Consider the following 137300-nt stretch of genomic DNA (forward strand, 5'->3'; position numbering starts at 1 on the left):
CGCAGTGGTTTAGAATCTGCCTGCCAATGCAGGGGACACGGGTTCGAGCCCTGGTCTGGGAAGATCCCACATGCCGCAGAGCAACTAGGCCCGTGAGCCACAATTACTGAGCCTGCGCGTCTGGAGCCTGTACTCCGCAACAAGGGAGGCCGCGATAATGAGAGGCCCGCGCACCGCGATGAAGAGTGGCCCCCACTTGCCACAACTAGAGAAAGCCCTCGCACAGAAACGAAGACCCAACACAGCCATAAATAAATAAATAAATAAATAAAAATTAAATTAAAAAAAAAAAAGTTTCTAACGACTGACAGGACAAAGGATTGCAGGGCCATGGTCTGCTGTATGGTTGTTGTGTCAGGGACGCACTCCAATGTTTACAGGATTATTACTTCTCTTGGCAGCCTATGAGGCTGTGAGCAGGAGGCCTTTTTCTCAACCACATGCATGTTGGTAGTTGAAACTTCTCAAAGGAATGTCTACACTGACCAGGTAGCTCTTGAATTGCCCGGCATCCTGGTCAGCTCCGTAACTGTACATGAGGGCCTGACAATGCCCAGGCTGGACTGAGCTAGAGGACCACAGATGCTTACCTGGATTGTCAGAGGTCAAGGGCTGTCCTGCCTGAGACCTGATCATCTATTCATGCCCACTCAGACGGGACAAAGGACGCCTCCAGTGCCAGGAGGGCCCCGCCAGCCCTTAAGAAGGCAGCATGTGGGGGCTGGCAGGTCACTGCACCCAGTCCTGTATAAATCCACACATGCCCACTGAGTGCCCTGCTGTCTGGGCTGTGCTGGAACCTGGGGCTGCCCAGGCAGACTAGGGCCAGCATCACCCTTCCCAGGTGGGAGGGCAGAAGGAAACCATGCATGACTTCTGACACCCTCCCTAATCCTTGACAGAGGTTGAGTTGGATAAGAAACAGTCCGAGACAAGAACAGACATTTCATTCTTCTCTCAGAGCCCAGGACTGGGGGAAGGGAGGCCAGAAAAACAGCTACTGACCTCAGCTCCCTGACTCCTGTTTGACCCTGGGCAAGTCCTATCCATTCTGGAGGCTTCAGAGAGAAGGAGAGGGGAAGGCAATGAGGGTCAACTGTGCTTAAACCTAACTCTAACCTTTACCCTAAGAATCCTAACCTCTAACCTTAACCCCCTAACAACCCTAGCCCCAGACCTTCGCCGCTGACCCTTTAACCACAGCCCTCTACCATAACTCTCCAACCATGACTCTCCAACAATGACCCATAACCCTAAACCGTGACCCCTGAGCCCTCACACTGACTCAACCCCAGGCCTAAAGCCTGGCCTAGTGGGTACCGAGGGATGACTGTATGAACTCTCAAATAAACCAAGGAATTAAATCTTCCTGACCATGAATTTAGCAATGGTTTCTTAGATTTGACAGTAAAGCATAAGAAATGAAAGAAAAAAATAGATAAATTGGATTTCCTCAAAATTACAAACCTTTGTGCATCAAAAGAGGTTATCCAGAAAGTAAAAAGACAGCCCACAGAATGGAAGACAATATTGGCACATTATAAATCTGATAAGACTCTTTACCTAGGATATACCCAGGGCTTTTACAACTCATCAACAAAAAGACAAACAATAAAATTTTTGAAACAGACAAATGGCTTGCACGGACTGCTCTCCAGGCAAGACATACAAATGGTCAACAAGGACATGAAAAGATGTCAAACATCAGTAGTCATGATGAAAATGCAAATTAAAGCCACAGTGTGATGCCCCTTCACACACACTAGAATAAAAATAAATTTTAAAATAAATTTTAAAATATATAAATAAAAATAACAAATGTTGGCAACAATGTAGAGAAATTGAAACCCTTAAAAGTTACTTGTGGAGATGTACAATGGTGCAGTCTATGTGTACAAAACTTTAGCATTTACTCAAAAATATAAAATATAATTACCATGTGGTTCAACAACGCCACTCCTAGATATATACCCAAAAAATGGAAAACAAGTGTTCAAACAAAAACTTGAACACCAATTATTCATAGCAGCACTGTTCACAATAGCTCAAGGTAGAAAAGATTTAAATGTCCATCAGCAGGTAAATGGATAAGCAAAATAAGGTAGATCCATAAGCTGCATTATTCTGTCATATAAAGGAATAAAGTAAAATTATACAGTCGCTGTGGAAAACTCTATGGTGGCTCCTCAAAAACACGGAAAATGTATGAGCCCTGGATTCCACTCCAGGGTGTACACCCAAAATATTAGAAAGCAAGGACTGGAACAGATATTTGTACCCCGTATTCACAGCAACATTATTCACAATAGCCAAAAGGTGGAAGCAACACAACACATCCTTCAACAGATGAATGGATAAGTACAGTGTATTATATCCACAATGGGATATGATTCAACCTTTAAAACTAAGGTAATTCTCACACATGCTACAATGTGGATGAACCTTGACGTCATTATCCTAAGTGAAACAAGCCAGACACAAAAAGGACAAACGTTCTACGATTCCACTAGTATGAGGTATCCAGATAAGTCAAATTCAAAGACAAAGTAGAATAAGGTTGCCAGGGGTTGAGGTGAGTTAGTGTTTAATGGCTACGGTTTCACATGGGGAAAATAAAGTTCTGGAGATGGATGGTGAGGATATTTTTACAACAATGTGAATGTAGTTAATGCCATAGAACTGTATACTTTAAAATGGTTTAAATGGGGCTTCCCTCGTGGCACAGTGGTTAAGAATCCGCCTGCCAATGCAGGTGACATGGGTTCAAGCTCTGGTCCTGGAAGATCCCGCATGCCACAGAGCAACTAAGCCCACAAGCCACAGCTACTGAGCCCTCGTGCCACAACTACTGAAGCCCATGCGCCTAGAGCCCGTGCTCCACAACAAGAGAAGCCACCGCAATGAGAAGCCTGCACACGGCAACGAAGAGTAGCCTCCTCTCGCCGCAACTAGAGAAAGCCTGCACACAGCAACAAAGACCCGACACAGCCCAAAAATAAAAAATAAAATAAAATTTTTAAAAAAGCTTTAAAAAAAAGTGGTTTAAATGGTAAATGTTATGTGTTTTTAATCACGATGGAAAAAAATGAATGAAATAATGATCAATGTTACAATGTGGATAAACACTGAAAACATCCTAAGTGAAAGAAGCCACACAGAAAAACCACCCAGATCATGCTCATCTTGTACACTTTAAATCCAGCAAGGTTTTTAAAGTGAGGAAAAGCCCCAGTGATGGTTCCAGGAAAAGAAAACTGTATTCGAATGGGAAAATACATTTCCACAAAGCTGGGGCAACTGGTGAAAGTTGAAGCAGGTCTGTGGATAGGATTATAATGTGGCAACCATAATTATTCCTCATTTTGGGGTTATGTGCTGGTTCCCTGGGAGAGTGGCCCTCCCACTCTCACAGGGTAAAACAAACTGGAGTATTTTGTGAATGTGGAAAACTTGATACTGTTATTTAAAGTTTTTTATACACTTGAAATTTACTAGAAAATAAAGTACTCATCAAAACAACCATGTTGTACCACGCCAGAAATACAGACATCAAACTCTGTTATAGAGGCCAAGCCCTACCCAGATCCAGTTCACCCGCAGTGGGGATGCCAATCACCCTTGTAGGGGTCCACATACTATGAGAGGCACCGTGGGAAGATTACATTGGGAGCCACTATGTCTTGGGTGCTGTGGATGACCTAGATGTAGTTGAAACAGTGGCATTTCTGAATTCTAGTTTTCCACATTCAACCACCAAAAAACCGTTACAACTAAAAAATGAATTCAGTAAAGCTGCAGGATACAAAAAAAAAAAAGAAAAATCAATGCACAAAAATCATTTGTGATTCTATACACTGATAATGAACCATCAGAAAAAGAATTCTAAAAAAACATCCCACTTACAACTGCATCCAAAAAGATAACCAGGAGTAAATTTAACCAAGGACGTGAAGGACCTGCACACTGAAAACTGGAGGACTCTGATAAAGGAAACTGAACAGACAAAAATAAATGGAAAGATACCCCGTGCTCATGGGTAAAAAGAATATTGTGAAAATATGCATTCTAAGGTGGGACTTCCCTGGCCGTCCAGGGGTTGGGACTCTGCGCTCCCACTGCAGGGGGCGCGGGTTCGATCCCTGGCTGGGGAACTAAGATCCCGCATCCTGCATGCCACACGGTGTGGCCCAAAAATTTTTTTTAATTTAAAAAAAATATGCATCCTAGCCAAATTAATGTACAGATTCAACGCAATCCCTACCAAAAGTGCAATGACATTTTCCATAGAAACAGAACAAACAATCTTAAGATGTGTGTGGGACCACAAAGGACCCAGAAGAGCTAAAGCGACCCTGAGGAAGGAGAACGGGCTGGAGGCATCTCCCTCCCTGACCTCACACTACATCACGAAGCTACAGTCCCACAGAAGTGTGGAATCAGCACAAAAACAGGCACGCAGACCAGAGGAACAGAGCAGAGAGCCCAGGAATCAACCTACAGGTGTGTGATCAGTTAATTCACAAGAAAGGAGCCAAGAACATACACCAGGGAAAGGACAGTCCCCTCAATAAACGGTGCTGGGAAAACCAGACGCCGCACGCCAAAGAACAACACTGCACTCTGTCTACACCACACACAAAAGGGGCCCAAAACCCAGTTTTCCACATCAAGCCCCTCCTCTCCTGGCTCCTCTGAAGACAGACACCCTCAGCGGTCAGCCACGTACAGGAACCTTCTGCCCACTTTTCCTCACCTTCTCCCTCAGCGGCATCACCTCCCGGCAGGTCCTGAGGAGACCAGGCTCCTGTCAGCATGAACTGGACCCCACAGTGTCCCACAGCTGAAGCCCCAGGGGGTCCTGAGGAGACTCAGCTTCTGTTAGTGTGGACTCGACCCCGGCTTGTCCCGAAGCCCGGCCGTCAGCGTGGACTCGGCCCCGCGTGTCCCAGAAGCCAAAGCCCCAGCGGGTCCTGAGGGGACAGGGCTCCTCTCAGCGTGAACGTGAACAGCATGATCTGAACAGACATCCCACCAAAAAAGATATACAGATGGTAAAAGTCATACAGGAACAAGCTCAACATCATATACCATTAGGGAATTACAAATTAAAATCGTGAGATATCACAGCACACCTATTAGCACTGCTAAGCTCCAAAAATATGACAATACCAATGGCTAGAGGGTGAGGAACAAAAGGAGCTCTCCCTCATAGCTGGGGGGAGGCATGTGCAGACACTTTGTAAGACAATTTGGCAGTTTTTTCCAAAGCTAAACAAGTCTCACGTTGGGATCCAACAATCACGCTTCCAGCATGTAGGCAACTGCTTTGAAAATCTATGTCCAAATGCAAACAAGGATGCAATTATGCACACCAGCACTTTCATAATGGCTAAAAACTTGAAGAAATCAGGATATCCTTCAAAAGATGAATGCATAAGCAAATTGGGGTATATCCATGTCAAGGCGAGTAGAATATGCCACCCCAAAATATGTCTCTCTGGCATAAGGATTATTGGTCTGCTTTAAAAAAAAAAAAAAAAAGGGCCTCCCTGGCGGCTCAGTGGTTAAGAGTCCGCCTGCCAATGCAGGGAACACGGGTTCGAGCCCTGCTCCGGGAAGATCCCACATGCCGCGGAGCAACTAAGCCCGTGCGCCACAACTACTGAGCCTGAGCTCTAGAGCCCGCGAGCCACAACTACTGAGCCCGTGTGCCACAACTACTGAAGCCTGCACACCTAGAGCCTGTGCTCCATGACAAGAAAGGCCACCACAACGAGAAGCCTGCACACCGCAATGAAGAGTAGCCCCTGCTCACCACAACCAGAGAAAAGCCTGCATGCAGCAACGAAGACCCAATGCAGCCAAAAATAAAGTAATAAATTTATTCAAAAAAAAAATCTCAGAAAACTGAGATTGCCGTTTTATGAAGGACATTTACAATAGAGAAGTCTCCATTTATAAGGGTATGTCCCTCTTTGCACCAAAAATAGAAGGATAATTAAATCTTAAGTAACTCTTTTCACTGGAGAAGTCCTGACTTAAATGTGCAAACACTCATACCCTTGTTTACTGTGCTTTGCAGGATAACCTGCCAAAACTGGCCTTCCCCCCTTCCCCAGCATCTTTCTTCTGTTTTTAGCTGAAGACGGTATTTAAGGGGATGGTTTTGGTCATTTCAGGGAGTGACTCCGTTTTCCTTGCTATCCCCCCTGTATTCAGAAGGTATACATGTAATTAAACTTCTGCTTTTCTCCTGGTAATCTGTCTTTTATTTCAGGGGCAGGGGGGCCTCAACCAAGAACCTAGAAAAGTAGAGGGGAAATTGTTTTTCCACCCATACACATGCAGTGGAATACTACTCAGCAGAAAGGAATGCACCATCAGCCTATGGAAAGACATGGATAAATCCTCAGTATATACTGCTACGTGAAAGCATCCAGGCTGAGGAGGCTGCACACAGTATGACCCCATTGGTGACATTCTGGGAAAGGCAAAGCTACACAGATGATAAGCAGATCATGCGGTGGGGGGTTTGAAGTGTTCCATGTGACACTCTAGGATGGATACCTGTCACTATGCATTTGTCTAAACTCACAGATGTGTATAGCCCAAGGGGTCAATCATAATCTATTCAAATTTAGTTATTTAGGATGTAGGAGTGTTGCAGGATGGAATACGTAATGTGACAGAATCTAAATGTATTAGAAATATATGGAAACAACTCACTGTAGGGGATGGGATAAAAGGTGCTGACCTAAGTTACCTTTGGAAATGAATGGAATCTGTAGACTGAAGGCAAAATGGACCGTACATATACAGTGGGTTTTATTTTACGAAGTTCTTTCCAGGGTGTAGTAGCTAACAATTCTGAAACCTCTGCACATGTAACCTGGAAAGGAGCAACGCATACACAAACGGCAGATGGTGGGAGCCAGGCTCCTTGCTGTGGGAGTGGGAAGTTACAGATAAGCAAGGGGAGAGCCTCTGCCCTCGTAATCCTGGATCTGGGCTTCCTGGGAGGATGTTGACTGGCCGGGGGAAACACACAGATCTTCACGCTGGGAAGACCCTGCAGACATAGGAACTTCACGCCCCATCTTTCCACCCATACCTGCTGGAAACACTCAGCCCTCCATCATCAGTCAATTGCAGCTTTTAAGACATTCTCGCCCCCAGGCAGATAAAGGAGCATGAGGGTCTTGCTTACCCCTAAGCTGTCCCAGAATCCAGGCCCTGGGGGTGGAGCCAGGTTGGGGCTTCCTGGGCCTCTGACCAGCAGGTGAGAGGAAGGAGGAGGACCAGTCCTGAGGACAGAGGTTCCCTCAAGTCTGTGAGCCCAGGAGCCCCAATGGGATTCATTCCCAGTGAGGACATGGGCGGGGTCTGCAGTGGTTCTGTGCTCCCCCTGGACCCCTTTGATGAAGCCATGGCAGCACTGGCCCCAGACGTCTCCTGGCAGTGACTCAAACTCTGACACAGCGCTTTTACAAAGGAACAAGAGAATGGAGCTGAGCCCCTGACAGCCACTTTCTGGCTCTGAGTTGCTTCCAACAGGACCGCAGTCACCTGCACGTAGTCTGCTGTGACCTACCTGCCCCCACTGGCCTTTCCTCTCCCTCCCTGCGATGAGTCCCGTGACATTTCCAGCCTCGACCCCTCTCGCAGGCCAGACGCCTCTGTCCAGTCACTGCACCCCCATCTCACCTTGGGGGCTAACAGGGCCCTCAGGGGACCGGGATCCTGCAGCTCCCCACACCCAGAAGCAGCCCCACCTTCCCAGGTTGCTGAGCCCAGGCACAGGGTGTAACCGAGCAGGACCCTACGGGGCCTTCCCAGGACAGAGCCCTCCCCCACATCCTCTGCTGTAGCTCCTCTCTGAAGGACCTGGATAAGAGTATCTGAGGCACGCTTCCTGAGTTGTTTTACAGATGCTAAAACCACCACCAAACGGAAGAAATTAACTACCTGATGATCTTGAACAGGTAGCCCCGGAACTTATGCCTAAGAATTTAGAATGTTAACTGCCTGTTACCTCACCATCAACCAGAGAATTGTGCACCAGCTGATCTCATACCCTGCGACCCCCCTCCTTCACCTGGCCTTTAAAACTGCTGTGCTGAAATCCTTCAGGGAGTTCGGGGATTTAGAGCACAAGCCGCCTGTTCTCCTTGTATTGGCACTTTTACAATTAAAGCTGCACTTCCCTTCACCACACCCGGTGTCAGTAGACTGGCTTTACTGCACTCGGGCAAGCGGACCCAAGTTTCGTTCGGTAACACTGGGGTCTCCCAGGCTCCCACTCTCCTTGTGCCCCACTGACTGTCATCTGCTCCTCCAGAGTCTTGTTGCAGCAAAAATAGAAATGAAGTTTTCCCTCCCCTGAGAACAAGGAAAACAAAGGGAACAGCGAACAGGCTAGAGAAGAAACATAACCTGGCCTGAAAGAGTTCATCACTCCTTGTTTTACTTTGTCACTAATTTGTAGTAACTAGATTCGTACTTTACAAAGCGAACCTCACTCCCTGACACTACGTAATTTACCTCTGGCACCCATCACCCCTAACTCTGTGTGAGTTACATCCCCTGCCTCTCACTCCCTAACCTTATTATGTCCAGCACTTACATTCTATATGCCCCTCATAACAAATCACCCCCTATAGTCTTTGCATTTCAGAAACAAGGTCACCGGCCGATAAACCAGAGGCAAACGGACGCAATTACCAGACTGCTGGACCCCAATTACCGCGTGGCCTGATGCCAACTATGACTGTTTTGAAATAATGCAAAGAAAAGGAGGAATGCGAGACCTTCACTACTTTGATCCTCATCCTATACCCCGGACTGCGAGAGCCCCACATATAAAACCTTCCCTGATTCTCAAGGAGGGCGGACCCAGTTCTTGAGGCGCTAGCCGGCTGTGTCTTCCTTTCTGCCTGGCAGAAGAATAAAACCATCTCTCTCTTCCTCCAAAATCCCTGGCTCCGTATTTCTGTTCAGCCTCGGTGCACGGGGAAGCCGAGATTTCGACAACAGTCTGTGGCCAGTTCCCACACTAATTCCCCTCTACACCCACAGCCCTGGCCCAAGCCCGATCTTGTGCCTGGTTCCTCCATCAGGCCCTGACAAAACTCCCTGCCCGCACGGGGCGTCTCACATCCCACCCCAACGTGGTCTTTCTGAAGCATAAACGAGACTGTGACTCTCTCCCACCTGTAATCCCCCAAATGTTTCCCCACTTTCGCTAGGGTATCTGCTGGGAGAGACATCTGCCAAGGCCCTGAGAGTCCCCGGCATCCCCACGAGGCTGCTGGCTCCTGGGTTCCCTGACAATGAGCACCTCAGCCGGCCAGGCGACACGGCAGGAAACCCCAGAACCGCTCACCTCAGGAGGGGACTGGCACGGCCACGGCCTGATCAGAGAGAGCAGAGAAGGGCTCCCCAGCTGGGACACAGACTCTGCACGAGTGGCCTCTCCGTGAGCCACTACATCACCTCGTGTGACTTGAGGGAAGGAAGGACCGAGGCACACTTGGCTCCTAAGGAGGATGGGATAGGCTCAGCCATGTCCCCCCAAATTCACATGCTGAATCCCTAACCCCCAGGACCCCAGGATGTGGCTGTATGGGATTTTTAAAGAGGCGATCAAGGTAAAAATGAGGTCACTAGGGTGGATCCTAATCCAATAGGATTGGTGTCCTACAAGAAGAGATTAGGACACAGATAGGCACAGGGGGAGACCACGTGAGGACCTGGGGAGAAGATGGCTGTCTAAGCACCAAGTAGAGAGGCCTCAGGAGAAGCCAGCCTGCACACACCTTGATCTCAGACAGCATCCAGGACTGGGAGATCGGTCTGTTATTCAAGCTGCCCAGTCTGTGGTATTTGTTACGGCGGTCCTGAGCAGACTCACACGCAGGGTAACTCAGGGCTCAGACTGGACAGAGCCCACTCTCCATCCCCCTGTACGGGAGTTACAGGATCCTCAGGAACTGACGAGGGGGTCCCTGAGGAGAGGCACAAGACAGAAGGTGCTAGGCATTAACATGACTGCATTCACGTTAAACGTGCCTGAAGTCCATTCACATGAGATGGTCTTGTCCTGTATGTACGCCCACATCAGCACCTTCAGTCTGAACTGAGATCTTTGGCTTCACCACCTCCACTGAGAGCATTAGCTTCACCTGCTGTGGACCGTCTCCTATAGGATTTCCAGAACCACAAAGCATCGAAGCTTCACAGGACCCAGAGTCTGTGCGCTACCGTCCAGGTGACCCTCACAGCAGGGCCGCGCAGCTGCCCACCAGATCCCATTTCCCTTTTTCCTGTTCACAGCTACCCTGCACCTCCCAGCCTTCCCACCCCTTACAGCTGGGGCACAGTGTCTCGTGTTACCAAGGGGGAGAGGTGGAGGTGGTGAGGGCCTTGGCCAGACTGCATCCTAGGACAGAGGGCATGATGCCCACCTGGTCACCCCACCCTGCTGGTTGGAGCCCTCACCTGGAAGCAGGGAGGAGAAACAAGGTGGACAGAGTCTGGGCCCTGCCACCCACCTGCCCTGGACTCTCACAAGAAGGGGACAGGGACATCTTGAGCTTCAGCCCATTTTGGGGGGGACACTTTGTTCCAGTAACAAACCTTTGCCCTAAAAGCCAAGGTGCTTTACAAACCCCTCCCCAGCTGTCACAGAAAGTCAGACTTAACTTCATCACACTTTTCTCAAACCCCAGCTCATGCTGAGACCACCACTCAGCCTCAGAGTCAGCATTGGGCCCCCAGAAACCCTAAATCAGTGGCTGGACACCACAACGTTGAGGGGTCAAGTAGGAAGCCCATCCCTAAAGGTGCGGGTTGCACACGGCCTCCCGAGCTTCTTACACCGGTACATGTTGGGGGTATTTCAATCCTGACTGAGGACATTTAATGTCACCATTCATGTTGCTAATTAAGAACCCACTAGTTAGAGGAAAACCCTATCAAGAGACTTGCTACACTGATGAAAATTTCTGAAGTTGGTCGGAGGCGGGGCGTTTTCTCACATGCTGCCAGCAGCCCCCCACAAGGGGCATCCTCATTGGAAAGCTGCTTGGACCGTGCGGAGGTGTCTCTTTGTAAACGTTAGCTGACCTCCAAGCCAGTTGCTCCTGAACTTTACCCACCCTTCCCAGGAAAGCCGCCTGAATATGTGCAAGGACCTCACAGGCTGGAGGAAAGGGCTTGCAGCCACCCCGGCGACAGCACACGTGCTACGTGGGCTCCTGCACGTCACACAGGACGGTCCTGGCCCCGGCTGCTCTTCTGGAAGCTTTCCATTCCCCTACCCGAGTTACCCCTCCTGTCCTGGCCCCCACTGCCCTTTCCTCGCTTCCTCACCTCTGCCCGGGGAGAACTTCCAGGAGAGGCCCGCTCAGACCGGGCCACCCTCAAGGCCGTGGCCCCTCCCTCCCTCCCACCAGCCTAGCCCCGAGACTGCTGACGGAGCAGAGAATATGGCAACAGGCACAGCTGCAGGGGCTCTTGCTGCCGGGAGGGGTGTTTACAGTGACCTCAGCCCAGGCACACCTGGGGAGGGCTGGCCGGCCGGGTCAGGCTGCCCAGGTCAGCCGATCCTCGCCCCTCAGGGGCTCATAACTGCAGAAAACGGGCCTTGTTGTGCCGGCCAGGCCCAAGGAACAGGTGTGGGGCCCTGAGGGTCAGGACTGACATGGGGCTACAACTCTGGCCGATTTTCTAATCATTTTAACTGGCTCGTGAGTAGGAAACAACTTCAAGAAGACCCTCTCCACACGAGAGGAACCCAGGAGTCAGGGAGAGGAGGGGTGGTGAGTGGAGACAGAGGCCTGGTGCCCCGGCTGCAGTGGAAGCCCCCGGAAGACCAGGCGGAGGGAGGCCGCACAGAGTGAAGCCCAGGGTCACAGACCTGTCGGAGCTGCTGTTTGTTAGTTCAGGTCCTGCTCTGAGGTGCTCAGGGTCAGCTCTGACCAACAGGTGGGCTGGGGTGCTCTGCAACGAGGGCTAACGTGCACGGTTCCTGTGTGCCCAGCCCTGCCGGGGTACCTGCCCAGGGGAGCTCCATACCCTGGGAGGGGCCTGCCCACGAGAGCCCCAGGGGCTGCCGGGTGCCTGCCCAGGTGAGCTCCATATCCTGGGAGGGGCCTGACCACGAGAGCCCCGGGGGCTGCCGGGTGCCTGCCCAGGTGAGCTCCATACCCTGGGAGGGGTCTGCCACGAGAGCCCCGGGGGCTGCTGGGTGCCTGCCCAGGTGACCTCCATACCCTGGGAGGGGCCTGACCACGAGAGCCCCGGGGGCTGCTGGGTGCCTGCCCAGGTGAGCTCCATACCCTGGGAGGAGCCTGACCTCGAGAGCCCCGTGGGCTGGGAGGAGCATGTGAATGAGCGTCCTCTCTATGCAGCCAGCACAGAGTTGCTTAGCGACTTCCCTGTGGGCGGTGCTGGGGTGAGATGAGAACCAGGAGCTACTGAGGGCCCCCTGAACCCCCATCTAGGCCCAGCCACAGTGACGAGGTCAGTAGGCGGTTGCTGGCTGCTGTGCTGCGTGAGGGAGGCCCCACCAGTACCTCTTGTTTCTTCTACCTGACACCACGGAGGCCTCCCCAGGACAGAGCGGACAGCCTGCACAGGATGAGTGGGAGCTCCTGGTGACCCTGCAGGGGACATGAGAGGGACGGACCAGGCAGGAGGGGAGTGGGCACCTAGGCAGAGCCGTGGGGCTTGGGGCCCAAGGGGGCATTTCTGGGTCTCAGCTGGGAGTGGACGGGCAGGTGGTGAGTGTCACCCAGGAAAGCTGCTCTGGTGACGTGAGGCTGAACACGCTTCAAGGTGATATAAACTTCCTGGGTGACCCCAAAAACAGCATTGTGAGATGAGTCCCATGAAAGGAAGGTTTTGTAAGAGGAATCTTGCTGAAGGGAAGGCTTGCAAAGTGAATCCGCCTAAGAGGAGGCCCTGTGAGCCAGTCCCCTCAGAGGGGGGACATGGAACCTGCTGGGAACAATCGTTCACCCTGGGCGGGCGATGGGCACAGACCCCACTTCCTGCTCCCACATCTGTGCTTCTGCGTAGGTTACTTGGCTTCTTGGAGTCTCAACTTCCCAGTCTGTTCATCGGGTGACAGTAGCATGGATTGACTAGTAATTTGCTCAGAACAGGGTAGAAAGGGGTCCCATGGAAATTCCACAGAACACCATCAGAATGGGAATCGCAGGCCCTGTTTCCCGCAGGTCTGTCTTCAGGATCAGGAGAGCAAATCTGAGCAGACTTGCAGCAGAGCCCAGGGATGGGCTCAGTTTGGTGGGTCCTCCTGTTTCCTGAACCTCAGAGAAGGGAGGCTCCAGTGGGTAGTGGCGTGTTTACCCCACACCTGGGAGCATCTGGACCTCAAGTCCCAGCAGCCGCTGAGCCCTATCAGCCCAGCATCTGGGGCCCCAGGAGGCAGGCGGGAAGCCTGGAGGGCTCAGGCAGGAAGCACTGGTGTGGTCATCACCCGTGCGGAAGCTTCCGAGCCAGTGTCCAGTGGGAGCTCTTGCCCTGCCCATGAGTCTCAAATCCACAGCACAGATCAGCTGCTAGCGGCTCCGTTTGTTCTCTAGACACAAAGCAAAGTCCTCAGACCCAGTATGTCCACGGCCCGTGAAAAGACACGTCTGGTCTGGCACCAGGAGCTGCCTCTGGGTCCCTCCTGACTGGACGCCCAGCAGCCAGTGTCACCACGTCATGACCGTCAGGTGGTGTCGGGCGTGGGGGGACGAGAGCACACGGTCCAGGCCCACAGGGGACCATGCTGTCCACGGAACCAGTGCTGTGGCCATAGGTGTGCCCTCCACCACCCCACGGGCAGAGACCACCGTCCCCTTACACACTGTTACCAAATCAAGTCATATGAACCCTACTCGGGCCCTAGCCTGGCTGAGGATCACTGCCTCGACAGGGAACGTTTCCTTTTTCCATTCTGGTTCAAATAGGCGAATAACGAAACCAAAGCTGAGACCGACAGAGCACAGGCTTTATTCAGTGGCCAAAGAATGGAGAAGAGGGAACTAAGTTCACAAGTAAACTTCTCGCCCACCTGGAGCGAGTGATTTAATGTTAAAGAGTAAAGACACAATCAGCTCAGTAACTGGCCACGGGGCCTGGAGGGGCCAAGGCTAACCTGAGCTGGAGGAACGTGGGTGCCTGCCTGGACGCTCAGAGGCCAAGGGCTGTTCTGAGACGTGCTTGGACACCCGTGCAGATGGAACAAAGGATCCATCCAGTCCCAAGAGGGCCCCACCAGCCCTCACGAACGCAACACCAGACTTCCCTGGTGGCGCAGTGGTTAAGAATCCACCTGCCAATGCAGGGGACACGGGTTTGAGCCCTGGTCCGGGAAGATCCCACATGCTGCGGAGCAACGAAGCCCGTGCGCCACAACTACTGAGCCTGAGCTCTAGAAGCCGCGAGCCACAACTGCTGAAGCCCACGCACTTAGAGCCTGTGCTCTGCAACAAGAGAAGCCACTGCAATGAGAAGCCCCCACTCGCCGCAACTAGAGAAAGCCTCCGTGCAGCAATGAAGACCCAACACAGCCAAAAATAAATAAATTAATTAATTTTTTTTAAAAAAAGGCAGCACCTGGGGGCTGGCAGACTGATGCACCGAGTCTTACATCACGTCTACTTAGTATCCTGCATGTCAGGGCCATGCTGGACCTGGGGCTGCCCAGACAGAGTGGGGCCTGCATCACCCTTCCCAGGAGGGAGGGTGGAGGGAAACCCTGCATGACCTCTGAGGCCCTAAGAACCCTTGACTAAGGCTAAGCTCAATTTGAAACAGTGGGTGACCAGAGCAGACATTTCATTCATCTATCAATCAGAATCCAGCACTGGAGGAGCAGAAAACAGTGGCCTCGCTCAACCTTGACGCTAATCCTGACATGGACCCTAACCCTAAACTCTGATCCTGACCCTAAGCCCTGACCTAACCTTAGCCTAACCCGTACCCTAAACCTGTACCTTACCCTAACCCACGCTCTACCTATATCCTACCTGTACCCCAACTCTCACCCATACCCTAACACCCACTCTAACACAGAACCCTAACACCCTGAGACCAAAACCATAAACCTTAACCAATAAGCAAAACCATAACCATAACCAAACCATAAAATAGATTCATTAACCATACCCATAAATAACTCATTAACCATAAAACTTAAACCATAACAGCAACCATAAACCATACACAGCCCCAACCCTCACACCAGCCCCAGCCCTAATGCTAACCCTCCAAACCACTTACACCAAGCCAAATCTAATCAGATTATACAAACACATCTTAAAAAAGAAAACTGGGGAATTCTCTGGTGGCCCAGTGGTTAGGACTCTGTGCTTTCACTGCCAAGGGCTCGGGTTCGATCCCTGACTGGGGAACTAAGATCCCACAAGCCATGGGACGTGGCCAAAATAAATAAATAAATTAAATGAAATAAAACCACTATTTTAAAAAAGATTTTAAAAATAAAGAAAACTACCCCAGTATACCTTATAAATATGAATGTAAAAATCTATCACAAAATAATAGCAACATGAAACCAACAGAACTTTAAATGGATAATGCCATAAGCAAGTATCTCTACACCAGAAATTTCAGGTTGCTCAACATATTAAAAGTAAGCAAGTATTAAACCACAAAAATGGTGTGAAGTAAAAACACATAATCGTATCAATTAAGGCAAAAAATCTACAATGAAAATCCAGTGTTATTTCATGATAAACACTCAAGAAAGCAGAAATAAAAGGAAATTTGTTCAATATGGAAAAGAGTAGTACAAAAAGCCACAGCAAACATCATGCTCAACGTTAAAGACTGAAAGATTTACTCCCAAAATCAGGAACAAGGCCAGGAAGCTGGCCTTCATCACCGTTACTCAATAGTGTACTGGAAGTTCTACCCAGAATCTTGAGGAAAGAAATAAAAGGCATCCGTGGGTGAATGGAAAAATTAAATCCCTGTCTCTTCACAGAACATAGGTCACATCATCTTATATCTAAAACTACCTAGAATCAGCAAAGAAATTATTTGAGCTAATCAACTAATTAAGCAAAGTTATAGAACAAAATATCAATTCATGAAAATCTATCTTATATGCATACGCTGGCAAAAAATAATCTGAAAAAGAATTTATGAGAACAATTCCATTTTTAATAATGTCAACATCAATATTTAGGAGTATATTTAAGCAAGGTACAAGACTTGTTTTTATGTATGTAAAGTTGTATGTTTGAAATTACTGGAAAGTGAATTGCTTTTCAAAACATCATGTATGTCAACAGCATGCCAGAAAAGCAGAGAAAACATCAAACTTCCATATAGAAGCCAAGCCTTACCCAGATCCAGTTCACCCAAAGTCCACATGTCATGTAGAGGCACTGTGGGAAGGTTATACTAGGAGCCGCTGTCCTCCGTGTTGTGGACGACCTGGATATGGTAGAAACAGTGGGATTTTTGAATTCCAATTTTCCACTTCATTCCACCAAAAAACTATTAGAAGTAATAAATGAATTCAGTAAAGTTGCAAAATCAATACACAGAAATCAATTGCATTTCTCAACACTAATAATGAACCATCAGAAAGAGAAAGAAAGCCACCCTATTTACAACTGCATCAAAAAGAACAAAATACCTGGGAATCAAGTCAACCAAGGAGGTGAAAGACCTGCACACTGAAAACTTTAAGACATTGATGAAGACACTGAAAAACACACCAATAAATGGAAAGAGAGCCTGTTCTCACGGAATGGAACAATTAATAGTGTTAAAACATCCATGCTACCCAAAGCAGTGGACACAGTGAATGCAGTCCCTCCCAAAATTCCATGGTGTTTTCCCCCAAAACAGAGCAAATCCTCCTAATATCTGTGGGGAACCACAAAGGACCCCAAATAGCCAAAGAAACCCTGAAAAAAGAGAACGGGCTGGAGGCAACTCCCTCCCTGACGTCACACTCTGCTGAGAAGCTACAGTCACCAAAACAGTGTGGAACTGGCTCAAAACGGGCACAGGGACCAGAGGAACAGGACAGAGAGACCAGAATTCAACCCACAGGTGTGTGGTCAGTTAACTCACAAGAAAGGAGCCAAGAACATACGCCAGGGAAAGGACAGTCCCCTCAATAAACGGTGCTGGGAAAACCGGACGCCACACGCCAAAGAACAACACTGCACTCTGTCTACACCACATACACAAACTGGCTAAAACCCACAATTTTCCATTTTCCGATATGATAGTTACCCAGGGGAGGAGTACTGCTAAGAGAATTTGACTATCGAATGAACTCTCAGTGTTTCTGCAAGAAAAGCAGCCATTTTCAGTCCTGGCTCATTAACAAGGTGAATCAGACAGTCTGACATACTGATTTGTCTGACATCTTCCGTATTTAATAACCTTAGTATTTCTGTCCCAGAACGGAATGCCACATATTTTCATGAGGGCACCGAAGGTCATAGGGCACAAATAAATGTTCAAAAACTAGAAGAACAGAGCCTTTGCAGATTGCGGGGATGAGTTCCATAATTTAACAAATGTGATCTTGGTATTTGCACGTCTCTGAAAATTAGAACCAAACAAACACGTTATGAATTGATAGAACCTGGTGGGGTTTGTTTTTAAGAACATTTTGACTGTAATTTTCCATCAAAACAAGATCCATGCCTAGAACGTTAATGAATGCAGAATCTATTTGTCCCTCCCTGTTAGCCAAATGCAACCTGAACACAGAAGGCTGGGAGCCCCCTGGGGCTCAGGGTGAGATAAAGCCGAGGGGAGAGTGGCCTGAGGAGCCAAGGGGCAGCCTGCAGCGCTGGTGCTAAGGGAGCGGCTTTGTCTGTGCCGTGTTCCGCTTGCAGATGGGTGGCGTTATAGCGTGAGTAAATGCTGATGAAGTTACGGAGTCCAAGCTCTCTCTGCTCGCCGCACGACAGGCCAGTAAATCGGAGACGAGGCGTTGAGGCAAGGAGTATGACATTCGGAAGGCCTGCAGACGGAGAAGATGGCGGACTGGGGTGCCCAAAAACCGTCTTATTAGGGATCTGGATGCCACTTTCTTTTATAGAATCAGAGAGGGAGAGGCGGTGAGGAAGTAAAGTGAAAAGGGCTATCAGTCTTGCAAAACGTCTCCTGGAATGGCCAGCCTCGGTGAGGGGATGTGTTACTTTCTTCTTTCTTGCAGCCATTCACAGGTTGGCAGGGTCAGATTGTCTCCCTGTGAGATGAACAGAGGCACTTTAACATTCAGGCAGAGGGTTCCCTGAGGCAGACCATTATGTATGATTATAATAACAAAAGCAACGAAAAGCAAAGGTTAATGTCAAAGAAACAGATCCAACAAGGAGTCAAAATTGGCTCTTCCCTGTTACACTGAGAATGATGCAGTAGAGATAAAAACATGATACTGCAGAAAGAGATGACAAAGCCTTCATGTAGGGAGAAGTAATAGAGGAGGGTTGCCATTGGTATGCGTGAAGACAGGTCCTCTCTGGCAACAGGAAGAAACACAAACCTGGAAATGAAGACAGGTTGATAGATTTGGTGATAAGACTATGTGTAGTTTTTTTCTGACCTATTCAGTTTCTCAGTGAAATTAAGAGCTGAGGCTCAGAGGGTAAGACAGGAGGGGCAGTGTGACAATAGCCATCTCAAAGTATGGGAGGACACCCATCCTGGGAATCTAGAAGTCATGGGCAGCACTAAGGCCCCACCCAAGGCGAGGTCTTGACATGAGGTCCGCACACCCTGCTGAGGGTGGGACGGGAAGAGGGTTTGACTGTGAGTGAGGGAATGTTCATAACTGTGGTGCAGTAGATCCAGGCCAGCTGGACGGATGCGGGTAGGACTGTGACAGTTGGCCAGAGCAGTTCCTGAGTAACTGCTGGGCACCAGAGGCAGCGAGCTGAGGGACAGGACAAGGCCAGAGGCAGGGGCACCTGAAATAGAAATTGAGCAGGGAGGTCAGTTATTGGTATTGCAAAGACCAGGGGATAACCTTGACAGTGACTGACTGAAGCAGGTGGAGGGCAACACCACAGGAGGGGAGGAGGCCAGGGGAACGAAGGTCAAGGTGTGGGATGGGTTAGGCATGTGCATAGCAAAGTCACCAAGAATGGTACCCGGAGGAGTGAGCAGAGCAAGACAGGATTGAGGGGCTCAAATCCTCAGCCACTGTGAGAGATTGTTGGGGATTCCGTAACTGACAATGCCTGCGAAGGGCTGCAGGAGCAACGTTCAACAGCATGTGATTCCAGGGGGCTGGCGTTTGAGGAAAAAGAAAAACCACAATCCAAATGTAGTAAAGGAGGGCACCTAGCCCACCTCCAGTCGGGGCAGCTGTTTTGTTGCGGGAGGGGGCGGCAGATCACGCTCAGAGACTGAGACTGTCTTTGCCAATAGTTTATTCAACACAGGTTCACGGCGGGAGTTACAATAATTGCTCAAGCCAATAGCATACAGGATAATGTCTCTTTATAATAAGCCAATAAAGAAATAACATAATCCAAACAAACGACAGATTAATTACACTGTTGTCCCACACAAGGGGAGATGACAGGAATAAAGTCCACATTTAGTCGAGGTGAGATTCTCAAGAGAGTCGGCTTAACCAACCAGGAGCCGGCATCCAGTGTCCTGTTGCTAGGGAGTGACCCTGACACAGCTCACTTCATTCTTAAATCAAAACAACTTTTCTTCCAAAAAAAACTGTTTTGGGTCTTTGTCATAAGCAGGTGGATTAAAACAACTTCACTCAAGTCATAAAAAAGTGCATTTGAAATCATATCAAACCAATACACAGCACTCTGGAGACTGGGAGAAAAGTGCAGAGGAAGGGGAATAAATGCTGGGCAGACGGTCTCCACTGGAGCCGGAGGGATTCAGAAGGGCAGATATCCAGGCCCTGCCCCCGGGACCCTGCTTCCATGGGTCTGGACTATGTCACAGCCCAGGGACAGCACCTTTAAACAACTCTCCAGGTGACCCAGCAAGCAGCCAGAGGACCACTAAGTTAAAGAAGATGGTGGGTCCATCAAAGCACAATCAGAGCAAGGCCTGTCCCACTGACCAGAACCCCTTGGGCCTTTGGGGACGGGGAGGGGCTCAAATTTGCCGGAAGCAGTCTCACCCATGAAGCCACATTGTTTTGTTACAGATGACCTCATTACACGTTATTTCTCCTATGTTCTTGGAATTATGAGTATAAGTAGGTTGTATCATCCATGGATTTCATTTCATGCTAGCAAAGGGGACTACAGACTATTTGTTATAAACAGACACCCAAGTGGATGAGAAGCTCCGAGTGCCCAGAGGACACAGGACAAGGGTCTGGGGTCTGTGACGGACTCGGGGGCAGCTGGGGGCAAGTGAGGGGCAGGGTGACAAGCAGAGGCCGCGTAACCAATCCGGACAAGGTTGATCTGGAGATGTCAGTACTGAATGAGGAGCCCCCGGGGGCCAGGCAGGGCCTGAAACCCTGGATCCTCACAGGGACCCTGCGGCAAGTGGGCCTGTCCTGCAGGATGCCATCGGCCACCAGGTGGCAGCATGGGACAGGAGAAGAGGGCCCAAGGCGCAAGGGCCCGGACTGCAGCACTGCTCTGGGGGCGGTCTGGTTATGGGCCCAGGTGCTGCAGCCCCCTTCCTCCATCGTAGCACTGGACTGCCTCCCCCAGATCCTAGACTTCCCCAGGCTGGATGACCACAGAAGGAAGCTGAGTCAGACTGCAGCCCCTCCTCACTTCCTGCAAGTGACCGGGTAATCCCACCAGGTCCCAGAGACGGCCCAGCTCCTCGCCCCTCAGTCACTCTCGGGCCCACCCTCCATCCCCTGGAGGCTGCTGCTCACTTCGGGCCTCCCTTGGCCCTGGGCCCACCTCCTACCGCCCAGATCTGCAGATGCCAGGAAGTCCCCCACCCCTGCGCCAGTGGAGACCTCCAGGCTGCCTCGGAGATCAGAGCCCAGCGCTGGCCCACAAAGCACGCTGAGTGGAGGGGGGATTCCTACCCCAAAAGAAAGGCCTGGGCCTCGCCCAAGGGCCGGCCCCTCTCAGCCACAGCCAAGCGAGGCCAGAGGCCCTCAGCATCCCCAGGCACACCACCCTTCCTTGCTGACCAGGCTCACGTCGCCCCCTTGCCTCTGTCCACTCGCCCCAAACGTCTGCCAAGCACCCTTCGCACAGCACCCCAGGCCCCTTGCTGCTTGGCACCCACTGCAGGGCAGGGGGAGAGGACACACCCTCAGCTGCCCCACCGGTGCTCTCACTGGCCGGGTCCTGATGCGCAGGTCGGAGCCGCCCCCAGGACAGGCGCCTGGGAGGCATAAAGCAGGCCAGGGCAGCTCCTGAGGAACCCCTGCTTCCGCCCTCCTGCTACTGGCACTCACCCTGCTCTGCACCTGTGCTGAGTCTGTGCGCTGACAGGTGCTCCCAGCACATTCGGGGGGCTGGTGTCGGGGGGAAACGGGCGGGAACATGGGAAGCTAGAAATCCAGGCACTGGGCCCAGCAGTGATTGGTGCCCACCTTCCCGGGCACCCCAACCCACCTCCGTCACAGAACACAGACGTGGGCAATGACCCTGGTGCCCTTGGCGACCCCAGTCCCCAGGAAACCCTACCCCAACCCCAGCCCAGCTCAACCTCTCTCCGAGCCCCTGTGTCACCACCAAGCGCAATGTCACCAACCCAGCCCAGGCCAGGCTGACCCTGACCCCGATCCAAGCTCCAGGTCAGCCAACCTCACACGGAGGGGAAATTCCCCCTGAGTCAGAGGCTTGGCTTTCCTTCCTCAGTGACGCTAGGGAACCCAGGGCGGAAAGAGGCAGCTGACGCTAGGGTGACGGGAGGGCTCTGCGGGCAGGTGGAGCTGGGGGGGTGCTTTGGAGGAAGATCTGGGGCAGGTGAGGTGGACATTGATGGGGAAAGTCTGGAGGCGGCTGCGGTTAGAGGTGGGAGGTCTGCGGGTGGAGCCCTGGCCTGGCCTCATCTCACCCCAACGCAGGGCTGGCCACGGGGGAGGACCACAACGAGTCTTTCATCGACTTCCTGCAAACGCTGCTGGTGGGGTCCGCAGAGGAGCTCTATGAGGGGCCCCTGGGCAAGTACGACGTCAGTGCAGATGCCAAGGCAGCGGTGACTGAGCTCAAGTCCTGCATAGATGGCCTGCAGCCCATGCACAAGGCGGAGCTGGTCAAGCTGCTGGTACCGTGGCCAGGGGGGCACCCCATTCCCTAAAGGCCTGCAGCCCTAGCAGCACCCACAGTCCTACCCCTCGGGCCCTCCACCAAATGCCATAGCCCCTCATCACCCACCCAGTGCAGCAACCCCGTACCCCAGCACCCCACAGACACCCTGACCTGCCTCAGCCAGCAGGCGTGGGCATCCCAGACCTCACTGCCTGCAGAGCAGCCCTCAGCCGCCCCCTACATGCACATACATGCATCCGCACACGCTCACACCTGACACACACACACACGCAAACACACATGCGCACACCCCGCTTCCCCAGCTGCTGGGCGGGGCCTGGCGGCAATGTGCCAGAACCCACCATCCCCCCAGAGGCTGGCCTGGGCCTGCTTGCCTGATGGAGCTGTGGCTCTCTGGTTACTGATCACCGGGCACGGGAACCCCAGGCCTCTTGGCCCACGCGTGCCTGCCTTCCAGGGGCAAGTGCTGGGCAGTCAGGACGATGCCCAGTGGGCCCCAGATGTGGACCCCAGATGCGGCTGCAAGTGCAGCCGTAGGACCAGCCGCACACGCAACCGTGACGACGACACCCCTACCACGTCCCCACGCGTGAATTTATCCTCAAGCCACCCAGCCAATACAGCCCCCTGCAGCTCAGCCTCTGGCTCCTGTCTCTCCCCACCCTCAGGCACACAACTACAGGCGCACACACAGGGTCATGTGAGCGGAGCACACACGTATAAGTCACCCCACATAGAGGGCAGACCCACCGACAGAAATCCAGGCAGACGCCCTCGTAGGCAGGTGGACAAAGCAAGACAGACAGGTAGGCAAGACATGTGGATGCAGGGAGGCATCAGGACACAAGAAGGCCTGCGGAGGCAGAGGCTGGGGGCAGGGGCTCAGAGCGGGGAGGGGCAAAGAGCCCCCAGAGAGGGGAAGTGGCCAGGGCTGGGGGAAGAGGCTGCGTGCGGGTGCTCCGCATCGGAAGGTCATCATTCTGAGACAATAAATGTGCACAGTATACACATGACACGGGTCCAGGGGATTGAGAAGTCACCCAAGGAAAGAGACGGAGCCCCGGCTGGAGCCCCAAGAAGAACATGCTAATGAGGACACTCAGGGTCCGACAGGTGGGCACAGCCAGCATGACGCAGGAGGGAGAGCAGGGTCGGGGGAAGGTCCCTCCGGAGAGCAGCAGCTTCCGATGCCAACTGCTGCCCCCACCCCAAACCAGGGCAGACCCTGCTGCTCCCTGGATCCCAGGATCCCCAACAGCCAGAACCTTCTTGTGCCTCAGTTTCCCCAGCTCAATCCTTCCCCGGGGGCAGGACTGAGGAGGTTCAGCCCTGCCCCTAAGGACCTTACTCCTTGGCCACTCTGGCTCTGGGCCCCATGGCCTCACTGTCCTAGCCCAGGACCTGGCTGTCCCCTTCCTGCCCTCTGCACCTCTGGCCTGCACCCTGCAACGAGGAGCAAAGTCCCGGGTCCCGAGCCAGGCACGGTGGTGGGGGTGGGTCCCACGGGCTGAGGCCATTGTCTCCATCACACAGACAGTGATCTAGAACCCACCACCCCACAGAGCCACATTCTAGAGCTCAGGGGCCGGGACCCTTCCCCAGTTCTCGAAGCCCCCAGGGGGAGAGGAGAGAGAGGAAGAGGCCTTCCTCTCCAGGCTCCTTTTCTGGAGCTCCCTGGCACCGAGGCCGGTGCGCCGGGATCGCCTCTGAGAAGGCTCGGCCCGTAGGCTGCTCTGAGCAGTGCTCCTGGACTAAGGAGGTGAGGGCCCCTCCAGAGCGGACCCCTCCCCACCCCACAGCACAGTCTCATCCAAGAAGCTGCCCACCTTTGCCCACTGCTCCTTGCCCAGTCATGCCCAGGGTCCTCTGAGCAGGAAGAACCTGCGCAGACCCCCTTAGAGCCGTTGCGGGGGGTCCATGAGCGCTGAAGGAGACGCTCTCACGGGCTTGCCCACAGGCTCTGATGCTCCTCCGCTCGGCGGGTTGGTGCGGCAGAATCTCCCGCTGCTCTTAAGTCTGGGCCTCAGCTCGAGACCCCACTGAGGAGGCTGCGGCCTGCAGTTCTGCCCCTCAGTGGGGGCAAAGGCAGTGCTGGGGGTGGAGGGCCCAGGCCTCCTGGCACCTGGTCACCCTCCCATCCATGGACAGAGCCAGTCATGGCGCAGGAGGTATGGGTGGGCACCTGGAGGCCCCATCGCCCCCGGGGACCCATCATGGCCCTCTACAGCAGCCCTGGACCCAAGTACCTGATTCCACCCACCACAGGTAAGCGCTTGGGAGCCTGGGAGGGGGCAGTGCGGGGGCAGGAGCCAGGTCTGGGGTGGGCCCGGGGACGGCCAGGGCTCATCCCTGACTCCCAGCCCATCAACCCCTCTGGGGTCAATGGGGGGTCGGGGGGAGAAGGGCAGGGTCTGGCTCCAAGCTGCTCAGAGCCCCTGCCCCACAGGCTTTGTGAAGCACACGCCCAACAAGCTGCGTGCACCGGCCTACAGCATCCATGGGGCCCCCATGCTCCTGGCAGAGAACTGCTCCCCGGGGCCCCGCTACAGCGTGAACCCCAAGATACTGAGGACTGGCAAGGACCTCGGCCCCGCCTACTCCATCCTGGGGCGCTACTGCACTAAGACCACGCTGACCCCCGGCCCTGGTGAGGGACTCTGGCCCTGTCGCAGCCCCGCCCAACCCTGCTGGTGGCCACTGCAGGCCTGGCAGGGCCAGGGTGTGAGGGGTACAGCCGTCCTCACCCTCCTGACCCACCTTTCTCCTCATGAAGGGGTACCATCAGGCCTGGAGGTGGAGCTGTGACCCCAGTGCAGCCTCTGAGACCCTAGTGCCCTACTCTGACCTGGGCCTTCCTTGGCCGAAGTCACCGCACCAGGCCCAAGTCAGACTTGCCCTCCTTCTCAAAGCAGCCCCTGCCTCCCCCCACCCCTGCAGCCAGCATTTCCATCGTGGACACCCCTGCACAATCCCGGTCGCCACTCACTGGGGCCCAGAGGCCCCACGCCTGCAACGTCGGGGGTCTTCCTAGAACTGCCTGAGCAGGGCCGGGCATCTGTTTGGATCTGTTGGATGGTCTGCTCCCAGCACCCACACCATTCCTCCCCCCACCCCCAGGCGACTACTTTCCAGAGAAATCTACCAAGCATGTGTTCGACTTGGCGCCCAGCCACTCCATTTCTGCCCGAACCAAGACCTTCCGAGTGGACAGCACCCCAGGTCCGCCGCAGCCCCGATGGCCCGTGGCTGACCGGGTCGAGGATCCCGGGCAGGGCGGGTGAGGGGGGCTGGCCTGATGGGGGCGGAGACTCTGGGCACAGGATTCCGTCCAGCCTGAGACTCGGTGCTTGTGCCCCCCACAGGCCCCGCTGCCTACATGCTGCCCGTGGTGATGGGGCCTCACACTGTCGGCAAGGCCTCCCAGCCCGCCTTCTCCATCAAGGGCCGCAGCAAGCTGGGCAGCTTCAGCGACGACCTGTACAAGGCAAGGGTCGCCCGGCTGGGGCAGAGCACTGCTTAGCCCCTAGAGAGATGGCCCATCGGGCCCCTTCCCCCAGAACCTAGGACCCACCAGCCTGCCCCCCATCCTCCCGAAGCCCCTCAGCTCCTTCATCCTCTCGGAGCCTGCCACACGTCTGTCCCCCCCGCCACTGGCCTACATCCCAGAGGTGAGGAGGGGCAGACAGTGGACGAGGACGCAGAGGCCGAGCCTCGGCATGGAGACTGATGGTGCTGAGGAGAGGCGGACAGGGACGGCTGTGTGGGGTGCTGCTCGAAGGGCGAGGGGCAGTCTGAGATGGGGTGGCATGCAGGAGGAAGCTGAGGAGAGGAGAAAAATAAGCTGTGACGTATTTTGGGGAGGAGGGTTCTGGCTGCAGAAACAGCCAGTGCAAAGGCCCTGAGGTGCTTGTGTACCCGGGGGCTTGGGGAGCCTGGGGAGACTGGCAAGGTGGCATCACAGCACCGCTGACCTCACCAGCCCAAGGTCCTTGAGTCCCCAACTGGGAAGAGCGCTCTCTCACACTCATGGAAGGGACAAGTCTGGGGCTGGCACAGACTGGGGTGTCATTGCCACGGCGAGGCTGAAGGGAAGGTGACATCCCACATAGAGAAGGGCCCCACAGCACTGGGGTACTGTCACATGGTGTGGCCATCGTTTGGAGACAGAAGAGTCCCCTGACACACAGACACACAGTGACTTGGGGCCTGAAACCCACTGTCTGATGCCGGCCCCTGCCCTCTGGGGTCGCACGCCCTGGCAGGCCGAGCCTGTCTGAGCCTCTTTCACCTCCCAGACCCCAGGTCCCGCAGCCTACCGCCAGACCAATGTCCAGGTGACTAAGTTCAAGGCTCCACAGTACACCATGGCTGCCCGAGTGGAGCCCCCGGGGGACAAGACCCTCAAGCCAGGACCAGGAGCCCACAGCCCTGAGAAGGTCTGGCAAGAGCACGGCCCGGAGGAGGGGGGGGGGGGACGGGCGGGGTGACACGACACGGCTGCAGGGGTCAGGCGGGGGCGGGCCTGTAAGCCTGCAGGGGTCGCGGGGGCCAGGCAGCACCAGAACACTGTGCATTCCGCACCAGCCTTCCCGGCGGCGGGCTCCCCAGACACTGGCGACGGCGAGCGCTGCTGAGTGCTCCGTGGCCAAGCCTGGCAGTGCGGACCTCCTGCTGGTCACCGTGGCCCGGGGCTTAGGGGGTACAGCAGCCCCGGCCCCAGTGAGGGCAGAGCCTGCGGGGTGGGGGCAGGGGTGCCGACTCCTCACAGCCTCTCCTCTCCCAGGTGACAGTGACCAAGCCCTGCGCCCCCATCGTCACCTTTGGCATCAAACATTCTGACTGCATGACACCCCTGGTGGTGGACGTGGAACAGCCCTGGCCCCGCCCCACCCGCCACGCCACGCCTCTGCACATCACGTGCCCCCAACAACAGATTCCCTGAGCTGAGGGCTTTGGGCGGCTCTACCAGCTGGGCTGCAGCCGGCCTGGCCCTGCAGGGCAGAGCATGCTTGCTTGGACAATTGTGACCAGCTATTTTTTCTATGCTTTCCCATTTGCTAAACGTGTTTCCTGCTGTGCCCAGATATACAATAAATCACGGATTCCGTTAGCAATGGTTTGCCTTGAGGGAGGATTAAGATTTCCCAGAAAGGGGCCCCCATAGGCGATCATGCCAGCCCATGTCGGGTCCCACCCTAGCTTCCAGGGCCTGGGGTCTGAGCAGAGAGGAGGGCTCCGGAGCACCAGACGCTGCTATGCCTGCCCTTCTGATTCTGCCTTGAGCGCTGCCCTCCGCGTTTTGTTGCAGCCTCCAAAGACGGTCACCCCTGCATTCGTCCCCTCCCATGTGGTCCTCTCCCTGTGTGACTGACTCTCCCCTGCTGAGGTGGGGTCTGTGTCCCTCCCGTGGAATCTAGAGTAGAGCCTGTGGCCGTCCTGAATAAAGTGATGCTACGTGACTTCTGAAGCCAGGCCGTGCAACATACAAAGAAAGCAGCTTCTGCCCGGACGTCCCTCCTCTCTGCTCGCCTTCACACGAGCCACCACGTTGTAAGGAAGCTCAGCACACGGCGACACGGTGAAGCCCGCTGGGCCCTCAGCTCACACCAGCGACGACCTACAGACGCGTGTGAGCCTTCCGCAGGTGGCAGCGCCAGCCTCTCGTCTCCGAAAGGAGGCCTTAACATCCTAGAGCAGAGACAACTGTCTCCGCTGTGCCCGTCTCAAGTTCCAGCAGTAACCATGAGACGTAAACTATTACTGCAACTTTAAGTGACTACATTTGAAGGTGATCTGTTAAACATCAAAGGTAATACGGGAAGCATAAGATCTGGGCAGGGAAGGGGGTGTCTGAGCTGGGATGAAGAGGCGCATTTCCAGAGGGCGCCCTGGAGTCCAAGGCCAGCCTTGAGGAATGAAGTCTAACCTTCACCCTCGCCCTGGGCAGGCAGCCCTGTCACCCCGTGGGACTGCGGGCTGCAGCTGTACAAAGCACAGTACAGCTGCTGACCCTCACTCAGCTGTGACCGTGTCAGGCTACTTATTCTAAATACCTCACGTTTATTCCTTTAATCCTGATGAGGTAATGCTATCATCTTCCCCATCTGAGTCACAGAAACTTGCACAAAGGAAGGTCCAGCGGCAGGAAGTGGCAAGCTCATGTCTGCCCGCCTGAGGGGATGAGTGAGGAGGGGAGAAGGGACCCAGGAGAAGGAAAGAAGCAGAGTCGAGACCATTGGTGCCCACGGCCAGTTTATGAACCAGAGTCAGTTCCAGACAAAACTACCTGAAGCCCCCAAGGAAATGAAAACACCAAAGGCTATGTGTTTACTTCATCACGAAGCTGTTTATTCCACATTTTTACTGCTAAATGTCTTGCCCTTGAATTATGGGATCGAGCCTGGCAGTTCCTCCTCACCTGGCACAGAGGGAGGCTCCAAGTCCTTCTGTTTTATGGTCTCCGGGATCAGCATCGGCAAACCCCACTTACCCACAGGATTAGGTGCTCAGTGTACAGGGCTGAGCAGGAGCGTGAAGGCCCCACAGGAAACCCTGCTGACACGGCGGCAGCAGGGCTGCCATGCTCCCTTCAGGAATTCATCTAACACGATGAGAGTAAGAAGCAAGAAGGCAAACCAGAAAGAAACTAAAGCCCAGACCGCCACATAGCTGGAAGGGCTGCAAAGAGCCGTGGAGGTGGAGAAGCGGGGAGGCACAGACGGAGCCCTGAGGAGAGAACGCAGCAAGCGGTGTACCACCCCGAATGCAAACTCTGAGTTCCTGGTCTGCCTTGGCAAGACGAGGGGGCCCGCCACACGAAAGCACCGGGGGGACGGTCGCCATGGCCGAGCCACGTTCTCAGGAAGCAAGGCTGGCAGGCCCAGAAAAGGTGGGGGCCACGGAGCTCAGGTCCGGGTGTATCTGCAGGGCCTGCGGCGACCAGGTGGAGACGCTGCACCGGCAGCAGCTATTGAGCTCGGTGACCAGAGGACAAGTCCCCGTGACAAGGTTCCATGTGAGATGAGCAGGCGAAGCCAAAGCCGCAGTGCACAGGACAGGGGGCGTCAAGGCAAGACCACAGAGGCCCGTGAAGGAACGTCCAGGAGAAGAGGGAAACAGCCAAGCCCCAGAGACTCGGAGACAAGTAAGGCAGTCTCACCGGGGGAGACACAAGCACACACGGGGGGGAGACAGCGCGCTCAGGTCACAGGCACAGCGGCAGGGAGAGGGCACCCGGGCAAGCGTGCGAGGAGCAGCCGGGCCTGCTGGGTGGAGAGCGAGGGGACGAGGAGCCGGAGCCGCAGTACCAGAGGCGAGGCGCCCAGGGCCCGAGACCAGCAACGTGGGCGGCAGGAGCCAACCGGCCCCAGGCTGTGGCTGACGTGCGCGACCACACGTGGCAGGAGCGTGCGGGGAGGGGGACAGGGGGCCAACGGTCCTCAGGGAGTGAGCGGGGCCGACCAGGAAACCAGAAGGTCGGAACAAGGGCAGGGAAGGACACACGGCCGATGATTCGTTTCTTACAAGTGTTTTTTGTGATGACAAGGATACTGGGGTCTCAGTGGGGTAAGAAGCCACTGGTTTGGCTGGGCCTGTGGTTCAGTTCGAGGTTCGAGTGAGCAGGGGACTGACCAAGCGGGCGCTGAGGGCCCAGGGAGAGGTGGGCAGACACCGCAGTGGAAGGGCTGGGCTTGGTGGAAACTGCCCGCTGACCCTCAGAAACTGACCTACAGGATCCTATGAAGAGTCCTTACTTGGAAGCCTCCTGTCTATACCCACAAAAGTCCCTCCTCACACCCTGCCTGACTCTGAAATGTCAGATGGACTTGTTTCTAGAGATCTGATCTGCAAATAGATCTCTGGTGCTGGATAGATCTTGAATCATGAGAAAATATCACTTTCTGCACCTGGATACATGGCTGGGAGATCACCAGAATGTGAGCCCCATGCTTTCAGCGAAGGCTGCAGTTCCCTCCTCCATCCACAACCCCTGCCCTTCCCTGAGGGTCGGGCTTCAGCTGTGGGATTGGAAGGCAGGAAGAGGCCTCTCGGCAGGACCCTTGACTCTCACTGGTCCGCGGATGCCCAGCAGCTCTGGGCAGGAGCAACTGCCATCTCTGGGTTGAGAACACTCGGTTGAAGGTGACAGCGATGATCTGAGGTTCACCGCCACACCCCTTCCTGTGTCAGCTCCAGGCATCTCAAATACCAGACGTGGCCTTATCCAGACAAGAACAGCGTAGGAGAGCCTTGAGATGTTCAGAAACTCGAGGGCCGGGTAAGAGCTGCTGCTCACAGGTGGCCGTGTCCAGGATTCCCAGCTGCTCTGCTTGGACCTGACTCTGCTGGGGCTTCTAGCACCCAAGGTGGCAGAGAAAGTGGGCCTTGGCTACCCCATGAAGATGGGCCCCTTGCACACACGGGACCAGCTAACACAAGCTCACTGGGTCAGAGGCTCCCAGCCACACAGGAGCAAGATTCCTAAGCCACAATCATCGTTTCAAAGGAGTATTCTGTCGTTAAGTCCTCTGGCCCAGGACGCCAGGCAGAGGCGGACCGTGCTTGCCCGAGGCACCGGCAGAAGCCAGCTCCCACTGGCTCACGTCCTTGCCCTCGACAGCAGGTAGGAGAGCATGAAGAAGACCACAATCAGGCCCACGGCCATACCACACAGAAGCTTCCGGTTGTCTCGCCCGGACCGCGCCATTGTGGAAAAGCGCTTCACGCTCCCCGTGAGGAGGCCCGTCACACTCGTGAAGTCCGTGTCCTGAGGAAGGAATCCCATCATCATCTCACAGGGGCGGCGACTGCACAACACACACACAGGTGGGGGCCCGCACAGCAGGTGGTGGGAAGCAGAGGCGACCGTGACACTCGCAAACCACAGACCCTTACCATGCCGTCCAGGTACTGGTTCTGGTCTTCCACGTCCCTATCAATGTCCAGAGCCAGCTGGTCAGAACACAGAAGAGGCAGGGTCAGGCCAGGGCAAACACAGTGTACAGCACCTGACCCCCAGCAAGACCAGCAGAGATCAGGAGATCCAAATGCCACCTGGGCCTCACACAGGCGAGTGTGCTACAGACGGGACAAGGACGACGGAACTACCTGAAACCCTTCCAGGTCTTCACCCTCCCTCTGACACCCCCTCCAGGACGCTAGGTGCAGGCAAAAGGAGAGGACCACCACTGACCGATTTGAGCCTGGTGACCTTGGAGGCCAAGCTGTCAGCCATCCGCTTGTTATCCCGGTCTAGAACCTCCTCCACAGCGCCGGGGCTCTGAGCTGCAAGAAAAGACAGAAGTGAGCATCCCCTGGACGCCTGCACCTCAGCCCTTTGTGGCCTCAGGGCTCGCGCTCCAATCCCATCTGGCCCAGTCGGGTGTGCGGAGGTACTGGGCCCTCCTGAGTCTGTTGAGCAGGTCCCACCCTAACCCAGCATCCAGCACGTGGACTCCGCACACAAGACAGGCTGTAGAAACAAGTGTGCGTGAGCACAAGTCCTGCATGCGCATCCGGGCTGGGACGCGTGGGCACCTCCAAAGGGCTCAGTCCAACCAGCACTTTCTGACATTCCGTGACAGAACACACACCATCCCTCCATGGACGCCACCAGCGACGTACACAGAACCTGTTCTCAGAGAAAACCAGTGAACTCTGGTAAAGCCTTAGGAAAGCCTTAGTAACAAAGCTTGAGACTGATCCCAAGAGCAGGGCCTAGGTCTGCTCACTTCTGCACCCCACACAGGGCCTTGTATGACACCCAGAGCATGGCGTTTGCTGAGACCTGGCCCACGACAGGGGCTGGGCCTGGTGATCTAAAATTACCATCCTATCAGGTGGGTGACAACTGCCTCCCCCAAAGTTCAGAGTGCACGTTTGCCTTGGCCCAGATGCCTCAATGAGACTTATCTAACAGGAGCACAGCCCTAAGAACCACGAATGTGTACAGACCCCAAAATTAGAGGCGTTGGCGTCCTACCAACCCTTTGTATCCATTAATTATTTAAAGGTCACAACAGCCCAGCGAAACAAGCATCAGCATTCCACTTGGCAGATGAGAAGAGGGGCTCCCAGGGGGCAAGTAGGGCACCCCGAGCCCGAGTCCGTACGCGGCCTGCTCGGGCCCTCCCATCACGCGCAGCCCCCACTCCGAGGGGGCTAGCCTCCGGGACCCGTCGACCAGGCGGCCCGGCCGAGGTCCCGGACAGAACCATCTCGCAGGGGTGGGGACTGCGGGCCTCCGGACCCCGCAGCTTCACGGAGCAGCTGGGCAGCAGCACCCACAGGGCCCCAGGGACTCCTCCGCCGCGCTGCTGGCTGCAGCCTGGCCGCCCCGCCCTGTCTCCGCCCGCCCGCAGGGTCTCCCCGACGAGGCCACCCAGCGGGGCCGGGGCAGGCAAAGGCGGCTCCTGCGGGCAGTGGCGTCGGTTCCGGCGGGCCCCGCCGCCATCCGCCTCGGCTCTCCCGCGCTCACCCCGAGCCCAGTCCGCCATCCCGTCCAGCTCCGACCCGGCGGTCCGTTACCGGCTCGGCCACAACCTCCTCTGACGTGGCACACTCGCCGGAAGTGGCTTTCCGGTCCCGCCCCTTCCGCCTCAGGCCCTCCGACTTCCGGCCGAGGTCCAGGCCGCGGGCGTGCGGCAGTGGGAAGGAAAGGACCTGACGTTTCTTCCACAGCTTGGCTTGGGGGTGGGGCGAGCCCTTTGCTCTTGGGACCCCTGGGCAGTTAGTGTCTTTAGTGGCAATTAGGGAGCCGACAAACACTCCCGCAGCCATTCCCGCATAAGGCGGCTTCAGATCCTAACTGTGAAGAGCTCACGGGCCCTTTCCCAGGCGAGAGAGGCTCCTCGCCGCGACCCCGCCCGGGTCCTGAGGCCCGACCCGGCCCGCCCGGCTGCGGTGCGACTAAGAAGCGGACTCGGTGCGAAGGCTGGCTCCAGTTACTGCCGGCGGGACAAAGTGGAGATCAGTGCCTAGAAAGTGCCTGGAACGAGCGAGCAGTGCAGAAGTCGCAGGGGGGAAGCACTCCGAAGAGAACAAGAAACCAGGAAGAGGAGTGGGAGCGTAAGGGGAGTGGGGACGGTAGGAGCCAGTGCTTCTTGACTTTGCACCCGGGCACTGACGAGGGGCCTGACACAAAGTAGATGCTCAACAAAGCCTTCTTGCCCAGTGGATGGACTGTAAGTTAGCACCCAACGTAATGGAGCATTTGCTGTGTGTCATTTAGTCCTCCTGACGATCCACTGAAATGGGAACTTTTATCATCTCTGCTTTTCAAGTAGTAAACTGAGTCCAGGCCAGACCAGCAGGTGTGCCTGCTTAAACAGCAAGGACGTCACCGCACATGACCAGGCTTTGCCTTCATCCTGACCTCCCCTCCCACTCTCCCCTTTCTCTCAGCCGCAACAATGACGTTTCTATCTCCCACCGCGGCCATTCCCACCTTTGCACTGGCCACTCCTTCTGCCTTCCATGACCTTCTTTCAGATCCTTTCCTGCTTCACTTCCTACCCACCGGTCTCAGCAAAAATGGCACTTCTTCAGGCCTCCCTGCAGTCCATCAAGCCCCTTTTCTTGTTCGATCACAGCACTGTGCCTAAAGTCGTCTCGTTTGCCCGTTTTTCTTGGTCTTCTCCTCTGGCACATAAGCTGCATGAAGGCAGGGACCTTTGGGTCCTGTTCACCCGCATCCCGGCTCCTCGCATGCAGTAGGCACTCAAACGCCTGTTTAGAAACCAAGTGGTCCCGGGGTTGCAAAATCCTTTCCACCTCGTCTTTCTCCTGGACGTCTCATTCGTTCTGTGCATCAAGAGGTGTGTTGGTGTTCGTGTGATGGAGTGGTGGGGGGCTGAGGTCCTCTCCTACAGGGAATTCCGGCCCAAGAAGCGAAGCTCACCGCTCGGTTCAGGGGCGATTCGGGCCCAGAGGTCGGACGATCACCGAGTCGGATCTTGAAACCCAAGCTCACTTGGCGGCAAAGCCTTCGGGTCCTAGGGGGCTGTTCCAGGGCTCGCCACTTTAAGGCGCGCGCAGCCCACACTACGGCGCTCACAGCCGGTCCCGGCCTGCCCCGCGCGCCTCCCAGGCCCCGCCCCGCGGTGCCGCGCAAGCGCGGTCGCGGCCACCCCCGTGCGCCGAGCCTGGGCGGGGCGGGCAGACGCGGGCCCGGAACCGTGAAGCGAGGTGTCTCCCGCTTTCCCGGCGCCGGGTCCCGGGGCCGCCATGGAGCCCCGGGCGGTTGCGGATGCCGTGGAGACGGGGGAGGAGGACGTAGTTATGGAGGCTTTGCGCGCATACAACCGGGAGGTGAGCGGGAGTTGTGGACGCGGGACGTGCAGGGAGGAGGTGGGGCCGGGTGGGGTCCGCACGCGTGGCCGGCGGCGGGGGCGTGAGTGGCGAGCGTGGCGAGGGGCTGAGGGTGGAAGGGAGCGCGGCGGGGAGGAGCGCCGAGTCTCAGGAGCTGCTGGGGGGCTGGTGTGTGGGGCTGGGGCGCCATCTGTTCCGAACGGTGCCTGCGGCCTCAGGTCCCTATCCACGGAGCCCGGGTTCTGCCGCGGTGGGCCTGCGCCTTCCGAGCCTCTGGGTCTCTTTGCAGAACTGCCAGAGCTTCACGTTTGACGATGCCCAACAGGAGGACAGGAAGGTGGGTGCTCACCGAAGGGTAGAGGCGCAGGGACGGGTGGCCCAGGTAGAGGAGCCTGGTGGAACCGCTCTTCTCCCTGCCCGCAGAGACTGGCGGAGCTGCTGGTTTCGGCCCTGGAGCCGGGCCTGCCACCTTCCCGCCGCACCATCTGGCTGCAGAGCGTCCGCATCCTGTCTAGGGACCGCAGCTGCCTGGACTCGTTCACCAGCCGCCGGAGCCTGCAGGCACTGGCCTGCTACGCTGGCATCTCCGCCTCCCCGGGCTCGGTCCCCGAACCCCTGGACATGGATGTTGTGCTTGAGTCCCTTAAATGCCTGTGCAACCTCGTGTTAAGCAGCCCCGTGGCACAGGTGCTGGCGGCAGAGGCGGGGCTCGTGGTGAGGCTCGCAGAGCGAGTGCGACTGTACCGCCAGCGCAGCTTCCCGCACGACGTCCAGTTCTTCGACTTGCGCCTCCTCTTCTTGCTAACGGCACTTCGCGCCGACGTGCGCCAGCAGCTGTTTCAGGAGCTGCAGGGAGTGCACCTGCTGACCGAAGCGCTGGAGCTGACGCTGGGAATGACCCCTGGAGAGAGGCCCCCTGAGCTCCTGCCTCCCCAGGAGACTGAGCGCGCCATGGAGATCCTCAAAGTGCTCTTCAACATCACCTTCGACTCCATCAAGAAGGAAGTGGATGAGGTGAGGACTGATTCAGCCTGTGGGCGGGGTAGAACAGCTTGGAGGTTTCTTGGACGTGCTGCTTTGCCAGGTCCCTTCAAATTTCTCCACGTCAGACCAGGAGGATATCTTAGCCTGTCAAGAGAAGGCAGGGAGATGCCCATCCGGGACAGGGCCCTCAAGGAAGTTTTCTCAGGGAGTTGGAGAGCATAACTGGCTCTTGCAGCCTGGCAGGAGGGCTGTTTGGTGGGGGGAGGCTGTGAGAGATTCATCACCATGCGTCTGAGAGCATCGGCCTAAAGCGCAGAGCAGCTCCCAGGGGATCCGTCAACGTTCTTAGTCAGGAGAGTGCTCGTAAGGGCGCGTGGGAGAGGACAGGCACCCAGGGGTGCAGTAGAGGAGGTGTGTAGTTAGTGCACGTGGTCTTGCAGTGGACCAGACGGGAGAATCTCAGCTGGCAGCGGTGGGGGCGAGTGGGGCTCGCTCTCACAGGAATCCCTTTCTCTTTGGTCAGGAAGACACTGCCCTTTACCGGCACCTGGGGACCCTTCTGCGGCACTGCGTGATGGTTGCTGCTGCTGGAGACCGCACAGAGGAGTTCCACGGGTGAGGGTGGTGCCTGTGGTGCGGGGGGCGTTCTGCTCGCAGGTCTACCCGGTGGTTCCTAGCTCTAGAGAGTCTTCTTTCATCTGGGTGAGATGGACGTCAGTGTGTTTCCGGGGAGCTCCAGCACTTACGGTACACGGCTAGGACAAGAGCTGTGAGTCCGGGGACAGGAACGTGCCAGTGGGCTTTGGGTAGCGTCACGGACGGCATGGCATCTGTAAGGCAGCGTGCTTATTCACTTCCATTCTTGCTGACCTGTGCGTAGGCAGGTTCTGATTTTTGACTACGTTGCTTCGACCCAGATGTGTGGTAGGTTGGGCGTTTGCAGGGAGTGCCCCCCTCAGCTCTGGTACCTGGTGCTGTTGCTGAGGCCCCTGACGCTGGTTCATATCATCCTGGCGCCCGCAGGCGGTGGCAAGGGTTGTGCCTGTGCTAGGGGATTGGGTTTACCAAGTGCCCCTTTCATCTGTCCCCAGGCACACGGTGAACCTCCTGGGGAACTTGCCCCTCAAATGTCTGGACGTCCTTCTCACTCTGGAACCCCACGAAGGCTCTTTGGAGTTCCTGGGAGTGAACATGGATGTGATTGGCGTTCTCCTGAGCTTCCTGGAGAAGCGTCTGCACCAGGTGGGCAGGGGGACCTGCTGTGGCTGTGGTCCAGGCCTTCCCGAGCAGCTGTGGTCGCTGGTTTTCGTAGTCCACGCTGGGAAGTGGAGAGCAGCTCCCCAGTGTGAGGCGGGGGACGCTCCAGCTCCTCCGTGGTGCGGCCACGCAGGAGGCCGGAGCCTCCTCCCTGAGAAGCACCTGGAAACGAGTTTCCAGGATCTAGCCAAGTACTCATTTTTCAGATCTCTTTGTGGGTCTTCGAGTGGTCCTGAGAAGCCCGCCCACCCGTAGTCCCTGCTTGTGACCCTAGACTCGAAGTGCTCCTGAGCGCGAGCAGCCCTTGGTCACGCGCATCCGCTGTGCCTTGGCGTCCCTAAGGGGACCCGCGGGACCTTCCAGCCAGAGGCTGCCTGACTCCTGCGGCTCCACCACAGGGCACTGAGCAGCCAGCGCTCTAACCTGCCCCTTTGGAGTTTGCAGACATACCATGCGGGCTAAAGAGTGTGGCAGACTAGGATTCAGTAGAGCCCCGGGGAATCCACGCTGCCTGCGTGCGCTGGGAGCTGGCTTGTGTGCTGCTGGTCTGCTAACAGCTTGAAACACTCTGTTTTCTCCACCATTCTGGTGTAAAGGGAGGGAAGTTAGGCTCAAAGCAGTTGAGTGATTGGCCTCAAGTTGCAGGGCATGCGAATGGCCCCGAGTTGGGGTCCACGCCTGTGCTTTTCGAAGCTCACACAGACACCCACTGCCCTCCCTTAGCCCCTCAGCTGGGGCCCCTGTGCCCGGGCCTCGTCCCGAACGCCTCCTGCCAGGACCGTGTGGCGCACGTGCCTAGCTCCCCTGGCCTCGAGTCAGATGGGCACAGCCCAGTGACGGAGGCTCCTCTGCAGACGCACAGGCTGAAGGAGAGCGTGGCCCCCGCGCTGAGCGTGCTGACGGAGTGTGCCCGCGTGCACCGCCCCGCCAGGAAGTTCCTGAAGGCCCAGGTACGGGGCGGAGGGACCGCGGCCAGGCCCTGGTCAGAGACCCTGGTGGTTCCAGGCCCGGGCTCAGGGACGACTACGTCCCCAGGTGCTGCCCCCGCTGCGGGACGTGAGGACCCGGCCCGAGGTGGGGGAGCTGTTGCGGAACAAGCTGGTTCGCCTCATGACGCATCTGGACACCGACGTGAAGAGGGTGGCCGCCGAGTTCCTGTTTGTCTTGTGCTCTGAGAGCGGTGAGTCGGGGGGCGGCCCCTCGCCCGCCCCTCCCCAGCACCCCCCAGCCACGTTTGCACACTGACCTCTGCCCTGCCCTTCAGTGCCCCGATTCATCAAGTACACAGGCTACGGGAATGCTGCCGGCCTCCTGGCGGCTAGGGGCCTCATGGCAGGGGGCCGGCCTGAGGGCCAGTACTCGGAGGACGAGGACACGGACACAGACGAGTACAAGGAAGCCAAGGCCAGGTGTGTGCCCCCCGCATCCTCGGGCTGCCCTCACTCGGCCCCCATTCCTACTCCCACACCCATCTGGGCCCGTAGGGTGGGCAGCACAGGGTCACCAGCAGGTGAGACCTTACAGAATCAGGCTGCTGTTCCCAAGTGACACGTATTCTGACATCAGGGTGTTTTGTTGCGAACACGGGCTGAAGGGGGCCGAGCGGCGCGGGGGACCAGGTGGTCCAGATGGCAGGAGCTGGTTACCTGCTGCTCCAGGAGGGAGGGCTCTTCTGCAGGTGCCTCGCCTTCCCCGCACCCAGGAAAATGGGTTTCCTGCCATTACAAGCCCAAGCAGGAAGATAAGGAACTCCTCCCACCCCACACAGCGCTCTTTTGTCCTGGAAAGTCTCTAATGCGTTCCCTTGCGGCCTCTCTTGTGAAACAGCATAAACCCCGTGACGGGGAGGGTAGAGGAGAAGCCACCCGACCCCACGGAGGGCATGACGGAGGAACAGAAGGAACACGAGGCCATGAAGCTGGTGACCATGTTTGACAGGCTCTCCAGGTGCGTGGCCTGGCAGCGGGGGCCCAGGGCCGGGACGAAGGAGGAGGGCCCACGTCCTGCCTTGCGAGCCGCAGGAAGTGGGACCAGAGTGGGGTTTAGGTTCTGGCAGGGCTGCGTTACTCATGTTTGAAATCACCTGTCTTGGAGGAAATTCTGTAGCCACGGGTTAGGGCTGAGATCAGTATTATGTCCATTTTTACAGTTGATGAAAACGGAGGCCCAGAGAAATTAAGACACTGCCTAAGGTCTCAGAGCTTCGGTAGCGGTTAGGATTTAGGCCTGACTGAAACAGTTCCCACCCAGGCTTCCCCAGTAAACAGGAGCAGCTTGGTGGGACAGAAGGTCGCAGCCAGGGGTGAGCAGGGCCCCTGCCCCCCCCCCCGCCAGGCCCCTCCCCGTCCCCAGCGCGCCTTTCCCCCGCAGGCACAGAGTCATCCAGCCCATGGGGATGAGTCCCCGGGGTCAGCTCACAGCCCTGCAGGACGCCATGCGCGAGGCCTTGGAGGCACAGCTCGACTCGGACCCTGACTCGGACCCTGACTGAGAACGGCTGCTCTTCTGCTGCCCTTCAGAACTGGTGCTGCTTCCAGAGAAGTCCTTGGGGCCAGGACCTGGAGAAGCCATGTCCCTCCCTCCAACTTGGAGACCCTTTTCTCTTTACTCCCAGAGTTCTATTCGTGATTTGCCTTTGGTCTATTTTCTTCTCTTTAGGGCTGCGAGGGTCTTGTCCTACGAACTCTGGGAACTCAGCCTTGTTTTCCGCAAATGAAGTGGTTTCTTCTATGTGTGCCTGAGGGCAGGGCTTAACTGAAGGCAAAATGTACATGGGTTTGGGAGGGCGGGGGCTGAGTGTGGGCGCAGGCAGACACAGCACATCCACAGCTGGCGTGTAGGCCCAGAGCTGGTGCTGGGCAAGCACCACATTTCACAGGGGAAAGAACCTGCTGGAACTTTATATGCTAATGCCAGAAACACACTTCCAAGGTATGATCTGCTGTTTTTGTCCCCACTGAGTGCAGGGCTGGTAGCCTCTTGCATTCTCGGTCCTGGCTCAGTGCCCAAGTTCTCTGGTTGTGACAGTTGAGTCTCGATCCTTCCCACTGGTTTCAACCATAAATACATGAAGGAAAATGTCTCTCCTGAACCGTAAGTCTAGATTTCTATCATGCACCACAGAGCTTCATGGGAACATTATTCTGGAATAAAGAGTTCCAGGCAAGAATGTTTGTGTGTGAATATATGTGCAAGATACCAAGTAAAGGCATGTTAAGTAGAAATAGAATTGTGTTTTTCTTACAATCCAGCACTTTTCCGAGATGACCACGCGTGTCTTGTTCTTGAAGAGTGAGGCCACCAGGTCTCCCGAGGGGTCTGTCAGTGAAATCTGCTCCAGCCCAGGGGCCCAGTGGGGAAGACAAGACGCCAGGAAGGAGGGGGCACTGGGGGCAGGGGCCGGGCCTTGGGGCAACCCCAGAAGAGGCCTGTACAAAAGCAGGAAGATCACACTGTGCTCTGCCCAAACAGCAGTGTGGCCTGAGCACAGGTCAGGGAGCCAGGCAAGGTTTCCAAATGAGTAATGCCTTCTGTCTTAGAGGTTAATTCTAGCAGCATTGCTGGAAGAAGGCCTGGTGGGGGAGAGTAGAGAGAGGAAGCTGCTGGAATGGTCTGGAACAGATGAGGAGTTTCTAGGGGTTGATGTGAAAAGCATCGGGGTTGAGTGAACAGGATGGGATGACCTTCATGAGGGGTGCTGGGTGCTTTGAAGGTCCCGTGGACCTGAGCTGGAAGAGGGCACTATGCCCATCTCCGAGATGAATCAGGGACAAATGTTCTCAGTCCTCGGGTGGTTTCAGTAGAGGAAAGACACCCACAGACCCCCAAGCTCCCCTTTCCATGTTCATCTTCCCTTTTAGGAGACAAAAATGAAGGGATGCCCAGTATCTCTATTACAGTTTACTTCATGCCAGAAATGAAGGACAATCTCTCAAAATAAACCTACTAAAGAGGCCAACATGCTAGAAAACGCTAGTGCATTACCTGGGACCCAGGCCCACACTTGGGGTGTGACCGGGGCTGCTCGACCCAAGTGGACAGATGCTGAAACTGCCCTTCAGATGGAGTCCAGTCTGGGGTTCCAGGTTGTCTGAGTTCAAGAGGTTCACCATCAGAAGAACGCTTGTGGCATTAAGAGCTTCAGCAAAAAGTCAGGCCAGGCAGCTCGTGCACATCTGTGGCTGGGGTGGCCCTGAGTGCACAGACTCTCATGACGTGGGAAGACACTCCAGGGGCAGCCTCAGGTCACGTGTCCTGGTTCGGCCAAAATTTGTAAACGTGCCCGAGCTGTTCTTCAGGCAGAGGACTCATCAGAAATGGGCAGTGACTCCCGTATAGCCATTTCTGGTGTGAGGAGCAGCCCTCACTCTCCTAATTTGTCCCAACCATCAATCTGGAACACAAAGGAGAGAGGAAACTGGTTATCTGAAAACATACCTGGGCACATCTCAGGGCCTGGAATTGAATTATTTCCTAAAACGGAAGCTTTTCTGTCTGCAAATGCTGCTGTTCAGCCAAGTTAAGACGACGCCAGCAGGGCTGGGCAAAACTGGGTGGCTAAATGGAGGGCCTCGCTCAAGTGACCAGTCCAGATGTACTCAAGTACACTCACTGCTTGCGAAAGTAATCCAACCTAGACTTCAGCTCATCCCTTAGTGTTTATTCTTGGACAGCAACTCTTCTAAAATAAGTAAACCCCTAAAATCGTAACTTTACACAAATTTCTGTGGAACTAGAAAATAGCACAGGTCAAATCCTATAGGACTATAATTCCAAAAGTCCACAGAGGCTACTTGACTTTGTCTTGCTGTTATATGGAAGCAGGAAGTCAGCCACAGAAAGGCTCCTGTGTAAGCTGCCAGGCGGATCTGACCAAGATCTCTACTCCCCTGTGAGCAAGGCATGGGCTACGGTTCCTCTCGAGGTGTAAAGTGTAAGCATCCGTGTTAGCCGGACTCTGCTTCCAGTAAGTGACCCAGCAACGTGACTTTAACATTTGATGGTCTTTATTTCCTCCATATAATGAGATGAGAAACAGCACCGTCCTACATCTTATCCCTAAGAGCCAAACTCTGGATTCAAAGGCAATGATGTCTAATATCATGAAAACAATACAACTGCAAAGTCTTATATCTTTAAAAAGCCTCATATTCTTCTTGCTTTGGTTCAGATTGGTAAGAAATCAGGCTGTAGCCAGAGGCTGGGGGCTTTTGCCAGTGGAGGTGAGAGGAAAGGGCTGACTCATGGCCCTGAGTCCTGAAGCAGTCACGGCCAAAGGGTGGAGAGGTTTCCCAAGACAGCAAGAGCATAAATTACAGCATTCTGGTGAAGTCCACTTTCAGCAGTGTTACACCTGGCTGTAATCATAAATAATCCTCTGAGACAGCTGGACTTCAAATGCTTAATGCTGCCCCCTGTAGAAAATAACCCCTCACATCAAGGCTACACATGCTAACTGATTCTCATGGGAAACTGTATTTTCTGTAACTTCACTTGTTTATAGGAGGTTTGACATCTAGAGAGAGCAAGGCTCTCTGACTTTCTACACTCAGCAGATGATACGTCAACTCCTCTCACGCTGATTATCTCCTAAAAGCATCATCCCACACAGGTTCAGAGAACTTCAGAATCACATCTTATCCTGGAGCCTCCTTTAGTTTAGGGTACGAAGACAGCTGAAGTGTGACGACTGCAGAACGACAGCCCTGTCTGCCTGGACCCTCATCTCCACTCTGCCCCGCAGCAGGCACGAAGCATCCGTTTCTTCATCTCTAAACAGAGGTATTAAGCACCACAGCACCCGATTCATAAGCACACAGGTGGCGCCAAGCAGTGCCGGGTACAGGGTTAACAGCCATATTACCTATTACTGTTACTGTTTTAGCCGAAGAGGGCGCCACTCCAGGCTGACCAGACCCCAGAGCAGAAGAGGTGGCCCCTCCCGTGACTCTCAGCGGCCCCTACCTTTCCAGTTTCCCGCTGGATGAGGTCCCGCATCTCCTCCGTCCAGCCCAGAAGCTCCACCAGCCTCTTCACACCGTGAACCACGTCCCCCAGCTGGACCACATCCCTGCCCCGAGGATGCCTAGCCAAGGACCCCACCAAGTCCCGGTTGATGAGCAATCGGGGCACCGAGCTCCGCACGGCCTCAGACAAGCTGGCGAAAGGTTCCACCTGAAAAATTGCCCAAACGTGAGGAGCACAGCGCCCGCCCTCCCCAGCCCTCAGGACCGCTCTGCCACAGCCCCTGCAGCCCTGGAGGGACAGCACAGACTGACAGTGAGACCTCGGATACGGAGAAAACCCAGCACCCGTGTCATTTCTTCAGTAGCGCTCCCACCGCTGGGTCTCGATGCCCTTGTTCCCCCCCACCCCAGCCTCCCTCTCATCCACGCCCCCTTTCTCTTCCAACATCTCCTGGATCCTGTGGGCCTCCCTGCTAAAGCTCACGCACACCATCTTCCCTGCCCTCCTCATCCACACTCACCAGTGACACGACAGCTCGTCCACCTGGTCTCCCTCCCTGAGAGCAAGGGCCCGGCGCCTCACAGAGGGGCCACCACTGAGGGGTTCCTCACACACACACTGCAGCAGGGCCTGGCACACAGCAGGCAGGCTCACTGAAAAACACACAGCTCTGGGCCTCTGACTGGCTGGGGCCCCAGGCACGGGTCTTTCTGGCCCCGCTGCCCCTTGGTGCCTGCATCCAATCAGGCACAGCCCATTTCAGGGTCTCATCACGTCCTTTAGAAGTCTCCTGAGCTGCAAATCCAGACACATCTCCCAGGCACCTCAAACACACGTGTGCAGGACTGAACTCCGCATCCCTGATCCAGATTCCTTCTCACCAGCAAAGGCCCTGACCCCACAAAGAGGCAGACGCCTCTCCCTTCGGTCCGCAAAGTGACGCCAGCCCCCGAGTCCAGCCGTTCCCTCCCTGCCGCCTCTCGCGGCCCCGCAGTCTGGCTGTTCTCAGCCTCCTGGACGTCTGCTCACTTCAGCCCGTCCCCAGGTCTCTCTGACCCCAAGGACGACCAGCTACATCCCTGGTTTCACTGCTTCTACACAAGGTCGTTCTCGGTGATACGACCTGGGAGACCTGCTCCCGCCTCCCGTCTCCCACACGCCTTCCCCTTGCGCACCGTGCCCGCCTGCCCTCTGGACACCTCCCCTTGCACACCGTGCCCGCCTGCACTCTGCACACCTCCCCTTGCGCATCGTGCCCGCCTGCCCTCTGGACACCTCCCCTTGCGCATCGTGCCCGCCTGCACTCTGCACACCTCCCCTTGCGCACCGTGCCCGCCTGCACTCTGCACACCTCCCCTTGCGCACCGTGCCCGCCTGCCCTCTGCACACCTCCCCTTGCGCACCGTGCCCGCCTGCACTCTGCACACCTCCCCTTGCGCACCGTGCCCGCCTGCCCTCTGGACACCTCCCCTTGCGCATCGTGCCCGCCTGCACTCTGGACACCAACGCGGAGCGTCCTGCCTGCTCCCCATGCTAGGCCTGGAACACCTCTGCCTCCTCGCATGCTGAATCCACCCATCTTCCAAAGGTGTGGCCCCAGAGTGTCTGTCCCACCAGCCCCACCTCCTCTGCCTCGTCCCGCCAGCCTCCTCCGCACGTCTGTGCACCACAAGGCCTGCTGACAAACCTCCAGAGAGGTCCCAAGGATGAGCAGCAGGTCTGCCATGGGGAAGTCAGCCAGATGCAGCAGGAACCTGTGGGGCAGCATCTCCCCAAAGAACACGATGTCGGGCTTCACGACACCAGTGCAGACTGGGCAGCGTGGGACCCTGTCCACCATCACGTCGGCCTGGGGTGACACAGAGAGAAAGTGGGCCCAAGGAAGCTGTCACAACACACTTTAAAAGGAAAAGGCAAAAACAACTTCTTATTGAGAAACTGTCAAACATTCCACAGCAGAGACAGTAGTACAGTGAAGCCCCCTGTATATAATGAACCCAGCTTCAGCAATTATTGACACTCCGCCAGTTTCATATAGCACCCCAGAATTTGGGGAGGTTGCAGTATTTGAAAGCAGATCCTGGACACCATACGATATCCAACACATTGAACACTACGCTCTGCACCTGGGGTGCTTATCAGAGATATGCAGGTGCTGAGGAAACACAGCTGACCTTGGAACACAGGGGTCAGGGGCACCAACCCTCCGCACAACTGAAAATCTATACAGAACTTAGAGTCAGCCCTGTGTACAGATGGTTCCTCGGTATCTGTGGTTCCGCATCTGTGATTCAACCAACCACGGATCAAGTAGTCCTGGAGTACACATTTATTGAAAAAAAATCCACATATGAGTGGACCCACACAGTTCAAACCCGTGTTCAAAGGTCAACTGTACTGATTATATAGTCCTCAGAAGTACTCTGTAGGCATTTGGCCTACAACAGGCATTATTCAATGAAAATGACGGTATAAATTTGTCCCCGATTTTAGCTGTAGTGATCCTGACATCATCACCTTAGCCCTGAAGACATTCAGGTCGGCTTCAACTGGCTGGAGTTATGAGTCACAACATTTTCCACAGACCTCCTCCTTGCAGGCCAAGGTGAAGCAGATGTAAGCTATTATTATATCCTGCTACACTTGGATTCATGCTTGGGCTAGACATTAGAGGAGGAAACTAAGGAAAAAGACACCTGGCTTCTAAGATAAACCTTTACAGCTACTGGGATTTGTTTTTGCAGGCTGAACCCAGTAAGGACCAGCAGAAACAACAGACAAAAGAAATGGACTAGTCAAGGACTTCAGATATTAGCAGATACAGATTAAAAACTCTAGTATGTGTAAATTTTTTAAAAGACAGGCTTGAAATATCTATTGGAGATAGAAAGCTATACAAAATAATGTCATGGATTTGAAAAAGAACCAGATAGAACTTCCAGTAATAAAAAGTAGAGTATCGAAAATTAAAGCTCAGTGGAAGGGCTTTATCCTCTATGACAGAATAGAATATCGATAAACTGGAAAGTAGATCAGGAGAAAAACTCAGAATGCAGCACAAAGAGGAGCAAGATGGGATGCAGAGAAGAGCCGCCAAGGGCTGCGGACAGTGTGAACCAGTCTCAGAGATGTTTAACCCAAGGTCCACAGAGAGAGGACAGGACACGGTGGGGCAGTCACTGTCTGAAGGGATCATGACTGCGGATTTTTCAGCAAAAATGAAAGATATCAAACCTCAGATTCAGAAAGCTCTACAATTTTTAAGCAGAATAAATAAAAGGAAATCCATATGGAGACATACCATAGTAAAGTACAAAACTCCAAAGAGAAAAGTTTTTTAAAATATGCAGAGAATAGATAGCAACAGACTGATTCTAAAGTTGATATGGAAAGCAAAAGACTCAGAATAGCCAACACAATCTGGAAGAAGATGATCGATGAAAGAAAAACAATTTTTAAGCAGAATAAATAAAAGGAAATCCATATGGAGACATACCATAGTAAAGTGCAAAACTCCAAAGAGAAAAGTTTTTTAAAATATGCAGAGAATAGATAGCAACAGACTGATTCTAAAGTTGATATGGAAAGCAAAAGACTCAGAATAGCCAACACAATCTGGAAGAAGATGATCGATGAAAGAAAAATATGGTAAGTCAGGCTTCATTAAAATTAAAAACTTCTCCTCTGTGAAAGACAATGTCAAGAGGATGAGATGACAAGTCACAGACTGGGAGAAAATATGCAAAAGACACATCTCATAAAGAAGGGTTATCCAAAATACACAAAGAATTCTTAAAATTCAACAATAAGAAAATGGGCAACCCAGTTAAAAAATGAGCCCAAGACCTCACCAAAGAAGATATACAGATGGTAAATGAGCATATGAAACAAGTTCAACATCATATGTCACTAGGAAATTGCAAATTAAACAATGATATTCCACTCCACACCTATTAAGAACGGCCAAAATCAGAACACTGACAACACCAAGTGCTTATGAGGATGTGGAGCAACAGGAACTCACATTCACTGCTGCTGGGAATGCAAAAGGGGGCAGCCACTCTGGAAGACACAAACTAAACATAGTCTTACCATAGGATTCAGCAATCACGCTCCTTGGTATTTACCCAAAGGAACTGAGAACTTATGTCCACATAAAAACCTGCACATGGATGTTTATAGCAACTTTATTCATAATTGCCAAAACTTGGAAGCAATCAAGGTGTCCTTTAGTAGATGAATGGATAAACAAACTGTGTTACATCCAGCAAATGGAATATTAGCCTAAAAAAAAAAAAAAGTGCTTATCAGGCTATGAAAAGACATGGAGGAACCTTAAATACATAATGCTAAGTGAAAGAAGCCAGTGAGAAAAGGCTACATATTGAAGGCTGCATATTGTATGATTCCAACTCTATGACATTCTGGAAAGGGCAAAACTATGGAGACAACAGAAAGATCCGTGATTGCCAACCTAAATGTCCATCAACAGGGGAATGGATAAAGAAGATGTGGTACATATACACAATGGAATATTACTCAGCCATAAAAAATAACAAAATAATGCCATTTGCAGCAACATGGATGGACCTAGAGATTACCATACTAAATGAAGGAAGTCAGACAGAGAAAGACATATATATGATATCACTCATATGTGGAATCTAATTTTTTTTAAATGATACAAACGAACTTATTTACAAAACAGAAACAGACTCACAGATTTCAAAAACAAACTTATGGTTACCAAAGGGGAAACATGGTAGGGAGGGATAAATTAGGAGCCTGGGATTAACATATACACACTACTATATACCAGCAAGGACCTACTGTATAGCACAGGGAACTCTACTCAATATTCTGTAATAACCTATATGGGAAAAGAATCTGAAAAAGAATGAATATATGTATATGTATAACTGAATCACTTTGCTGTACACCTGAAACTAACGCAACACTGTAAATCAACTACACTCCAATAGAATTTTTTTTAAAATCAGTGTTTGCTAGGGGTTGGGGGCAGGAAGGGAATAGGGTTGACTGATTAGTGGATACGGGGTTTTCCTTTGGGATGACGAAAATATTTTGGAATTAGATAGAGGTGACAGTTGCACAACACAGTGAATGTACTAAATACCAATAAACTGTACACTTTAAAATGGTTAATTTTATGTTATGTGAATTTCACCTCAATAAAAAATAAAAGACAGGATCCTCTGCCATGTCGATATTTCAGAATTTCATCTTTATTTAAGATTTTCCACTCTATCTTACTCTACTTTAAAAAACCCATTCTAGGGACTTCCCCAGTGGTCCAGTGGTTAAGAATCCACCTTCCTGGCTTCCCTGGTGGCACAGTGGTTGAGAATCTGCCTGCTAATGCAGGGGACACGGGTTCGAGCCCTGGTCTGGGAGGATCCCACATGCCGCGGAGCAACTGGGCCCGTGAGCCACAACTACTGAGCCTGCGCGTCTGGAGCCTGTGCTCCGCAACAAGAGAGGCCAAGATGGTGAGAGGCCCGCGCACCGCGATGAAGAGTGGCCCCCGCTTGCCGCAACTAGAGAAAGCCCTAGCACAGAAACGAAGACCCAGCATAGCAATCAATCAATCAATCAATCAATTAAAAAAAAAAAAAAAGAATCCACCTTCCACAAGGATATACAACGGAGAAAAGACAGTCTCTTCAATAAGTAGTGCTGGGAAAACTGGACAGCTACATGTAAAAGAATGAAATTAGAACACTCCCTAACACCATACACAAAAATAAACTCAAAATGGATTAAAGACCTAAATGTAAGACCGGACACTATAATACTCTTAGAGGAAAACATAGGAAGAACACTCTTTGACATAAATCACAGCAAGATCTCTTTTGACCCACCTCCTAGAATAATGGAAACAAAAACAAAAATAAACAAATGGGACCTAATGAAACTTAAAAGCTTTCGCACAGCAAAGGAAACCATAAACAAGACGAAAAGACAAGCCTCAGAATGGGAGAGAATATTTGCAAACGAATCAACGGACAAAGGATTAATCTCCAAAATATACAAAGAGCTCATGCAACTCAATATCAAAAAAACAAACAACCCAATCCAAAAATGGGCGGAAGACCTGACCTAAATATACATTTCTCCAAAGAAGACATACAGATGGCCAAGAGGCACATGAAAAGATGCTCAACATCACTAATTATGAGAGAAACGCAAATCAAAACTACAAGGAGGTATCACCTCACACCAGTCAGAATAGCCTTCATCAAAAAATCTACAAACAATAAATGGTGGAGAAGGTGTGGAGAAAAGGGAACCCTCTTGCACTGGTGGTGGGAATGTAAATTGATACAGCCACTATGGAGAACAGTATGGAGGTTCCTTAAAAAACTAAAAATAGAACTACCATATGACCCAGCAATCCCACTACTGGGCATATACCCAGAGAAAACCGTAATTCAAAAAGACACATGCACCCCAGGGTTCACTGCAGCACTATTTACAATAGCCAGGACATGGTAGCAACCTAAATGTCCATCAACAAACAAATGGATAAAGAAGATGTGGTACATATATACAATGCAATATTACTCAGCCATAAAAAAGAATGAAATTGGGTCATTTGTAGAGATGTGGATGGACCTAGAGACTGTCATACAGAGTGAAGTAAGTCAGAAAGAGAAAAACAAATATGGTATGTTAACGCATATATGTGGAATCTAGAAAAATGGTACAGATGAACCAGTTTGCAAGGCAGAAATAGAGACACAGACATAGAGAACAAACGTATGGACACCAAGGCAGGGGTGGTGGTGATGGCGGGATGAATTGGGAGACTGGGATTGACACGTATACACTGATGTGGATAAAATACATAACTAACGAGAACCTGCTGTATAGCACAGGGAACTCCACTTTGCTGTACAGTAGAAACTAACACAACATTGTAAAGCAACTATATGCCCCCACCAAAAACAATCCACCTTCCAATGCAGGGGATGTGGGTTTGATCCCTGGTTGGGGAACTAAGATCCCACATGCCTGCGTGCCACAACTACGGAGCCCGGGCACTCTAGAGCCCGCACACCACAACTAGAAAGAAGCTCGCATGCCACAATAAAGTGCCCGCATGCCACAGCTAAGACCCAACGCAGCCAAATAAATAAATAAATAATTTTAAAAAATAAATAAATAAAATAAAATAAAAATGTTTAAAAAAAACCCATTCTAGGATAAAGAAGATGTGGTGTATATAGATACATACAATGGAATGTTACTCAGCCATTTAAAAGACTGAAATAATGCCATTTGCAGCCACATGGATGGACCTAGAGATGATCATACTAAGCAAAGTAAGTCAGAAAGAGAAAGACAAATATCATAGGATATCACTTATACGTGGAATCTAAAATACCACACAAATGAACATATCTACGAAACAGAAACAGACTCACAGACATAGAGAACAGACTTGTGGTTGCCAAGGGGTAGGGAGGTGTGGGAGGGATGGATTGGGAGTGTGGGATTAGCAAGTGCAAACTATTATATATAGGATGGATAAACTACAAGGGCCTACAGTATAGCACAGGGAACTATATTCAATATCCTGTGATAAACCATAATGGAAAAGAATATGAAAAAGAATATATATATGTATAACTGGTCACTCTGCTGTACAGCAGAAATTAAACACAACATTGTAAATCAACTATACTTCAATAAAATTTGAAAAAAAAAAAAACCATTCTATTCCCAAATATTCCCAGAAGTACACAGAGGTGTAAACATGGGTATCGTTACTGTATTATTTTTAATAGTAAAAAATCACAAACATCATAAAATATCCCACAACAGGTGAATTGCTAAATGGAATGCTCTATAGTTACTAAAAACAGTAAGTAGAGCTGTAGTTATTGACACAAAATATCCATGAAATTTTGCTCAGTGACAAAGCATGTTGCACAATATTAATCTTAATGATCCCATTAATGAAAAAAAATTGTAACTGTGTGTGGGTGTAAGTACCCAGAAATGTGCATGTATGTTTGTATATACACATCTTTCTTTTTTTAAGGTCTGGAACATTATATAACAAACTTGTTAAAAGCAGGCTACAGGAACTGGATGAAGGCAGATTCATTTTTCCCTACATATTTCTCTATTGCCTTATTTTTTTTTAAATCTGCAAAGATCCTATGGCCCAATAAGTTTATATTTACAGGTACTGGGAGTTAGGACTTGCGCATTTTTAAAAAATTGAAGTACAGTTGGTTTACAATATTGTGTTAGTTTCAGGTGTACAGCAAAGTGATTCGGTTATACATGTATATATGTATGTATGTATACATATTCTTTTTTTATTCTTTTCCCTTATAGGTTATTAAAGCTATTGAATGTACGTTCCCTATACTACAGTAAATCCTTGTTGTTTGTATTGCCTTAATTTTTTACAAGTACATATTACTTTTCTAATTTAAAAATGAAAACATTTTCATAGTATTACTGTTCTGTTGTCCTACCGACATGATGCTTACGAAACACCACTTCTCCAGCTTACTCCCAGTGAGAAAGGCAGAAGGGAGAGAACTGTCAGTGTGACAACTCACCCAAAAGTCCTCCCCTGGGAAGGGTCTTCGGCAGACGGTGCAGGTGGCAGAGGCAAAGGATCCGTGAGCTTCAACGAGCTTTGAGGCAGGGATGCCAGACGCTGAAATTCAAACCAAAGCTAAGTGCTGCTGCCCCCAGCTTGGGCGCAAGCCCCTTAGTGTAACCTCCGGGCTCAGCAGGCCCTCCAGGAGTCACAGCCCTTGGTGTGACTTGGAAGCCCGATGTCCCCGCCTCTGTCACCTACAAACGACACCCCACTGATCAGAATAAGCTCAGGGTGAGGCTCTCCAACATGTAGCCGAATCACAGGTGAAACAAAGCCGGTGAAAACACAGTGGAAAAAACATTTGATTAAGTCCCGATAAAATTACACCCAATACTAAGAAAGACATTTTCTATGCTACACACACCGGGTAAAAGTGAGAAAATACTATAAATACATGTCCAAAAACCTGTAGAAAAACAGACAAAAGGTAACTTATCATGAAGTTTTTGTTATCACCACCAGCTTTGGAAGGCTGTGGGTACACAGACCTGGTCCTAGCTGCAGTGGTTTCCCACTGTCCTCACTGTACATACGCCGAGGCTCACAGCCACACACTCCCGCCTTCCCACAAGGCCCGCCCTGCTGCAACTCCAGGAGAGAGATTGTCCCCACGGGGTATTCACTGCTGCCTATGTGGTTCCAAGCTGTAGAGTCCTTCTAGCAAAGAAACATTTTCCTGGAGCCAAGAGAACTCCATTTTTCAAATCACAACACATCCACAGCCTGGCTGAGCTGCTGCTGGCTTGCTGAGAGCTGCCTGTCAGCACCTGTCAGCGTCACTGCACGTAAGAAGAGGCCCCAGCAACTGCTTCTCTAGGGTGCACGGCCAGAGGTCAGTATGACAGTATGACCCATGAATCACTGGTTGTGGCCACCACCGAGACAGTCAAGAAATCACCACACACCGAGTTTGATGATCTTAAGGAATTATTAGTGATTTCTTTGTGTGATAATGATATCATGGTTGTGTTTTAAAAGTCTTTCTCTTCTAAAGATATCCATTGCTGGATTTATGCATTAAATTTATGACGAGAGGGATCTGCTTCATAATAGCTGGGGGTGAGAGAGAAGGTGGGGGTAGGACACAGATTAAACAGGACCAGCCAGGACGAGGTGACGAGGACATGAGGATTCATTACATTCTTCTCTTCACTTTTGTGTGCTCAGAAAATCCCATAATGAAAACTTTAAAAAAGAAATCATCAGGGGACTTCACTTGTGGTCCAGTGGTTAAGAATCCGCCTTCCAATGCAGAGGACGTGGGTTGTTTGATCCCTGGTCGGGGACCGAATATCCCACATGCCGTGGGGCAACTAAGCCCACGTGCCACGACTAGAGAGCCTGTGTAGCGCAACTACTGAGCCCACGTGCTCTGGAGCCCGTGCGCCACAACTAGAGAGAAGCCCACGCACTGCAACAAAGATCCTGTGTGCCGCAACTAAGACCTGATGCAGCCAAATAAATAAATAAATAAATATTTGAAAATATATACATATAAAGAGAAAAGAAATCATCGGATCAGAAGCTCCCAATGTCAACTTTAGTTCTATCCCAAACTCACAGCCCGGAAAATGGGTCCACAATGAGGTCCCAACAGTGATACTTAAACACACCGAGGACAGTTTTTTGGGGGGACAAAGGCAAAACTTTTTGGCTCAAAATCAGTCACAAGGATGGGGAATAAGCACTAGGCCTCAGCCCTACCTAGAAACAGGCACCTGAGCCTTCCCTGCAAAAGCGAGAAGATGTGAGACGGGACGGAGGTCTCACCTCTCTCAAGCCCGTCGATGTTCTGTGTGTACAGCCGCAGAAGCAGCCCCTTGTCATGGAGCAGTCGCAGGAAGTAGTGAGTGGCATTAGGCCTATAGTTCCCAGGGTACAGCTCCTTGGCAAAAGTGAAAAACGGCTTGGGATCGCGAAAGAAAAATGAGAGCTCAAAAATGGCCTCGGGGTAGGGGATCTTGTACTGCTGGAGGTTGCTGTAGTAGCCGGTCCCTGGAGATCTGCAGAGAGAAGCAAGAGGCTCTGAGCCCTTCAGGAGAGAGGCGGGAAGTGGAGTGAGCCCCAGGCAGCCAGGGAGGGGCACGGGGACTGCACGGGCACCTGAAGTCCGGGACGCCGCTGGGTGTGCTGATGCCGGCCCCCACCATGACCACCACCCTCTGGCAGGCTCCGGTTTTAATCAGCTCAGCAACGTCCTGCAGGAGAAACTTCGGACTGTGGCCTCCACTTCCAGAGACACTTGAGGCACCGGCAGAAAAAGATATGGGCCTTCCTGCACCTGCAATACTGACAGGAAAAGGAGAGCAGCCAGGTAACCGATGAGAACCCAGTCCATGCTAGCAAGCAGTGTCTCCCCTCCCACAGCCCCGCCACTGAGAATGACCACACACCTCCCTGCTGCCCCCGAACGACCACCTTTCTTATCATGGATAAAATACAAACTCAGAAACCAAGACGTATTTCAGGTTAACGGGAACTGTGCAAATAAGGAAAGTAGCATTTCACAGTTCCTGTTATCAAAGGCTAGTGCTGAAGGCTCAAGCTGGAGCCGAGAGCACCCCTTTGCGGGGTCTCTGGGGACACCCTCTGCAGAGCCATACGCGCTAACATACCTGGGATGTGACAAATACTCAGTGACATTTAAAGAAAGTTAAACGTCTCAGACTTTACACCAAATATTACCAGGATGATAAGTGGGTTCAAGAGACCATTCCAAAAACGAACGTTCATATCCTAACAGTGAGGGATTCAAACTGCTGCAGAGACTTCAACGTTCGCAGCTATTCAGGAGGCTGTTCATATTACATGGCAGCCAGACAAATCACATAACCCAGGCAAGGCAGTGGGCAGACTGGACCTCGGGGGTCTCCCTGCAAAACTCTAGAAGGCTTCTCAGGTCATCTCCAGAAACCAGGAGCTGAGACACTCACAACAAGTTTAACCGTTAGGAGTATGAGATGGTCTTCCACAAGAAAAGAGAGCAAGACACACAATAAACAAATCACAGGCTTCGGAGAGGCATCAGGACTCGGTAAGTGACTCCAAACGCAGGAAAGCACCAGGAAGAAGATAAGGGCAACACAGCCAGCATAGAGCCTGGAGCGGCACCTGAAAAACGTCCCACTGAAGCAAGTCGGCAGCCACTGGGGGCGCGCAGGCTAGAGCCGAGTGTGGGCCTGAAGGCCTTCTGGGTTTACTGATCTGCTCTCGGGGCCCTCATCTGGCAGCTGCCTGAGCTGTACAACTTCATCACCTCCTGGTATCATTCTGGCAGCTCACCCAGAGTTCAAGACGGCCAGCCCCACCACACAGGGCACCTTCCTCACACCCCAAGGGCTGGCAGCTACCACACCCGTCCTCCAGGAGGAGGGCCTGATGACCCGCCTCCAGGACATCGCCCTCGGTGTAGACCCCTCCACCCTGACAGGAAAAGAGATTAAACAAACTGAAATGACAACCCTCCCCAAATGATTGATAAATCTAAAGTGAATACAGACATAAAAACAGGAAACAGAGTATTTCTTTTACTCATTTGTGATACAAGCAAGAAATACGCACCCTAAAAGCACATCTTTAGACACAGGTCAGGACAATCCAGAGCTTATCTTCCAGGAGCGTGACCCCAACTCACTCCCTTGTTTGCTCTGTCTTTGGTTTTTCTCTTGTTCCTGCAAAATCTGCACAGACCCACCTGCTTACACACTGCTGGTGAGGCTTTCCCGGACGCCCTCTGCCCCCCAGAGCACCCTAACATCTTAGCACAACACACCCCGCCCCAGTGACGGCCTCAACCCCGCTACCCCCTCTCACAGACCCCTCCTTTCCTGGTTCTTGTGTACACCCTAAACCCAGCTCCTTTGCCTGAAAAGACCTTTTTCCACCTCAGCATGTCCACAGTCTCCCAGAGTCAAGGCCACCTCTTTCACGAAGCCACTGCTGAACCCCGTGAGAAGTCACTTCGCCCGCCCCTGAAAGGTGACAGTACTGGCTCCCCCTCCTCCCTTCCGGGTGCCTGTCACCCCTTCCCTTCCTGCACTGCCACACTCCACCCTGGGGTAAACGACAGCGCCACTCAGGGGCTTGCTGGTCACTCAGTCCACTTGTGGTGCCTCTCCGGACACACAAAGCATCATCTTGCTTTTCCAAAGAACAGACCTCAGAAAGGTGTGTAATGAGAAAGACGAACGTGGCGAGGGAAGGCAGGGCCGAGGGCACCAAAAGGAGAGTCAGAGCCCTAGCTCACCGCCTGTCTCATCAAGTCACTCAAGCACCTTGAGCCTCAGCTGCTGAAGCTAAAAGCAAGGGAGCCAGAGACGATTCCTACAGTCTTCTGAAAAAAATCCATAGCTGTAAACCTCCCAGCAGAAAGTACAGGAAGTACATGCAGCAGGGAAAACAATGCTTCCCCGCTCCTCCCCAGGCTCTTGCAGAGATGTCCCTAGATTCTGAAGAAAGTTCCGCTGCATCAAAGACTTGCATAAAAGCACCTGTCAGGGCAGCTCTTCTGAGTGCAAGTCAATGAAATCTCCAAAGGGGGTTTTCCAATGAAAACCAGTCAGATGGTTAGGAAGGAAAGAGAAGGTTCTGGTTCCAACTACAGCTATTAAATGCCCCCCTGCACACAGCATCAACAACATCTATTCACATCTATTCAAACATTTACTGAGCTCCTCCTAAATGCAAATTATTATGAGAAATACAAAAGGAATGAGAGGGAAGTTGCGATACTGTGAGTTATAATAAATATATATTTTGGTCTCTGTCCCAGAACCCTCTGAATTTCCTAAGAGCAATGGGAGCATCTTTTGTTACAATATTTGGTCTTTTGGCCTCAGTTCCTAAAATCACTTCAGAGCCGTGAAGGTGAAATGGGTGTCTTGTTATTCATAACAAGCCTCTTACAACTACACTGAGTTTATGTTAATGAGGTGACTATTGGAAATCCCCTAAGGATGGGGATATTGTTGCCAGGGGAACCGACCACAATTAGAGGGTTGGAGCCTCCATGAAAACCCAAAAGGAGGGGGTTCAGAGAGCTGCCAGGTTGGTGAACCAGAAAACTTCCACGTGCCAGGCCCTAAACTCCACAGGGACAGAAGCTCCTGTATTGAGAACCCTTCCAAACCTCGCCCTATATACATATCTCTTCATCTGGCTGTTCATTCATATCCTTTAATATCCCTTATAATAAACCCACGATCTAGTAAGTAAACTGGTTTCCTGAATTCTGTGAGCCACTCTAGCAAGTGAATCCAGCCAGAGGAGGGGGTCGTGGGAACCTCCGATTTGCAGTCAGTTCGTCAGAAGGACAGGTGAACCTGCATTGGCAGCTGAAGTGGTGTCAGTCTTGTGGGACTGAGCCCTTAACCTGTGGAAGCTGGTGCTATCTCCAGGTTGACAGAGCCAGAATTCAGTTAAATTTGACACCCGGTCGGTGTCTGTGGAAAAGTGGAGAGTTGCTTGCTGGTGTTGAAAAAATACCCATGTTGTAGAAGTCATTACCATTGTTGAGTGCCTCCTTGGGTGCAAGGTATTACTCAGGGTACTTGATGGGTATTTCTCATCTACATAAGTAAAACGTCTGTCACTGAAAAACACACAGCAGAATTTTACCGAATGTCTAGAATACACTGAATGACTTAAAGTATATGCTACATGGAATGAGATTTACTGGGAGTAGGGGTACTCTGAGGGGCAAGCATGGATGCTAACTAGGAAAGGGAAACAAAGGACAATTTCTTATAAGAGCCCTAAAATACAAACTCGAAAGGCACAAATTCCAACGTGTAGACAGCCTATGCAAACGGACTGCTCCGCACAGGCACCCTCAAGCCTTCTGCTTGATGGCGGGGGCAGCGGGGTGGGGGGAGTGGGAGCCGGATTTACTGAATGATGGCGGTCTCCTGATCAGCACCTGGTAGACCAGGTCACTATTTAGCCATGCCCCACCCACACAACTGCCTGCAGATTCTGAAACTGGAATAAGCTCCGCGGAGGCAACAGTTTGTCTGACCCCTGCTCCATCCTCGCATCTAGAACAGTCTGGTAGATAATGAGTCCAATTAAAAGTTTCTTGGATGAAAGAAAGACTCCTCCTTGGTATTTCTTTATTAAACTCTTCGATATTTTTGGTGGTTGTGTAAGAAGGCATTAAATGAACGTACCGTTATTTACGTAAACACTTGACCACTAGTGGGCATTTAAGTTAGTTTCCTAACTACTCTGATTAGCAACTATGGGCCTTAAGATTTTTCCACTTGTAGGTTCAGTTCCTAGACAAGGACTCAAAATGTGCAATTATTGTGTATGAACCTGTGTAGGGGTATGAACATACTCTGGTGGGAGTATTAACTGCACGACCTTTATGTGGGGCAATAAAATGTAGACACAGGAGTTCCACTACTAGAAATTTATCCAAAAAGTGAGGTACAAACAAGGTTATTCAACACAGCATTATCTGTAATAACTAAAGATTAGAACCTATTTCAACAAGAGACTGGTTAAAGTATGAAACATCCATATAATGGAATTCTACAGATTTGTATAAAAGACTCAGAGAACATTTATGTTTAGAATGGAAGTAACTCCAAGACATGTTAAGTAAAAAAGGACAGGTACAGAATAGAATCTAACTAAAAAGGGGGCGGGATGTCAAGAATGAACAAGTAATGTTGCTTATACACGCCCAAAATACCCCGGGAAGAAACGAGAAACCAATGCCACGGGTGTCTCCGGAACACCCTTCAGGGCCGCGTGAGCAGGGACTTGCCATTTTCAGGTCCTCCAATCGTCCCGCCGACCACGCAGGGGGAAGCCTGACTCCCCCGCTCGCCTGAGGGGGTCAGTCTCCGCCCTGGGCCCCGCCCGCCACCCCCGCCGCCGCCGCCGCCACCCGGAACAAACCGAGGCCGGCGGGTCCAGGGCCGCGCACCTCCCAGGCCCCAAAGCCTGAGGGCGGGAACAACTGAACAAGCCCACAGCGCCATGTTCCTCCGCTGCCCGCAGCGTCAGGTGCCCAGGGGTCACGTGCGCGCTCCGCCCCCGAGCGCGCCCCGCACCCGAAAGTCCCTCCCCTGCAAGCCCTTATCACACCCTCGCGCTCTCTTTCCCCGCCTCCAGCGCGCCCCGCCCCTCTCGGTGCACCCTCGCCCCGCCCCAGCGCGTCTTTACCACACCCTTGCGCTCTCTTTCCCCGCCCCCCAGCGCGCCCCGCCCCTCTCGGTGCACCCTCGCCCCGCCCCCGCAAGAACTTACCACAGCCTCGCGCTCTCTTTCCCCGCCCCCCAGCGCGCCCCGCCCCTCTCGGTGCACCCTCGCCCCGCCCCGGCGCGTCCTTACCACACCCTTGCGCTCTCTTTCCCCGCCTCCAGCGCGCCCCGCCCCTCTCGGTGCACCCTCGCCCCGCCCCCGCAAGCCCTTACCACAGCCTCGCGCTCTCTTCCCCGGCCCCGGCAGCCCAGGTGGAGGTGGACGCAAGGTGGGGCCGCTTTTCTAGTCTGATGATCTCTCTCCTCTGGTACCCAAGACCAAACCAGGAACCTGCATTTCTCTACCCTCGCTCCCGCCTTTTTTCAGTTGAGATGGCGATGGTAACTAACACTTCGGGAGTGCTTTCTATGGACAGGCATCATAGTTACACTTAGTCCTCGCAAGCCACTACTAGGAAGGTAGTATTGTTATCATCCCACTTGAATCGGGAACATTGGGTCACAAAGGCCGAGGCCACACAGCCAGTCGATGGCTGGTTCGACCCAGGCGCCCGTACTCTTCAACGCCACAGTAGCACGGCCAGCTGCCAGGGGATTCCGGTACAAACCCTGAGGAGAACTCTGCCCGAAGGAACTAGGCGCGGTTACCATGACAACCAGCGGGCGCCCCACGTCGCGTATGGCGTTCCCGGCCTGCCCCGCGCGACGCGGCGCCGGAAGTGAGTGAGCACTTCTGGCAGCCGTACTCCGCGGCCCTGCAGTTTCCGCAGTACCGCTGTCCCGGGGTCTTCCTCCCGTCATGAAGGACGTACCCGGCTTCTTACAGCAGAGCCAGAGCTCCGGGCCCGGCCAGGCCGCCGTGTGGCACCGTCTGGAGGAGCTCTACACGAAGAAGTGAGCGCCGAGCCAAGGGGACCCGGGCGTCCTGGGATAGGAGAGCGACACGGAGTGGGGACGGGGGGGGGCCCGGGACCTTGATGGACTGAGGGCGCTCAGACCCGTGTGGAGAGAGTGGGGACAGGCTAGACCGAGGAGGTGCGCTGAGGAACCCGGAAGGCAGGGCCGACGAGGGAGAGGGGTGACATCTCGCAAGGACCGAGGAGGAGAGCCGTAGGCTGGGTTTTGGGATCTAGGGTTCACTGCCTTCCAGACCGAGGGGCTGTGACTGAGACTTCGAAACTCCCCTTCCTTCTGGTCTTACGAAAACGGTTCAGGGCTGTGATTTTAGCTCTTGATTCCAGTCAAACAAGCAAAACACCCTTTCGGGGTCAGGCTGCCATACATTTTGTATAACAGATACCGGTGTCTTGTACTTAGCTTTGTCATAGTGGCACTGTACCTACAGCTATCTTTCTCGGCGGTCTGGAACAGATAAACCAGAGGCCAGTGCAGTTTTGTGGGGTTTTTCCCCTGTTGATTCTGCCTCTGGTTACACGGTGGGGTGCAACCACTTCTCCCCTCTCCCATGGCCCATACTTTTTATTGCATTTCATGTTGGGCTTTGTGCCCCTAGAGAGATCTCAGAGTTTGGTTTTGCTTAGAAACAGGGTGAATTTCAGAACAATTAAATTCTCAGTTGCTAAGCAATAACCTCTTTTTAAATGAATAGAATGAGTTGCTGGCATTGGTTTAGTGATGTTCCATGGAAAAATACACCTCTTGTAATACCTCCCTGTTAACAGCCCTAGCCTTTAGCATAGTGCCTCTCACGTGGATATTCAGTACGTGTTTTCATGATGTTCAGCAGCCTTCTGCTATTAGCAGTTTTTGAGAGAAAATTCTTAGTTTTTGGCAAATAATTGCTTGTGTAGTACTTTGTATTTTTCAGAGCATTTTATTTGCACTCTTAGAAATTAGCCTTTGGTTTCAGATGTGCTACGTCATTGTTCTAGAGGCTTTCTGTATTAGCTCATTCAGTCCTTCATCCTGTTTAAAGATGAGGAAGCTGAAGCTCAGTTTAAGCTCCTTCCCTGAGATACTCAACTAATAGGTAGAAGAGCCAGGATTTCAAATTAGGTATGTATGATCCCAGAGTTCTTGTTTCCAGTCAAGCCTCTCAATAACCCTTTGAGGTAGTCTGGAAAGGTGTTCTCCATTTATAGCTGAGGAAACTGAGTCTTAGAGAGGTTAAGTGATCTCAAGGTGACATAACCATTGAGTAGCAGAGCCAGGGAAAGAACTCAGCTTTAAAAAGCATCTGCTTTAGCATTCTTGTATTACACAGTAGAGACTGGTTAGTATTTGTTATTTGATAGGACCATCAAGGGTGAAGATGTCTGTGACTGATGCTAGGTTATAGGTCTTAAGAGCCTTGTGTTTTTCAGGTTGTGGCATCAGCTGACACTTCAGGTGCTTGATTTTGTGCAGGACCCATGCTTTGCCCAAGGAGATGGTCTCATTAAGGTAAATGATTTGCCATGCTAGGTCAGAGTATATAAATGTGTCCAAGTACTTTTTAAAATAATAGGTGGGCTTCACAATAATAATATCTATAACAATAAGCCTATTCAGCCACCCCTTTTTGTCAGGTGCCGTTTGTTCTGAGTGCTTTACACATTTACTCATTCACTCCTTGTAACAACGTTGGGAGATAAGTACTACTGCTGTCCTATTTCTGTCCTATTTTTTTTTTGATGTAGAGGCAGACACCAAGAGATTAAGTGACTTGCCATAGATCACAGCTAATAAGTGACAGAAGAGGATTCAAACACAGACATTATGGCTTCTTCTGAAATCCCAACCTAAAATGCTCTCTCTTACCATGCCCCTGTATCTTATTGTTTATAGATTTTTTTTTTTAATTTATTTGGCTGTGCTGGGTTTTAGTTGGGGCACGAGGAATCTTCGTTGCCACGTGCGAGATCTAGTTGCAGCATGCGGGCTCTTAGCTGCGGCATTCAGGATCTAGTTCCCTGACCAGGGTTCAAACCCGGGCCCCCTGCATTGGGAACGCGGAGTCTCAACCACTGGACCACAGGGAAGGTGGACAACTGTTCATAACTGCCATCACTCCTCTTCCCTCTCCCCCACTGACTCTGCTTGTTTGCCCGAACACTTCGTCCTGGGCAGTGTGGAAGGTGTGCTTCCCTGGGGGACAGGAGGCCTGGAGGGGGAATGCTGCTTAGTATCATGCTGCCTCTGTAATAGAGCACTTCTAGAATTTTGTCAACAGAAAAATACACTCTCTGCCCCAGCCTTTCCCAGATCTCCTGACAAACCCACCCCCACCCCAGATTTGTTCACTGGTAGCCTACTCTTCGAAGTCTTTCCTGACATCTCTCCTTGTCTTTCTCTTGGAGTCTGGATGAATCAGAGGAACTGATTCATGCATTGGAACTGCAAGCTAGTTCATAATGATAGTTTGAATTATTTGCCCTGAATACATTACTTTATATGTGCTCACAGTGAAGCTTACCACTTTGTTATTCCACCATCTGGGCTTCTAAGATTTTCTTGTGGTTTATATCTACCAGTTTGACATTGTACTGCTCAAAGCAACTTGTAATCATCTGTAAGCCTGGAGATTTTGCTGGGCATGTTGTCTTTTGGAATATGTGGGAAAATGATAAATTAGAGCTGTCTTAATATTTGTTCCCCAAGGTTCTGTATCATAGTTATGGATAATTCATAATTGTTCATCTCTCTTCTTTGGCTTCTTGTCTTTAAGTCACTTTCTACTCATAGCAGAATATTTGCAACCTCTCTCATTGGCTGATCCAGCTATGTGCTTTTTTCCTTGCTTTTTAACTCACAGTGTTGTCACTTATTTGTTTGCAAGTCTCTCTTTACTAGGCCAGAAGCTCCTTAAAAGCCCAGCTTTTGTCTTATACATTCTGTGTCTGTAGCGCCTAGCAAAGGGTCTGAGTAAGTGCTCAAATGTTTACTGCATGGCTAAGACATTTGATAATGGGACGTAATTAGCCTGCAACCTTCTAACCTCTGTCAGGTTAGTGAACCTTTCAAACTGATAGTCTGTTTTACTCAACATACTTTGGAGGACGAATAGAGAAGTTGGTCTTCAGGAGATTCTCACAGGGCAGGGTTCTAATTCCCAAAGCCAAAAAAAAACCCCGTAGCTTTCTTCAGTAATTTATTGGTGATCGTTTCTGTGAACTTAATAAGCCCCAATATGGGTCTTCTGTCATTCAGTAAACATTTATGCAGTGCCTATTGCGCAATGGGCATCATGGTAGTGTCTGAAGTTTTGCTTTTGCCGAGTGAAAGACGTCCTGTAACTACTCTCCATGTTTTGGTTCCACAGCTTTATGAAAACTTCATCAGTGAATTTGAACACAGGTAAAACTCTTTTGTCAGTTTTTGTTTTTGAAAATGGATACATTGATATTTGTTGACACTCAAAGATGTGGTTTTTATTTCAGGGTGAATCCTTTGTCCCTGGTAGAAATCATTCTTCATGTAGTTAGACAGATGACTGGTGAGTCTCACTTTGTTTCATAAAGGAACAGATCCTAATGGTAATTTAAATGATCTTGAAGTATAAGTTATTTGAACTTTTGCATTTCAGTAGAAAACATAAAATTCTAAGTTTTGTATTTTATGGTCTAAACCTAAAGATTATCCCACCTAAAAATGTCCTGGTTGGTAGAAACTAATCTGTAAAGATACTCTGTTGGTGGTTCTTCTGACTTTGTTCTCTCTTTTCTAGATCCTAATGTGGCTCTTACTTTTCTGGAAAAGACTCGTGAGAAGGTAAATGTGAAGTTTGAGCCAGATCTTTTAAAATATGTTTGACTTATAGTTTGTGTCTGTGCTCACTGTCACAACTCTAGAGACCAGCGTGTCTCTAGTCCTGCAGGTTAAATCAGTGTTCAGATACCTTCCTTGTTAGTCTACTGCCCACGGTTCTGAGGCTCCCTTGTTTCTGATTCTTTAGGTGAAAAGTAGCGATGAGGCAGTGATCCTGTGTAAAACCGCAATTGGAGCTCTAAAATTAAATATCGGGGACCTACAAGTTACAAAGGTGAGATTGCCGCAGTACAGGTTTATCGTTGTTTAAAGTTGTAGGGGGCAAAAATCCGATTTTTCTTGTTTAACTATTTATTTTTAAATAATTTTAAATTACAAGAAAGTTGCAAAAATAGCAAAAGAACTCTCCTCTACCCTTACCTCAGACTCCCATTGTTGACATTTCACCACTTTGCCTTGTCGTTCTGTGTGTGTGTGGTTTTTTTTTTTCTTTTCAAAACCACTTAAGAATAAGTTGTTGACACGATGCCTGTTGCCCTTAAACAGAGTTCTCCCCTGTGTGACCACAGCACGCCCATCCAGCAGGAGCCCACACGGCCTCCAGTGGTCCACAGCACGTGGGTTCTTGCCGTTCACCATTGACCCAGCCCTCTCTGCTTCCTAATTATCATTGTTGAAGATTCCTGTCTGTGTTTATGCCTTTCTTACTTTCATTTTAGTGTAATTTTGGGGATAGGTGTGAATATGGATAGCAGACCAACTTATGTGGTCAGTGCGTCATACAGGCACTCCCGAAGCTCCACACCTTCAACACTTGATATTTTCAGGCTGCTCAGTTCGTACTGATGTGTTGAGATGAGATGGTATCTCACTGAAAGTGCACTTTACATTTCTTGATTACTGGTGGTTTATTGACCACTCTGCTCATGTCTCCACTTCTATAAATTGCCCGTTTTATCTTTTCTTTTGCCCATTTTTCTGTGTTGCTTATCTTCTCTTGATTTTTAAGAGTTTTTTACTTAGCTTTGGTCATATTCCCCTATGGGTTGCATGTGCTTTAAATATCTTTTCATAGTCTATAGCTTGTCTTTGTTCTTTTATCTGTGTTTTGGATGAACTGAAGTTTTCCATTTTAACGTAGTCAGATTTATCAGTCATTTGTGGTTTTTGCTTTTCATCTTGTCATATGTTACTTGAAAAATGTTTCAAGTTACAAAGAAAGGCAATCTCACTTCCTGTGTGTAGGAAACAATTGAAGATGTTGAAGAAATGCTCAATAACCTCCCTGGGGTGACATCTGTTCACAGTCGTTTCTACGACCTCTCCAGTAAATACTATCAAACAATCGGAAACCACGCATCCTACTACAAAGATGCGCTGCGGTTTCTGGGCTGTGTTGACATCAAGGATCTGCCAGGTAACGTGGCCAAAAAGTCCATGTCACACGAGGAGCTCACTCACACGACATAGCAGCTGTGACATGCCTGAGGCAGCTGATCTCAGGAATTATTCAGATGTGTTCATTCCTTTTAGAAGAAAGTCCATGTGGTGGGAAGAGTTGTTTAAGCTTCGTTTCTGCATTGTATTTGTCTTCAGCGTTTAATTCAGGTGAAAATGAGGCTCGCACCTCGTAGCCCCTTTACTGCCCCTTCTCCAGGTCCCTCTGTTCTCTGAGCCAGAGGCCTCTGTGAGCAGGACAGTGATGTGGGTGCCTTAAGCCCTCGCAGGACGGAGGGCCCGGTGAGATCCCTGAACCTGGGACTCTTGTCGTAAAAGCTGAAATGCTGGACCCAGGGGAATAAATTATGGAATTTTCAAGGGTTTGAGGGTGGAAAGAAAAGTGAGCAGTGACTTTTGGGAAAAGTGCAAGGAATATGTGTTTAGAAAAGAAATTTAGCCAATTTCAGCATATTTTAGATGTTTTTCACAGTATACTGTTGAAGCTAAGGGGACCAGCAACTTCTAAAATTGTTAGTACAGTTTTAATTGCTGCATCTCAAGGAAAATACATTAGAAAAAGCAACAAATGTGGTCAAGAGTATAAGGGAACAAAATATATTGGAAAAAGCAACTAATGTGTCAAGAGAATAAGGGAACAGAGTTCTAGTCAAAAGAGGCTAAATGTGGTGGCTCGGAGATAAATAAGTGGTGCTGCTTCCTGCGGCAGGCCAGGGGGCTGAGGAGCCCCCCGCCAGGCAGTAGACAGGCTGAAAATGTCAGTAGATTCATGTATAGTTCGGTAAAAATAAGCAATGAATGCCTTTCCCACAAAAGCCATTTATGTGGTTCCAGGTATAACTAAGTCAATCCAGTACTTTAAAAGAGATGCCTAATCTTAGGGCTTTGTCATACAACCATCACACAGAACAGTGTCTTTACGTTTTCTGTGAGAGTTCTAAAGCCAGACAGGACTGAGTCTCGTGGCTGGCGTGTAACTGGAGCCGTGTTGTCGCCGCAGTGTCTGAGCAGCAGGAGAGAGCTTTCACGCTGGGCCTGGCGGGACTCCTTGGCGAGGGGGTCTTCAACTTCGGAGAGCTGGTACGTGGACCTGGGGTACAGATTCCTTAACACGGGGGAGACTGTGGCTTTCTGTCAGCTGACCGTCTCCGTCCTCACAGCTCATGCACCCCGTGCTGGAGTCGCTGAGGAACACTGACCGGCAGTGGCTGATTGACACCCTCTATGCCTTTAACAGCGGCAACGTAGAGCGATTCCAGACTCTGAAGACCGCCTGGGGCCAGCAGGTCAGCCACCGGCGGGGCTGGCGGAGCCCCCGCGTGGAGCTCGTGTGTCTGCCGTCTGTTGAGCGCCTTCCCTCTACCCGCCACTTTGCTCTCATCGAGCAGGTGGCTCGGTCGCTGATGCGCTGCTGTGGTAGCTCGGTTACTGTGGCCTCGGTTACTGTGGTAGCTCGGTTGCTGTGGCCTCGGTTACTGTGGCCACGCTCAGGGCCACAAGCAGAGAGAGCTTCGCCTGTGTTGGGTGGAGGGGTGTCACCGGAAGCCTCCCCAGAGCAGGACTGCTCTGTGTGTGACCTTAGGAACGAGTGGGAAGTAGCTAGTGACGAGTATGGAAGGGCGTGTTTAGCAGGGGGAGAGGAAGCTCTCAGCGTGTCGGCAAAGTGAGCTAGGGCACGTGGGGCCAGAGCGAGTGAGTGACGGGAACGGGGAGATCGTGGGGCGGGGAGCAGGGGGAGAGGGGTCTGCATGGGGGAAGGAGCCTGCGTTGAGTGGGACTCAGTGAGGAGAGCACTTGACAAGGATTTGAGGTTTAACAGGAAGGTTACTCTTTTTAAATGAAATTATTAGAAGCAAATAATTACTAAAATGTTAGTGGTGATAGGAATTGTGGTTGTGTTATAGTCTTTGTACTTTTCTGGAACTTTCCATCTTCTCAAAGTTCAAGGTGAACTTGTAGGACTGACACGTAAGGGCACAGAGTAGATAACAGTGGGCTGTGAAGAGGCAGAAAGCGGATGCAGCCAGCCGAACGAGGCCTGTGTGTCGGCGTCTCAGGAAGGTGTACCACTCAGAAAGAAAGACGGCTGGCACGGAGATGCCAGGAGGAGTGGGAGCTTGGGAGGTGCTTGCCAGCGGTGTCTGGCCAGGCAGCAAGAGCTCGTGCCGGGGGAGGGGCCCTTTCTGAAGCGCTTGACTCGTCCACGGCCGTAGCAGAGGTGCCGCTGTCAGGGCTGCCCGTGTCGGGCTCTGAGCTACTAAACATCTGCATCAGGGAAGCCGCTCTCCACGGTTTGGCTCTGTGCTCAGCAAGTAACCTTTAGACCCAGCTGCAAGGAGGTTGTACAGGTTGTGCAGAGGTGCTCTGTGGTTCTCATGACAATGCTGCTTTTCGTGACGGATTACTAACTTGCTCTTTCAGTTCAGAACGAGTGTCTGGCACTTCAGCAGTGTGTTCCTCGGCGGCCCCGTTGACCCCGAGCTGGCTGAGCAGGCACTGCACCCAGACCCGCTCGGGCATCGGCTGTGCCCTCCCTGCCTTTCCTCGCGCGAGAGTCCTCTTGCAACGCCCACATACACCCCGTGGGCCCGCTCCCTGGTGTTTGTGACAGCAGCACAAGTCTTACCTTGTAAACTCCTTGTCTTGGAAAATCCTTAGGCCTTCAACTAAGCATTAGAAGAAGGCCTTGTTCTAATGATTTCCTGAGAAAAGTGAAGTTCACATCACTTGAAGCGAATAATGAGCCTCAGTGAGCTAAAGTGTTTGGACCTGCCCAGTTTCTTTTTGTTCAGTTGACGGCTGTAGAAAGAATTTCAAAGCCAGGTCAGGTAACTGGTACCGTTTCGCTTTGCAGCCTGATTTAGCAGCCAGCGAGGCCCAGCTTCTGAGGAAAATCCAGTTGCTGTGTCTCATGGAGGTAAGCGAGGCCCCGCCCACTTCCAGGCCCTCGGGCGCAGCCGGAGCTGGGCGGCTAGCTCTCCTGGCCCGCACCCTCTCCAGCACCTTTCCTCTTCCTCTGCCCGCACTTGCTTTTTTAGTTTGTGTTTGGCTCTCAGCTTAGATGACGCCGCCTCAGAGAGGTATCCCCCGACCACCTGCGCTGCGGGAGCTGCCCCCTCGTTGCACTTGCCGTTCTTTGTCTGCATGCTCATCTGGTTTCCCACACTAGAACTTAGGCTTCTTGAGAAAAGGGACCTTGTGTTTCTAGTTCCCCACGGAATCCCCAGCTCCAGGTACAGCCCTGGCACATGGCAGCCTCAAGTACTTGTTCGGGAAACGAACAGTGACTATCGTAGAAAACTACCATAAAGCGTATTTCACCTTCTTATCTAGGAATTGAAAGCTTAGTGAGATAAGATATATGACTAATATTAAGAACATTTTAGTATGTGTGGTACTGATAAGGTCTGTATTTTCAGAGCAAGTATTGACAGACATATCCTTATCAATCAGTTCTCTGACAATCTTTTTATGGAAAAATAGTTAATAAACAAAAATTTTTTTCAGATGACTTTCACACGACCTGCCAATCATAGACAACTCACTTTTGAAGAAGTTGCCAAGAGTGCGAAAATCACCGTGAATGAGGTATAAAGTTCTTAGACTCGGGATGTCGCAGCAGCAAAGCTGCTCCTCGGGGGCAGTCAGGACTCCTGTGTGAGCAGGAAACTGCCCCTTGTTCCCCTTGCGTTTCACGGCTGGCGGGGCCCACGGGCGCGCGCACTGGCACCAACGTGTCGTACACGGCCCCCCTCTGCGCAGGTGGAGCTGCTGGTGATGAAGGCCCTGTCGGTGGGGCTGGTGAGAGGCAGTATTGACGAGGTGGATAAGCGCGTTCACATGACCTGGGTGCAGCCCCGCGTGCTGGATTTGCAGCAGGTGATGTGCTTGAAATACATGGTTCAACTTCGTGGGTGTTTTGGGTTGTATCTGTGCTGCCTTAGTTTCATCTGGATGGAAGCCACTTAGGAAGAAAGCATCATTAGACAAGAGATTTCAGAGAATGAATTACTGCTCTAGGGACTATAAGGGCTTTTCAAAGAACCTAATTTAGTGCAAGCTTGAGATTTGAACCCTGCGTTTAAAGCGCATTGTGACAGCAGTGCTGGTCGTGCTGGTGATGCCTTTTAATCTTTAAATTGGTGCTCCGATCAAGTACTTTCCTGGTTCCGTGATCTGAGCTCATATCCATCTTATTTATATTTGCTGGAAATTTAATCCTCTGGATTTCCTCTCTTCTTGCCTGTTTTCTTTCATGCAAGTTTTTCCTCATGTCCTTCTGATAAGAATTGGCTGGGATAATCCCATCTCACACACCCCGCTTTCCCAGCTCTGATGTCCTTTTTATTAATGCTGCCCTAAAGGATTAGCTGGAAATTTAGGACTGCCCCGTCAGGTGCTGTGATTCCCAAGGGCCTTAAGACACGTGTGTCCTGGTTTGCCCTCAGATCAAGGGGATGAAGGACCGCCTGGAGTTCTGGTGCACCGACGTGAAGAGCATGGAGATGCTGGTGGAGCATCAGGCCCACGACATCCTCACCTAGTCTCCCCTGCCCTGCGCTGCCCTGTCTGTGGGGAGGTGTGTCACGGCTGGTAAAACTGGCAGCTGAGAAGACCTGCGTTTAATTGTGGGGGGTGGGGGGTGGGATTCAGTTTGGAGCAGGGACTGTTGTTCGTGCTGTGAAGACTGTCACAGAGGACTGTCATCGATGGGGGCGCCCAGCCACAGGCAGACGCCTCCTTTGTGGGTGTCTCCGTAGCCTGCAGTGGGGAGGAGCCGCCGGGCTCAGTGACGAGGTAGCAGGAGTGTGGGCCCCCCGCCCCCGGAGTCAGAAGGGGCAGCCCTAGTGTGCAGGGGGCCCACTCCAGGGTTGGCCTCCATTACATCACCTGTGTGAACGTGTTTTCCAACGTGGTTTGAGAATGTTTCTGTAACTAATGCCTTGCTCTGTCCTTTTCGTGGTTCTGTCTCCTTAGGCTTAGCGCCCAGGTCAAGCCTATGCCTAGAGTGATTACAAAGCAGGAGGTGGAACCTCGGGAGAGCTTGGTGGGGATTTGGCCTTGGTTTTCCTCACCCTCTACTCTGAGGAAGGGGCATCCCTGCCCACACAGGGCACAGGGCAGAGCCAGAGCGGAGGGCGGTGGGCACGGCGGCTGAGGAAGCGAGTCCTGCCTTTCTTGTCGCTCAGAGAGACGTGGTGTCTATTCCTTCTGACAGGTGTCTACCCCGTTGCCACCTAGCTGGCAGCTTCTGTGGCCTGAGTGCCCGGGCGCTGACAGGAACCAGCCCTCAGACAGCCGGGTGCCAGGCGTCGGGGCAGGCGGTGCGGGGTGGAGATGCACATACACAAAGAATCACCAAGGAAACGTTAGGAGGAAGGATGGGTTTAATCCGATCTTCCAGTCTGTGCCTGGAGCCGTGACTGTGGAGCCTTCATGCTATGGAGCTCTTCTTGTAGCTCTCCAGGTGGTACAGGACCCAGCCTGCAGGAATCAGGAAGCCGAGGAACAGCACAGAGAGCCCGATGGCCTGCTCCTGGGTTGAGAAAACGCACATGAGTCCACTAGGCCCAGGCTGCCTGCCTCTGAACCTGGGGCCTAACCAGAGCAGCGTGGAGAGCTAGACAGGCTGCCCTGCCCCCTTGGCACCCGTTGGACCCTCGGCCCAGCCGTGTTCACGCCGTCTGCCCCAGACAGACTTACCGGGTGTCAGGTGGAGAGGCCTGCGAGGTGTGAGCAGTGACCCCTGCGGTCATGAGGGAGGACAGCCTGCTGGGCTCCAGTCTGTAGGTGGGGCCTCTCCTCACAGCCCCACCCCCTGCCCAAGAGCCTGGCCTGTGCCTGGACCTTGAACTCCTTCCCACCAGGCGTTACGTGCACCCTCCCTTCTGGTCACCTGCGGACTGCGTGTCAGGCGTGTGTTAAGTTGCTTGGAACAAGTCCAGGGCCCTTTCTCTGAGTGGCGGTCCTATTTGAAAGCCTGGGTGGGATTCCGTGTGTGTGTGTGTGTGTGTGCACTCGCTCACGCGCATACGAGCACACATGCATGCATGTATTCAGAGGCCATCCCACCTGGCACCCTGCGTTCTTTCTCAGTGGCTGCACCCTCAGAGCCAGGCTCTGAAGCGCGAGCTATATTTCACCTGCATTGTTTCTGCCTGAAACAGCCTGGACCAGTCGCCCCACCCCTCCCCCGAGTGAATCAGACGCCAAGTTGGAGCCCAAACCTTCCCTTTGACTTTCACTCCCAGAGGTTTCAGAGCGACGTTGCCAGAACAGGGACAGTAGGCTGTGTTCAGTCCTAGCCTTATGACCTTGGGAGATGACCTTCTAGACCTTGGTTTGTTTATGCTTAAAATAGAGAGAGTTGTTGACTCTGCTGGAGCTCCAGGGTCACAGGTTTGCATTTTCACCTGTACTCTCACGGACCCTCAAAGCAGCCCACTCTTCCCCTTTAACGGGTGGTAAACGAGATGCACTGAGCGCCCTCCAAGCCCAGCCGTCAGCACCACTGTTTGCCAGACGGCAAGTAGGGGCCTGAGAACAGAGAGCCTCCCACCCCCCAGCTGACTCTGCAGGCTGCCTTGGGAGTCTGGCTTGCAGGCGATGGCTGGAGGGACCCCTTTCTTGGACTTGGGACACTGTTCCAGCCAAGGGACTGAGACCCAGCACCAGGATCCCCTCTACAAGCAGGTCTGAGAGGACACCCTTCTCCCCTCTGTGTCCTGCCCCAAACCCACCTCATCCTGAGAACATCTCAGGACTGCCCACTCCCCATGCCTGGGTCAGGCCACCCCCCCACCCCCACCCCATGCCCCACTGCCTTGGTGGGACCTACCATTGGAGAAGTGGGTGTTCTGGCCGGCTTGGCAGAGATGCGTGCCTTGGGGACCACCCAGCCCCCCGGGGGTGCTTTCAGCAGCCTGACGGCAGGGGCCAACCTCAGCATGCTTGCGGGGCCGAGCTCCTCCCTAGCCCGGTGAAGTTCCAGTGTGCGCTTGGCGTGGCCTCTGCTCGCTTGCTTGTTGGGGCTTTTTATAGCTCAAGGAGGCAGCCGCAGCTGTCCCCTCCTGTCACAGGGCTTGGCAGAAGGAGACCTGCTTGGAACTGGGAGAGAAGGGGCCTCAGACCAGCAGCCTCCAGGCCCAGTCCCTGCTGTGGCCCCTCTCCACCCGATGCTGGTGCCTTAGCCTGGGAGCCTTTCCCTCATGTTTTCCTGTGATTTCAGGTCATGCAGGCTCTGATCAAATGACGTCTCCTCAGACGTGTCTTGTTTTAGCTGGTGTGTCAGCCCCACAGGGTCAGGGAGTGGTGTGTTCACCACGGAGTCTTTGGGGCCTAGGGCAGGTTTTCAGTCAGTGTTGGATGGATGGATGGGCAGGTGGGCAGCTAGGGGGCTGGGTGGAGCCTTGGCTCTATGCCAGGCATGGGGTTACGTTGGAGGAGTGCAGGGTCGAATCAGACACGACGGGAAACTGCGGGATCACACTCCGCCATCAGAATGACTAAGGTTACCGGTGAGAGTGATGAAGGCCACTTCCCGGAGCGTGCTCCTCAGCTGTCTCCAGACCACATCAGCGTCGGGCCGAGCCCAGGAGCCAGGCGGCAGCAGGACACGACGACCACATCAGTCCGAAGCCCCCAGACTCGGCCACAGTCTCCATCCTCACGAAGGATGATCCCACCGCAGTCGGTTTGCCGGCAAATTGGCGATGTGACTACGTTCCGCAAGGGACATCGTCTTACCTTGCTCTTCCCCAGAAGCCACACTCGTTCTAAACGCGGGACTCGCTTCTGGGCTCCCAGCCCCGCTTCCAGGGCCCCAGCCTGACCGTCATCCTGTGACTTGGTTTCCCAGGAAGAAGCCAAGTCCTGGGAGGCCGGAGGTGGGAGTGTGTCCTGAATGTTAGTTCCAGCCACGCTGGGCCTCGTTGCCAGCCCCAGGCTGTGGGGGGCTCTCGCCCTCCTCTCGAATAATCCCTTCTGCCTGAACCTTTAATTAGAGCTTTGGGGTCCAGTTGGGGATAAGGCTGTGGATGAGAGGGTCAGTCACCCGGCCTGCGGAGTTTCTTCTTTCACAGATAAGGCCTCCCGCCCCCTCGCACAGGCCTGGCTCTGAGGGAGGCCTCCTCCACCCATCCCGGCTTGAGTGGGGTGGGCATGTAGGCGGGGGGCGGGGGCGGGCAGCAGAGTGCCCGCTGTGCTCCGGGGCGTCAGCCCCAGTCTAGCAAGCAAGTCCCTGGCCAGCGCAGGGCTGATGGGTGAGGCCCGAGTGAGGACCAGGACCGGGGAGCTAGGGGCCACCCTCCAGGGGAGAGAGACTTCGCAGGCCTGTGCTCAGCCTAGCCACGCCAGCTCCAGCCCCTTCACGTCCACCTCCCACCAACCTTTCCAAGCACAAACCTGCGCTGCTCGCCTCCCATTCATGCAGCGTCTGGGGCTCCTACCACCCATGGCAGTCAGCTTCAGGCCACACCCCAGCCGGGTTTTTAGTCCCCAGAACCAAACTCTGCAGATCCCTGCTGCCTGCACCCACACCCAGGCTGCCAGGGGTGGGAAGCCTGGCCCAGCCTCTCCCTCATGCCCACGGCCGTGCTGACCCCCCACAGAGTGCAGCCCTGTGTCCTGGAGTCTGCCTTTTCCTGGAAAGAAAACGCTGTGCCCCGTGGAGAAAGCGGTGGTGGCCAAGTGGCGGTCACATTGAACAAGGTAGTGAAAGGCCCTGCGGATGCAGGATGGGGACAAGGGCCCCTGTAACAGCTGGACAAACTGAGCCATGGAGAGGGAACAGGGCTTGGGGCCAGCCAGGCCTATTCTGGCCTGTCCTGGACAGGTTAGGTTTCGCAAGAGCTCCCCAGGGCTCTGGTGGACAGAAGTGTCCCCCGTTCATCCTCAGCACATATCCATGGCCCCAGCTATGATCTAGATCTAGACCCTAGACCTGTCCCTGCTGCCCATGGGTGGGGAGAGGCAGGGATGGGGGGGTAGACCAGCCACCGTGCACACCCGCCCCTGCAGAGCTGCGAGGCCACCGGGAAGGTCCGGGGGGGGGTAGACCAGCCACCGTGCACACCCCCCCCCCGCAGAGCTGCGAGGCCACCGGGAAGGTCCGGGGGGGGTAGACCAGCCACCGTGCACACCCCCCCTGCAGAGCTGCGAGGCCACCGGGAAGGTCCGGGGGGGGTAGACCAGCCACCGTGCACACCCCCCCTGCAGAGCTGCGAGGCCACCGGGAAGGTCCGGGGGGGGTAGACCAGCCACCGTGCACACCCCCCCTGCAGAGCTGCGAGGCCACCGGGAAGGTCCGGGGGTGGGTAGACCAGCCACCGTGCACACCCCCCCTGCAGAGCTGCGAGGCCACCGGGAAGGTCCGGGGGGGGTAGACCAGCCACCGTGCACACCCCCCCCTGCAGAGCTGCGAGGCCACCGGGAAGGTCCGGGGGGGTAGACCAGCCACCGTGCACACCCCCCCCTGCAGAGCTGCGAGGCCACCGGGAAGGTCCGGGGGGGGGTAGACCAGCCACCGTGCACACCCCCCCCTGCAGAGCTGCGAGGCCACCGGGAAGGTCCGGGGGGGGTAGACCAGCCACCGTGCACACCCCCCCCTGCAGAGCTGCGAGGCCACCGGGAAGGTCCGGGGGGGGTAGACCAGCCACCGTGCACACCCCCCCTGCAGAGCTGCGAGGCCACCGGGAAGGTCCGGGGGGGGGTAGACCAGCCACCGTGCACACCCCCCCCTGCAGAGCTGCGAGGCCACCGGGAAGGTCCGGGGGGGGTAGACCAGCCACCGTGCACACCCCCCCCTGCAGAGCTGCGAGGCCACCGGGAAGGTCCGGGGGGGGTAGACCAGCCACCGTGCACACCCCCCCCTGCAGAGCTGCGAGGCCACCGGGAAGGTCCGGGGTGGGTAGACCAGCCACCGTGCACACCCCCCCCTGCAGAGCTGCGAGGCCACCGGGAAGGTCCGGGGGGGGTAGACCAGCCACCGTGCACACCCCCCCCTGCAGAGCTGCGAGGCCACCGGGAAGGTCCGGGGGGGGTAGACCAGCCACCGTGCACACCCCCCCCTGCAGAGCTGCGAGGCCACCGGGAAGGTCCGGGGGGGGTAGATCAGCCACCGTGCACACCCCCCCCTGCAGAGCTGCGAGGCCACCGGGAAGGTCCGGGGGGGGTAGACCAGCCACCGTGCACACCCCCCCCTGCAGAGCTGCGAGGCCACCGGGAAGGTCCGGGGGGGGTAGACCAGCCACCGTGCACACCCGCCCCTGCAAAGCTGCGAGGCCACCGGGAAGGCCTGGGGTGGGTAGACCAGCCACCGTGCACACCCCCCCCTGCAGAGCTGCGAGGCCACCGGGAAGGTCCGGGGGGGGTAGACCAGCCACCGTGCACACCCCCCCTGCAGAGCTGCGAGGCCACCGGGAAGGTCCGGGGGGGGTAGACCAGCCACCGTGCACACCCCCACCTGCAGGAAGGTCCGGGGGGGGTAGACCAGCCACCGTGCACACCCCCCCCTGCAGAGCTGCGAGGCCACCGGGAAGGTCCGGGGGGGGGTAGACCAGCCACCGTGCACACCCCCCCCTGCAGAGCTGCGAGGCCACCGGGAAGGTCCGGGGGGGGTAGACCAGCCACCGTGCACACCCCCCCTGCAGAGCTGCGAGGCCACCGGGAAGGTCCGGGGGGGGGTAGACCAGCCACCGTGCACACCCGCCCCTGCAAAGCTGCGAGGCCACCGGGAAGGCCTGGGGTGGGTAGACCAGCCACCGTGCACACCCCCCCCTGCAGAGCTGCGAGGCCACCGGGAAGGTCCGGGGGGGGGTAGACCAGCCACCGTGCACACCCCCCCTGCAGAGCTGCGAGGCCACCGGGAAGGTCCGGGGGGGGTAGACCAGCCACCGTGCACACCCCCCCCCTGCAGAGCTGCGAGGCCACCGGGAAGGTCCGGGGGGGGTAGACCAGCCACCGTGCACACCCCCCCCTGCAGAGCTGCGAGGCCACCGGGAAGGTCCGGGGGGGGGTAGACCAGCCACCGTGCACACCCCTCCTGCAGAGCTGCGAGGCCACCGGGAAGGTCCGGGGGGGGTAGACCAGCCACCGTGCACACCCCCCCTGCAGAGCTGCGAGGCCACCGGGAAGGTCCGGGGGGGGTAGACCAGCCACCGTGCACACCCCCCCCTGCAGAGCTGCGAGGCCACCGGGAAGGTCGGGGGGGGGTAGACCAGCCACCGTGCACACCCGCCCCTGCAGAGCTGCGAGGCCACCGGGAAGGTCCGGGGGGGGGTAGACCAGCCACCGTGCACACCCCCCCCTGCAGAGCTGCGAGGCCACCGGGAAGGTCCGGGGGGGGGTAGACCAGCCACCGTGCACACCCCCCCCTGCAGAGCTGCGAGGCCACCGGGAAGGTCGGGGGGGGTAGACCAGCCACCGTGCACACCCCCCCTGCAGAGCTGCGAGGCCACCGGGAAGGTCCGGGGGGGACACTGGGCACGTGGCACCACCCTGTGTCCACACGCAGAACCACAGAAGCTCTGGAAGGAAGGCGCTGACCGTGAGGCGCAGCCCTCTGCAGCAGGCCTTTTTAGCATCAAGGACCCAGAAAAAATGCACACAAATGCAAACATTCGCATCTTACTTTTATCGCATTGGAAATCTATTTTCACCACATAAAACGCAGGTTCTCAAAGTGTGGTCTCTAGACCAGCAGCAGCAGCCTCACCTGGGAACTTGTTAGAAATCAGAGACTCCAGGGTGGTCCCAGTCATCTGTTATAAGAAGTTCCCCCACCCAGGGAATTCTGATGCACAATCAAGTTTGAGAACCATTTTCATGTCATATAAAAACTTCATGCTTCATAACTTCATTCAAAACTAAATGAGCACTTTCCAAAAAATTAAAATCTCATCCAGGTTGCAAAACTCAGCCCCCTCCTTTAATCTACAAAAACACACATCCACTAAGTACTTCTTAGGTTTTGCAGAAACTGAAGCTCATGGGTAGAGATTCTGTGAGAGGCGGGCTGCCCCCTTCCTCCCCCCTCCCTGCTTTGCATGCCCCTCCTCTGAAACTCAGCTTCTACCCTCTTCATACGGGACGTGCTCACAGAGAAACACTGGGGCCAGTCGATAGGGCATTTTCACAGTTCTCTTGGTGTGATGGTTAATTTTATGTGTCAGCTTGGCTAGGCCATGACGCCCAATATTTGATCAAACATTGTTCTGGGTGTACCTGTGACGGTGTTTCTGGGGGAGATGAACATTTGGCGGACTGGGTAAAGCAGGTTGCCCTCCAAACTGAGGGTGAGCCTCACCCAATCGGAGGACTGAAGAGAACAGAGTTGCCCCTCCCATGAGTGAGAGGGACGACTCCTGCCCAACTGCTTTGTCTGGGACATCAGTCTTTTCTTACCTTCGGACTCAACGGAAACATCAGCTCTTGTAGGGTTTCAAGCCTGCCGGCTCTCAGGACAGAGCTAACAGTCAGGTGTCCTGAGTCCAGCTCTCCAGCTGCAGCTCTCAGGACTTCTCAGCCTCCATAATCATGTGAGCCAATTCCTTATAATCAATCTCTATCCATATCTATATCCTGTTAGTTCTGTTTCTCTGGAGAACGCTGACTAATACAACTGTATGCTACGCTTGTCACAATCAATGAACCAATATTGATACATCATTATTAAGTAAGTAAAGTCCATACTTTATTCATATTTCCTCAGTTTCCCTCTGATGTCCTTTTCCTATTCCAGGACCCTATCCAGGGCCCCACGTGACAGTCACTCGTCACATCTGCTTAGGCTCCTCTGGGCTATGACAGTTTCGCAGGCTTTCCTTGTCTTTGATGACCTGGACAGTTTTGAAGAGAACTGTTCAGGTATGTCATAAGGTACCCCTCTATTGGAACTTGTCTCCTGCTTTTCTCAGGATCCTCTGGGGTTATGGGGTTTGGGAGGATGACCACAGAGGTAAAGCACCCTTCTCGTCACATCATGTCAAGGGCACAGACTATCAAGGGCACAGACATATCAGTATGGACTCATGGGTATTTGTCTTATGCCTTGGATTATAATCAATACTACTTCATTTTGTTGCTCAAATGTTTCCAGATTTGGTGTTGGGAGTTCTTTCTTTTGGCTTCTGTGTCCCTTTGGCATACCCTTTTCATTGTGGAGTTTTGGGGGGTTTTTTTAAAATTTGTTTTGAACACTTTCTTACTTACTGGCACTGTAAAATGCTCCAGACTCACCTTGTATATTTTCTGCCCCAGTGCTAGAATAAGCCAAGGAACCCTGGTACCTTTTATTGGTGAATGGCACTAGAAACCAGGATCTGGGCACCAGGTAGATATACAACATTATGCACCTGTCAAAATTCATAGAACTTTACAGCACAAAGAGTGAACATTAATGTCTGCAAACTAAAAATACCACTTGGGATGTCAGGGGATCCAAGGACTAATGCAGTATATGTCATGAAAGAATCTAACCATATTACATATGTATGAAAGAATCTCAGGAAAAGGAGTGGGGAAAAGATGGTGACTTAAGTAACTTCAGAAATGAGTGGAGTCTGGGACTTCCCTGGTGGTCCAGTGGTTACGAATCCACCTTCCAATGCAGGTGATGCGGATTCGATCCCTGGTTGGGGAACAAAGATCCCACATGGCGCTTGGCAACTAAGCCCACATGCCGCAACTGCTGAGCCTGGGCGCCACAACTAGAGAGAAGCCGGCGCGCTGCAATGAGGAGCCCTCACGCCGCAACCAAGACCAGACACAGCAAACAATAAATAAATACATAAATAAATATTTTTTAAAAAATGAGTGGAGTCTGTAAGAATAAAGGCAAAAGAAACTGCAAATAAGCACTGTATTCTAGGTTATAAAGTAGTTTCCCATGGGGGAGTGTGTGTGTATGTTTATATATGTTTATATACATATGTTTATATATAATTTTATATAAAATAAATATATAATTTATATATAACATATATATGAGGGTGTATGTATATTTATGTATAATTATATATAAGCCATGCACGTGACAATAGAAAGCTCAGCAGGACACACGGACGAGTAGCGCAGCCAAGACTGCTGGTCGTGCTCCAGATTCCCCGTTCCTGTCCCCCCGGCACCCGGCTAGACTACATTTCCCACTCCTTCCTGCTGTTAGGATTGGCTACGTGATTCTGAGTAGAAGTGAGGTGCATAACTTCCTGATCTGCACGTAACAATTTTCATGCATCAGGTTGTTTCCTACAGCACTCTTTATAGTAGGGGAAATGGGACTAATCCAATGTTTATTCATAGGGCTCTGGTTAAAGCACTTGTACATCTGTACCACGGGCAACTATGATGAAGGTAAAAAGAATGAGATATATTTATACACACTAGCACGAAAAGAGATCCAAAACATAATGGTTATTAAATGAACAAACCAAGTTAAAAAGCATCATATAAAATCCACACAATGAGATACTACTCAACAATGAAAAGGAACAAACTACCAAGACACAACCACATGGTTGCATCTCACATGCATTGTGCTGAGTGAAAGAACCCAGGCTCAAAAAACTACATACTGTCTCAGGGGTTGGCAAACTGTGGCCTGTGAGTCAAATCCAGCCCATGTCTTGTTTTTGCATGGCAGTGAGTAAAGAATGGTTTTTCTACATGTTAAAGGGTTGTGTAAGAAAAAAAAAAAAAAAGACTATGTGAAAAAACACATTTTAAGATGAAAAATAATAATAATACAGCATATAAAAACTTGTAGTATACAGTTAAATTCATGCCTTGAGCGAAATTTATGGTTTTAAATATACACATTACAAAAGAAGAAAAACTGAAAACAAATGATCCAGGCATTCTCAAGAATTTAGGTGAAAAAGCAGCAAATTAAATTCCAGGAAAGTAGGAGTAATAAGATAATAAATATGAGAGAAAAAATTAATAAAAATAGAAAATACATATACAATAGAAAGGATTAACAAAGCCAAAAATTGAAAAAAAATGTTCTTTTCTTTAAAAAAATTAATTGACACACTCCAGGTATAACTGTTCAAAAAAAAAAAAGAAAGGATACAAATAACCAATTTCGAGAATGAAAAAGGATGAACATAGATATAAAAATCCTCAAAAATATTAGCAAACTAATTTTAAAAAGAATAAAATACCTAGGAATACATTTAACCAAGGACGTGAAATATCTTTACACTGAAAGACAGTGATGAAAGAAATTGAAGAGGACACAAGTTAATGGAAAGATATTCCGTGCTCATGGATGATGAGGGTTAATTTTGTTAAAATATATTACCCAAAGCAATCTACAGAGTCAATGCAATCCCTATCAAATTTCCAATGACACTTGTCACAGAAATAGAACAAACAACCCTAAAATTAGTACGGAACCACCAAAGACCTTGAAGAGCCAAAGCAATCTTGAAAAAGAAGAACAAAGCTGGAGACATCACTTCTTTCATATCTTAAACTGTATTACAAAGCTATAGTAATCAAAGCTTTTGATTACCCTATTTTCAATGAGACAGAATAGAAAGCCCAGAAACAAACCCACACATAAATGGTCAATTAATGTGTGATAAAAGAGCCAAGAATACACAATGGAGACAGTCTCTTCAATGAAAGGTGTTGGGAAAACTGGACAGATACATGCAAAAGAATGAAACTGGGGCTTCCCTGGTGGCGCAGTGGTTGAGACTCTGCCTGCCAATGTAGGGGACACGGGTTCGAGCCCTGGTCTGGGAAGATCCCACATGCCGCGGAGCAACTAGGCCCGTGAGCCACAATTACTGAGCCTGCGCGTCTGGAACCTGTGCTCCGCAACAAGAGAGGCCGCGATAGTGAGAGGCCCGCGCACCGCGATGAAGAGTGGCCCCCACTTGCCGCAACTAGAGGAAGCCCTCGCACAGAAACGAAGACCCAACACAGCCATAAATAAATAAATAAAATTTAAAAAAAAAAAAAAGAATGAAACTGGACCACTGTCTTACAGCATTCACAAAAAGTAACTCAGAATGAATTGAAGACATGAACCTAAGACCTGAAGCCATAAAACTCCTAGAAGAAAACAGAGGCTACAGTAAGTTCCTTGACATCAGTCTGGTAATGATTTTTTGGGGTTGACACCAAAAGCAAAGGCAACAAAAGCAAAAATAAACAAGTGGGACCACGTCAAACTAAAAAGCTTTCGCCCAGCAGAGGGAACTATCAATAAAATGAAAAGACAACCTACCGAATGAAAGAAAATATTTGCAAATCATATATCTGATAAGGGGTTAATATCCAAAATGTGTAAAGAACTCATACAACACCACAGTGAAAAAACAAAGAATCCAATTAAAAATGGGCAGAGGCGCTGAATAAACATTTTCCCAAAGAAGACATACAGATGCCAACAGGCACACGAAAAGGAGGCAGGGAGAGGGCGGGGCCCAGAGCACCACGGGACCCCGTGGTGGCATGGGGGGCTGAGGACAGTGGGTACAGAGCGGGACGCAGCCTCCGGAGCCGAGGGGCAGTGAACGTCCGGCCCTCACGGCTGGTGGGTGCTCAGCGAGTCTGTCCAGAGTCTGTCCCCAGCCGCGCTCAGTGGCCCGGGTCAGACAGGGTCAGTTAGACTTTATCCAAGTGAGACCCATGGAGAGAGGAGGTCCAGGGTGTTCACAGTGACCACAGCGGAGGCCGCGGCGTGTGAGCTGGTGGACACAAGGGGCAAGGGACTTCGGAAGGCTGTAGGATGCGGTCCTGGTGGGCGGAGTCCGGGGGAGTGAAGTGGAGGAGGGGGCAGAGAGCAAGGCGGGGGCACTTGGGGGCTGTAGGGGCCTCCCCGCCTTCACCCTCGCCTTGCCCCAGCCCTCCTCCCTGCCAATCTATCAGCTATGTTGGAACCATCTTCCACACATACGCAGGCCGTGACTCCCCTCCCTCCCGGCGCCCCCGGACTAGCCAGCAACCCCTCCCCCTGGTCTCAGCTCCTTCCTCTGGCAGCAGGGCCCAGACCCCCTCCCACACCCTCACAGCCCCCTCGGCCTCCCGTGGCCTGAGCGGGCGGCTCCTGCAGACCTCGGCACAGCCGCGCCGGGTCCGGGACGCCCCGGGCGCCGCGCTCCTCGGCGCTCGCAGGCCGCCCTCTGCGTCTCACTCCCCGCGTCCGCCTGGCCTCCCGCTGCCCGCCGCCGCTCTCTGTTCTGCTCCGCCCTTGGCACCGTTTAACGCGTGTGTGGTTTACTGATCTACCCTGCTTGCTGTCTGTCTCGCCAACACGGGTGCAACCTCCTTCCAGGCAGGAGATTTTGTTCCTGTCACTCAGCACCGAGGGCTCGGGGCTGTGGGACAGGCACTTCTGTTTACTGCGGTAAAGTACACATGGAGTAAAATGTTTCATTGTAGCCATTTTGATGTGTACGATTCAGTGGCCTCACATTCACAACACTGTGTAACAGCCACCGCTGTTTCCAAAACCATTTCCTCACGCCTAGAACAACCTGTATCCGCTAAGCAACCACCCGCGCCCGTACCCGCCCCCCACCAGGTCCCCGTAACTTCTCTAATCTCCTTTCTGTCTCTATGAATTTGCCTATTCCATTTATTTCATAAAAGTGGAATCATACAGTATGTGTCCTTTTGTGGCTGGCTTATTTCACTGAGCATACTTTCAAGGTTTATCCTTGTTGTAGCCTGTGTCAGAATTTCATTCCGTTTTGTGGCTGAATAATATTCCATTGTATGAACACATCACATTTCGTTTATCTGTTCATCTATTGATGGACACCTGGTTTGTTTCCACCTTTTGGCGACTGCGAATAATGCTGTTATGAACATTAGTGTAAAAGTATCCATTTGAGTCCCTGTTCTCGATTCTTTTTGGTCTTTAGAGAAACAACCAAACTATTTTCCACAGTGGCTGCACTATTTTACATTCCCACTAGCAAAGCACATGGATTCCAATTTCCCCACATCCTCACCAAACACTTGGGGTATCTTCTCATTTTCTTTTTTTTAAACTAAAAGTCATCCTAGTGGACGTGAAGTGGTATCTCATTGTGGTTTTCAATTGCATTTTTCCAATGACTAATGATTTGGGGCATCTTTTCATGTGCTTATTGGTCTTTTGTATGTCTTCTTTGGAGAAATGTCTGTTCAAATCCTTGCCCATTTTTTAATTGGGTTTTTTGTTTTTTTATTTAAAGAGCCATAGGAGCTCTTTATATATTCTAGGTATTGATCTCTTATCAGATATATGATTTGCAAATATTTTCTCCCATTCTGTGGGTCGTCTTTTCACTCTCTTGATAGTGTCCTTTGATGCACAAAAGTTTTTAATTCTGATGAAGTCAAAAATGTTTTTCTTTTGTTGCTCATGCTTTTGGTATCATTATCTAAGAATTCATTGCCAAATCCAAGATCATGAAGATTTACCCCTATGCTTTTTCCTAAGAGTTTTATAGTTTTAGCTATTAAATTTAGGTATTTGGTTCATTTTGAGTTATTCTGGTATGTGGTGTGAGCTAGGGGCTTTAAACTATTTTTACTTGTATTACCTACCTTTAAGCTCACAATCCTAAGAAGTTCAGATGAAGCAGATGAAGAAAATTGGTCCCAGGGAAGTGTCTAGGGCCACACAGTGGCCAGTGAGTTGCAGAACTAGGAGTTAGGTTGTGCATCGGACCCCGCAGACCCCCAGACTTGGCCCCTCGGGACACCAGGTCATGGGTGAGAGGAGGAGAGTGGAGGGAGGCTGTCTTGGGCAGGTGGTCGGAGGCCTCTGGGGGTGACATTTGAGCAGAGGAGGGCGGAAGTGATGTGCTGTGTCCACTGTGTGTGCACGCAAGAGCTGCGCTGTGGGTCTTGTCCTGGGAGAGGAGGAGCTCGTGGGCAGGTGCACCAGACGAGGGGTGAGCCAGTGGGCAGCTGGCAGAGTGTAATCCATGGGCTGGGGCGGGGCTTTGGGGCCTGCTGGGACACAAGATCAGGGACAAAGGCCCTTCACTGATCTGGGACTGGAGCCAGGTCCTGGGAGGGGCTCCCCACGTGCCCCAGGTGCTTCCCGGAGTCTAGTCCCTCCCAATAGCCTCAGCAGCCAGGAGAGCCCGCAGCCCTGCAGGACAACAGGGGCTCTCAGCCGCACCCCTCCCCCAAAAGAAGAGCTTAGTGCAGCCGTGTGTCCGGTGCCGCCTGGCTCAGTGCACTCGCCAGCTGTCCTGTCCTCTTGGCCCTAAGCCTCCTGCGAAGGTGATGCTGCCCCTCAGCCATCTGATGAATCTGTGGGTCCAGGCCCCCTTTGGAAGGGGGGCCCCACCCATGGCTCTCCACTAAGCCCCACCTATAGAGGCACCAGGAGCAAGACCTCCCCCAAGAAGAGACCAGCAGGACCTGGGGGCCCGTCAAGAGAAGGGGCTGCCCTTCCCCCCTCGCAGATGGTGCGATGGCCAAAGATTCGGACACCGTGGTTGGTGGGAGGCAGCCCACTGGCTGCCAGCAAGACAATGCTGTTCCGCGTTGAGGGTATTTCAGGGCTCTTACAAGCCCGAGTTCTAGAGGGAGCTGGGCATGGGGTGGACACCCAGCAACCCCTGTTCTCCAAAGGTGGCAAGGGTCGATGCCCTATAAGCCTGATAAGACGTTACGGTCCCGGTTCTCCCGGGTGGGACCGCTAGTCCCAAGGTCCTGCTAGCAGCCCTTCCTGGTTAAACAGAGGCCTGGTTTCCAAACTGTCTGGGGAGAACACTGGAGCTAATCATTAATCAGATTATTGGTACAAGACTTCCTTTGTCTTTTTTTTTTAATGTAGTAAAGCACACATAAAATTTACCGTCTTAACCACGTCTAAGTGCACAGCTCAGGGGCGTGAAGCACATTCGCGTTGTTCTGCGACCATCACCACCATCCACCTCCAGAACTTGTTCATCCTCCCAAACCGAAACCCTGTCGCCATGAAACGCTCACCCGCCCTCCCCTCCCCCAGCCCCTGATCCCCACCGTCTACTTCCTGTCTCTATGGATGTGACTCCTGCAGGGACCTCATGTGGGTGGAATCAGACAGCATTTGTCCTCCTGTGACTGGCTTATTCACCTGAGCCTGAAGTCCTCAAGGTTCATCCACGTTGTAGCATGAATTCCCTTCCTTTTGAAGGGTGAATAATATTCGTTCGTCTTATTTTAAAGACCCGTGTAAGCCTTTCTCTCTCTGGCTGCTTTGCCAACCCTCTAGGTAGCCTAGGTTCCCAAGGGTGGAGCATTTGGCCAGCAGGCTCCCGGGGCAGGAGCCCCCTGTCTGGCTCTACGGGGAGAAAGAGGAGGGCATTCCCGGGGGAACGGTGGACACCAGGGCGCAGGGTGCCCTGCTCTTTATGGGAGACAGAGCGGCAAAGGGCCTTGCTGGGGACACAGGCGTCAGAAAGGAGTCTGAGAGCAGCAGTTGCCTCAGAGACGGGTCTCGGGGCATCAGTTTCGACTGCCTGGGGCCACGTGGGACAGAGACCCACAGGGGAGGCCTTTCACCCCGCAAGGGCTCGGGAGGCAGGCTCCGCGCGGGGCGTCCCCGAGTCGGGCTCCTTCCCTCCTCCCGCTCCGCTGGCCTCAGGGAGCGGTTTCCATCCTCGCAGGACACGGGGTGGGGGCCCGAGAGCCAAAGGCCGTGCCAGCCTGTCCGCGCTGCCCACCAGCAGCACTTGGCTCCCGTCACTCACCCAGCAGCTTCCTCTTCCCTCTCGCTGGCCAGGACCGTGTCCCGTGGTCGCCTCCTGGGCAACCAAGCTTTGTAGGACGGCACGTAAGTAACCCACGAGGGTGAGGGAGAAGGGCGGCATGGGTCGTGGGTCGACAGCTGGCCGGGCCTCCCACCCCTGGTTCATCTGCAACCCCTGGAGGCTCTGGGGACAATCGAGTTGGGAGGAGAGCTGAGAGGGGTTATAAATGTGTGGTGAGGTGGGGGCTTTGGTGCTGCCCCTCAAGGGGAAAGTCATCAAAGGAGAGAGGGGCCGGGCAGGAGGAGTGACATGGGTGTCAGAGAGCTGGGGGGCCGCGGGGAGGAGGAAGGACAGAGGGAGTGGTGGCAGCGAGGGTGCTGCCCGGGGGCTGCGGACAGTGGGTTGTGGGGGACACAGAGGAAGAGGGGAGAGGGAATTTTCAGCTACTGCCCTGAGCATGGCACTTTGGGCAGAGGGAGAAACTCCTAAAGAGTGATGTGGGCAAACCCTCGTACCGGCCCTCGGAGAAGCTGAAGCCCAGAGTGACACTGTGTCGGGAGATCCCAGCACCAACCTGATGGTTTCTGCATGTGGCTGTGGACCTGAGCCGGGAGGCTGTCCAGCTTCCGGTGGGCTCTGCTGGGGATCCGTGGGGACTTGGGACCTAAGTGTGATGGTCTGCTGCACCTTGAACTGGAATCATCCCACCCCTGATCCAGGCAACAGCAGCACCAGCGCCACCAGCTGCTGGATTTTGATGCCAATTCGCCCGACTTGAGCCACGCTGGTCCCTGGAATACTCTCAAGGTCAAGGGCACTGGGGGGGGTCGGAGCCACACGTCTCGGGAGAACAGCCTTTGGTGATGGACTTTAGGCTGGACACGTGACCCAGACTCCCTACAGCTGAGGGTGGCCCCATGAGTAATTTCTGGCCCAGAGGGTGGGTGGGAGTGACATGTGCACATCCTGGCCATGCCCTTGAGGGAGGGGCATGCCTTCAGCCCTGGCTGGTGGTGACCAGGTCCCCCAGGCTAATACGGGAGGGGGGGCAGTCCCCCACACTGGGAGCTGGGTCCCTGACCCCCCACAGCTTCCCTGTGGGCCCTGCCGCTGCTCAGGCCCGGGCTGTTTCTGTCTTGTGTACGCCGCAGTCAGGGTCCATCACAGCCGCTGAGCTGGCCGTGCCGCTCGCCCAGGGCTGTGGGAACCAGGTGCGTGGACAGAAGCCAGCTCGCCCGGCACAGGCGCGTTCGCCAGGTTAAGGCCGCCTGCAAGACTCCTTCTCCGAGTCAAAAACTGGAATTAATGTTTCTGAAACGTCTTTAGTGAGATATGATTCGCATGCCGTAAGAGTCACCCATTTAAAGTGTGTAATTCAGTGCTTCTGGGTACAGCCACAGAGTTGTTCGGCCATCAGCACAGTCAAATCTAGAACATTCCATTGTTCCAAAAAGAAGGCCCCTACCCATTAGCAGTCACCCCCATTCCTCTCCCTCCCAGCCCCCAGCAACCTCTAATCCACTTCCTACCTCTGTGGATTTGCCTGTTCTGGACGTTTCACATGAATGGAATTGTGCAATATCTGTCCTCGTGGGTCTGGCTTTCTTCACTGGGCATAAGGTTTTCAGGGTTCTTCCATGTTGTGACACGGATCAGAGCTGCATTCCTTTTTTGGCTGAATAATATTCTGTCGCGAGGTTAAACCACACGGTGTTTTTCCATTCATCCACTGACATCTGGGTTGTTTGCACTTTGGGGCTATTAGGAATGAGGCTGCTACGCCTATTAGTGTAGGAGTTCTTGTGTGGATGTTGTGTCTTCGTTTCCCTGGGGCAGGTAGATAGCTCAGAGTTGATTGCTGGGTCGTACGTAGCGCCACGTGTAACATTTTGAGGCGCTGCCGCAGTGGTTCCCAAGGTGGCTGCACCACGTTCCTTCCCACGAGCGGGGGAGGAGAGTCCGCGTTTCTCCACATCCTCGCCAACACTTGCTACTGTCCGTCGCTTTTATTACAGCCATCCTCCCGGGTGTGAAGTGGTACCACATTATGAGTTTGTGTTTGTTTGTTTGTTTGTTTTAGCTGAGCCGCGAGGTTTGTGGGATCTTAGTTCCCCATCCAGGGACTGAACCCCGGCTCTGGGAGTGAAAGCTCGGAGTCCTAACCACTGGACCTCCAGGGAATTTCTTATGTTTTTTTTTTTTAATAGACTTTATTTATTGGAGCAGTTTTAAGTTTACAGAAATATTTCCCAGAAAGTACAGAGAGTTGTTATACCCTCCAATTTCCCCTATTACTAACACTGCATTAGTGTGGTGCATGTGTTACAACTGACGAACCAATATTGATACATTATTCTTAAGTAAAATCCATACGTTGGGATTCACTCTTGGTGTTGTACATTCTGTGGTTTTGGACAAATGCATAATGTCGTGCGTCCACCATTATAGCATCACACAGAGCAGTTTCACTGCCATAAACAAGCCCTGAGCTCCACCTGTTCACCCCTCCCTCCCCCAACCCCTGGCAACCACTGATCTTTTCACTGTCTGCCTTTTCCACACTGTCAGAGAGTTGGCCTCATACAGTGGATAGCCTTTTCGGACTGACTGCTTTTCCCGAGCTTATGCATTCACGGTTCTTGCATGTCTTTTCCTGGCTCGATAGCTCGTTTCCTCTCATCACTGATTAAACACGCCATTATATGGATGCAGCAGAATGGGTTTATCCACTCACCTCTTGAAAACATCTGTCTCCAAGTTTTAGCAAGTATGAACAGACCTGCTATAAATATCTGTGTCCAGGTTTTTGTGTGCATGCAAGTTTTCTGCTTATTTGGGTAAACATCTAGGAGTGCTATTGCCGGATTGTCTGGTAAGCCTGTGTTTAGCTCTGTTAGAAACCGCCAAGCTGTCTCGCACAGTGGCTGTTGCATTTTGCGTTCCCTCCAGCAGTGAGGAGAGCTCCTGTTACTCCACTTTCTCGCCAGCATTTGGTGTTGGTGGTGTTCTGGATCTTCGCCATTCCAACAGGTATGTACTGGTATCCCGCTGTTTTTTTTTTTGTTTTTTCTTTGTTTTTTTTTTTGTTTTTTTTTTAAATTAATAGCTACTTTATTTATTTATTTATTTTTAGCTGTGTTTGGGTCTTCGTTTCGTGCGAGGGCTTTCTCTAGTTGCGGCAAGCGGGGGCCACTCTTCATCGCGGTGCGCGGGCCTCTCACCATCGCGGCCCCTCCCGTTGTGGGGGCACAGGCTCCAGACGCGCAGGCTCAGCAGCCGTGGCTCACGGGCCCAGTTGCTCCGCGGCATGTGGGATCTTCCCAGCCCAGGGCTCGAACCCGCGTCCCCTGCATTAGCAGGCAGACTCTCAACCACTGCGCCACCAGGGAAGCCCCCGCTGTTTTAATTTGCATTTCCCTGGTGACATATGATGCTGAGCATCTTTTCATATGATATTTGCCACTTAAATAGCTTCTTTAGTGAGGTGAGGTGTCCAGATCATTTGACCTTTTTTTTTTTTTTAAACATCTTTATTGGAGTATAATTGCTTTACAATGGTGTGTTAGTTTCTGCTTTATAACAAAGTGAATCAGTTATACATATACATATGTTCCCATATCTCTTCCTTCTTGCATCTCCCTCCCTCCCACCCTCCCTATCCCTCTAGGTGGTCACAAAGCACCGAGCTGATCTCCCTGTGCTATGCGGCTGCTTCCCACTAGCTATTTTACATTTGGTAGTGTATATATACATTTGACCATTTTTTAAGCAGGCCGTTTGTTTTCTTATTGTGGAGTCTGGAAAGCACTGTATATTTTGGAAAACAGTCCTTTATCAGATATGTCTTTTGCAAAATTTTCTCCCAGGGGACTTCCCTGGTGGTCCAGTGGATAAGACTCCGTGCTCCCAATGCAGGGGGCCGGGGTTCAATCCCTGGTCAGAGAACTAGATCCCGCATGCTGCAACTAAAGATCCCACATGCAGCAACTAAAGATCCCACATGCGGCAACAAAGATCCCAGGTACTGCAACTAAGGACCAGTGCAGCCAAATAAATAAATAAATATCTATATATTTTTAAATTTCTCCCAGTCTTTGGCTTGTCTTTTCATTCTCTAACAGTGTCTTTTGCAGAGCAGAAGTTTTTAATTTTAATTGCATCAGATGTATCAATTTGTTTCATGAATCATACCTTTGGTGTTGTGTCTAAAACATCATTGCCAAAAAAGCCAATGTCACTAGATTTTCTTCTAAAAGTTGTATTATTTTGCATTTCACATTTAGGTATATGATCCATTTCAAGGTAATTTTTGTGAAAGGTGTAAAGTCTCCATCCAGATTAGTTTTTCCCCGGGGATGTCCAGTTGTTTCAGTGCCATTTGTTGAAAAAGACTCTCCTTTCTCCACCGTATTGCCTTTGCTCCCTCGTCAGGGTTGACTTGGCTGCATCTGCGTGGGTCTACGTCTGGGCTCTCTATTCTGTTCCACCGATGTATTCATCTAGTCTGCTGCCAGCACCGCACAGTCCTGGTCACTGTAGCTTCACAGAAAGTCCCGAAAGCGGGTGGGGTCAGTCTCCCGACAACGTTCTCATTCACCATCATGTTGGCTATCCTGGGCCTATTGCCTCTGCATGAAAACTTCAGCATCAGCTTGTAAACATCCACAAAATAACTTGCCTGGATATTGATTGGGACTGCACTGAATCTATAGTCCAATCTGGGGAGAACTGATACTTTAATAATATTGAGTCTTCCCATCCATGGAACATAAAATATCTCTCCATTGATCTAGATCCTTGATTTCTTTCATCAGAGCTTTGTAGTTTTCCCCATATAGATGTTGCACATACTTTGCTAGATCTATGCCTATGTGGTTCACTTTCTTTGGAGCTAATGTAAATTATATATGTTTTAAAATTTCAATTGTTCATTGCTGGCATATAGAAAAGCAAGTGAATTTGTATATTAACTTTGTATCCTGTAACCTTGCTATAACTACTTATTACTTCCAGGAGTCTTTGGAATTTTCTAGATAGACAATCTTGTGTGGAAAAAAAAGAGTTTATTTTTCCCTTCCCAATCTGTATATACTTTACTTTTTTGGTCTTCTTGCATAGGCTAAGATTTCCTTTGTTGACTGTAAGTGGTGAAAAGGAATATCCTTGTCTTGTTCCTGATCTTAGAGGAAAAGCATCTAGTTTCTCACCGGTAAATGTGATGTTAGCAGTAGGTTTTTTTGTAGATATCGTTTCTTAAGCTCAAAAAGTTCCCCTCTATTCTTGTTTCCTGAGAGTTTTTATCACGAATGGGTGTTGGGTTTGTCAAGTGCGCTTTTGTGTGTGTGTGTGTTTATTGATATGATGATGTGATTTTTCTTCCTTAGCCCGTTGATAGATGGATTACACTGATTGATTTTTTTTTTAATATTAAACCAGCCTTGCTTACCTGGGATAAATCTCACTTGGTTGTGGTGTATAATTCATTTTACACATGTTGGATTCAATTTGCTAATATTTTGTTGAAGAGTTTTGCATCTATCCATGAGAGATATTGATTTATTATTTTCCTTTCTTATAATGTCTTTGTCTAGTTTCGGTATTAAGGAAATGTGGCTTCACAGTATGAGTTAGGAAGTGTTCCCTCTGCCTTAATTTTCTGGAAGAGATTGTAGAGAACTGTTTTCATTTCTTAAAATGTTTAGTAGAATTGACCAGTGAACCCATCTGGGCCTGGTATTTTCTGTTTTGGAAGGTTATTAATTGGTGATTCAATATATTTAATAGATATTGGCATATTCATGTTATCTACTTCTTCTTGTGTGAGTTTTGGTAGATTGGGTGTTGCAAAGAATTGATCCATTTTATCTAGGTTATCAAATTTGTGCACATTGAGTTGTGCATAATATTCCTTTATTGTCCTTATAATGTCCATGAGATGGCCCCTTTTTCATCTCTGATATCAGTAATTTGTACCTTACCTCTTTTTTTCTTGGTTAGCCTGGCTAGAGGCTTATTAATATTATTGATCATTTCAAATAACTAGTTTTTCATTCTTTGATTTTCTCTCAACTTCCTGCTTTCAGTTTCATTGATTTCTGCTCTAATTTTCATTATTTCCTTTTTCTGCTTACTTGGATCTAATTTGCTTTTCTTTTTCTAGTTTCTTAAGGTAAAAGTTTATATTGTTGATCTTAGATCATACTTCTTTTCTAATATGTGCATTCAATGCTATACATTTCCCTCTAAGCACTGCTTTAGATGAATCCCACAAATGTTGATAAGTTGTATTTTCAATTTCATTTTGTTAAAAATATTTTAAAATTTCTCTTGAGATTTCTTCTTTGTCCATTGTGTGATTTGCAAGTATGCTGTTTAATCTCAAAATAGTTTGGAATTTTCTAGCTATCTTTCTGTTATTGATTTCTGGTTTAACTCCACTGTGGCTTGAGAACAGACATTGTATGATTTCTGCTCTTTTAAATTTGTTAAGATGTGTTTTAAGGCCCAGAATGTGGTCTTTCTTGGTGAATGTTCCATATGAGCCTGAGAGGAATTCTGTGTATTCTGCTGTTGTTGGATGAAGTAGTCAATAGATATAATTATATCCGGTTGATTGATGGTGTTATCGAGTTCAACTATGTCCTTACCTATTTACTGCCTGCTAGATCTGTCAATTACTGGTAGAAGGCTGTTGAAGTTTCAAAATATAATGGTGGATTCATCTATTTCTCCTAGCAATTCTATCAGTTTCTTCCTCATGCATTTGACTCTCTATTGTTAGGCACATACCCTTTAAGGATGGTTACATCTTCTTGGAGAATTAATTCTTTCATCATTTTGTATGAAATTACTAAACCTACTCCAGTTTTTTTCCAGTTTAATTGAGATATAATTTACATACAACCCTGTATAAGTTTAAGGTGTACAGCATAATAATTTGATTTACATATTTTGCGAAATGATTACCACAGTAAGTTTAGCTAACATACATCATCTCATATAAAAACCGAAAAAAAGGAAAGAAAGAAAAGAAAAAGAAAAATTACTTTTTTTTCTCCCGTGATGAGAACTCTTACGATTTACTCTAACAACTTTCATATATAACATACAGCAGTGTTGGCCATGTATCATTTCATGTATGCTGCATGGCAGTGTTGGCCATAGTCATCATGCAGTACATTGCATCCCTAATACTCATTTACCTTATAACTGGAAGTTTATGTCTTCTGTTCATCTTCATCCATCCAGTTTTCTTTGATTTGTGTTAACATGGTATATCTTTCTTAATTCCTTTACTTTTAACACATCTGTGTCTTTATATTTAATGTGGGTTCCTTGTGGACAACATATAGTTGGGTCATTTTTTTATCCACTCTGATATAGTCTCTTTCTTTCACTGGTGTATGTAGATCATTTACATTTAAACTGATTATTGATATAGTTGGATTAATATTTACCATATTTATTACTGTTTTCTATTTGATGCTTTTGTCTTTGTTTCCTTTTGTCTTCCACTCTTTTTCTACCTTCTCTGAGTTTGAGTATTTTATATGATTCTGATTTCTCTCCTCTCTTAACATATCAATTATACTTCTTTAAATGCTTTAGTGGTTTCCCTAGAGTTTGCAATCTACCTTTACAATTAATCTAAATCCATTTTCAAATGATAGTATATCCCTTCGCAGGTAGTGCAAGTACCTTATAACAGAGTACCCCCAGTTCTTCCTTCCCATCCCTTGTAACACTGTCACCATATGTTTCCCTTTTCCACAATCTACCATCGTCCAGTGTATTGCTATCATTATTTCGAGCAAACTGATAGATTAGCTAAGTATAAGAAAAATAAAAGATTTTATTTTACCTTCATTTATTTCTTCACTAATGTTCTTTATTTCTTTATGTAGATCTGAATTTTGACCTGTGTCATTTTCCTTCTCTTTGAAGAACTTCTCTTAACTTTTCTTGCAGGACTGCTCTACTGGTGAGAAATTCCTTCAATTTTTGTTTGTATGAGAAAGTCTTTATTTCTCCTTCACATTTGTAGTATAATCTCACTGGGTAAAGAATTCTAAATTGGTGGATTTTTTCTTTCATCAGTTTAAATATTTCATTCCATGCTCTTGCTTGCATGGTTTCTGAAGGGAAGTCTCATGTAATCCTTATCCTTGTTGCTGTTGGTAAGGTGGGGGTATTTTTCTCTCTGGCTTCTTTCCAAATTTCTCTTTGAGTGACCTGTGGGGCCGGAAAGGCAGTGATGATGCCGCAGCCCCCGTTTTTGCAGACACACTCTCACAGAAATGCACACTCAGAGACATACTGTGTTCATTTCCTGTGGCTGCTTAGCCATTACTACAAACTCGGTGGCTGAAAACAACACACATTTATTCTCTTACAGTCGCGGAGGGCAGAAGTCCAAAGCCAGCTTCACTGGGCTGAGGTCCAGGTGGTGGCTCGGCCGCTCTCCCTCTGGAGGCCCCAGGGGAGACTGTCTTCCTTCTCCAGCTGAATCTCCAGCTTCTAGGGCTGTGTTCCTTGCCTCATGGCCCCTTCCTCTATCCTCAAAGCCAGCAGCCTGGCCTCTTGCCTCAGTGTCACATTGCCCTCTGCCTGTGTGCCAAAGCGCCCTCTGTTTCCATCCTATGACACTTGTGATGACATTCAATAATAACTATGCAGGATAATCTCCCCATCTCAAGATCCTGAATTTAACCACACCTGCAAAGCCCCTTTTGACATCTGAGGGAACATTCACAGGTTCCAGGAACTAGGAGCTGATATCTTTGGGGACTATTATATAGCCTACCATAGACACATTTACACAAACACAGTATTAGGGTGGTCACACCAACAGACACAGACATACACACACACCCACGTTTCGCACAGGCAGACACTGTCAGTAGAAACCCACATTCACGGGGTCCCACGTGGTCACCCATCAGTCACACCCACTCCTCATGTCCAAAGCTCTTCCCATCAACCTGCTTAAGCCAGGTTTGGGAGGCCACAGATCTCTTCCCTGTCCCATTTTCTCCTGGCTCCCAGGTGACAGCCTTCCTTTCCCCAATGACACTGTGCATGTCCCTCCTTTGCCCCCTCTACCTAGGAAGCCCTCGCTCACCTCTGCCTTCAGAATTTAACCAATCTTGAGGCCTTAAAGTTTAAGGTCTTGTTCTGAGCCAGCCACCTCCTCCATACAGCCCACCTTGCTCTGCAGTTAGCTCTCACAACCATGCCTCGCTGCCACACCCCATGGGTTCTCAGAGAACGTGAACTGGATAAAGGAACAGTAGAAAACCAAAGGTCACTGAGCAGAGCTCTTAAACACTGGTCGTGCGAAGGTGCCACAGTGCCTGAGTTTGGGAGCTTGGTGACTGTCGGACAGACATCTCAGTGTCGGCCGAGCTAGAGCACCTGGGTCTGGGGCATGGACGGGGCTGGACAATCCCCCTAGGATATGACTCAGTTAGGCTAGGGAAGGGTCACCTCTCTGATCCCCACCTCTGCCCCTGAGGGCTAGACCTCGGGGCCAGACTCTGTAGACGGGCCAGAGGCTCCTGCTCCAGGTGAGTGCTGGCTTTCAGAGTGGTCACTGGGAATCAGCTGGTCTCAGCCCTCTGGGTCCTCCACCTCACCCTGCTGACTTCCTGGGGCTTCACACCCCGTGTCCTTCACACACCCTTCCCCCGCTGTCCCCCAGGCTCGGTATTCTAGGGACTCCAGCCCCGCAGAGGGCATCTGTGGGGTCTGTCCCCCAACCAGGGGTTCAGTCTCAGCCTCTGGTGCAAGGCCCTCAGGCTGGGCCTCACCAAAGGGTGCAGTGAGCACGGATGTCCTGGGGAATTCCGGAACTCAGCCTGGACCAGGCGGTGAGGCCAGCTCCCTGCTGAGGCCAACTGCCCCGGGCTCCTGGGGAAGAGAACGGAGGGAAAGGAGGGAAGAGGAGGAAAGGGGAGAGCACAGGCCCTGGGAGACATCTTATCTTGGACGTTTGACCTGGATGCGTGGAAAGAATGAGCAGAAAGGGAGGTGCGGAGCAGGAAGGCACCCCCTAACTCTGGGGTCAGCGGCGGCCAGTGCCCGCCCAAAGCTTCGGAACGCCTTGGAGCGAAGTCCTCGGTAGGGGTTCTGGGAGGAGAGGACGACCCTCCCGGTAGAGCGCTATCGAGCGTTGGCCTGGAGCCACCTGGATAGATGGGGGCCGCGTCTAAGTCCCTACCGCTCGTGGGCGCCCGGGGCTGGGGTCCGGAGCGGCGGGGAGGGGCCGGGGTCACCGGGGCACGGCGCGCGTGCTAACCCCGTGCGCCCGCCCTCAGCACGGAGCCCCGCGCTGCCGCCGCCCGGGAGCTGCTCCTGGCTGCGCTCGAAGACCTAAGCCAGGGGCGGTGGAAGCGCTTCCGCCACAAGCTGCGGGACGCCGCCGCAGACCGTGGGGGCGGCTGGAGGGCGCGGGCGCCGTGGACCTCGCGGAGCACCTGATCCATTTCCACGAGCAGCGGCAGCGGAGCGAGCGCGGGGTGGGGCTCGCCAGGGTGCCCGCCCTCCGTTCCCTCCCGCCTGGGCAGAGTCCCGGCCACAGGCCTCCATCCTTCCGCTTCCCCAGAAAAGCCCCGGAGCGCTTCCGGCCTGGGCGCGCTTCATCCACAAATTCGCGGGCCCCGGGGCTCCGATCCTGCGGGCGGCCCCGACCCCGGATTGCGCCCCTCCCCGCCCCGCACAGTCGGCGGGGCCTCACCGCAGTTCTCCCTTCCAGGGCTCGGCCCCAGCTCCTCGGCGCTGCTCTCCGTGTCCGGTAGGTCTCTCTCGGTGGGAGGCGCGGGCCCGAGCTGTCCGGGCCTTGAGCCCTGGGTTTGGAGTACGAGTGTCCTCGAAGCCACTCGGAGGTTCCTGACAGCTGGTACCAGGGAGGAGCGCGGATGGGAGGGGGACTGCGGCGCAACAGGGGAAACTGAGGTCTGAGCCCGGCGGGGAGGGCAACAGGCCCCTGAGAGTCGGCTGACACAGCCCGCCTCCTCCTCGACCCCCTGTTCCCCTCTCCTGTGTCCGGCCCTTCCCTGCCCCCAGAGCACAAGCAGAAATAGCGAGAGCACGTGCTGCGGCAGCACGCCAGGGTGAGGGAGAGGGACGCCCGCTCCGCGAAGGTCAGCGAGCGCTTCACCAAACTGCTCCTCGCGCCCGAAAGCGCTGCCCCGGAGCACGAGGCCCTGGGGCCCGCGGAGGAGCCGGAGCCGGACGCGCTCGGCGCTCCGACACCCGCACCTGCAACCGCCTGCTCGGCCGCGACGGGGAGGGCCAGAGACCGCCGACCGCGGTGCTGCAGGGCCCGGCGGGCGTCGGCAAGACCACGGCGGCCAGGAAAATCCTGTACGACTGGGCGGCGGGCAAGCTGTGCCACGGCCAGGTGGACTTCGCCTTCTTCGTGTGTTGCCGCGAGGTGCTGGAGCGACCGGGCACGTGCAGCCCGGCCGACCTGATCCTAGACCAGTACCCCGACCGCAACGCGCCGGGGCGGCAGATGCTAGCGCAGTCCGAGCGGCCGCTGTTCATTCTGGACGGCGTGGACGAACTGCCGGCGCCAGGGCCCGCCGAGGCCGCGCCCTGCCCAGGCCCCCTCGAGGCCGCGAGCGGCGCGCGGGTGCTGGGCGGCCTGCTGAGCAAGGCGCTGCTGCCCTCGGCCCGCGTGCTGGTGGCCGCGCGCCGCCGCCCCCGGGAGGCTGCAGAGCCGCCTGTGCTCCCCGCAGCGCGCCGAGGTGCGCCGCCCCTCCAAGGACAAGAAGTACTTCTACAAGTTCTTCCAGGACGAGTGGAGGGCGGAGCGTGCCTCCCGCTTCGTGAAGGAGAATGAGACGCTGTTCTCGCTGTGCTTCGCCGTGTGCTGGGTCGTGTGCCCGTTCTGCGCTAGCTGCTCCAGGCCCTGACCTGTCGCGCACCTCCAAGACCACCACGTCCGTGTACCTGCTTTTCATCGGCAGCGTCCTGAGCTCGGCGCCCGCGGCCGACCCACCCCGCCTGCAGGAAGAGCTGCGCAAGCTGTGCCGCCTGGCCTGCGAAGGCGTCCTCGGGGGCAGGGGGCAGGGCGCACTTCTCCGAGAAGGACCTGGAACGACTGGAGCTTTGCGGCTCCAGAGTCCAGACGCAGTTTCTCCGCAAGAAGGAGACGTGCCAGGCGTGCTGGAAACCGAGGTCACCCACCGGTTCATCGACCAGACCTTCCAGGAATTCTTAGCCGCGCTGTCCTACCTGCTGGAGGACGAAGGGTCTCCCCAGACACCTGCTGGCGGCGCGGGGGCACTTCTGCGGGGGGCCCCGGAGCTGCGTGGCCGCCTCGCGCTCACTACGCGCTTCCTTTTCGGGCCACTGAACGCAGAGAGGATGCGCGACGTGGAGCACCACTTCGGCTGCGCGGTTTCAGAGCGCGGGAAGCAGGATGTCCCGAGGTGGGTGCAGGATCAGTGCCAGGGCTGCCCTAGGGCGGCGCCAGAGGGGACGGAGGGGACCCAAGCGCTCCGGGGCGCTGGGGAGTCAGAGGAGGAGGAGGGCGAGGAGCTCAACGACCTGCTGGAGCTGCTGCACTGCCTGTCCGAGACGCAGGAGGACACCCTTGTGCACCAGGCCCTGCGCGGCCTCCCCGAGCTGGCCCTGGAGCGAGTGCACTTCAGCAGAACGGACCTGGCCGTCCTGAGCTACTGCGCGCGGTGCTGCCCGGCGGGGCAGGCGGTGCAGCTGGTTAGCTGCAGACTGGCCACTGCACAGGAGAAGAAGAAGAAGAGCCTGATGAAGCGGCTGCAGGGCCGCCTGGGAGGCAGCTCGTGAGTCCCCAGAGCGGGGCGGCCCTCTCTGGCAGGCCCTCTGTGTGCGGCATGTGTGCATCTTATGCACTGAAGTGTCCATCTGGGCCTGGGGAGCGTGTCCAGACCTGACGCCTGCTCCCCAGAGGAGAGGCACGACTTTGGGCTGGTTTTTCCCACCTCCTTGCAAGGCAGCTCCCAGGGTGTCCTCACCATGCCCCGCACCTCAGCACCCACGTCCGAGGCAACCCGCCCAGCGCTCCCCCCACCCACCACGATGCTTCCTCCTAATAAGTTCTGGCGTACACCACGCCCTCTGTGCCCTGAGCCTTCGCTGCTACTGTGCCCTCCACCCAGAATACTGTTCACTGCCTATCCTCAAAGCCTCTCCAAACCATCCCAGCTGGCCTGAGACCATTTTGGCCTCAGAAATGCCCCCACTGACCACCGTATGCCGTGACATCTGCCCGTGCCCGTCTCCTCCACCAGACCCTCTGCTCCTCCAGGGTCAAAGCTCGTGCCGTCGTTTCTGTGGAGTTAATTCCAACCCAGCACCTGACTCAGGTGCTCAGCATCTGTTGGGAGAACGAACGTCAGGACGTTGACAGGGGCTGGGGCTGGGGCTGCCCACCGCAGGTGCAAGGACAGGCCCACCTGGTGTGTGCAGGTGACATGCCTCCATGGGACTCACATAGACAGCTTCAGTGGGGAGGTGCTTGTGGTCACAGTTGAGTGGTTTCACTCTGGGCTTGGGATGAAGAGGGAGAAGGGTCCTGGCGCAGCTTGAGGGTGAGGGCAGAGGCAGCTCCGATACCTCGGGACCATAGGAAGGAGTCCTTTGTGGGAGTGAGGGATTGGGAGGGGCTGGGGCCTTCACTTTCCTTTCTCTCTTAGTAGCTCTCGAACCACCATGAGAAAACCCCCGGACTCCCCACTGCATCCACTCTGCGAGTGGACCGACGGACAGTGTGGTCTGAACACCCTGACGCGAGTGAACATGCCCCCAGCCCTTCCCCTGGAAGGGACGCAGAGCAGGACACCCTGGGCAGGGACAGAGGTGTGGCCCTGTCTGGGGATGGCTGAGGGGACAGGCTGAGAACCTGTGGCCTCTGGTGTCCCTTGCTGGGGTCGACAGGCTCTGCCCACACAGGACAGAGGAGGGAAGAGGGGATGGGGGCAGGGCTCCAGTACCAGCCTAGCTGCTAGTTAGGACAGAGGGCTCGGCGCCAGTCTGAGTGGGAAGCAGAGTACAGCTGAGCATTCTGGGGGATAAAGAAGGCCAGACTGTATTTTCCTTCCCAAGGAAGGCTGCTAAGTGCTACTGTAAACTGCTGGGTGGTCCCTCTGGATTCTTACAAGCAGATATGGAAGGTGTTCAGGGCGCGGGCTCTGAGGCCAGTCTGCCTGCCTCTGTGCCCTTGACAGGCCGGTCTGTCTGAGCTTCAGTTTCGTCCCCTGGGAAATGGAGCCAGAAGCTTCCACCTCAGAAGGTTGATGTGAGAATTAATGAGGCAGTTCTTAGTACATAATCTTTCCAATTACTGTTCACTACCACCAAGTAAGCAGAAAGTAAGAAAGAGTGTAGGAACTAGTACCGATGGGGCATGGTGAAATAGGTACAGTCACGTGTCAGTGGTGACATGGTAACTTAACTTGGCATAAACATCAGGAGCCAAAACAGTGATCAGCTCACTTGGCCCATCAATTCTGCTGCCCAACTAAATGCATAAAGGTGTTCATCGCAGCGTTATTCATAATGCCCGACTGTTAGGGACTGGCTAACTAAATAAGCTCAGCCCACCTGCACTTGGTGGGTAATTATATGGAGTTAGACATATTGAGAATAAGGTCTCTTATTGGCTCATCCAAAAGCTCGTGGAGAATGTCCTGAGGGAAGAGGGGAGTGCAGCCCAGCAGGGACACACGTGGTGACAAAGGGCAGGAGAAGCTCTGTGGGGCCCAGGGAGGCAGGTGTGGAGCCAGCACGTCTGCAGACTGAACCTCAGCCCCCAGGGAGCGGGCAGCTTGCACAGCTGGGGACCCATGTACTTCCTGACCACAGGCTGTCCCGCTGCAAACTGCCCGACTTGGTCTGCAGAGACCTCTCTGAGGCCCTGACGGAGCTGGGCCTCTTCCACAGCTGGCTCAGCGAGGCTGGCCTGCATGCGGTGAGTGAGGGCCTGGCCTGGCCCCAGGGTGCTGCAGACACTCAGGTGAGGGCCGGCCTGGAAGGGACCAAGGCGGGGACGGGGGCTCCCATAGCAGCTCCTACGGTCAACACTGCCTGCCAGGGTGCAGCAGCTGGGCCTCCAGGAGGCTCCCAGTACGTGTTTGGCCAACGCTGACTACCCTGGACCTCAGTGGCTGCCAGCTGTCGGGGCCTATGGCGACCTACTTGTGTGCCATCCTGCAGCTCCCAGGGTGCCGCCTGCAAAGCCTCAGGTGGGGGCAGCGCCGGGAAGGGTGCAGGAACACAGCCTCTCCACCCTGGCTCGGGGTGGGCGCCAGGGGCTTCCCCCAGACCTCACAGAGGAGTCCCGCCCAGGGCCCTCCCGAGGGACCCCGCTGACACTCAGCCCCTGGAGACCCACCCCCTAAATCCCTGGCCCCAGCCCTGGGCTTCAACCACTCCGCCAGACCAAATGTCCATCTAGTGTCTGGTGCGCGTGGCCACAGTCTGGACCGACACGCTTTCCCTCCCCTGAAGGCTCTGGCCCCTAGTCCCTACCCGCTCCCCCAGCCTCTGACAGCCCCCCTTAGTGGCCACCTCCCGTCACTGTGTGCTTTTGGCATAACCCAGGCCAGCAGCTCCCCATCACTGCCTCCCCGAGCCCTGGCCTCCTGCCCCACCAACGCCACTCCCGCCCTCTGCGCTCGGCTACAGTCTAACCTCCGTGGAGCTGAGCGAGCAGTCACTGCAGGAGCTGCGGGCTGTGGGGACAGCAAAGGCGGGACTGGCCACCACCCACCCAGCGTTGGACAACGACTCGCAGCCTCACAAAGGGCTCGGCAGTGCCCCCGAGGCCCTGGGGGAGGGCTCTAGTCAGCCCTGCAGAGTAGCCCTCCCCACTCCGAGGGCGAGAGGGTGGCGCTCTCTGCTGTGGGCAACTCTTTTGAGCCTGAGGGGCCCTGGACAGGCAGGTGGGAGACCCAGACAGACACGGCCCCTTGCCTGCTCCTGGACAGCCCCCGAGACCTCCCCACACCCTGGGGACAGGTATGTCTCTGTCCTCCCCACCAGGAGGAGGGGCTCCCCTCCCCTAACCCCACTGCTGCCCCACCCACGTTCCTCTCCTGGGAGCCTCCAGCCCTCCCGCTGCAGGCGCCCCTCAGCAGCAAGGGTGATGATGGGCGCCCCCAGGAATTGAGGGCCTTGACCTGGTGCAGGATGACGCATTTGCTGATCCTGAGGACCTACAGTGTGCTGGCCTTCGCCTGGTGCAGGGTGACCCATCTGCTGATCCTGAGGACCTACAGTGTGCTGGCCTTCGCCTGGTGCAGGGTGACCCATCTGCTGATCCTGAGGACCTACAGTGTGCTGGCCTTCGCCTGGTGCAGGGTGACCCATCTGCTGATCCTGTGCCCACGCACAGTATGGGCACGCATAGCCCACTACTCGGCTCCAGCCGTAGGGGATCAAGCAGGGGCTGCCCCTTGGCTGAAGGCAGGTAGGTCACCGTCCGGCCTCAGGAATTTGGGTCCCAGCAGTAGGAGTGACGCCATCCCGGAGGCTGTGTGGTCCGAGCCCAGAGGTGTCCACTCGCCGTCTGAGGCCTTCAGAAACAGGCCGGAGGAGAGTGGGCATGGAGCCCCCGCTCCGGATGGCAGCTGTGATGGCACAGGTGGGGGGCAGCGCCCCGTGCACTGATGATAAATTCTCCCTGGGATTCGTTTTTGTTGGTTTCTGTTGCGCTGAGCTGGGCATCCTAACAGGTGCTCCTACTCTTCCCTTTGGTCCCCAGCCCATCTCAGTGGGACAGGGTTGTAGCCCCCGTTTCCCGGGTGAGCTCAGGGGAACAGCCTGATGCCGGAAGCTCTGATGTGAGGCTTGGCCTCGATGGGCAAGGCCGGCGACTGACAGCCCCCGAATCCTGAAGTCTTCTCTGCTCAACCCTGCTGGACTTGGCCAGCTTCTGGGACCCCAGTCAGCCCCTTCACGTTCCCAAATTCCCTTCCATAATCCATTCTCAAATCCAGTTATTCATTCCACAGAACAGACCAAAAATCCCTGCCCTCCTGGAGCTGGCATTCTAGGAGGAAGGGAAAGCAGGGGGCTGGGGGGATGGAGCCAATGGTTTCCTCTTACATGTAAGTAGTCTGGGAAAATCTGGTTGTGGACGAGGCATTTGAAAACGGAAGGAAGGGAGGGATCAACCCTGAGGATGTCCTGAAGAAAAGGCAGTGGGATAGCAAGTGTAAAGGCCACAAAGGGGCCTGTCTTTGTTGGCTCGTGCTGCTATAACAAAATACCACACGCCGGGTGGCTTGTCGACAGCGTAAGTGTATTTCTCATGGTTCTGGAGGCTGGGATGTCCAAGCTTAAGATGCCAGTCAATCTGGTGTCTGGTGAGGACCCTCTCCCTGCAGATGGCTGTCTTCTGGCTGTGTCCCCACAGGGTAGAAAGAGGGCGAGCTCTCGGGCCTCTTCTTATAAGGGCAGTAATCCCGTTCTTGACAGCTCTTGACCTAATTATGTCCCAAAGGCCCCACCTCCAAATACCATCACACTGGGGCTTAGAATAAAATGGATGGCTTTGGGGGGGTCACATTCAATCCATAACAGGGAGCGTGCTTGGAATGGTGCAGAAGCAGCAAGGAAGCCAGGGTGGCCGCAGCGGGATGGGGGGGGGGGGGCGCGCTGAGGGTGGGGAGGGGGCCCTGGGTGGCTTGTCCCGCCGGTGAGGTGGGCACCACTGCAGGCTTTGAGCACTTGACCACTCCTGGGGTGGACGTGGCTCTGGCTCTGCTGACCAGGGCTGTGGGGCCGGAGCAAGCACGGCCCTAACCCAGGAGGACGGCCTGGACTGAGGGTGGATGGTGAGAGCGGGTACGCCCTGGAAGGGGGACGCGCCGGTGCACGTAGGTGTGGGGACGGCGGGCCTGAGCAACGGGATGGGTGAAGTCACCATGGCCTGTGCTGGGCAGGCCACGGCAAGAGCAGGTTTCAGGGACACGTTGAATCTGAGTGTCTCTGGCTGGGCGGGTGGTCAGGGCACAGTCATTCGGCCCTGGGGCCAGGGCCTGGAGCCTCCAGCGGGGCAGGGGGCAAGCGGGTAGACAGGCTTGAGAGAGGAGGCTGGGGAGAGCCAGAAAGTGGGGCGGGGACAAAGGAAGGCGGGGCTCCAGGAGGGGGACCTGCCTCACCTCTCCTGGGGGGACGGGGGTTCAGGGAGAGAGGCAGGACCCGGCGACAAGAGAGGGGACCCCTAAGCCGAAACCCCGTCCCTCTCAGATCCACCCTTGGATTAGACTCAAGGCAGAGTTGGAGCTGGGCTCCCCGCGGCCGCGCAGGCACGACTGGTCGAGGCGGCCCGGCCCACCCGTCCCGCCCGCCCCGGGGGTGGGGACGTCCCATCCGGCCCGCCCTGCGCGCCCTGGGGCGGGGACCGCGGGGCCTTCCGGTGACAAGGCCGCCGCTGGCTACTTCTCCCTCCGGTCCGGCGCCCACCCACTGGAGCCGAGGGACGCGGCTGGGCTGCGGCGAGCCCCAGGGACGCGGCCGACGGCCCGCCTGCCCCCCAACCCCCGGCTGCTGCCTGCACCCCACCCGCCGGTACCCAGCCGGCCTCCTGGAGGGTGAGGCCCGCCGGCTGAGGCCTCCTCCCTTCCCGCCAGCCCGACGGCTTCGAGGCGGTGCGCGCCCGGAGGGAGCTGGAAGGGATTGAGGCCCTAAGGTGGGAGTCCGGGGCCTCTGCGGTGTCCCTGGAGATCAGTATTGGGGGCGAGGGTCTCTGAGGGTTGAGGGTGTTTCCTGGGGTGGCTTGAGAGTGGGGATTCTGGACAATCGGGGCTGCCCAGGTGGGTCACGCCCGTCCCTCCACCCGTGGGGGCATTAGCCAGGTTCCAAGGCGAGCTTTGGGTTTACAGAAAAGGGAGGCCCAGCCAATGGTGGGGGCCTCTGACTCCCCCCTTTGCAGGCCCCTCCGCCGAGCCAACCTTCCCATGGAGGATGCTGGCAAGGACGCCACCAGATTCACTGCCCGTTCTCTGCCCGGTGACCCCCGGCTCTTGGCCACCGTGACCAATGCCTACTTGGGCACACGCGTGTACCATGAGACACTGCATGTGAGCGGCGTGTACAATGGGGCTCGGGGGGATACGCACCGGGCCATTCTGCCCAGTCCCCTCAATGTCCAGCTGGAGGCCCCTGCAGGATCAGGAGAGCAGCTGACCAACACCTTCGTCCTGGACACTAACACAGGTAGCCACTGCCTGACCTCCCCCTGCCCTCCGCCATCGTTCCAAGTGAGTGGGAGACCCGACAGAGGTCTCATCCGGAGGATGCCGACTCCCAAAGGAAAGGAAGCCCTGAGAGGCCACTTTGTGAGGCCTTCAGCCGGACGGGCCTCCTGGACTTGCAGGAGCTGGCGGCCCCTCTGCAGCTGTCGCTTCCCAGACAGGGCATCTGGGGCTTGGAGGTGACTCCACTCCCCGCCCAGAAAGGCCGGCAGCTTTGGAACTGTCCTCGGCGCCCCGAGTGGGGTGTGCGAATTGCCCTGTCTTCCCCCCCACCCCACCCGCCAGGCTCCTTTCTGCACACCCTGGAGGGCCCCAGCTTCCGGGCCTCCCAGCGCATCTATGCCCACCGCACGCTGCCTCACGTCCTGGCCTGCAGCGTGTCCATCACCCGCTTGGCCACAGGGAGCTGGCCCATCACTGTGCTGCTGCAGTCAGCCTTCTCCCCAGAGAGCCCGGACCTGGACCTGCACCTGGGTCCTGACTTCCAGGGAGCCCGGTGAGGAGGGGGCGGGGGCCGGCTGGGTGGCCCGAGGGGGGAGCCCGTCCCTGAGACACAGCCGTCCTGTTGCAGGTACCTGTACGGCCGCACACTCACCCCCGAGCAGCCTGGGGGGGCACAGCAGGAGGTGCACATGCTGTGGACGCCCGTGCCCCCAGCCTTGACCCTTGGGGAAGGGGAGGAGGATGGGACGTGGGAGTTCCTGACGGTGGTGGGTGGCAGCCAGGCCGAAGCCCAGGCCTGCCTCGCCGACGCCCTGCAGCTGCAGGCCAGGCGCACTCTCTACGCGGCCCACTCGCAGGCCTGGGCCCAGCTCTGGGCAGGCTGTGGCCTGGATGTGGAGGGGCCCCTGCGTCTGCGCCAGGCCCTGCGTGGAGCTCTCTACTACCTGCTCAGTGCCCTGCCCCAGCCCGGGGCCCCAGAATACGTCTGCCACGGCCTCAGCCCAGGGGGCCTCTCCAACGGGAGCCGTGAGGAATGCTACTGGGGCCACGTCTTCTGGGACCAGGTGTGCACCATCCACCCTTAACGCACACCTGCTGCAGAGCCAGCTGTACACAGAGCTGCTGCCTCTGCCCTGCGTGGGATGGGGCTGTGGTTGGGGAAGCACAGGGACCGTGGCAGACGGAAGGCTTCCTGGAGGAAGTAGTGTCTCGGCTGAAGGCTGTGTAGGCATTTGGTGAAAACGAGTGATGTGATTCAGGCAAGGGGACCAGAAGGTTCCGAGGCCCAGAACTGAGCAGGTGCAGGGCTTCTGTCCCGGGCGAGGGGCTGCCCTCACCGCTGCGGGAAGAGCGGTTGTAGGGGGGGCTGAGGAGGTTATGAAGACTTTACCTGGGGAAGGACACGGGCAGCCGTGGGCTCTGGGCAGACCCTGTGGCTGCTGAGTGGAGCGAGGGTGGAGGAAGGCGAGGAAGCCAGGACCGGCTGACCGCTGGGCTCAGGAGGGTCCGGGGCGCTGCTGCACTTTTCCTGATGCGGGAGAAGCTGGTGCTGCGCTACCTTTACAGGAGAGGCTCAGAGAGGCTGAGTTGCTCGCTCTGGGTCGGGCAGCTAGTGAGCAACAGAGCAGGGCCCCCGCCAGGCTGCCCATGCCCAGACTCTGGCCTGAGCCCTGGGCAGACGCAGATGCCCGCCGGGGACCAGGCCCGAGGAGCGTCTGGGCTGGGGATGGGACTGTGGGGTTGGCAGGCAGAGGGCCCAGGACAGACCCAGATGGGGCAGTAGAGGAGGGAGCTGGGTGTGGCCCGTGGGGAGAGAGGAGTGAGAGCGCCAGACAAGGGGGCTCTTCGGCTGTGCTCGCAGGACCTCTGGATGTTCCCCAGCGTCCTGATGTTGCACCCCGAGGCTGCCAAGGCTCTCCTGCAGTACCGCATCCGGACGCTCAGTGGGGCCCTGTACAACGCCCAGAACCTAGGCTACCAGGTGAGGGGGACCGAGCACCTACCCTACGGGGCCCCCCAAAGGGCTGATGTCCCATACTACCCCCCAGCCCCCTCTGTGGGTGGGGCTGGAATGTCCTGGATTCCTAGAGAGGCTCTGTGGCATCCCCCAGCCTGTCCCGTACATGTGGGAACAACAGCCTGACCGGGACCCGGCAGGGGGTCCCCTCACTGCCCTGCCCCAGGGCAAGTACACAGTGGAAACGGGGCAGAAACCACCTGGCCCACAATGAGGCCACACAGAGGGCACTCAGAGCCCGCAGGCCCCCACGAGGGCACCCGGGACAACTGGTGCCCCCGCCTCTGTCTGCCCTCCATGGCTGAAGGCTGAGAGCGTCGAGAACCGAGGCGGGCTACCCCCGGCCCCCCGAGAGCGGAGTCAAGTCTACTCCATCCCCCCAACCCCGCAGGGAGCCAAGTTTGCCTGGGAGAGCGCGGGCTCCGGCCTGGAGGTCTGCCCTGAGGCCATTTATGGGACCCAGGAGATCCACATCAACGGGGCCGTGGTGCTGGCCTTCCGTCTGTACTACCACGCCACCCAGGTGAGGTGTCACTGTGCCGCCACGTGTGACCCCCCACCTAGCGAGGCCACGCCCTCCACGCTGCCGTGACTTCCTGTCTGGGCCGGTCCTGTGGAGCGTCTCAGAGCCAGGCCTTCATTTCTGGGCACTCAGAAGGGTGGGCGTTGGCAAGAAATGCAGTGACCAGTGGGAACTAGAACCACAGGTGCCACGGCCTCTGACGCTCCACCTCCTGCTCTTCAGGACTTGCAGCTCTTCCGAGAGGCTGGGGGCTGGGATGTGGTCCGTGCCGTGGCTGAGTTTTGGTGCAGCCGTGTGGAGTGGAGCCCTGAGGAGGAGAAGTTCCACCTGAAGGGTGAGAGCGTGGCCGTGGTGGGAGGAGTGTGGATGACGGGGAAGGGGCAGGGGGAGTGGATGGTCACAAGTGGAGGGGCAGGTGGATGGTCCTCCGTTCAGCGTGTGATCACCAGCACCTGATGCTGCCAGGCCCCCACTGGCGACCGGCATCAGGGGCAGGTCCCTAAGACCCTGCACTAAATATCACCTTGTACGTTTATGTGCCCAGGAGTCATGCCCCCTGACGAATACCATTCAGGGGTCAACAACTCCGTGTACACCAACGTCCTGGTCCAGAACAGGTCAGACCCAAGAACCCGCCCCACCTCCACCATGCAGGGGGCCAGCCAGGAGTGCTGGGGGCTGCAGCCCACCTCTCCCCATCTCTACTCCTAGCCTGCGCTTTGCTGCTGCCCTGGCGCAGGACCTGGGTCAGCCCGTCCCCAACCAGTGGCTGGTGGTGGCTGATAAGATCAAGGTGCCCTTTGACCCGAAACTGAACTTCCACCCTGAGTTTGATGGGTACCAGCCTGGTGAGTGGGCTTGGAGCTCCTTCAGGGCCCTTCTCCCCTCCCACAGGACCTCGTGTCCGCCCTGGACGCCCCCTTTCCAACAGAGCAGTCCCCGCCCTCCCCACCTTACCCCATCAGCAGCACCGCCCCCCTCACCCCCAGGAGAGGAGGTGAAGCAGGCAGATGTTGTGCTCCTGGGGTACCCCGTCCCCTTCCCCCTGAGTCCTCAAGTTCGCAGGCAAAACCTGGAGATGTATGAGGCTGTGACGTCCCCCCAGGGCCCTGCCATGACTTGGGTAAGGAAACTGCAGGGTGTGGGGTGGTGGTCCTCACGGCAGCCCCGGCCCTGTCCCACTGGCCTCAGTCTTCCTTCCCCACGCAGTGGGCCTCACCCCAGCGTGACCTCTGACCTCTGTCCCCAGAGCATGTTTGCAGTGGGCTGGATGGAGCTGAAGGACCCCGGGCGGGCGTGGGACCTCCTGGAGAGGAGCTTCGCCAACGTCACGGAGCCCTTCAAGGTCAGCCTGGCCAGAGCCTCGACCTACACGCCGACCACGCCCACCTCCTGCACTGACTGCCTTGCCCCCTGCAGGTGTGGACGGAGAATGCAGACAGGTCCGGTGCCGTGAACTTCCTGACAGGCATGGGGGGCTTCCTGCAGGCGGTGCTCTTTGGGGTCACGGGGTTCAGGTGAGTGCAGTGGCAGGCAGAGGGCAACCGCCTGCCGCCACCCCCCTCCTCACAGAACCTTCCCCTCGCCGCAGGATCACCGAGGCCGGTTTGACCTTCGACCCCATGTGTCCCGCGGGGGTCTCCGGAGTGTGCGTCTCTGGCATCTCCTACCAGGGGAGCAAGCTTGACTTTTCCTTCTCCGAGGGCTCTGTGACAGTTGAGGTCACTGCCCGGGCAGGGCCCTGGGCCCCCCGGCTGGAGGCTGAGCTGTGGCCATCACAGGTTCGGCTCCCCCTGTCCCCAGGTAGGCCGCCACTCCCAGACCCACCCAGGGGTCCAGGGCACGTGACCCCCAAGGTAGCCCCCAGTGTGTGCCCTCAGCCCACAGTGCCTCCTCTCCCTGCAGGACACAAGGTCTCCTTTCCCTGCTCAGCTGGCCGGATACAAAGGTCACGCCTGTAGGAAGCAGGGGCAGCAAGTTCTGCTCCAAGAGTTTCCTGGGAAGATTTTTGGAAGACATTAAACATCTGCGCAGAGCCCACAGGACCCCCTCTGGGACATCCTTGGGCCCTCCAGCCCCGCCGAGTCCCCCCAACCCTGGCCCAGTCCTGCCCCCTCCCCCAAAACAACCAGGGCTATTGGCTTCAGGATGTCTCTCAGGTCCTCCCCCCTGGCCACTCCCTCTGCCGGTGCCCCCGCTGGCTGCACCCACCCCTCCTCAATGCCCTCCCAGCCTGCCGCCCCCTCCCACCCTCCTCCACGTGGCAGCCAGGCTCACGGGTTCCAAGGAAAGTCTGGATTCTGTGGCCTAAGTTCAAGACTCTGCCTCTAGCCTGAGCCCCTCCCCAGCCTAACCCCCCCCTGGATGGGCAGCTTTCCTGCACCCTCACACAGCATGTCTGCTCCTGCCCTCCCTCAGTGCCCCTTCCCTAGGACCCCACAGGGTGAGGTGGGGGAATGGCCAACGGTTCTGCGGAGAAGACAGAGGCAGATGCCGGCCTTGATGGGGAGCACGGCAGGATGAGGGGCGTGGGGGAGACTCAGTCTCCTGTGGGATTACTTGGGACACCGAGTCGCAGCTTCACCACAAAGGAACCTTCTGTGTCACACAAGGGAGCATCAGGTATGGCTGGGTCCAGGTGCTCTTGGGCTGTTGTGAGCACTCAGCATCCTCAGTCCTTGGCTCCTCTGGCCTCTGGGCCACTTCAGTCAAGTTGGATGGTCTCTGTCACATGCCTTTCCGCAGCCAGGAAGGGAGGGGAGTGGGGTGTGGGGCAAGACCCTACATTTCCTCTGACCGGCCAGAAGGACTGGGGCCAAGTGTGCGTGAGTTCAAGGCCGTGGCCCTGGGCCCACTTGTCCTGGGCAGGCTGCCCTCAGCCGAGGCTCTGCCCACTGTGTCCTCCTGGGCTTCAGCCCCTCAGTTGGCACAGCAGACTTGGGTTTCCCCAGGGTGGGGCGAGATGGTGTCTGCCATGGAAGTCCTGGCGAGGGCCAAGCCTGCTGCACCAGATCTGCCTGAGGGACGGGCAAGCTTTGTCTGCTGTGAGGAGCTGACGAGCTCCCTCCTGAACGTGAGGATTTCGTAAAGGATCAAGTTTCCCTTCCAGGCGGCTGGGAAGCAGTCACGTGCTCGTGTAGAGCAAGTAAGCGGTCCCGTCACGTCTGCGCCCCTCCTTCATCTGCAAACCGCTGCTCTCTGTTCTCAGTGGAGAGTTAGCCTGAGTTCTCCAAGAAGCGGACACCAGGCAGGCAAAGTGTGATGGACTGAAGCCCCGTGAGGGAGAGAGGGAGGGGGGTGGCTGCAGGGAGTGTGGCCGAGCTGCAGACCAGCTCCCTGAGGGCCTGTGGCCTCAGAATGGATCCAGCGACTTGGTGGGGCTCCCCCAGGGGCCCACAGGCTCTCGCTCAACCGGTGGCAGTGCCGCAAAGGCCCAGGCAGGTCTGCTGAAGCAGAGCATGGTGGCCAGGGGCTGTCCCCATGAAGCAGACACTTGCCTTTGCAGCCCTGGAGCCAGACGTGGGCACAGGCATCAGGTGGGGGTGGTAGGTGGCCCTTCACCCCCAGGACTGACGTAGCGTGATACCTGCCGCGTGTGTGTGCCGCGTGTGTGTGTGTGTGTGTGTGCGTGCACACCCACCTGTGCCTGTGGAGGGGCAACCCTCCAAGGGGCCGTGACAGGGTGGCAGCATGTGTGTGCTGGCCTGGCTGGTCCGGCCCATGACAGCCAATTGCCTGAACCTGACCAGGGTCCTTCAACCTGCCCAGGAGACGGGCTGGAAGGGTTGCTGGTGACCTTCCTCTGTGCCTGGCTTGACTGCATATTCTCTGTCCTCAGCAACTGGGCACGGGCTGGACAATGTCTGCTCCCCTCACCAAATGTGGAGACCAGAAGACCATCCCCTGCTTGGAGACACGTACCCGGCTACACACAGGCTGACCCCTGCTCCCAGCCTCTGTGTCCAGCATGGGTTGGTCCCTTCCTGGGCCAAATCTGGAGCTCAGTGTTGGAACGCCGTCTCCATCGTAGTCCGAGCGCTGGCCTTGCCCTTAGTCCAGTGTAGGACCAGTGCCCAGGAAGGGGTAGTGCTGCATCTCCACGCCAGGCCCCGGCCAGCACCACCTCTGCCTCAGGGGCTGGCTCAGAGCAGCGCACACTCAGCACGGGGCTGGGGCACCGCCGGGCTGCAGCCGGCACTCATTTCTGCGGGCACGCTTTGGAGACAGCTGGACCAACCGCTGGCTGTCACAGGAGGGGGGCCACTCTGGGGGCTCCAAGTACAGCAGCTAGACAGAGACCCACGCCCCCAGCCCAGGCAGGGTGGGCAGGCAAAGGGAGGGAAGGGACCACGGGGTGGGTACTCGGAGCCCTGAGCCACCCTGTGGTTAAGGCCCCTGCAATTAGCCTGCCCTGTCATCGGCCCGGCCACAGCAAGGCCCAGGGGCCCCACCCCCAACCACACAGGGCGTGCGTGTGTCTCTGGCAGCCCCCGCTCTGCCAGGCTCTGCCGGGGCTGCTGGGGGGTTACATAAGGGAGGTAAACTGACGTGAGGCGCTCGGAAAATGCCCTCGCCCCCCCCCCATGTCTCCCTCTCTGTACGATCGTGCGTGTGCGGAGGGTGCACCTGTGCACATGGGTGTGATGGACGTGTGCACGGATGATGGTGTGACCGTGTCTGTGTCCAGCCCCACCGATCCAGGAAGGAGGAAACCCACTGCTGGGACAGAGATTGATCAGAATTAAAGGGACGCAGGGTCACAGGAACAGAGTGACCCAAAGAAGGAGGTCAGCACAGGCCCAGCCACGGACAGGAACGTGCAGAACAAGGGCAAGTCTCACTGGCCAGGGACTCCTCTTAACACGTGTGCACACACGCTGACCCGGGGATGGGCAGACACGTGGACGCGGAGACGCACCACACGCATTCTGAAAGACAGGCCGCTAAACCACAGAGCGGCAGAGATCAAAGCCCGACTTCCCAAACTTCATTCTAAAATACTCGGGCCCCTCCACCCAGAGGCCGCAGGCTGCCCAGTGCCTGAGCAAAGGGGACAGTCGGGGCACCAAGCCGACAGGGCGGGGCGTCCACCATGGACGCTGGGGGCAGTCCAGGGGAATTTGGCTGCAGTGGTCCCTAGGGTAGCTCCCCTCAGGAAGATGCCCTCCCCCACCCCAGCCAGGAACAGTCCTGGAAGGCACTTTCTGGAGCCAGGCGCTTTTAATTGTGAAACTGAGGCTGAGCCTGGTGACTGGGGAGGGAGGAGCTGGCCTGGGGGCATCGAGGTGAGGCTAAGGCCCTGGGGTCCCCGTGGAGGATCTTCAGGGTCAGTGTTAGGTGCCCAGGCTGGGGCTGGAGGGTGGGCCTCAGGCCCGTAGGCAAGTCAGGGTTCCGGGTGATGAGGGTGGAGCCCCCGGGGTTGGGGTCCCTGGGTCAGGGGGGGACAGGGCCCAGCCTGTCAGTCATAGTCTGAGTCGTCGAACTTGGTGCTGAAGAAGGCGGCGGAGCCCTTGGCCAGCCGGGACAGGTGCAGGGCGCCGGTCACCACCAGCGCCAGCAGCAGCAGAGGCGGCACCAGAGCCCACACCGCGGCCAGGATGTTGTAGCACTTGGCTTTGGAGCCGAGCCGCCGGGCTGCTTCCAGATCTCCGGTTACCTTCTGGTCTCGGGCCTGTGGACCAGCAGCAGGGCCAGCTCTCTACACGTGCTTGGGGCCAGGGTGGGGCCTGCCACCCGGTCCCAGGCAGCCGCTGGGTCCACACCTTGGAGGACCCGAGCTGGACCCAAAATCTGGATGGAGGGGTGTGGCCTGAGGGGATATTGCCTGGGCTCCACCCACTCCCTTCACCGTCCCCAGCTGGGCACATGGGCTTGGCCCGCCCAGGGGGCCTTGGGTCATGAGGGGCTCAGCCTAAGGTGGGGCTGAAAGGAGACCCTGCAACCTCCCACTCCAGCTATGGACCCAGTGGCCCTCCCAGGCCAGCATCAGCCTCCAAGGACCTCCGAGGGTAGGGGGTCCTCAGCGGTGCTGAGAGCGTTTGATGGAAGAGACCCCCTTGGGTAAGGCCCCATCGACCCTGGGCTCTTTGGGACAAACTAGAGCCCCCGTTCGTTGTTACGAACGGCACGCCAGCCTCAGTGGAGAAGCAGCCCTCGTGAGGGAGGGGCTCCCCCCAGCGTCAGGCCGACGGACGGCCCCGTGGAGACTCCTGCACCCCAACTTGATAAGCAGCCCCCATGAAACGCTCTTGGGCCCCCTCGAAGCGCCCCAAGGCCCACCTTGATGGAGTAGGCCAGCGCCAGGAAGCCGAGGCAGCACGGGTTCAGGTAGAGGGTGCTGAACACCGACCAGATCAAGTGGTCTCGAGGTGGGGGTCGCGGCGCCCCCAGCGTGAGGGCCGTGTGGGCGGTGCCGTCGGCCTTGCGGGGCGTCGGGGCCCGGGGGTCCTCGCGGGGGTACGACGTGTCCATGGGTTCCAGCGCCGTCTCCTCGCTCGGACTCCTGCTTCGAGGGTGGGCGCCCCGGCCGCTTATAGCCCCCGCCGCCGCCCGGCTGACCGGCCCGCCGCTAAATTTAACGACAAATGACAGCCCGGAGCTGAGCGATCGGCCCCGCCCGCCCCGCCGCCCCGCCTGCGCGAGCCCACCCCCCACCCCCCGCTGAGTCCCCCTCCCCCACAGAAAGCCCCGCCCCCGCGGAGAAGCACTGCCCCGTCGAGGCCGGGGGCCCGTGCGGTGGCCGCGGTCGCCCCCCAGAGCCCCCGCCCCCGCGGACGAAAGGAGGGGGACGCACCAGCTCAGGGCCGTGGTGGGTGGGCCGCTGCCTCGGCCTGAGGGCAGGGCTAGGGCTGCTGAAACCACGGCTCCTCTGTCCCCAGAACTGCCCGCATCACCTGGTCACCGGTGCCCACCCTGCCGGGTGCTCAGGAGAGAACAGCGGGGAAGGGAGAGAGCCGGGGGGTGGCTGTTAGGGGACCAGCTGGGACCCGGACGTTACTGTGCGGGTGCTACAGCGAGCTCCCCGGGGCCTGCTCTGGGGACCGCCCTCCTCCCTCACAAGCTGGCAGCTGCTTCTCAGGCTGCTTGCCTGGTTGCTTCTCCCTCCTGAATCCAGAGCTGCGGGGCGGGGAGGGCGGGGCTGAGCTTATGTCTGCACCCTGGCCTCATCTCCCTCCAGAGGGCCCAGCAGCCTCGGCTAAAAATGCCATCTATGTGCCCGTCAGTCACATTTATGTCAAAGGGCCAGATTGCCGTGTCCGCGGAGGAGGGCTCCCGGGATCTCCAGCCTAACTCCTCAACGGGAAACCTCAGGCTCTCCCAAACCTTCTGTCTGAGTTGGGACTCCCACAGCAAAGTAGCTAGACTAGTGGCTCATAAATAATAGAAATTTATTTCTCACGTTTCTGGAGGCTGAAGGTCTGAGGTCAGGGTACCAGCGTGGATGGGTTCTGGTGAGACCCGCTTTCTGGTTGCAGAGCGCCGACTTCTCAGGGCTCCTCACTGGTGGAAGGAGCTGGGGAGCTCTATGGGGTCCCTTTTATAAGAGCACTAATCCTACCATGAGGGGTCCAGCCTCATGACCTGACCACCTCCTAATACCGTCACTTTAGAATTTCAATAGGAAATGGGGGGGGGGGACACAAGCATTCAGTCCACTGCACCCTCTGTCCGGTCTCTGCGGGCACAGGTGGTGGCCACTCCACCCGTCCGACTGCTCAGGCCAAGAGCCTTGGCTTACGCCCGCGCCCTCTGCCCCTCACACAGGATCCATTTGGTCCCGCCTTCCAGAATGTGCAGAATCTCACCCCCACTGTGACCTCTGAGGCCAAGCCACCCTCACCTTCTCCTGGGTTAGCGTGGCCCCCTCCTCGGCCTTCTCACTGCTCCAGCCGGAGTGAGCCTGTTACAACAGAAAACAAGTTGTGCCTCCTGCTCCCCCCGAGGGCCCCCACCTCACGCCAGATCCAGAGTCGCTGCAGAGGCTCAGGAGGCCCTGCAGGGTTACTCCAGGCCACGCTCCTGGACTCTGAGAGGGACACTGAATAGGGAGGCTCTTTGTGTCAAGCCCTGAAGAAGGGAGGAAGAGGAACAGGATGGGGGGCAGTAGAAGCTGAGCGGCAGTAAGGCCCAGCGAAGACCTGAGCTGAGCCCTCAGGAGCTCTGGAGCTTGGAGGACACCTGAGAGATGCCCGAAGCAGGGCGGCATTCTACTCACCCTCAGCTGCCAGCTCTGCTAGGCCCAGTGGATTACTGTGTGTTGTGGCCCCTTCTCCGAGAGACCTAGGCCGTGGTCACCGTGACCGCACTGGGGCAGGAGTGCTGCACGTGGCCATTTACCGTAACATTGGGCAAGAGGGGACCCAGTGTGGAGCGCCCCTCCCTCCTCCTGCGGACCAGAGTCAAGTGGCCCTGCCTGCGACCCAGGCATGAGAAACAAAGGGGCATCCAGAGAGCTTAGGTCAACGGCACCTTTTTGTGTCACCTGAAGGAAGCTTTGGGAAACAGAACTTCTGAACCCACAGAGCCCAGAGCAGCAGGGCTGGAGAGCATGAAGACACCAGTGGCACAGGAAGTGACGAGAGGCAGAGCTGCCCAGTCCTGCCCTGGGGCCCTGGACCCACGTATTCTACCCACAGCCGCTCGGCACCTCATAACGGCCTTTGACCTGAGGGCTAACTGGAGGCAGGAGGGGTGCCCACCCTCGGCTCGGTCCAGTGGGGTGGTAAGGCGTGGGACGTGACTGGCAGACCTGAGCCTGTGTTCCCATCACTGGGGATGACATACGATGTGGACTTCTGGGCAGGGTCAGCGCTCCGAGTTCCTGAGGGGTGCAGCTGAGGTCTGGGAGCGGTGCTGGCAACCACGCCCAGGCACATGCTTCCCCTCTGGCGACAAGGGTCCAATGAAAGTAACTTGCTTGCAGCTCTGCCCCTCACCCCGGTGTTCAGGCCGCCCCTGAGTGGGCTGGAGTGCAGGCCCCATCCTGCGGCCAGCCGTCTCCCTCACACTGAACTGACCGATGGAGAACCGGGCTGGGAATTCTTCCTTCCCCATCATCTGGTCCCAAGGGGATCCCCCTGCAGCCCCAGGTGTGAGCAGAGAGACAGGCCTTGGGAAGCAGTGGTGGATGACACAGGGTCAGGACAACCTGCTTGTTTGACCTGGAATGTTCCACGTCCATCCTTGAATGCATTGCTGCTGGACTAAACTGTCAACTGAAAGGCAAACACACAATGCAAGAACTGTGAGGTGAGTGTTATTAACGGTGTTACTGAGGACTGCAGCCTGGGAAGCAGCCTCTTGGTACCTCTGAGAAACTGTAGCAGGAAGAACAGAACTGGCACCTCCCCCCCCCCCCATTCTTCGGCCCATGTAGTCCATCACTTTCGTCCCCACACGCCAAGAGTTAAACAGTAGAGAAATGTTGTTTGTTCCCAAATAGCCCATTAAGTTCCCTGAAGAACGTTCCCATCCCATGGTCCTGGGTTACTTATGGCCATTACTTGTTGTAGATAAGTTTGCTTTCAGCCTGGAAACCTTGCAAATAAGCAGAGATAAGGGTGTAAAGTAAAAATAACTGCTAAGAACTTGAAGATTTGCAGGAGCCTTGTGATCCAGCCTGTGTGAGCAAGCAGAAGAACAAAGAAACGCTACGCTTCCTTGAAGGCCAGGTGGCTCCGAGAAGTCTGCAATCTGCCTTCACCCTCTAATCTCAAATCTTCCTGCTTCCCCTTTTCCCTTCGCACAAAAGAAGACCAAATTCTACCCCGAATTAAGATGGTTCTTTAGGAACCATCTTCTTGGTTTGCTGGCCTCTGAATAAAGTCACTATTTCTCCCTCATCACCTTGTCTCTTGACTCATTGGCCTGTCGTGCGGGAGCAGTACGAGCTTGGATTCTGGACTCGGTAACAGAACTGCTCCAAAGAGGTAGGGGAGAAGCCAGTGTACGTATGATTTTAGCTAGGAAATGTGTGCAGTGAAGCACACATCTCGCTAAAAGGTTCCTGGTAGTCACGAGGATCAGACATCTCAGTTAATGATTTTAGTGCTCTTCTAGATGAGAAAATGCAAGAAATTGGGCTCATTAAAATTTCTTCTTGGGACTTCCCTGGCAGTCCAGTGGTTAAGACTGCACCTTCCAATGCAGGGGGGCGCGGGTTTGATCCCTGGTCGGGGAGCTGAGATCCCACATGCCTCGGGGCCAAAAAAACCAAAACATAAAACAGAAGCAATATTATAACAAATTCAATAAAGACTTTAAAAATGGTCCACATCGGGGCTTCCCTGGTGGCGCAGTGGTTGGGAGTCCGCCTGCCAATGCGGGGTACGCGGGTTCGGGCCCTGGTCTGGGAGGATCCCACATGCCTCTAGAGCGGCTGGGCCCGTGAGCCACAGTTGCTGAGCCTGCGCCTCTGGAGCCTGTGCTCCGCAGCGGGAGGGGCCGCGACAGTGAGAGGTCCGCGCACCGTGATGAGGAGTGGCCCCCGCTCGCCGCAGCTGGAGAAGGCCCTGGCACAGAAGCGAAGACCCAACACAGCCAAGGATAAATTAATTAATTAATTAATTTTTTAAAAAATGGTCCACATCAAAAAAAAGTCTTAAAAAAAACAATTTCTTCTTGAGATTACTCTAAGGGGCCTGGTTTTCCAGAGCACAGAGAGCCTTGTCCTGTCCTTCGTCCTGTCCTTCGTCCTGTTCTTCGTCCTGAACTGCCCTCAGGGTACACTGTCGGTCAGAGACTACAGCGGCTAATGGCCTGATCCTCGTAGAACTGGATGGCGGGCAACAGTACTTGTTTTACAATTTTCCCCTTTTGGTCATAAATTTCACCAAGGTTTGGGAGGCGTGTCATGACCATCTGCTCCATGGTGCCCAGAGGGCTCCACGTGCTATTGCTGGACCAGGCCCTGCCAGAGGTGGCCGCGAAGCCTCTGGAACCCCTGTCACTCTAGTCTGCTACAGTCCAGAAAGTGACTCTCCCATGTTACTTCTTCCCATATCTAGAGTTACACTATTACGATCGTTGTAACTTCATATAGAACTATATATTTGGTCGACCATTTCAAGTTGCTTAGTTATTATTTTTTCTTTTTTATACAATTTTCAATTTCTTTTTTTTTTTAATTTCTTTTATTTATTTATTTATTTATGGCTGTGTTGGGTCTTCATTTCTGTGCGAGGGCTCTCTCCAGTTGCGGCAAGCGGGGGCCACTCTTCATCGCGGTGCGCGGGCCTCTCACTATCGCGGCCTCTGTTGTTGCGGAGCACAGGCTCCAGACGGGCAGGCTCAGTAATTGTGGCTCACGGGCTTAGTTGCTCCGCAGCATGTGGGATCCTCCCAGACCAGGGCTCGAACCCGTGTCCCCTGCATTGGCAGGCAGACTCTCAACCACTGCGCCACCAGGGAAGCCCAGTTATTATTTTTGTTGGAAGCTCACTTACACATTGGTCAACACAAGAAACAACAATCTTGTAGAACAGGCAGAAAACAAGTACTATAGCTAGCAGCATTAATAAAGTCGTAAGTAAGAAGTTAGGCCAAGAATTTCCATTAGGTGTGGCCGAGTATACTCCCAGTCGGCTGACAGTTTGTTCTGAACCAATCGCTATCTTTAGGGGTAATGATATATTGGCATTGTTCATAAGACAGTCAGCCCAATTTCCTAGTGTTATTAGGCTGATTATCCTCAGTATGATTTAATTGTTCCCAGCATAAGGGGACCCTTAAACTTAAATGACTGTAACCTGGTAAATCTACCCCATAACTGAGGGAGGGTCCCTCCTAATAAGCAGGTGATTATGGTTTTTGACTGAAATTTAGCTCATTGCTCTGATTGAACTTGAGTAACTTTTAAAGAAAATTCATATTTCTGGCCAGGGTCAGAGCAAGTATGATTAATTAGCCAAGTGAGGGGATCCCACCTAGTAATATCGATAGTGGCCTGAACAGAACTATAATTTTTTTCTTCTAGAATAAATCTCCTAAGGACCATTCAGTCAGAGCCTTGGGAGAAATCCACCAAGATAACCAGATGTACTGAATGTAGTTAATTGACCATCAACCCAACAACTGGATTGATTTTAGAACTCTGCATAGGATTGTGCCCATGATAGAAAAACATTGGATTCATATGCAAAAGTTCAAGAAGTTAAGAAAACACTATAAATGATCATACGGGTCAGGTCTGGCATCTTGGGCCAGCTGTCTACTTCTGACGTCATCTTCTTGTCCCCGCGTGGGCACGGTTTCTCTTCTGACTGAGCATCATTTTAAGGTGAGTTTGAGATCAGCAGTCCTCTATAGACCAGTCAGTCTGGTGCAAGGGCCCTTTGTAAATGGGAAATATGAATCCAAGAACTAATTCCCTTCAGTTTTGCTGTGTGTGAGCTAGTTAAGGGCACCCGGGGCTTCCCTGGTGGCGCAGTGGTTGAGAATCCGCCTGCCAATGCAGGGGACACGGGTTCGAGCCCTGGTCTGGGAAGATCCCACATGCCGCGGAGCAGCTGGGCCCATGAGCCACAACTACTGAGCCTGCGCGTCTGGAGCCTGTGCTCCGCAACAAGAGAGGCCGTGACAGTGAGAGGCCCGCGCACCGCGATGAAGAGTGGCCTCTGCTCGCCGCAACTAGAGAAAGCCCTCGCACAGAAACGAAGACCCAACACAGCCAAAAATAAATTAAAAAATAAATTATTTAAAAAAAAAAAAGCACTAACCTAACATTTATTTTTAAAAAAAAGGAGCACCCGATGAGGGTCCTTCTACCTGGGTTGGAGAGAATCCTTTAAATTATGTCTTTTCCAGTATGTATAATCTCCTGGTTGCAGGTCATGGGGCATCTGATGTTCATCCAAAGATAGATTACTGTGATAAGCTTCAGAAACAAGCTTAGAATGTCCTTTTAACAATTTAATTAAACCTTATGGTAATGCAACACAGTAACACGGAGCCATCGAGGCAGTGAGTCTCAGGCAGTAAATACAAAACCTCAAAGACAACTAACAACACTAGAACTTAATATCCACTGAAACATAATTTTTTTCTCTCTAAAATTACCCTCATTTCTACAAAATATAGCCAACTTAAGACTAATTTGTTTACAAAATAAGCCTGGTTTCAATAAACATGACCTGATTATTTACATAAGTGTAATTGATCACATAGGCTCTTTTAAATTGGCCTTGCTGGAACTTCTTTTTTTTTAATTTTTTATTTATTTTTGGCTGCATTAGGTCTTCGTTGCTGTGGGCAGGCTTTCTATAGTTGTGGCAAGCAGGGGCTACTCTTCGTTGTGGTACATGGGCTTCTCATTGCGGTGGCTTCTCTTGTTGCAGAGAACAGGCTTCTGTAGTTGTGGCACGTGGGCTCAGTAGTTGTGGCCCACGAGCTTAGTTGCTCCGCAGCATGTGGGATCTTCCCGGACCAAGGATCGAACCCGTGTCCCCTGCACTGGCAGGTGGATTCTTAACCACCGTGCCAGCAGGGACGTCCCTGCTGGAACTTTTTATAAGGAATCTCAGACTGAACTTTAAAAGTCCTCTCAAGGCCAGGAAAATCACACCAAACAGTTGCCATCAGATTCTGCCTGTAATACGTACAGACTGGGTTAGATTCTTCTCTTCTCAAGGTCGCCCAAAATATCTTGAGATTCCTGTACCTGCCAGGAGGTGGCCTTCCTTATTCACCTGATAAGGCTGCTAGGAACCCTGTAAACAAGGTACCAGGTTGTTTTTCCAAGGGACTTCAGGCTCCATGAAGTTCACCTTAGTTCTTTAAAGCTGTCTGGTCATATCTGATTCTGTGCATATTGTCAAATATGACATTTCAAAGCCAGGTTAATACAACCAGTGTTCCCAATTGTGTCTTGTTATAAGGAGAACATATTCTTACTGAACTTATACAAATAACCATATTGCCATGAAAATAAGAATACTCACTAGGAGTTTCCAAACTCTGGAGGGATCAGGTAGAGAGAAAAGATAAAGAGTCAATTCTGCTTACAAAGGTATAATTTACCAAATTGCCATAAGTCATAGTAACCTTAAGGAGAAAGGTTTCCTTAGATCTGGAAAACAAAGATTAAAAACCAGTAATATCAATGGAACAGGATAGAAAGCCTAGAGATAAACCCACGCACATATGGTCAACTTATCTTTGATAAAGGAGGCAAGCATATACCGTGGAGAAAAGACAGCCTCTTCAATAAGTGGTGCTGGGAAAACTGGACAGGTACATGTACAAGTATGAAATTAGAACACTCCCTAACACCATACACAAAAATAAACTCAAAATGGATTAAAGACCTAAATGTAAGGCCAGACACTATCAAACTCTTAGAGGAAAACATAGACAGAACACTCTATGACATAAATCACAGCAAGATCCTTTTTGACCCAGCTCCTAGAGAAATGGAAATAAAAACAAAAATAAACAAATGGGACCTAATGAAACTTAAAAGCTTTTGCACAGCAAAGGAAACCATAAACAAGACCAAAAGACAACCCTCAGAATGGGAGAAAATATTTGCAAATGAAGCAACTGACAAAGGATTAATCTCCAAAATTTACAAGCAGCTCATGCAGCTCAATAACAAAAAAACAAACAACCCAATCCAAAAATGGGCAGAAGACCTAAATAGACATTTCTCCAAAGAAGATATACAGATTGCCAACAGACACATGAAAGAATGCTCAACATCATTAATCATTAGAGAAATGCAAATCAAAACTACAATGAGATATCATCTCACACTGGTCAGAATGGCCATCATCAAAAAATCTAGAAACAATAAATGCTGGAGAGGGTGTGGAGAAAAGGGAACCCTCTTGCACTGTTGGTGGGAATGTAAATTGATACAGCCACTATGGAGAACAGTATGGAGGCTCCTTAAAAAACTATAAAAGGAACTACCATATGACCCAGCAATCCCACTACTGGGCATATACCCTGAGAAAACCATAATTCAAAAAGAGTCATGTACCAAAATGTTCATTGCAGCTCTATTTACAATAGCCAGGACATGGAAGCAACCTAAGTGTCCATCGTCAGATAAATGGATAAAGAAGAAGTGGCACATATATACAATGGAATATTACTCAGCCATAAAAAGAAACAAAATGGAGTTATTTGTAGTGAGGTGGATGGAGTTAGAGTCTGTCATACAGAGTGAAGTAAGTCAGAAAGAGAAAAACAAATACAGTATGCTAACACATATATATGGAATCTAAGGAAAAAAAAAAAAAAAGGTCATGAAGAACCTAGTGGCAAGACGGGAATAAAGACACAGACCTACTAGAGAATGCACTTGAGGATATAAGGAGGGGGAAGGGTAAGCTGGGACAAAGTGAGAGAGTGGCATGGACATATATACACTACCAAACGTAAAATAGATAGCTAGTGGGAAGCAGCTGCATAGCACAGGGAGATCAGCTCTGTGCTTTGTGACCACCTAGAGGGGTGGGATAGGGAGGGTGGGAGGGAGGGAGATGCAAGAGGGAAGAGATATGGGAACATATGTATATGTATAACTGATTCACTTTGTTATAAAGCAGAAACTAACACACCATTGTAAAGCAATTATACTCCAATTAAAAAAAAAAAACCAGTAGTATTTCAGGCAGAAAGTCATAAAAGTTATCATTCAACCCTATGTACTAATTCCTCTTAATCTTGATCCTCTGTTAACAGTTTTATGAAGCCATCAGGTTTTTCATTAGAATTCTGTCATTTCTTACCCAGTTCAGTGGTATGATCTGAAAGTTATCGGAAATTTTTTACCTTCAGATTTTGTCCTATGCTTTCCCCTTTTTTCTCTCTCTCTTTTAACCTCTCTTTAGAACAAAATTACTTTCTTTTCCCTTGACAAAATGCATTTCCATTACTTACACTTTCTTTTTCCTTGCATACAAAGATGATTTCCTCATAAATTTTTAGTAGTTTAATTATATATTTTAATTAGAATCCTTAACCTTTAAAAACCTTAATTTCTAGTGAAAACTAAGAAGTAAGCAATTATGAACTGTCTTTTACCTTAGCACTCTGTAAATTGGCAAATTTATAAATATTATTTATAATTTCAAAAAATGTGTGCTTTCTTATAGAATATGCCTCAGTATGGCATCAAGCATATTTACTAATATCTTTAATTTTTCTGTAAAAGGAAGCCTATGTTTTGTAATTAATGTTTCAGTATTTTATCTTATTTGGAAATAATATAGACATTCAATAAATTTTCATCATGTAACTTTATTTAGCAAAACTCTCAAGTTTCAAGTTATCAAAAATCTGGTAAGTAGACATATCATAAAACATAATTATTCTTAAAAGGTTTACCTGAAAGCTCTTACCCCGTTTATATCTCTTTAATTCACTTGTTCCCAACAACTATGTTTAGATTACCCATGAAAACTTCATGAGACATGAGAACAAGTCAGCCATCATCTGAAGCTATTTTTCTTGCTGACAAATTTTGTAACAGATGTAACATAAACTTATCTGACTTTTAGTAAATCTAGGTACAATAAAAGTAGTATACTCAGTGTTGATGACTCTAAAGGCATGTCTGTATTAATTAAACCAACCAAACAAAACTTAATACTGAATATTAATTTAATACTGGATATTTCCCTGATCACATAACATGAGATCCATTTCGGTTAGTTTCTATTATATTTCTGAGAATTTATGTAAGCACTTAACTTCCTTTAAGTCAATTAAATAGAGCTCATTTACAAATTAAATTTGAAAATACCACCTGGAGGTAGAAACATTTATAATGTACATACATTCAGATAGACAGAGATCTCATCATTTTCATTTTAAAACAGTCATGAATCAGGTATTAAAATAGAAAACTCACTAGTTTATAAATAACAGTTGAAATAGACTAAGTCTACTTGCTTGAGTTTTTAAAAAGGTTTCTTCCCTTCCCCCTTTTTTCCGTTCCTATCAGGAACTGGAGATGGCCTAGATAAGTGTTCCCTGACCTGGTAGGACATTTATATCTCAAAGACACAGGAAGAGAAATGCAAGCTTCTTCTAGAAGGACTTTTGTTCCCTTAGGGTCAGACTTCTGAAAAGATATTTTATCAAGCCAGCTTTCTCTAACTGCTTATGTGAAAAACAGTTTTGGAATGTTGAAAGAGCTCCATCTTGGCCATTGCAGGGAGAGATTTTCGTATTTCCCAATTAAATACGTACTTGCAAGTATAAGTCCCAAAAGTACATAAACCCAGCTTGAGGGTTAGTTGGAGGTTATTTGGCATGCCTTTTTCTTCCGTTCTGAAGGCTTTGTTTGCCATTTCATGGTCAGTTGAGATAAAATTGCTATTAAAAACTCTGTGTGGGTTGGTGTGCTATTTGTGAGCTTAACTCCTTCAGGTGTTACCACAGAGTCATTTAGCTCTCTCACGCGTCTTGGTCTCTCTCTCTAGTAGTCTAAAACCTGAGCACCAGATGGCCAATCCTTTTGTGCGCATCTTCAGACGAGTGAGTTTTTTTTGTTTTTGTTTTTGTTTGTTTTTTTGCTTAATGAGAGACTGTCCCTTTGGGACCACTGCATGGTAGGAAGATTCGGCTCCACCACTCCTATAAGTTTCTCAGTTGCTTGAGAAAACAAAGCCATAGCTGGCTGGGAGAAGCTGGGTCCCTTATCTTTGGAGCTGAAAGCTCTCATGTGATATCGTCACTTTTATTCAGACAAACTTTGTTAAAGTAGCCAATTCAAGGAAAGACACAAGGCCAGCCTCCTACCTAATCACCCAGTCTAAACCTTTTCAATGTCTTTCAACTGGGGAATCCAGGTACCTCTTCTTGAACTTAAGTTCAAAGAAAGAACTACTCCTTATAACGAGGAGTTTAATAACCACCAAATATTGTAAAACTCAGGATTGCCAACCAGGATGGGAGACCTGGGACTCAGGAGAAACTTATCCATTCCTCTGACTCGCCAAGGAGGTGGATGGGCACAAGGGGCCCTCGCTAGTACCAAGGCTGGCAATCCTCTTGGAGTTCAGGCAAGGAGAGACGTCTGCTCTGGGTCCCTTCGTGGTCACCCAAACTGTTGACTGAAAGAAAAATGTACAACGTAAGAGCTATGAGTTGAGTTTTATTCAGGGACCTTACTGAGGACTATAGACTGGGAAACAGCCTCTCAAGTAGCTCTGAGAAACTATGAGGTAGGGGAGAAGCCAGTATGCACATGATTTTAGCTAGGAAATGCAGTGAAGCACACATCTCAGTAAAAGTTCCTGCTAGTCACGAGGATCAGATATCTCAGTTAATGCTTTTAGGGCTTTTCCATGTATGGGAATGATAGGGATAGAGTAGGATAGTTACACAGGTAGTTGTAGAAGTCCCACTAGGGAATTATAGACAGAGAGGGAAACCTAGGGAACTTTGGGAGACTACTGTAAGTTAATGTTCACTCAAGAAAGCTATCGAAACTTAATGGAACAAAGCAGTCTTGCTTAACTATAAAGCCATAAATAGAAGTATGAGTTATGCCCCAGGTCGTTAAGTGAAAGAATGAGGCCTGCATTTTGCTGGTCGAGTTCAGCGAGATAATGATCCTTAGGACCAAGGACAGGAATTTAAGGGAAAGGTGACATTCCAAAGTAGGAGACCTTTATTATACAGAAACCTGAGATGATTCAACATATTTTAGTATATGTTACCACCCTTCTGCTGATTTGAATGAGCGCTATGACAGTCGTAGTTTGACCTCATAGGGTCAAACACTCTCCTGCCTGATACGAAGGAGAGCTAGTGATGTCTACTCAAAGAATGAGGAAGGGGCTTCCCTGGTGGCGCAGTGGTTGAGAATCTGCCTGCCAATGCAGGGGACGCGGGTTCGAGCCCTGGTCTGGGAAGATCCCACATGCCGCGGAGCAACTAGGCCCGTGAGCCACAACTACTGAGCCTGCGCGTCTGGAGCCTGTGCTCCGCAACAAGAGAGGCCGCGACAGTGAGAGGCCCGCGCACCGCGATGAAGAGTGGCCCCCGCTTGCCGCAACTACAGAAAGCCCTCGCACAGAAACGAAGACCCAACACAGCCAAAAATAAATTTTAAAATGGTCCACATCAAAAAAACTTTAAAAAAAAAAAAAGAATGAGGAAGAAGGCGGTCTTCCCCCCTCCCCGCTTCCCTTTGGTTATAAAAATGTAGCCTGCTTAATTCTTGGGGCAGAACCCCCTCGCCTGCCCGCCTGTATCCCTCACAAGCGTCCTATATTAATAAGTCTATCACTTTGCCTCTCACTGAATTCCTTCTGTGCTGAGCCTCAGTGAGTCCAGACACCAGGTGAGTGATTCTAATTAAGAGACCGTGGGTTCAAGTCCCAATCTGAGGTGCACGGTTTCAGGAAGATACAAGAAATTGGGTTTATTAAAATTTTTTCCAGAGATTTCTCTGCATCCAAGGAGCCTCGTCCAGATCTTTGTCCCGAACTCCTTTCAGGATGCCCTGTTGGGCAGCAACTGCAGCGGCTGACAACCTGATCCGTGTAGCGTTGAGTGGTGGACAGTCTTTGTTTTACACACAAACCTCTGTCTTGGTGGGTCTGATACAACCCTCCTACGGCTGGCAGATCTGCCACGACGTCGCCAGGTGGCCGTGTCCAACTTTAGAGACAGGATAGGCAAGGCCACCTTCCCCAGATCACTCTCCGCACCCCCCAGCCCCGGGCCCCGCTGACGTACGTCTGGTACAGCAGCTGCACTTGGACTCCCACGGCTTGGTCTGCCACAGCCCAGAGTCCCCGCCAGGCCCCTCTGGGTCTGGGGCCAGACAGGTGAACGAAATGGAGGTTTGGTGGGGGTGACACCCCTGCACCCTTTAGGCTTTGAGGTGGCTTAATTTCTGCTTTGCTCCCAGTCTGGGATACAGTAAGTCCCTTACATACGAACGAGTTCTGTTCCAAGAGTGTGTTCGTAAGTCCAATTTTTGCTAAGTCCAACAAAGTTATCCTAGGTACCCAACTAACACAATCAGCAATATAGTACTGTACTGTAATAGGTTTATAGTACTTTTCACACAAATAATACATTAAAAACAAACACAAAAAATAAAGGAAAGATTTTTTTAAACATTTTTAAAGATTTTTAATCTTACAGTACAGTACCTTGAAAAGTACAGTAGTACAGCACAACAGCTGGCATATAGGGGCTGGCATCGAGGGAACAGGCAGGAGAAGTTACTGACTGGAGGAGGGAGAGGAGGTGGGAGATGGTAGAGCTGAAGGATCGTCAGCCATAGGAGACGGAGGGCCAGCTGCAATGTCGCTCACGCCTGACGTTGACGGCACAGGTTCTGGTTCCTTGCTGGATTCAACTCTATCTACCCTGTTGAAAAAACGATCCAGTGACGTCTGGGTAGTAGCTCTTTTTTCCTTATCATAGGTGACATGGTAGCACTGGATTGCATTCTGAACGGCTACTGAAACCTTCATGTACTGCTCTACGTTCGGGTCCTGTGCCTCAAAAACTAACAGTGCCTCCTCAAATAAAGAAAATCCCCTTGCCATTTCCTGCGCTGTGAATCTCTTCTGTTCTTCAGTTACTTCTTCTTCCTCTTGTCTCTCTTCGTCCTTTCTCTAGGCCTCCAATTCCATCAGGTCTTTGTTAGTAAGTTCCTCGTGATGCACAGCAACAGTCCTGTACGGTAGAGTACACAAAAGCACAACCACTTGTAGAGGATGCACGCACATGACAATGTACACCAGACACGTGAACTAACTTACGTGACTAGATATGCGAACACACCTTCGCATCATTTTAAGTTCGCAACTTGAAGATTCTTATGTAGGGGACTTACTTACTGGTTTTGATTCTCCTCCCTGCTGGGGTGGGCACTGGGGAGCAATTCCAGTGTCCCCACCAGCCAGCCCCATGACCATGGCTCCTACCCAGAAGCCACTGACCCCCCGTGACGATGTGCTGAGCACCACTTGCTTCCATTCCCGTCCCGCCCCAAGCGTGGGAAATGCCTGGACGGGGCCGGGCCCCACTCGGAGTCTGATTAGGGCCTGGAGCCCCCTGACTCCTTAGCCCCATGTGCCCTGCATGAAAGGGCAGCCAAGGGGTACTTTGCCTGTTGAGTTATTGTGATTTATATTAAGAAATATGTATTCGACCTTCTTCCTGTTTCTTGCAAAGAACTCCTAGAACTCTTACAATTTCCTAAGTGATGAGAGTGACAAAGGTATCCTCTCATGTAGTGAGGTGACTTTTGGACCCCACCTGAGGATGAGCGCTTCTCAGGGGAACCAACCATGTGTTTAGTGGTTGGGAATTCTCAGTCCCAGTGGGAATTCTCAGTCCCAGTTCTCAGGCCTCCAGGGAGAGGAGAGGGGCTGGAGGTTGAGTCAATTGCTAATAATCTATGATTGAATCAATATGCCTATGTAATGAAGTCTCCAAAACCCCCAGAAGGACAGGGTTCCAAGAGCTTCCAGGTCGGTGAACACATGGCGATTCCTGGAGAGGGCAGGGAAGCTCTGGGCCCCGTCCCCCATAATTGCCCTGTGTGTCTCTTCCCTCTGGCTGTTCCTGAGTCATATTCTTTATAATAAATAAGTAAAATGTTTCTCTGAGTTCTGCGAGCTTCTGTGGCAAATTAATTGAATCCAAGGAGGGAATCGTGGGTCCCTCTGATTTACAGCCCGGGTCAGAAGCACAGGGGATAAGCTGGTGTCTCAAGTGGCCGGGGGGCTGTCCTGTGGAGCTGAGACCCTAGCCTGTGGGATCTGGAGCTGTGTCTGGGCAAACAGTGTCAGAATTCAACTGAATTGAGTAGAACTCTCAGACACCTTGCAGGAAGCCCCCTCCCCTTCCACACACGCACACATTGAAATTGGGTCCAGGAAACCTATTAAATACCAAAAAATTCAACGGCGTAAATTTGAAGATCTAATTGTCGTTACTGAATGATTCACGAATGGGGTAGTATCCCATCCAACAAGTAGAAAGGAGCTCCGGTGGGCTTGCCAACTACAAATCGGCGCTTGCCATCTGCCTCTACGAGGATTAAATCACGAGCCACTGCAGCTGCTGACCTTCATTCAACAGACCCTGAAAGGAGTTCAGGGTGGAGATCAGTAATGAGGCCCTCTGTGCTCTGGGAAAAACTGGCAGAACAGGTCTTCAGATAGTTAGATACGTTCAGCAGAATTTATGAGCCCAATTCTTGCATCTCCTCGTATCTAGAAAAGCACTAAAGTCATTGACGGTGACATCTGCTCCTCGTGACCAGCAACAAGCCTCTGCCAGAATGCATGCTTGACTGCACGTCCCCCCCACCCCCCTTCACTAAAATCACATATAACACTGACCTTCCCTGCTACCTCTTTGGAGCAGTTTCTCAGAGCTGTCTGGGATGCTGTCTCCCGGTCTGCAGTCCTCATTTTGCCCCAAATAAAACTTCACTCGCAACTCTTCACGGTGTGCATTTCTTTCCATCGACAGACTACAAAAAGGGAAAAGATTTTAAAGGCAAGACAAGGAAGTCATAAACAAAAAAAAGGCTTAGGGCTTCCCTGGTGGCACAGTGGTTAAGGATCCGCCTGCTAATGCAGGGGACACGGGTTCGAGCCCTGGTCTGGGAAGAACCCACATGCCGCGGAGCAACTAAGCCCGTGCGCCACAACTACTGAGCCTGCGCTCTAGAGCCCGTGAGCCACAACTACTGAGCCCACGTGCCACAACTACTGAAGCCTGTGCGCCTAGAGCCCATGCTCCACAACAAGAGAACCCACCACAATGAGAAGCCCCCACACAGCAACGAAGAGTAGCCCCTGCTCGCCACAACCAGAGAAAGCCCGCACACAGCAAGAAAGACCCAACACAGCCAAAATAAATAAATAAATAAATAAATCTATTTTTTTAAAAAAGGCTTAGATAATTTAGATTTCAGGCTTAGATAATTCACCTATGGGGGAGGGAAAGGATCTTATTGGGGTTTCCTCCTAATACTGACCAGGAAATTCCAGGTTGACTGGTTAAAGGTTACTCTCCTGGGGAAGGTTGAAACTGCAATTAGGTTGGGTGTTAAGTCTTGGTTGGCTGGTGTGGGGCTTAGCACAAATGACTCCATTTGGGGCCTGTTGTTTCTTTTTAACAGTCCCCCCTTTTCTCAGACTCTCAGCTTAACTGGGAGACGTCATCAACATTTAAGACACTAGCACCTCTCCCAGCTGCCGCTCTGAAGGTCCTTCCCGTGATGTTCACAGGTCACAACTGCAGATTCCAAATTTTTAAGAAACAGGTGAACTTTGAACTGTGTCAGGAGCCGCATTTCTGGTTTTCCAAAGATCTGTAAGATGAGGACACTTGTTTTTAATTCCTCAAAGAACTGGGTTGCAACTTAAATGACACCATAGGTTGATCCACTCATAAATCCTTTCACAAGAGCTTTAGGAGGTTTTTCCCTTCCTCTTGGTAGATTTAGCTTAGGGGAGGAGGCCTAAAACAATTTCTATCAAGCTTTGAATATCAGCTTCCAATACAGCCAAATTTGTGATCCTAGTGTGAAGTTAAATTCATATTTTATGGCAAGACAAGAAAAATTTAAACATAAAAAATGTTCTCTGCCCTTTGGCCTCCTCTCTCCCCGCACTGTGCATTGTGTATCGACATTACGCATCAACCAACCTCCCCCATCGGCAGAAACATTGGTTCAACCCTAAAGAGCAACATTCACCCATCGGCAAGACAGCTCCTTAAAGACAACGTTCCCTCCTGACCTTGTAAGGGGCCACGATGTCGCTTAGCTCTGGATCGTGTAAACTGTCGATAATACATCATTTAATGTACAGCCCTCTTGCCTCAAAAAACTTATATAACTGTGCCTGGACTTCTAATGGGCAGAACAGTTCTCTGTGCTTTCTGAGACGTTCTTCCCAGGTTATAAGCCTCAAATGTGGCTCAAATAAGACTTTCCATTTCTTTCTTAGTTTGACTGATTAATTTTTCATCGACACTAGAGTATCCTTTTAAATATCTTGTCAGGTCTCAGCCAGGACAAGCAGTAAACATTTCTGGCAATATCAAACAACCCCATGGACCCAAGAGGCATCCTCAAAGAAAGTGTAAAGGTTACTACCTTCCCAAGATCCAGAATCACTCTCAAAGACAGCCAGAAAAAAGAGCTGACAACCTGCATGTCCCAGGCAGGCAGAAAGCCAAGCCACCCTCCTAGGACACAAAATGAGACAAGCAAAAAGACAACAGCAGTCCTTGGGAGAGAAAGGATCCGTAATCCGTAGGTCTGGTTTGGAAAGGAAGGAGCACCATGAAATTTTGTTTTCCTCTCTCGACCAGGCAATAAAGACAAAGACACAGGAGAGCTGACTCTGCCAAGAACTCTCACCTTTCTCTGGCTTCTGTCAGCTTTCCCAGGATCCCCTGTGCAGGCTCCAGTTCTGCATTAATTTTAATTTTAGGTTCCTTGGCTGTTTAAGGGAATAGTGTAGCAGTTTACCCAAGACCCCTCAGAGTCCCACCAGTTCTGGGAGGGGCCTAGATGGGGCCTCCTTTGGGGATAGATAGGAGGGCATTCAAGTTGATGTTGAAAAATCCCCTTTGAGGACAATCTCTTTTCCGTTGCCACAGTTCACTACAACTGACACCTCACTCCCTGGGCCCCTAGGTGTCTGGTCTTGGAGCTGTAGTAGCCGTAACGTTAATGCTTTGGTGGACTTTTGATTATGACCTGTGTCTTTAAATTTTCATTAGCTTTTTGCAAATAATTTTTTAAGGAAGGTATTTTGGAATTTTGAAGGCTTTTGGAAGCTTCCACATACCAATAAAAACAGGTATCCCATTTGCCCTCTTTGATTTGGGAAACTGTGCTTTCAAGTACACCTCTTAAATGATTTTATCTAATTGGAATAGTCCTCATAAATGCCCATTGTAATTCTAGGCTGTTTTAGTAAGACATGTCCCATTTTTGTGATATCTACAGCTTCTGGGACAACAGTTCTTAGATATACAATAAACGGTTGTGCCGGCAGGTGGCAAGTTCTTTCTTCTAGCTAAGCCTTGGGTTCTCTCTGAGCCAAACTAAAACCTCAAAGGGGTGTACCCCCACGATGCAGATTGCGTGTGGTTCACGGTGCACCTCGCTGCTCGGAAATTTTCTTGAGGTTGGTGGGTGACCTGGAGTCAATATAACCCGTTTCACGATCAACATATCCTAACATGGGAGTCCTTGGGTTAGGAGACAAGTGGTCTAACAGCCCTTAAATGCTCCACCTGCACTACCAATTTTTGCGCCTTTTTTTTTAACTTGCACATTTCGCATTCGCAGTTAGCCTTTGCTTAGGATTTTACTCGCCCTAGGACTTGCACCGGACCCAGTCCAGCTTAAATTGGACCTAGTTCATTTCCAAACCCTGTTCAGTTTTTCAATCAGACCCAGTCCGACTCCAGCTGGTAAACGCCAACAGTTCCTAATGTGGGGTCCGGGGACTCGTCGAGGATTCTACCAGCAGAACTTCACACACGAGGACTGCAGCCTAGGGGCCCCACGCGGATGGGAAACCGGGCACTGCACTTACAGTTCCCACGAGGACGTAGACGCAGATTCAAGGGAACTGCGCCCTGGTCCTGGGCCTGCTTCTGACGATCGTCTGCATCAGTATTTTCGCCACTGGCTCCCTGATGATTTTTCAAGCAGTTTCCCAGCTCATAAACGACTATGGCGGCTACTAGTAGCTGCCGGCAGCCTGAGGCAGTCACCCCTCTTCACTGCAGTTTATACACGCGTCTGTCCACAGTTGAATAAAATAAAGCATTTGTATGTGAGCGTGCTGTGTTTTGACCTGGGGAGGGGACCCCGTTGAGAGTCCCAGCCTGCCCCTGAGACTGAGCCCACCGCCCCCTGTCCCATCTGCTCTGCTGCTCTGAGGGGGACCTGACAAGTCCTCAGGCCTTGCCTGTTCTTGGCCTCGAGCTGGGGCAGCAGCAATTGGACAGGGGTTTGGGGCGGTGGCTTCCTCTGGGGAAGGGTCATGCTGGGTCCAGAACACCCTTGGCCCTGTTGACAAAATACAAAACAAAACAAACAAACAAAAACGCTCGGAAGCCCGCAAATAAGAAAAGAGTTTATTTGGAGTTTTAGGATTTGCAATCGGAGAAGTGCAGATTCCAGTAGCAGGTCAAACGTGCTGCGAGGAAAGTACAAGTGCTGGGGGGTTCTAAACACAACAAAGACATTCCAGAGAAGTTACAGGGGTTGTTTTAGAAAGCCAGATCATTGCTAGCAGGCATTGGGTTACCTGTCGGCAGCTGATTGGCTGCTAAACTGAGGTTTCCAGGGAGTAAAGACAACAGGTTCCAGGTGGTCCCAGGGCGGCCAGGACGTGTGCAAATTCCAGGTCCGCAGTGGTTCCCCTGCTCCCTTTCAGACCCTTCGACATGTGCCTCCGCTTTGCTGTTCGTAGGACCCCGTCAGCTCAGGAAGGCTATGGGCCACCGCTGCAGAGACAGCCCCCAGGAGGAGGAGAAACCCCTGCCCTGCCCTGGAAATCAGACCCCATCCCTGGTTCTGTCAGGCCTCCAGATGTGTGGGCACTTGGGGTGCCCCAGGGCAGACCCTGCCCACAACCAGCTGGGCAGGTGCGGTGTGAGGTGGGGTGGCCCTAGCCTCCCCTTCGTCCACTGACACCTGACCCGCACCCACGCCCCTTTATCTGTCCCCAGCTGCAGTCCCCTGGCTCCAGGAGATGGCCGAGGGGCTGGGGTCCCAGGGTGGCCATGAGGGAGCCCCTCTCCCCCGGGGTCTGTCACACGTGAGCAGGGAGGGGACAGCCCCAAGGAAGTCCTGGAGGAGGGGAGGCTGGCAGACCTACCCCTCTGGATTGGGAAGGACTGACTCCAAGGTGAGGAGGGGCCAGCAGCCAGTAAGGCCCTGGAGTCAGGCAGGGGGCGCTGCCCAGCGACTCAGACCCCTGCTGGGTGGGCTGGGCAGGAGGAAGCTTCCCGGACCAGCAGCGCTCAGGAAGGGGGCCAGGGGCGAGGCCAGGAGAGATGTTCGTCCCCACCAGGAGCACAGCCGTCCTGCTCTGCCCTCACTCCCTCAGGACCAAACCCGGGCGGGGCATCTTCAGGAATCCTAACGTCAGACTTCCTCCAGGCCAGACTCCAGGCAAAGCGATAACAGAGACTTCTCTCCTGAGGGCTACTGGGAGAAAGGACCAGAAACGCCTCTCACCCTTGCTGCCGGCCCACCTGTGCGGCCCTGCCCAGGGCTCTGACGTCCCAGTTCTGTCTTCCCACTGTGTCCTCCCAGCTCTGGTCCCCCCGGTCTTTGTCCTCCCAGATCACACCCTCCCAGGTCTGTGTCCTCCCAGCTCTGCATCCTCTCAGCTCCCCGGACGCTCTCCGCCCAGCCCAGGTCACCCGCCCCAACCAGCACCGCCCACCCACAGGTGACCCAGGACACTGTGGCCGCCCACATCGGAACCAGAGCTGGGGTGGCCCCGAGGACTAGGCTGCTCATGACCCAGCAGTCCATGTCCAGGACCTTCGAAGGACCCTCAGTTCCCCTGCTTGATGCCTCGGGCCTCCTGTGAACTTTCGGAAGCTCCAGACCACGGGATCTTGGCTGCCTGCACCAGCTGGTCTCCCACCTCGCACGACCCTCACCCCGAATCCGTGAAGAGTGACGGGGTTACACTCAGTGCCACCACCCTTCGTGACCGCTGTCCGCCCGACAGGGGAACGTGGGACGCGCCTAGTCGGCCAGCCGGGGTCGGGGGTGTGGGGGGTTGGGGTCACACATCTGTCCCCCCGCCCCCTGCCTGGGCGAGTGTCCTTCCTGGACTCAGAGAGGCAGGTCCGCCAGCCTCCCCTCCTCCGGGACCCAGCTTCCCTGGGGCCGAGGCTGCCGAGCTCACATGTGGGACCCAAGAGAGAGCGGGCGACCTCGTCTGAGTCACCGTCCCCCAGGGAGGACCCCAACCTACACAGCCCCCGAGGTAGGGCCCTGTGAGGGTTTGGTGTCTATAGTCCTAGGTGCCAGGACGGAAGGAAATCCACCATGAAGAGTGCTGTGAAATTCAATGAGAGCCGGACAGGACTGGACCTCAGCCCAGTGAGGGAGCCCAGAAGAGCCTGGATCCCCGAGGGGCCTGTGGGGAAGGGGTCACTGCCCCAGCACCAGCCTCGGGCTGCCTGGACTCCTCCAGCCTCTCCTGGGTGACGCACAGCACACCTGGGGTACTGTGCAGGGCGCGGTGGGTCAGCCGGCGGGGTGCGTCCCCCGCGCCCTCTCCCTCTGGGGCTCAGAGACAGGAATACCTGCCTGCCTGGGGTGTCTCTCCCTGCGTTGGGCTGAGGCGGGTCCCCACCTCCCCGTGTGCAGCCCAGGCTCGGGTCCCCAGTGTCTGTGAGACGCTGCCACCCAGCAGGGCGGCCACGTTTGCATGGGAGGGAGTGGTCTTTCCTCTGGGGGTTTCGGTCGACCGGGGCGGGGTCACCAGCTCTGCTCTGGGCTTCTGCTGTCAGCCCACAGCGGAGCGCTCTGTGCTTCCCCGAGGCCACCGGGGACTCACAGCAGTGTCCCCTCCCCGGGGACCTCACAGCACCTTCACAGATGAGTGCACTTTATTGAATTCAGCTGTCGACAGCTCTGTCTCCAGAAACTGCTGTATAAAGGGGTGGGGGGAGGGGGCGGGCCCACAGCCCCAGGTGCAGGGCCGGCCGTGGACAGTGGGGGAACTGGGTTGCCTCCGTGTCCAGCGGCTAGTAGCCTCCATTATTCGCCATCTGTAAACCCATCTGGTAGGCTTTCAGGTAAACAAACACCAGAAGAACGATCGATCCAATAGTCAGAAAGATGCCCAGGACCAGGGCCCAGATGTTCAGGCACTTGGCGGTGGAGGCATAGCTCTGGGCCCCAACAACATCGCCCACCATCTTCCGGTCCCTAGACTGGGGGAGAAGAGACGGTGAGGGGGACCTGGAGCCGGACCAGGTGACAGCCAGGTGCTGTGACTCAGGCCCTCCCCTGCTGCTCCCCCAGGGCCCATTCACCCAGATGGGGACCCACCCCTGCCCGTTCCCTGGAGCCCAAGCAGGACAGTGCCCGGTGGGCCCCCCTCCCCTTCTGGGGCCTCGATCTGCTTCCTCACAGACTCTCAGCCTCCAGGAGGCCCCAGGGCTCACCCTCCCTCGGCTCTGGCCCCTTTGCTGGCCACTCACCCCACCAGGGGTCAGTGTCCTTTCAGTAACTTTTTCTTTTCTGGACCAGACTCGAGGTCTGAATCCGAAGTGTGAAGGATGTAGCTTCTCTCACAAGGCTGGGAAGGAGAACTTCCTGGGGTGGTGGAGACATAGCCCCCATCCCCATGTGCGCCCCTGCAGCTTTGCCGTGAACTCTCATTGGGAATGATCCCCCAAGCCACACACACACAGACACACACACACACACACACACACACACACACACAAGAATACACACAAGGGCTCTCCACACCCCACGTGCCGGCCAGGCAGGGGGGCCTCTCCAGGCTCACACACACTTCCTTGGAGAACACCCCAGGCGCCCACCCACCTTCACGGAGTAGGCGAATGCCACGAATCCCAGGCAGCACCAGTTCATGAAGATCGTGTTGAACAGGGACCAGACGATGTGGTCGGGCACGGAGGTCTCCCTGGGGATGTTGATCACCGTGGTGGTCATGGGGGCCTGGGTCTGGGGAGCCCCCAGCACGGCCACCTCGTGCTCCTCCTTGATCATCTCTGGTGCTGGGGGAGCCAAGTGCTGATGGCAGAGGACAAGGATTGACAAGTATGTTTCCTGAGGCAGAGACGGAGCAGCTGTGGGCCAGATGCAGCGACACACTCAGGGGCCCTCCCTTTCTCAGTAGTTTCGATTTTTCTGTTTCCTTTTCCTGGCCTTTTGAGAATTGGAGGTAGGCTGGTCCAAGGAAGTGGGACAAAATTCTGCCAGTCAAGTTACACCAGGGTGGGTGGGAAGAAGGCTGAGGGCCTGGAGGGGGCTTCAGGCCCTGTCTCGGCCACCCCACCTCCCTACTTAGGGGTGTGGTCGGGCCCCGGGACCCTTCCCCAGCCTGGGGGTCTCAGACCCAAGCC

The 137300-nt window shown here is 53.2% G+C and overlaps 10 protein-coding genes across 23 annotated transcripts; 6 read left to right on the forward strand and 4 right to left on the reverse strand.

Annotated features, from left to right (window-relative positions):
- Positions 1 to 24400: 24400 nt before the first annotated feature.
- CIMAP1A (ciliary microtubule associated protein 1A) lies at positions 24401 to 27186 on the forward strand. Its single transcript, XM_007171215.2, has 6 exons — positions 24401 to 24509; positions 24691 to 24891; positions 25362 to 25463; positions 25607 to 25728; positions 26540 to 26680; positions 27028 to 27186. Exons 1-6 carry the CDS (start codon positions 24401 to 24403, stop codon positions 27184 to 27186), a joined length of 834 nt encoding a protein of 277 aa, XP_007171277.1.
- Positions 27187 to 28570: 1384 nt separating this feature from the next.
- On the reverse strand, positions 28571 to 34067 carry BET1L (Bet1 golgi vesicular membrane trafficking protein like). 2 transcript variants are annotated; one of them, XM_007171212.2, is made up of 4 exons: positions 33691 to 34067; positions 31438 to 31529; positions 31140 to 31196; positions 28571 to 31011 (listed from the first exon to the last, which is right to left on the reverse strand). In XM_007171212.2, the coding sequence occupies exons 1-4, from the start codon at positions 33719 to 33721 to the stop codon at positions 30844 to 30846; spliced, it is 348 nt and encodes a 115-aa protein (XP_007171274.2). In that variant the 5' UTR covers positions 33722 to 34067; the 3' UTR covers positions 28571 to 30843. The 2 variants fall into 2 exon arrangements, with proteins under 2 accessions (XP_007171274.2, XP_007171275.2); XM_007171213.2 differs by lacking the exon at positions 33691 to 34067 and adding an exon at positions 32722 to 32880.
- RIC8A (RIC8 guanine nucleotide exchange factor A) lies at positions 33134 to 40017 on the forward strand. Of its 4 annotated transcripts, none has more exons than XM_057552967.1 (10): positions 33134 to 33427; positions 34843 to 34890; positions 34977 to 35567; positions 36061 to 36152; positions 36629 to 36779; positions 37649 to 37744; positions 37830 to 37974; positions 38059 to 38203; positions 38622 to 38741; positions 39165 to 40017. In XM_057552967.1, the coding sequence occupies exons 1-10, from the start codon at positions 33392 to 33394 to the stop codon at positions 39283 to 39285; spliced, it is 1545 nt and encodes a 514-aa protein (XP_057408950.1). In that variant the 5' UTR covers positions 33134 to 33391; the 3' UTR covers positions 39286 to 40017. The 4 variants fall into 4 exon arrangements, with proteins under 4 accessions (XP_057408950.1, XP_057408949.1, XP_007171276.1 ...); XM_057552966.1 differs by having other exon boundaries at positions 33406 to 33427; positions 34772 to 34890; XM_007171214.3 differs by lacking the exon at positions 33134 to 33427 and adding an exon at positions 34002 to 34060.
- Positions 40018 to 40679: 662 nt separating this feature from the next.
- On the reverse strand, positions 40680 to 58443 carry SIRT3 (sirtuin 3). 4 transcript variants are annotated; one of them, XM_057552047.1, is made up of 7 exons: positions 58315 to 58443; positions 53512 to 53697; positions 53179 to 53411; positions 51362 to 51462; positions 44449 to 44610; positions 42759 to 42968; positions 40680 to 41187 (listed from the first exon to the last, which is right to left on the reverse strand). In XM_057552047.1, exons 1-7 carry the CDS (start codon positions 58395 to 58397, stop codon positions 41158 to 41160), a joined length of 1005 nt encoding a protein of 334 aa, XP_057408030.1. In that variant the 5' UTR covers positions 58398 to 58443; the 3' UTR covers positions 40680 to 41157. The 4 variants fall into 4 exon arrangements, with proteins under 4 accessions (XP_057408030.1, XP_007171273.1, XP_057408031.1 ...); XM_007171211.3 differs by lacking the exon at positions 58315 to 58443 and adding an exon at positions 54970 to 55030; XM_057552048.1 differs by lacking the exon at positions 42759 to 42968.
- Positions 58444 to 59320: 877 nt separating this feature from the next.
- Positions 59321 to 69719, forward strand: PSMD13 (proteasome 26S subunit, non-ATPase 13). The gene is made up of 13 exons (XM_007171210.3): positions 59321 to 59513; positions 60944 to 61022; positions 62881 to 62915; positions 62999 to 63054; positions 63286 to 63329; positions 63514 to 63600; positions 64572 to 64743; positions 65785 to 65864; positions 65945 to 66070; positions 67639 to 67701; positions 68292 to 68372; positions 68547 to 68663; positions 69233 to 69719. Exons 1-13 carry the CDS (start codon positions 59419 to 59421, stop codon positions 69326 to 69328), a joined length of 1131 nt encoding a protein of 376 aa, XP_007171272.1. The 5' UTR covers positions 59321 to 59418; the 3' UTR covers positions 69329 to 69719.
- A 14494-nt stretch (positions 69720 to 84213) lies between these two features.
- Positions 84214 to 97418, forward strand: LOC103000887 (translation initiation factor IF-2). Its single transcript, XM_057552379.1, has 6 exons — positions 84214 to 84237; positions 84754 to 84791; positions 86197 to 86337; positions 86568 to 86688; positions 95794 to 96269; positions 96542 to 97418. The coding sequence occupies exons 1-6, from the start codon at positions 84214 to 84216 to the stop codon at positions 97320 to 97322; spliced, it is 1581 nt and encodes a 526-aa protein (XP_057408362.1). The 3' UTR covers positions 97323 to 97418.
- On the forward strand, positions 97396 to 100734 carry LOC130708808 (NACHT, LRR and PYD domains-containing protein 6-like; the record flags this gene model as incomplete). The annotated part of the gene is made up of 2 exons (XM_057552381.1): positions 97396 to 97717; positions 97749 to 100734. Coding segments are annotated over 2 exons (864 nt in total), but the record flags the coding sequence as incomplete, so codon positions are not given.
- A 98-nt stretch (positions 100735 to 100832) lies between these two features.
- PGGHG (protein-glucosylgalactosylhydroxylysine glucosidase) lies at positions 100833 to 117049 on the forward strand. 7 transcript variants are annotated; one of them, XR_009009177.1, is made up of 13 exons: positions 100833 to 101933; positions 104403 to 104686; positions 105010 to 105220; positions 105296 to 105731; positions 106529 to 106648; positions 107076 to 107207; positions 107430 to 107541; positions 107752 to 107824; positions 107919 to 108330; positions 108457 to 108552; positions 108627 to 108724; positions 108780 to 109010; positions 109113 to 117049. XR_009009177.1 is itself a non-coding variant. In XM_057552235.1 (13 exons), exons 1-13 carry the CDS (start codon positions 101860 to 101862, stop codon positions 109166 to 109168), a joined length of 2316 nt encoding a protein of 771 aa, XP_057408218.1. In that variant the 5' UTR covers positions 100833 to 101859; the 3' UTR covers positions 109169 to 117049. The 7 variants fall into 7 exon arrangements, 3 of the variants coding, with proteins under 3 accessions (XP_057408218.1, XP_057408219.1, XP_057408220.1); XR_009009178.1 differs by having other exon boundaries at positions 107919 to 108055; positions 108799 to 109010; XR_009009179.1 differs by having other exon boundaries at positions 107919 to 108055; positions 108627 to 108649; positions 108799 to 109010.
- Positions 112666 to 113678, reverse strand: IFITM5 (interferon induced transmembrane protein 5). The gene is made up of 2 exons (XM_007171209.2): positions 113487 to 113678; positions 112666 to 112878 (listed from the first exon to the last, which is right to left on the reverse strand). The coding sequence occupies exons 1-2, from the start codon at positions 113676 to 113678 to the stop codon at positions 112666 to 112668; spliced, it is 405 nt and encodes a 134-aa protein (XP_007171271.1).
- A 16237-nt stretch (positions 117050 to 133286) lies between the features above and the next one.
- LOC103010038 (interferon-induced transmembrane protein 1-like) lies at positions 133287 to 137071 on the reverse strand. Its single transcript, XM_007171206.2, has 2 exons — positions 136759 to 137071; positions 133287 to 136136 (listed from the first exon to the last, which is right to left on the reverse strand). The coding sequence occupies exons 1-2, from the start codon at positions 136942 to 136944 to the stop codon at positions 135948 to 135950; spliced, it is 375 nt and encodes a 124-aa protein (XP_007171268.1). The 5' UTR covers positions 136945 to 137071; the 3' UTR covers positions 133287 to 135947.
- Positions 137072 to 137300: the final 229 nt, after the last annotated feature.

The sequence above is a fragment of the Balaenoptera acutorostrata genome, chromosome 9, assembly GCF_949987535.1.
Source record: "Balaenoptera acutorostrata chromosome 9, mBalAcu1.1, whole genome shotgun sequence".
NCBI classification, from domain to species: Eukaryota; Metazoa; Chordata; class Mammalia; order Artiodactyla; family Balaenopteridae; genus Balaenoptera; species Balaenoptera acutorostrata.

Coding starts and splice junctions, on each gene's coding strand:
- CIMAP1A (XM_007171215.2), top strand. CDS start 24,401: ATGGCGCAGGAGGTATGGGTGGGCACCTGGAGGCCCCATCGCCCCCGG. Junction 24,892..25,361: donor CACGCTGACCCCCGGCCCTG/GTGAGGGACTCT, acceptor CCCCACCCCCAG/GCGACTACTTTCCAGAGAAA. Junction 25,464..25,606: donor CCGAGTGGACAGCACCCCAG/GTCCGCCGCAGC, acceptor TGCCCCCCACAG/GCCCCGCTGCCTACATGCTG.
- BET1L (XM_007171212.2), bottom strand. CDS start 33,721: ATGGAAGGCAGAAGGAGTGGCCAGTGCAAAG. Junction 31,197..31,437: donor AGGTCACCAGGCTCAAATCG/GTCAGTGGTGGT, acceptor TGTTCTGACCAG/CTGGCTCTGGACATTGATAG. Junction 31,012..31,139: donor ACCAGTACCTGGACGGCATG/GTAAGGGTCTGT, acceptor TTCCTTCCTCAG/GACACGGACTTCACGAGTGT.
- RIC8A (XM_057552965.1), top strand. CDS start 34,470: ATGGAGCCCCGGGCGGTTGCGGATGCCGTGGAGACGGGGGAGGAGGAC. Junction 35,568..36,060: donor TCAAGAAGGAAGTGGATGAG/GTGAGGACTGAT, acceptor CTCTTTGGTCAG/GAAGACACTGCCCTTTACCG. Junction 38,742..39,164: donor ATGTTTGACAGGCTCTCCAG/GTGCGTGGCCTG, acceptor TTTCCCCCGCAG/GCACAGAGTCATCCAGCCCA.
- SIRT3 (XM_057552047.1), bottom strand. CDS start 58,397: ATGGCGCTGTGGGCTTGTTCAGTTGTTCCCGCCCTCAGGCTTTGGGGC. Junction 44,611..51,361: donor TCCCAGGGGAGGACTTTTGG/GTGAGTTGTCAC, acceptor GTGTCACCCCAG/GCCGACGTGATGGTGGACAG. Junction 42,969..44,448: donor TCCTTGGGACCTCTCTGGAG/GTTTGTCAGCAG, acceptor GCAATTTTTCAG/GTGGAACCTTTCGCCAGCTT.
- PSMD13 (XM_007171210.3), top strand. CDS start 59,419: ATGAAGGACGTACCCGGCTTCTTACAGCAGAGCCAGAGCTCCGGGCCC. Junction 63,330..63,513: donor TGGAAAAGACTCGTGAGAAG/GTAAATGTGAAG, acceptor CTGATTCTTTAG/GTGAAAAGTAGCGATGAGGC. Junction 65,865..65,944: donor TCTTCAACTTCGGAGAGCTG/GTACGTGGACCT, acceptor CCGTCCTCACAG/CTCATGCACCCCGTGCTGGA.
- LOC103000887 (XM_057552379.1), top strand. CDS start 84,214: ATGGCCAAAGATTCGGACACCGTG. Junction 84,792..86,196: donor TACTTCCTGTCTCTATGGAT/GTGACTCCTGCA, acceptor CCCCTGATCCAG/GCAACAGCAGCACCAGCGCC. Junction 96,270..96,541: donor GGCGCTGCTCTCCGTGTCCG/GTAGGTCTCTCT, acceptor CCCTGCCCCCAG/AGCACAAGCAGAAATAGCGA.
- PGGHG (XM_057552235.1), top strand. CDS start 101,860: ATGGGCACGCATAGCCCACTACTCGGCTCCAGCCGTAGGGGATCAAGC. Junction 107,208..107,429: donor TGTACTACCACGCCACCCAG/GTGAGGTGTCAC, acceptor CCTGCTCTTCAG/GACTTGCAGCTCTTCCGAGA. Junction 107,542..107,751: donor GGAGAAGTTCCACCTGAAGG/GTGAGAGCGTGG, acceptor TTATGTGCCCAG/GAGTCATGCCCCCTGACGAA.
- IFITM5 (XM_007171209.2), bottom strand. CDS start 113,678: ATGGACACGTCGTACCCCCGCGAGGACCCCCGGGCCCCGACGCCCCGC. Junction 112,879..113,486: donor CGCTGGCCTACTCCATCAAG/GTGGGCCTTGGG, acceptor GCTGGTCCACAG/GCCCGAGACCAGAAGGTAAC.
- LOC103010038 (XM_007171206.2), bottom strand. CDS start 136,944: ATGATCAAGGAGGAGCACGAGGTGGCCGTGCTGGGGGCTCCCCAGACC. Junction 136,137..136,758: donor CATTCGCCTACTCCGTGAAG/GTGGGTGGGCGC, acceptor CTTCTCCCCCAG/TCTAGGGACCGGAAGATGGT.